This window comes from Balaenoptera musculus, chromosome X, assembly GCF_009873245.2.
Source record: "Balaenoptera musculus isolate JJ_BM4_2016_0621 chromosome X, mBalMus1.pri.v3, whole genome shotgun sequence".
In the NCBI taxonomy this organism is placed as follows: Eukaryota; Metazoa; Chordata; class Mammalia; order Artiodactyla; family Balaenopteridae; genus Balaenoptera; species Balaenoptera musculus.
Genome location: NC_045806.1, coordinates 42440014 through 42581357, shown reverse-complemented (window position 1 = coordinate 42581357; position 141344 = coordinate 42440014). Strand labels below are relative to the sequence as shown.

The 141344-nt window shown below is 48.7% G+C and overlaps 5 protein-coding genes across 9 annotated transcripts; 3 read left to right on the top strand and 2 right to left on the bottom strand.

Moving 5' to 3' along the window:
- Positions 1-53598: 53598 nt before the first annotated feature.
- Positions 53599-68104, bottom strand: PPP1R3F (protein phosphatase 1 regulatory subunit 3F). Of its 2 annotated transcripts, none has more exons than XM_036840613.1 (4): positions 67076-68104; positions 58379-58434; positions 58078-58160; positions 53599-55368 (listed from the first exon to the last, which is right to left on the bottom strand). In XM_036840613.1, exons 1-4 carry the CDS (start codon positions 68074-68076, stop codon positions 54073-54075), a joined length of 2436 nt encoding a protein of 811 aa, XP_036696508.1. In that variant the 5' UTR covers positions 68077-68104; the 3' UTR covers positions 53599-54072. The 2 variants fall into 2 exon arrangements, with proteins under 2 accessions (XP_036696508.1, XP_036696509.1); XM_036840614.1 differs by having other exon boundaries at positions 53620-55368; positions 58078-58157.
- A 4851-nt stretch (positions 68105-72955) lies between these two features.
- Positions 72956-86226, top strand: FOXP3 (forkhead box P3). Of its 2 annotated transcripts, XM_036839941.1 has the most exons (12): positions 72956-73132; positions 79700-79931; positions 80451-80555; positions 80643-80781; positions 81175-81262; positions 81332-81436; positions 82330-82417; positions 82593-82673; positions 83446-83596; positions 84294-84370; positions 85594-85695; positions 85916-86226. In XM_036839941.1, the coding sequence occupies exons 2-12, from the start codon at positions 79722-79724 to the stop codon at positions 86063-86065; spliced, it is 1296 nt and encodes a 431-aa protein (XP_036695836.1). In that variant the 5' UTR covers positions 72956-73132; positions 79700-79721; the 3' UTR covers positions 86066-86226. The 2 variants fall into 2 exon arrangements, with proteins under 2 accessions (XP_036695836.1, XP_036695837.1); XM_036839942.1 differs by lacking the exons at positions 72956-73132; positions 80451-80555 and having other exon boundaries at positions 79722-79931.
- Positions 86227-86910: 684 nt separating this feature from the next.
- CCDC22 (coiled-coil domain containing 22) lies at positions 86911-100399 on the bottom strand. Its single transcript, XM_036839052.1, has 17 exons — positions 100200-100399; positions 98989-99166; positions 94364-94496; positions 93512-93618; positions 93302-93368; positions 93023-93201; positions 90611-90805; positions 90002-90064; positions 89788-89907; positions 89126-89245; positions 88920-89036; positions 88713-88814; positions 88524-88631; positions 88170-88265; positions 87889-87948; positions 87734-87808; positions 86911-87287 (listed from the first exon to the last, which is right to left on the bottom strand). The coding sequence occupies exons 1-17, from the start codon at positions 100247-100249 to the stop codon at positions 87174-87176; spliced, it is 1884 nt and encodes a 627-aa protein (XP_036694947.1). The 5' UTR covers positions 100250-100399; the 3' UTR covers positions 86911-87173.
- Positions 100400-102056: 1657 nt separating this feature from the next.
- Positions 102057-125345, top strand: CACNA1F (calcium voltage-gated channel subunit alpha1 F). 3 transcript variants are annotated; one of them, XM_036839810.1, is made up of 48 exons: positions 102057-102081; positions 103452-103701; positions 104078-104183; positions 104417-104556; positions 104807-104949; positions 105051-105203; positions 105839-106035; positions 106148-106251; positions 106860-107017; positions 107471-107563; positions 107676-107769; positions 107940-107966; positions 108125-108285; positions 109174-109399; positions 110340-110547; positions 110644-110764; positions 110880-110961; positions 111935-111977; positions 112164-112215; positions 112688-112838; positions 113025-113154; positions 113625-113684; positions 113834-113940; positions 114022-114109; positions 114510-114617; positions 114716-114768; positions 115748-115894; positions 116660-116861; positions 116958-117116; positions 117940-118050; positions 118279-118362; positions 119184-119204; positions 119414-119542; positions 119883-119948; positions 120204-120295; positions 120722-120881; positions 121108-121235; positions 121535-121631; positions 121818-121920; positions 122185-122286; positions 122465-122595; positions 122828-122962; positions 123229-123398; positions 123684-123791; positions 123902-124029; positions 124134-124246; positions 124646-124843; positions 125115-125345. In XM_036839810.1, the coding sequence occupies exons 1-48, from the start codon at positions 102057-102059 to the stop codon at positions 125343-125345; spliced, it is 5895 nt and encodes a 1964-aa protein (XP_036695705.1). The 3 variants fall into 3 exon arrangements, with proteins under 3 accessions (XP_036695705.1, XP_036695704.1, XP_036695706.1); XM_036839809.1 differs by having other exon boundaries at positions 106860-107050; XM_036839811.1 differs by having other exon boundaries at positions 102057-102131; positions 103605-103609; positions 106860-107050.
- A 3888-nt stretch (positions 125346-129233) lies between these two features.
- On the top strand, positions 129234-141071 carry LOC118889175 (synaptophysin). The gene is made up of 7 exons (XM_036840920.1): positions 129234-129318; positions 130490-130555; positions 131745-131869; positions 134588-134783; positions 135498-135689; positions 136879-137209; positions 139446-141071. The coding sequence occupies exons 1-6, from the start codon at positions 129283-129285 to the stop codon at positions 137203-137205; spliced, it is 942 nt and encodes a 313-aa protein (XP_036696815.1). The 5' UTR covers positions 129234-129282; the 3' UTR covers positions 137206-137209; positions 139446-141071.
- Positions 141072-141344: the final 273 nt, after the last annotated feature.

Below are 141344 nucleotides of genomic sequence, written 5' to 3'. Positions count from 1 at the left end.
GAATGTCGTATATCATTATATTATTCAGCCATAATAAAGAATGAAGTACTAATACATGGCACAACATGGGTGAACCTAGAAAACATTATGCAAAGTGAAAGAAGCCAGGCACAAAGGACTACATATTTTATGATTCCATTTATATGAAATGGCCAAAATAAGCAAATCCTTAGAGACAGAAGATAGATTAGTGATTGCCAGGGCCTGGGAGGAGGGGAGAAGGGGAAATAACTGTTAATGGGTACTGGGTTTCTTTAGAGGAGGATGAAAATATTCTACAGTTAGGTAGTAGTGATGGTAGTGCAACTTTGTGAATATACTAAAAAAAAAACCCACTAAATTGTACAGTTTTTAAAAATCCTATAATTCCCTTTAGGGGCACATTTTCTAGTTACCTCTTATGATGAGTGAAGCATATCTTTTAACTTTTGAAGCCTTCCTGAATGTACATGCTTCTGGACACCTGTACAAAATGGACCTTCTTCGTGTTTCTTGTCTTTGTCCCATGTTCTTCTGCAGACACAGCTTCAATGTCTTCTATCTTGGTATCTTAGTCCATTAATTATGACTGCCAAATGGTGATGGAGGCCCAAATAGAGGAGTTGAGAATGTATCATGGGCCACTTTGTATAATACCTTATTTCAGGTCATATTGTAATGACTACAAAATACCCTAAATTTAGGAATTATGTTTTCTTCTTTCCTTCTCTTCTGCTTTCCTCTATGGACTGAGAAAATGTAATTGTCATAGCCTCTGGTTAGTTTTAATCACATGAAGTAAACCCAGAAGGCCCAAAATTGCATTCCTAATGCCCTTTAGCTCTCTCTGCTTTACCATTTACAAATATGTAGCTTGTGTTTGATTTCTCTCAAGCAAGGCTTCCCAAAAGTGTCTGATCTACCAATCTCCAGTAAATGGGTTGACTTGAAGATGGTAAGAGCTTCATGTTTTACCTTTCTCACTGCCGCTAACATTTTACCAAAGGTCTACTGTTAATATATGTTCTAAACCAGCCATCCTCAACCCTAGACACACATTCAAATAACCTGGGAAATAATTTTTGAATATTGATGCCTGAACCCCAGACCCAATTAATTGGTATAGGTTGGGGCCTGAAAATTGATATTTTTTGTAAGTTCCCCTGGGCAACTCCAGTGGGCAGCCAGGGTTGATGAAAACTGCACTAAGAAAGACTTGAGTATTTCTTAAATTTAGATTTACTAATTATATTTTTATCAAGCAATACAGATATAAAGTTCTAAAAGTCAAATGGTACTTACTACAAAGCTTTTTAAGAAAGCAATTTCTTGGGCTTGAACCTGTGTCCCCTGCATTGGCAGGCGGATTCTTAACCACTGTGCCACCATGGACGCCCCATATTCAACCCTTTTAACTATTCCCTTAAATTATTTACATCTTTTATCATTATACTGATATTTCTTATTTATTTTCAATTTTATTTATTGTGAGTTGACTTCCTACTACAGAAGACGATGATCTACCTCTCCTCTTCCAGCATTCTGCACACAAAAGTTTCCCTTCCACCTTCCCAGCATAGTTATAACATGGTTTGGGTTAAAGCAATATTCAGTGTTGACATATTTATGACTATGTAAATATAATAAAATGGCAGACTTAAGCCCTAACCTATCAGTAATTACCTTAAATATAAACAGTTTAAGTTCACCAATTGAAAGACAGAGATTAGCAAAGTGGATTAAAAAATTTAATCAAACCATATCCTGTCTACAAGAAACTCACTTCAAATACAACCACAGAAAAGTAAAAGAATGGAAAAATATGTACAACACATTATGTCTTTTTAAAAAGCAGAACTGACTATATTAACATTAGACTCCAGAGCAAAGAAACTACTGGAAACAAAGAGGGACATTACATAATGATAAAAGGATCAGTTCACCAAGAAGAGATATTGAGGCAGAAAAAGCATCTGCAAAATCCAACATTCATTCATGATTAAAAAAAAAACCCTCAGAAAACTAGAAATAGAAGGAAATTTCCTCAACTTGGTGAACAGTACTTACAAAAATTTACAGTTAATATTGTATTTAATTGTGATAGACTGAATGCTTCCCCTCTAAGATCAGGAACAAGGCAAGGATGTATGCATCTCACCACTCTCATTCAACGTTCTACTGGAAGTTCTAGCCAGTGAAATAAGACCCAAAAAATAGAATAAATAAAAGAGATACATATTTTTTAAAAGAAAAAATAAAACTGTCCCTATTTGCAGATGTCTATACTGTACAAAATCCCAAGGAATCTAAAACAAAACAAAACCCTCCTAGAACTTATGAGTTCAGCAAGGTTTCAGAATACAAGATCAACACTTAAAAATCAATCGCATTTCTATATGTTAACAACATACTTGTGGAAACAAAAATTAAAAACACAATACCAGGGACTTCCCTGATGGCGCAGTGGTTAAGAATCTGCCTGCCAATGCAGGCGACATGGGTTCAATCCCTGGTCCGGGAAGATCCCACATGCCGCGGAGCAACTAAGCCCATGCGCCACAACTACTGAGTCCACATGCCACAACTACTGAAGGCCACGTGCCTAGAGCCCGAGCTCCGCAACAAGAGAAGCCACCACAATGAGAAGCCCGTGCACCACAACGAAGAGTAGCCCCTGATCGCCTCAACTAGAGAAAGCCAACAGGCAGCAACGAAGACCCAATGCAGCCATAAATAAATAAATTTATATATATATTTAAAAGAACACCATTTATGGTGTGTGCTAAAGAAAATTAAATAGATATAAACCTAAAAGCATGCACAGGATCTGTATGCTGAAAATTACAAAACGCTGATGAGAGAAATCAAAGACCTAAATAAATGGAGAAACATATGTTCATAGATTGGAAGACTGAGAATATTGTAGATGTCAATTCTCTCCAAATAGATCTATAGGTTTAATGCAATTCCTACTGAAGTTTTTTTGGAGACACAAACAAGCTTATTCTAAAATGTATATGGAAAGGTACAAGCCCTAGAATAGCAATATTAAAATAAAGTTTTAAATAAGACATACCTAATTTTTAATTTTTAAAATATTAAAATAAAATAATCTTTAAAAAGAAGAAAAAAAAAAAAGAAGAGTAAGTTGGGAGGGATCATACCTGATGGCTTACTATATAGCTGCAGTAATCAAGGTAATTATTGTCTTAGCAGGGAGATGGGCATAGATCAATGGAACAAAAGCAAAATCTCATATAGACTCACACAAATATAGCCAGCTGATTTTTGACAAAGATGCAAAAGCAATCCAATGGAGGAAGGATAGCCTTTCCAACAAATGGTGCTGGAGCAATTGGATATTCATAAGCAAAAAAATGAACCTTGACCTAAACCTCAAGCCTTACAAAAATCAACTCAAAATGGATCAAGGAGTGAATGTAAAATGTAAAACTCTAAAACTTTTAGAAACAAAATATAGGAAAAATTCTTTGGGACCTAGGACTAGGTGAAGAGTTCTTAGACTTGACACGAAAAGCACAGTCCTTAAAAGGAAAAATTGATGAATTGGACTTTATCAAAATTAAAGACATTTGTTTCATTGAAAGACTGTTAAGAAGATGAAACGACAAGTTACAGACTGGGAGAAAATATTTGCCAGCCACATACCCAGTGAAGGCCTTATATCTAGAATATATAAAGAACTCTCAGAACTCAACAATAAAAAAAAAGGAAACAATCCAACTAGAAACTGGGCAAAAGACATGAACATTCATTTCACCAAAGAGGAGATACGGATGGCAAATAAGTGTCTGAAAAGATATTCAACACCACTAGCCATTAGGGAAATGTAAATTAAGACTGCAATGAGATATCAGTTGAAATAAAAAATAGTGATAAATAACAAATGCCGGTGAGGACACAGACAAATTGGATCTCTATACATTGCCAGTGGGAATGTAAAATGGTGCAGCCAGTCTGGAGAAGAGTTGGGGGTAGAGTGAATATGTACAAAGAGGTAATATTAGGGGGTTCTTTTGTGGTGATGGGAACCACTTCTGTATCTTGCTTGTGGTAGTGGCATAGAACCACACACACACACACACACACACACACACACATACACACACAGGGTTTTTTGTTTTTGTTTTTATTTATTTTTTTAATCAGTCATCAATTTTATACACATCAGTGTATACATGTCAATCCCAATCGCCCAATTCAGCACACCACCATCCCCACCCCACCACAGTTTTCCCCCCTTGGCGTCCATACATTTGTTCTCTACATCTGTATCTCAACTTCTGCCCTGCAAACTGGTTCATCTGTACCATTTTTCTAGGTTCCACATACATGCGTTAATATACGATATTTGTTTTTCTCTTTCTGACTTACTTCACTCCACACAGGGTTTTTTTAATGGTGAAAACTGAATGCTAAAAACTGAATGTGGTCCGTAGTCTAATTAAGAGTAATGTACCAATGTCAGTTTCCTAATTTTGATATTATACTACAGTTGTGATATTGGGGGAAGCTGGGTGAAGGATGAACTTGTACTATTTTTGCAATTTCCTCTAAGTATATAATTATTTCAAAATAACTTTTTTAACTTTAAGAAATACATCTCCAAAAAAGTCTTTTTGGTCTTGTAAATATCCCTCAGTGGGGAAAATCCTTAAGCAATTGCTTTCCAGCTATAGCTTTATCCAGCTCATTTTGTTAGGTCATTTCCTGCCCTGAGGGCATGTTGGATTGTATCAGGGGTGCTTCAGGAGACAGAAGGAGGGAGCCCCAGGAAAATGGGGGAGGACCTCACAAGGAGGGATGCATGTACCAACCACCACCTTCTCTTCAAATGCTTGTCCAACGTTAGCCAGCCCTGTCTCAATATCTCTGCCGAGGTCCATTGGCCTAATCCACACACAGAGGTGGCAAGACAGAAGTTAGCCTGCAATTCACAAAGTTTGCTCTGTTCCCACATCTGCCTGATGCTTGCTGGGTGCCTAAATTTCTCCTATGAAGAACAGGAGTCATGCCATTGTGCTGTAGTAGCTGGGAATAAATGGGCTAAAGAAGAATTCAAAAATATCATAATTGTAGTGATGCCAAAAGGGGAAATCTTCTCACTGTGTGTGTCCCCCCATCATATCCTTCCCCAGATTCAGTTCCTAGGAGACCCTCACAATTTTAACAAGTGCTTTACATAGTTATGAATACCTGAATTGTAACTATATCAAAACATTATATGAAATGCTTCATGCATAATATAACATTCCTTATTCACAGTTGGAAGGAGGTATGGTAGTTGGCATACGGAGGTTTGAAACACAGCTCATTTTCATTGCCAGAATTTATTTTTGTTATACTATCCCATGAAGTCTAAAAATAAAGATATGATTGTAAAATTATAATAACCTAGAATAAAGAGGATAAAATACTATTTGTGAGTCTGTGTCTTGTAAATATTTATCAGTGCTTAATTTGTACAATAAATCCACAAAAACAAAAAAATAATAAAAAGTATCATAATTGCAAGCTTGGATGATTAGAGCAGCTTGGGATTGCTGAAGGATTTAAGGTCTGAGCTTTTTTTTTTAATTTTATTGAAGTATAGTTGATTTACAATGCTGTGTTAATTTCTGCTGTACAGCAAAGTGATTCAGTTATATATTCTTTTTCATATTCTTTTCCATTATGGTTTATCACAGGATATTGAATATAGTTCTCTGTGCTGTATGTACAGCAGGACCTTGTTGTTTATCCATTCTATGTATAATAGTTTGCATCTGCTAATCCCAAACTCCCACTCCATCTCTCCGCCCTCCCCCATCCCCCTTGGCAACCACAAGTCTCTTCTCTATGTCTGTGAGTCTGTTTCTGTTTCATGGATAAGTTCGTGTCATATTTTAGATTCCACATAAAAGTGATATCATATGGTATTTGTATTTCTCTTTCTGACTTACTTCACTTAGTGTGATAATCTCTACTTGCATCCATGTTGCTGCAAATGGCATTATTTCATTCTTTTTTATGGCTGAGTGATATTCCATTGTGTATATGTGTATGTACGTGTATGTGTGTGTACACACACACACACACACACACACACACACATAGGGTCTGAGCTTTTCACAGAAAGGCACCTGAATCGGAGACAGGAGTCTCCAAATTCTTTAGCACTCAGCAGGCTCCTCCTGTCAGTCTAGACTTTTGCTTCTAAGACACCAGGCTTTAAGAGTCACTGAGAAGCTGTTCCCCTGCCGAACAGACAGAAACACATAGCAAACATCATCCCATTTTTCTTGAGGGGTACTTGTGAATGTCCCAACATCAAGGCAGGAGAAACCCCACCGTTCAGAAGGATTCTGGTTCCGACAGCAGCAGGCCATTAATTTGGAGACAGAGATCACTGTTACAACTGAATGCCAGAGGCGGGGAAAATGTCTGTCTAACTGCTGACACAGTCTCAGCTACTGGTGGCTAAAACCAGGCCCCACAGAGTTTGAGGAGGGAACAAGAGTTTGTCTGGGGAGACTAAGGGTGAGGGGCTGAGGAAAGGGAAATATGTGCATTGTGACCAGCAAGAACTTTCTGGTGAGCAGTATTTCTTACACTCAAATTGCTGTTTTATAGAGCCTGGCCATGAATGGAGCTGGTACATGAAAAAGCAGAGAAGCACCTGTGAAATAAAGCAAGAAGCTCTTTGACAGAAGGTGTTAAAGGAGCCTGGGGAGACATACTCGCTGACAGCTTGATGGACGCATAGGTGTGATGGTCCCTTCCTTCAACACTAATTGCAAAGTCATGGGCATTAAGGAACGCACACAAGATGGGTAATTATCACAAACATGATTTTCAAAGACTAGGAAGGATACGATCAGAGGAAAACCCTGAAGTGATCACAGCCACTGAGGATCATTATTCGTTTGCTGAAGCTAATGACAGGTTGGCTCTTAGAAACTAGTGGGGACGGGGCTTCTGGTGGGAAGAGAAGAGAGTATTCAGTTTCTTGTTATGCAAAACCTGTCCCCCAGAAACAGCTAAAACGTCCTACTGCGGTTGAATTTAAGCTACAATACACAAATGTTTTATGATACGGTCCTTTTTCATGATACTACTGACTTGGAATGTGCTTGTGTTGGTTTAGAGTTTCATTTCTGCCCTTAGGTTGGCATACAGACTGTGCTTTTCAGTAAAATGGCAGCATTTGTCAAGGTGTGATTGTGAATTCTGTCCAGATGTGTTAAGCACAACTGTCCTTGGAGAGCCTACTCTGCGGGGTCAAGGGGACAAAGCCACCTTGCCCGAGGAGAGAGGAGACTTCTGAGGAAAGCGCTGTGGATAGCTATTCGAGTGGAAAGGCACTCAGGAGAGAGGAAGCAGATAAACAGGGAAGGAAAGACCCCCACACATGCTCGGCTGCTCGGAGATGAGTGCCAGAACCTAGCATCCATTGTCATGCAGACATGGCAATCCTCAGGCTGGCCCTTGGCCTAGGGTCACGCTGTAGAGCAGGCTGGGAGTATCTCCCTGGCACTTGATACTCCTCTCTGCCCTATTTTGAGACTCTCCCATTTTAGGCTTTCTGACTTGCTCTCCAAAGTGTTCTATGACCTGGGTCAAGAGGAGCACAAGGGGAACATTTGGAACAAACTCTTTCACACGGAGATGTGACCCAGCATGATTCCTTACCCCCACTCCTGCCCCCACTCTTACCTTTAAATTCTCACTGAAGTGAGCAAAAATGTGTTGGGGATCTAGGCAAATATGCAATACAGCCCCTTTATTCACCTGATCCCTAAAATGGATATCTGACTGTGATTGTTCTAGCTCAGACTCTCTTTGCCCTGCTCTGGTAAGAGAACCCCTTTATCCTGCAGAGAACCTATCATCCTTGCAGTTTGGTTGGAGCTGAAACCATCTGCCCCTCCTGACCACAGGGCTGGGCCTCCTGTGACCTAAACTGGCCAGTCAGCATCCACCTCCCTCTTAGGCATAGTGCTTGAACGAAGGGAGGGCACAACAGAGAGCAAGACTTCAGGTACTAAACTAGCTATGGAAGCCAAAACTTGACCCCGTGGGTAATCAGATTGGGAAGAGACGTTAGGATATACTGGAAAGAGACAAACACAGAGTTCTAATCTGAGAGCATCCAGGGGAGAAGACATATCGTCATGGTAGATATCCAGGCTGAAGAAATGAGACAAAAGTCTAGTTCTGTGAAATGGACTAGAAAGATCCAGAACCAATTTAAAAGCAAGCAGAGCCCAACGCTGAGCCCAGAATGTTAAAGCGGAGCTCCAGAAGTTTTCACTGCGAAGAGACAGTGTTTGTTATAGAGAATGAGGCAAGATTTAGCCTTGAGGTGGGAATTGAGGGGTCCTTTTAGGAGAAAATGATAATAGTGACTAGAAAGCCAGCTGGAAATGTCACTGCTACCATCCTGACACCTCCTTCAGTTCTATGTATGCCACTATTAGAACTGGATTTTGTTTTTAGCAAAGGGCTATTTCATTCCTTATAGGAAAATTTCCTATTAGTATATGGGCCATCATTTAAATGGTTATCAGCCATTTATACCTTAGTATGAATTTGCTTACATATTTCCTTCTTGAGAGTGGATTTTGATGGAGGCTGGAAGAAATTATTCATATAGCAGTGTCTTACTGAGAGGCTAAGGGCCAGGCACTGTGCTACACCCTAGGGATACAAATATGAAGCAAAGCACATGTGCTTCATCCGTGAAGAATTTTATAGCCCTCTAGATTGAAGGTTGAAAGGAAGCCACTAAAAAGAAAAAGATGTGCAACAGGGAACCTGGATATAGTATAGAGAAAGGTTTTACTTTCTAGAGTTTCCAGAGGACTCATTTCTCCATGGAAATCCCACAGATGATCCTCGCCATCTTCCCACAGCCGTCAGCCTCAACTCTTCAAGTAGCATCAGGGCTTCTTGTTCCATGCTTACTGTCAGGAGTAGAGATGCTGGGAAGATCATTTTGTCCAATAGCCTTTGACTTATTAACAAGGAAAACCAGGACCAAAGAGATAAAGCAACTGGAAGAAATTATGATGGGAGTTCATGACAAAAGTTCATGGGTTCCTCCAAACTTCTCATCAAAACCCTTTCACTGAACCTGCTATATAAAAATAAATAAGTAAATAAAATTTTTTTAAAAAAGGGTGGTGATGGTGGGATGAATTGGGAGATTGGGGTTGACATATATACACTGATATGTATAGAGTAGATAACTGATAAGAACCTGCTGTATAAAATAAATAAATAAATAAAATTTAAGAAAAAAAAGAAAAGAAAAAACCCTTTCACTGCATCACAGCATCTCCTAACAATAGGCTAGGGGGTGGGGCTATAATAACAGAGAAACCCCAGGTCACTTGTTCTCCAGTGTCCACTACATAAAATTCAAACCCCTCAGCCTGGCTTTCAAAGCCTTCCATTCTCTTTGGTCTACATAACTGTACTACTTGATCTTTCATTACTCATCTACTTCAATTATCTGACTCATGATTCCCAGAATAGAATCTGTGCTTTCCTATTTCCATGCCCTTGCTCATGCCATCCTCTCCACCAGATGTCCCACTGCCACCATTTCTATATAAAGAATTTCTACCAGTTCTTCAGTGCCATCCCATTCACTAAATCATCCCCAATCTCACCCACCAGAAAAGATCGCTAACTATATTTGTGCTTGTACCATTCCAATGGCTCTTACCACATACCACCTCAGATGGGTAGTTTTTAACTGTCTTATGTATCCTACTGAAAGACAGGGACTCTAATGCATATCCAGAACTCCTCCAGCACTCCTAGCACAGTAAATTCTGGGCATCATGAATACCTGATGAATGAATGAATTGAATTGAATTCATGTCGTTGGCAGAAAGATAAAGACCAAATCAAAGCAATGTTGTTCCAAAGCTTAGCCTGGCTGAGGCAGGCAAATAGGCCAGAGAAGGGGAAACCAGAAGGATGCTGCAGAGGAGCCAAATAAGGGACCTGTGATTATCACGGAGTGAGGAGACAAAGGTAGAGATCCAGACAGTAGAACTGGGCCTGGACAGGAAAGAGCAAACTGGAAAGGCATTTCAAGCCAAGACGTGCGGCCTGTAGGAGATGAAGGATAAGGTTTCATCTTGGGTAACTAAACATGGAGGTGCCCTAGACACAAATAAGCAGAGAGCAATTGCCAAACTGTTCTGTGCTTTTTTTCCTTCTTGATTCAAGATCTGAGCTTAGTTGATAATAACTCATTATTTTAAAATTTTCGTTGAAAGGTCTTGGAAGTCTTTAAGGTGCAGATGTGGAGGTTGTGTTCCTGGGAACCCTGTCCCCCACCTCCTCTCTCCCCATTCATGCTCTGGGTAGACATCTCAAGGCCACCAGGGCTGTCAAGTGGCAGTACAGGCAGGGTTCTGGAACTCCAACTAACCTCACTTCAAGTACTCGACTTCAATTTATCTTGCATTTTGGGGTTTCCCATAAAATGTATCTTGAAAAGAATTTGCTGTTTGAAAAGTGTTTTATATGACACAGCAATTCCATTCCTTTTATTCAAGAGAAATGAAAATATATGTCCATGCAAAAACTTGTACGTGGGGCTTCCCTAGTGGCACAGTGGTTGAGAATCTGCCTGCCAATGCAGGGGACACGGGTTTGAGCCCTGGTCTGGGAAGATCCCACATGCCGCGGAGCAACTAGGCCCGTGAGCCACAACTACTGAGCCTGCGTGTCTGGAGCCTGTGCCCCGCAACAAGAGAGGCTGCGACGGTGAAAGGCCCACGCACCGCGATGAAGAGTGGCCCCGGCTTGCCGCAACTAGAGAAAGCCTCGCACAGAAACGAAGACCCAACACAGCCAAAAATAAATAAATAAATTTATTTAAAAAAAAAACGTGTACGTGAATGTTCACAGCAGCACTATTAATAATAGCCAAAATGTAGATGCAAGCCCAATGTCCATCAACTGATGAAGAGATAAAATGTGGTTTATCCATACAATGGAATATTATTCAGCCTTAAAAAGGAATGAAATACTAGGAATTCCCTGGCGGTCCAGTGGTTAGGAGTCGGCACTTTCACTGCGGTGGCCAGGGGTTCAATCACTGGTTGGGGAACTAAGATCCCAAAAGCTGCGTGGTGCGGCCAAAAATAAAAGAAAGGAATGAACTACTGATACATTCTGAAAGTGAGTGAACCTTGAAAACATTATGCTACGTGAGAGAAGTCAGTCACAAAAGGTACATATTGTATGATTCCATTCATATGAAATGTCCAGAATAGGCAAATCCATAGAAACAGTCGATTAGTGGTTACCTTGGGGAGGGGGGGAATAGAGACTGACTTCTAACGGGCACGAAGTTTCTTTGAAGGGGAGGACAAAATTGTTCTAAACTTAGATTGTGATTATGGTTGCTTGACCTTATAAATACATTTTAAAAACCACTTTTAAATGGTGAATTGTAAAAGACGGTCTCTTCAATAAGTGGTGCTGGGAAAACTGGACAGCCACATGTAAAAGAATGAAATTAGAACACTCCCTAACACCATACACAAAAATAAACTCAAAATGGATTAACGACCTAAATGTAAGGCCAGACACTATAAAACTCTTAGAGGAAAACATAGGAAGAACACTCTTTGACATAAATCACAGCAAGATCTTTCTTGACCCACCTCCTAGAGTAATGGAAATAAAAATAAATAAATAAACAAATGGGACCTAATAAAACTTAAAAGCTTTTGCACAGCAAAGGAAACCATAAACAAGACGAAAAGACAGCCCTCAGAATGGGAGAAAATATTTGCAAACGAATCAATGGACAAAGGATTAATCTCCAAAATATATAAACAGCTCATTCAGCTCAATATTAAAGAAACAAACAACCCAATCCAAAAATGGGCAGAAGACCTAAATAGACATTTCTCCAAAGAAGACATACAGATGGCCAAGAGGCACATGAAAAGCTGCTCAACATCACTAATTATTAGAGAAATGCAAATCAAAACTACAATAAGGTATCACCTCACACCAGTTAGAATGGGCATCATCAGAAAATCTACAAACAACAAATGCTGCAGAGGATGTGGAGAAAAGGGAACCCTCTTGCACTGTTGGTGGGAATGTAAATTGATAACTGCCACTATGGAGAACAGTATGGAGGTGCCTTAAAAAACTAAAAATAGAATTACCATATGACCCAGCAGTCCCACTACTGGGCATATGCCCAGAGAAAACCATAATTCAAAAAGACACATGCACCCCAATATTCATTGCAGCACTATTTACAATAGCCAGGTCATGGAGGCAACCTAAATGCCCATCGACAGATGAATAGAAAAAGAAGATATGGTACATATATACAATGGAATATTACTCAGCCATAAAAAGGAAGGAAATTGGGCCATTTGTAGAGACGTGGATGGACCTAGAGACTGTCATACAGAGTGAAGTAAGTCAGAAAGAGAAAAACAAATATCGTATATTAACACATATACATGGAATCTAGAAAAATGGTACAGATGAACTGGTTTGCAAGACAGAAATAGAGACACAGATGCAGAGAACAAACATATGGACACCAAGGGGGGAAAGTGGGGTGGGGGGGTGGTGGTGGGATGAATTGGGAGATTGGGGTTGACATATATGCACTAATATGTATAAAATAGATAACTAATAAGAACCAGCTATATAAAAATAAATAAATAAAATAAAATTCAAATAAATAAAAAAATAAGTGAATTGTATAGTATGTGAATTGTATCTCAGTAAAGCTGTTTTTTTTTTAATTTAAACATTTTACTCTAGGGCACTGGTTCTCAATGGGCAACAAGGAGGTGATTTTGTCCCCCAGGAGACATTTGGCAATATCTAGAGACATTTTTGATTGTCATAAGCAGGTAGGTGCCACTGGTGTCTAGTGTGTAGAGGCCAGGGATGCTGCTAAACATCCTACAATGCATAGGACAGCCCCCACAACAAAGAATTATCTGGCCCAAATGTCAGTAGAGCCGAGGCTGAGAGACCCTGACCTAGGGTGTAAGGTGCTTTAGAGGGGTGGGATAGGGAGGGTGGGAGGGAGGGAGACGCAAGACGGAGGAGATATGGGGACATATGCATATGTATAGCTGATTCACTTTGTTATACAGCAGCAACTAACACACCATTGTAAAGCAATTATATTCCAGTAAAGATGTTAGAAAACAAAACAAAACAAAACAAAACACCAAACAAAATAAATAAATAAATAAAAATAATAAAGATGATTGTTCCTAATACTCTTATCAGAGTTTGTTGTTGCTGCTCTTTCATGACACTTGCACCCGCACCCCCTATACAGCCGTCGGACTCTGGAGTTGTCTTGCAACTTTTGCAACCAGCCTCTCAGGCTAAAGTAGCCACTAGGATGCATGAATTCCTGTGTTTATAGCAGTGATCAGCTCCTCTTCTGTCACAATGGTTAGAAACCATTTTAGGATTACAGTCAGAGCTATTGAAAATATTTATGCAACAAACAATTTTTCAAGATAGTTATGGCTCTATAAAATGGGCACAGGATATCTTAACATTCTAAATAAAGTATTGTATTTTAGAAAGTAAAGAAACGTCCATATTTTATAGTCTATAACATGTAAATCTATGCTTTAAAAAGAGACCTTACGGGCTTCCCTGGTGGTGCAGTGGTTGGTAATCTGCCTGCCAATGCAAGGGACACAGGTTCAAGCCCTGGTCCGGGAAGATCCCACATGCTGCAGAGCAACTAAGCCCATGAGCCACAACTGCTGAGCCTGCGCTCTGGAGCCCGCAAGCCACAACTACTGAGTCTGCGTGCCACAACTACTGAAGCCCACATGACTAGAGCCCGTGCTGCTCAACAAGAGAAGCCATCGCAATGGGAAGCCCGCACACCGCAACAAAGAGTAGCCCCCGCTTGCCACAACTAGAGGAAGCCCGTGCACAGCAAAGACCCAATGCAGCCAAAAATAAATAAATTTTTTTTTTAAAAAAGAGAGAACTTACATGAAATGCATACACAAGTCAGTAAGTTTATCAATATACAGTTTGACAGGGACTTCCCTGGTGGCACAATGGTTAAGAATCCAGCTGCCAATGCACGGGACACGGGTTCAAGCCCTGATCCAGGAAGATGCCACATGCCACGGAGCAACTAAGCCCATGCGCCACAACTACTGAGCCTGCGCTCTAGAGCCCACGAGCTGCAACTACTGAAGCCCGCGAGCCACAACTGCTGAAGCCCGCGCGCCTAGAGCTGATGCTCCTCAACAAGAGAAGCCATCGCAATGAGAAGCCCACGCACCACAACAGAGTAGCCCCTGCTCGCTGCAACTACAGAAAGCCCATGTGCAGCAATGAAGACCCAGTGCAGCCAAAAATAAATAATAAAATAAATAAATAAAATTTTAAAAAATTGAAAAATATATACAGTTGACCCTTGAACAACGTGGAGGGTTAGAGGCTCTGACCACCCCAAGCACACTTGAAAATCTGCATGGTCCCGCATCCGCAGTCCCTGTAGTACTGTAATACTTATTTGTCCAAAAAATTGCATTTCGATGGACCCAAGCAGTTCAAACTCCTGTTGTTCGAGGGTCAACTGACTATTTATACAAAAGGTGCATTATGAAGCTAGCGAATCTGGTGAGACTGGGTATTTATAGACCAGATCCAAATGAGGGCAAATGCCTATGGAAAAATTTTGTGACAGGCAAGTTGAAGTTCATGGAGATAAACTCTGTATAGGGGCAACTCTACAACATTGGGAAACCATAAACATTTGTCTTTATGTGTCAGAGCCTCCCTTGCCTGCTTTACTGGTTTCCCTCAGGAACACCTCTCAGATGTTAGAAGCCATATTCTTTCCACCTTACCCCCATCACACTTCTAACAAAACCAATTCTCAGAAAAAAATTCTGCCAAGGTCTTCACCTGGAAGTGTACATCCTATTGTGAGTATGAACTGGGGGATGCATATTTCAATGGGATTTGTTAGCAACAGCAACACTTGGATGGGAGTCTGCAACACTGTAGGTCCTGTTCTACTTAATATAAGCAGAATCATGCCGTATTTGTCTTTTTGTGACTCTCTTATTTCACTTAGCATAATGTCCTCAAGGTTCATCCATGTTGTAGCATGTGTCAGGATTTCCAGGGCCATTTTTTTTAATGTATAAGTCTCCACGGAAGATGTCATGGACTTGCTCCAGAGCCCCAGGAGTCTTGAGTTGGGATTCTCCCACTGGGGCTTACTATAAATTCTCCACCATCTTTTCCCACCACTGATATTTCCAACAGCCTAATGTCTGCCAGATCATATGTCCCAAGCACTAGAGCTGCTTGAACTGCACCTTGAACCTGATACAGGGCCCTTTCCTGCTCTGGGTTCCAATCAAATGCAGCAGCCTTCTATGTCATCTGGCATGTGGGCCAAAACAATAACCCCAGGTGTCAAATACCCTGCCTGCAAAATCTGAAGAGGCCCACCAGGTACTATCCTTCCTCTGTGGCGGGAGATGCAAGATGCAATAATTCATCTTTTACTTCGGAAGGGATGTTCTGGAACTGAACTCTGGACCACTGAACTCCTAACATTTTTAAGCATGTGACAGATTCCTGAATTTTCAGTGTTCATCTCCTACCCTCTGGAGCACATGTTTTCCGGTTGTCCAGTGTGCTGGCCATCTCTTACATGATAACTGATGTAATGAATCAATATGATGTTCTGTGAAGTGGCCAGACAGTCCTGATTATTTTGTACTAATTACAATAGAAGGCAGGAGAGTTAAAAGAGTTTGGGGACAAAACTGTAAATTAATATTATTGTCCATTCTATGTGATTGTAAACTGTTTTTTATCTTATTTTCTGATAGGGATAGAAAAGGATGCATTCAACAAATCGAGGGCCGCATACCATGTACCTGAGGCCATGTTAATCTTCTCTAGCAATGATATCGTATCTGGCTGCCACTGGGACTGCTGTTATTAGGTTGAGCTTGGAGCAGTCCACTGTCAACCTTCAGAATCCAGTCAGTTTCTGCAGGAGCCAGACTGGCAAATTAGATGGATATACAATGAGGATCACCATTCCTACATCCTTTAGATCCTTAAAGGTGGCACTAATCTCAGCCATACCCACAAGGATGTAATATTGCTTTGGATTTACTACCTTTGATGAGTGAAGGGTAGTGTTATGGGTTGAACTGTGTCCACCTAAAATTCATATGTTGAAGTCCTAACCCCCAGTACCTCAGAATGTGGCCTTATGTGGAAATAGGATTGTCGCAGATGTAATTAGTTAAGATGAGGTCATCCCAGAGCAGGATGGGCCCCTAATCCAATACAACCAGTGCCCTTATGAAAAGGGGAAATTTAGAGACACACACACACACACACACAAACACACACACACACAAAGGGAGAATGCCATGTGAAGATGAAAGCAGAGATCAGGGTGATGCAGCAGAAGCCAAAGAATGCCAAAGATTTCCAGCAAACCACCAGAAGCTAGGAAGATGCACAAAGAGATTCTCTCTCAGCCTGAGAAGGAGCCTTCCCTGCCAACACCTTGATTTTGGACATCTAGATTTCAGAACCGTGAGATGATAAATTCCTATTATTTAAGCCACCCAGTTTGTGGTACTTTGTTACAGCAGCCCCAGGAAATGAATACAGGCAGTTCCAGAGGTTTCCACTTAGCCTTCCCCACTATCATAGCTCTTATCCTACAGGCCAAGGAACCAATATAGGAGTTGCACCAACTGCCCATCACGTCAATCCTGATTATACGTTCAAAGTCTGGCAAAATGACCACGGGTTGGGACCATGGACTCAGTGCCCCCACCATAAACTAGAAAAAGTGTCACTGTGAACTGGTCTTGGGACAGGACTCCATTTATTACCTGGTCCTTATATACCCCCACTCTAACAGTGAGGCCATGATGACACAAAGTTTCCAGATATCAATGTCAACTCAGATCCTATGTCCAACAGTCCTTAACACATCTGGATATTTCCCTTCCTAGTGTAGTTGTCCAAGACCAGTTGCAATGGCAGGGTCTGTGGTTCATCCCACTAATCTCCCTCTTCTAAGTTACCCCTCAGGAACAGAGGCCCATCAGTACTTTGGAAGAGCAGCACCTGATCATATGTGGAGAAGTAGATCCATGTGATACAAGGGGTGGGCTGTGCAGACACAAACTTGAGCCTCCCAGGCCCGCTTCAAGCTCCTTTGGCATCTGCCTCAGCTTCAGAGAACCACCTGGGTTATAGCCTTCCCAAGACAGCACACAAGCAGTGACTGAGGGAGACAGGATGGATGAAGGCCCAGCCAGCTCCACCCAACACAAGACACTCTGATGAGCATTACTTACTGCAGTGGATTGAATGTTTCTGTCCCCCGACCCATATTCATGTATTGAAACCCTAGTCTCAATGTGATGGTATTTGGAAGTGAGCCTGTGGGAGGTAAGTGGGTCATGAAAGTGGAACCCTCAAGTGGAATTAGTGCTCTTGTAAAAGAGGCCAGACACCTAGCTGGCTCTCTTTCTGCCAGGTGAGGATACAATGAGAAGTTGGCAGCCTGCCACCCAGAAGAAGGCTTTCACCAGAACCCAGTCATTCTGGCACCCTGATCTCAGACTTCCAGCCTCCAGAACTGTGATAAATAAATATTGTTGCTGAAGCCCCCTGGTCTATGGTAATTTGCTGTAGCAGTCCAAGCAGACTAAGACACTCCAGGGTTCCCTCCTGGGTTGGCTGGCCGAGGCTTTGTCAGGCTCTCAATCACAGTTTGATTTCTCCCTCTGCCCAGTTCCACTTCTGTATCCTTCTTTCACAGGTGTTGGTCCTTAATAAATGTCTTGCCCCCAACTGTCTTGGGAGAATACAACATGTGACATATGTGTTCATTCTATACTTGTATCAGAGTCATGTTTGAAAATTGTACTTTAATAGAGATTTCACAGACAGCAAAGGAGTGTTACAAGCACAAACTCCTGGATGGAATAAAGAATCAGTTCTTTATTAAGAGCTGTGTGAGGTCAATTGATGTTCTTATTTCATCTCAAGCAAAACTGTTATTTTCTGAATTCCTTTCCTTGGAAACACATGGAGGCCCGTGTAGAGAGGGAGCTACACTAAAGAATATAAATGGAAGGGAACACTTCTCAGTAACGTTGTAAAACGTGTTATGTTCCTTCAGGGTCTTCACTTTTCCCTTTGGGCATCCTCCTCCTTCTCCTCCATTAATCATGTGAACTCTCACTGTGACCTGGGTCCCCAGCAAACCTCCAGGACCTTCTCCCCCATTAAACTCCCCTGCCCACCAAAAGTGACCCATTCTTCATTATCCCTGTGGGTCACATCCCCATAGACAAGTGCTAAATGACTCATTAATTTGGATCAACCAGACAATTAATAGCTGCTAATAGCAATGTAAACAGTCTTATTTCTATGCTTTTTCCAGAAGAGGAGTATAATGCAGGGACTTCAGAGCTATGTTGGGGACAGTGGGGGGCAGACTGTCATAAGTAGAGGCAGCCACAAATCATGGCTTCTCAGCAGCCACTTTGATGTGGAAAGACAGAGAAAGATCAGAGTGGTATTCTAAGAAAGGGTTAATGACAAGCACCACGCTGGGTTATGGCCCTCAGCAGCTAGAGTGATCTGGGCTACTCCAGGGGCTGGAGAAATGGTGAAGGGACCTGGGAGGAAAGTGAGACTACTCCAGCCACCTGCTTACCCAGTTCTGAATCTTGTATTCTGAGGAAATTCCAGACAAGTAACTGATTTAAACAGGCTGTTTATCCAGTCTGCCTTTGTCTTGGAGAAATTGGCTTCAGATAAATGATAGCATCCTGATTAAAACAAACAGGAATCGTTCAGAAATCCTGACAAAAAGAAAAGAAGATCGAATTGAATACTGAAGACTGTATTGAATTGAATACTGAAGCCCTACTGACACAGCCAGAGAAAGTTATCTGGAAGAACACTTTTCTCCGTGGGTTTTCAATTTGATCAAGAGTGAGGTTCATTTACCCCCCTTCAGTATTGGTGGGAATGTAAATTGGTGCAGCCATTATGGAAAACAGTATGGAGGTTTCTCAGAAAACTAAAAATAGAATTATCCTATGATCTAGCAATCCCACTCCTGGGCATATATCCAGACAAAACTATAACTCGAAAAGATACATGCACCCCTATGTTCATAGCACCACTATTCACAATAGCCAAGACATAGAAACAACCTAAATGTCCATCAACAGATGAATGGATAAAGAAGATGTGGTATATATATACACAATGGAATACTACTCAGCCATAAAAGAGAACAAAATAATGCCATTTGTAGCAACATGGATGCAGCTAGAGATTATCATACTAAGTGAAGTAAGTCAGAAAGAGAAAGACAAATACCATATGATATCACTTATATGTGGAATCTAAAATATGACACAAATGAACCTCTCTACAAAACAGAAACAGACTCACAGACATAGAGAGCAGACTGGTGGTTGCCAAGATGGAGGGGGGTGGGAGAGGGATGGAGTGGGAGGTTGGGGTTGGCAGATGTAAGCTTTTATATATAGAATGGATAAACAACAAGGTCCTACTGTACATCACAGAGAACTATATTCAGTATCCTATGATAAACCATAATGGAAAAGAATATTTTAAAAAAGAATGTATATATATGTATAACTGAATCACTTTGTTGTACAGCAGAAATTCACACATTGTAAATCAACTATACTTCAATTTTTTAAAAAAGAGGTTCATTTGTGTATGCTTGTGTTCACTTTTAGGGTTTGCTTTTCCTCCCATACTTTCACATTTTTACTTTTTGACTACGTAGCTTTCTCCACTTTCCTATGCATCACAAGAGAAAATGTTTGAAATATATGCTGCAAACACAGGTGTTTGTTGCCTTTAAACATTTCTGCTGTGTTTTAAAACTAGATTGCAGTACGGTTTCAAGATAAACCTGGTTCCAGGCTTAAAGTATTTCTGCAATAACAGCAAAAAGAAAACCCACATGGGAAAATATTTCATCGCAAAAGCACCAACTGCTGGAAACTGGGTTTGTCTAAGGAGCCCTGCTCTGTGGTCCTGGGATCATGGGCCTTCCACCAGGGCAGGATTTCTGCTTAATAAAGTAACTTTTGTGAAATTTCCCTAAATCTCAAATCCAACGATGCAATTTTAGCAATGGAGAGAATGAATGAATGAATGAATGCAAGGAGGTAGAAGCGCTTGCTGGGCTTGTGACTGAGTTTAGGGGCAAATGGGAAACATGAGACTGCAGCTGCTCACACAAGGTCGGCCCCCATCACCGCTGCACTAAGAGATATAGTTTTAAATTCTGCTACAGGAGAATCTTCAGCATCTTTGACAAGTGAACCGACTGAGTCACGTAGACAGGATTCGAACGGAATCTCCATCCCGAAAGCCCCGCCTCCACAGCCCGAAACTCTGGCCAAGCCACCATCGCGCCTGCGCCAAATCAGAGGCCAATTGGAGTTCGGCGCGCGCCTGGGGGCGGGGCTAATGCCGCTGTGCGCACAGAGAAAGCTCCGGATTGGTAAAAACTCGTGTTGACCAATCAGATCCCAAAACGAACCTTGAGACCCGCTCACCTCTGCGTGGATCCAATCGCTTGCTCCTGCACGCTCAAGCCACTGATTCAAAGGTAAAGAAATTGTAGGGCGGAGACCGAGAAGCTGCGAAGGAAGCTTGGGCAATGTGGAGGCCTCAGTCCAATAGAGGGTGCCTGCCTCGGACTCGGATAGGAATCGGGAGGATGGGTGGGCGCTGCGAACGGTCAAGGTTCTGACATTCCTGCCTCCATCAGGAGCTTGTGCGGAAACACTTAAGCGGCCCTTAGTGTCCCCTCCAACCCACGCAGTAGTTTGTTCCAAAATAGATGCCACCTACCCAGTGGTACCTCCCAGAACTGACTGTTCCATCTGTGCGTCACGCAGGGGTATAACCTGAGAGGACGGTTCTATTACCGACTCCTCATCCCTGCCTCCCGTAGGCCCCCTAGTGGTGTGATCAAGTAGGCTTCGATGCAAATGCCCTGTGAACCGTTCCTTCCTCAGCCTCCTGCCACTCCCTGGACCCTTCCATCCCTGTCTCCCCCCACTCCACACCCACGTCCCCAAATGGACCATCCCAGGCCCTGACCGAGAAGGTCTTGCAGAGAGCAAAGGCAAGGGAGTACACCCACCTGCCTTAAAGTTCCCGCCCCAGAAGAAGGCCGAGGATGTCAGTAATTGGACAAGTGTGGCAGCATCTATCAAAATAAAAACTGGAACTATCCTCCACTGGAATGTCAGCTCCACCAAAGCAGGAACATGTGGCTTTCTAGTTCCTTGAGTCTCCCCAACGCCTGGAGCAGTGTCTGGCACAGAGTAGGCACTAAGGTTGTTGACTGACTGACCCCTTTGACTCAGCAGTTCCACTTCTAGGATTGTGTGCTAAAGAAACACTCACACGTGCACATAGCTGTGTGCACAAGGATGATACGAGCAAACTATTGGAGAGGGCGGCGGGGGGTGGGGAGGGGGGCTAAATGACCATTTATAGCCAATAGCTTGCAGAGTAAAATTAATGACTGGGATTCATGTTATATACACAGCACCCACTGGATATGATACAAAATGAGTGGGACCTGTGTGTACCTGCAGGGGCAAGGGGGAGTGCTTTCTACAGGACACGCTATTAACAGAGAACAGCAGGTGGAACAAGTGTGTTGCAGAGAAAAGTGTCCGACCCCAAGAGGCTAGTGCCCGATTCCTGCAGAAGGAATGGGGACTGGGCTTTGTTCACCGCAGGTCTGTCTCCACACCACTCGCAGGACAATCTCAGAGGAGGGGCTTGGGGAGGGCTGGCTCAGGAGCCTGGGAGGGGGTGAGCCATTCCTTTGAGTGTCATTCATTTATTCACAAATGCAGTGGGCTGCCAGTTACCTTTAGGACTTGGATGAAGATACAATGAGAAGCTTATCCAGACTGACAGTGGGAAGACAGGAATCCCCAGACCCTAACTGTCTCCAGGAAGTCAGGCCTCCTGGAGTGACCTTCACGGGGCCCAGAATGAGGCCCTGACACCCAGCTGGGCCCTTTCATGGCAGGGAAAGGGGGTTCCATGTCACTTTGGGAAGGTACCCTTGGGAGCCACAGGGAAATCTTGGAGGCGCAATAACAGGAGTGCCATCCAGAATGGAGGAGACAGGCCCCCTGCTAAGGGATGGAGACTTAGCCCTAGGACTAAGGCTAGGGCTTTCTCAAAGTGAACACATTAAGAAAGATGTAACAAAATAGGCGCAATAAACTTTGGAGGGTAGTGCTGATATCACCTCCAATTTACATGTGAGGTGACCTTTATGTCTTCTTCCCCTGTGTCCCTTCTTGAACTTCCGTGGGCTGCACTCCTAATTCAGTGCTTTAAAATTGTTTCATTAGCAAGCACTTATTAAATGTTTATTATATTCCAGGAACTGTTCGAAATTCTTTACAAATATTAACTCACATAATACTCTCACAACAACCTATTGAGTTAGGTAGTTTTGTTTTCTCCATTTTACAAATGAGGCACCTGGGAAACAGAGAGGTTTAGAAACCTACCAGAGGTCACACAGCTGGGAAATCATGGAGCCAGGATTTGAACCAAGGCCATGTGGATCCAGAGTTCCATCCTTGTAACCACATACTGCAGTGCCTTATTGTTTTCTTTTTGTGCTTGTGTGTGTGTGTGTGTGTGTGTGTGTGTGTGTACACTAGATCCCCAGGGCTTATTTACGTTATGACTGGAACTGTGTACCTTTTGAGCCCCTTCACCCATTCCCCAACCCCCACCCCACCGCCCTGCCTCTGGCAACCACCAATCTGTGCTCTGTTTCTATGAGTTTGGTTTTTTAGATTCCACTTATAAGTGAGATTATTCAGTCTTTGCCTTTCCCTGACTTATTTCACTTAGCACAATGCACTCCAGGGCCATCCATTTTGTTGCAAATGGCAGGATTTCCTTCTTTTTTTTTTTTTTAAAGGAAAGTTTTATTCTTTTTTTTTTTTTTTTTTTTTTTATTTATTTTTGGCTGCGTTGGGTCTTCGTTGCTGCATGCGGGCTTTCTCTAGTTGCGGCGAGCGGGGGGCTACTCATTGCGGTGCGCGGGCTTCTCATTGCAGTGGCTTCTCTTGTTGTGGAGCACGGGCTCTAGGCGCACGGGCTTCAGTAGTTGCGGCACGTGGGCTCCATAATTGTGGCTCGAGGGCTGTAGAGCGCAGGCTCAGTAGTTGTGGCACACGGGCTTAGCTGCTCCGCGGCATGTGGGGTCTTCCCGGACCAGGGCTCGAACCCGTGTCCCCTGCATTGGCAGGCGGATTCTTAACCACTGCGCCACCTGGGAAGTCCCAAGGATTTCCTTCTTTTTTATGACTGATCCCAAGCACTTCTTTTTTTATTGTTTTGGGGTTTTTTTTGTTTTTTGTTTTTTGTTTTTTAAAATTTTTTTAACATCTTTATTGGAGTATAATTGCTTTACAATGGTGTGTTAGTTTCTGCTTTATAACAAAGTGAATCAGTTATACATATACATATGTTCCCACATCTCTTCCCTCTTGCCAGCCTACTTAATCCTCACTAGGCCCCTTGGAAGAAAACCCTGTCACCCCTGTCAGCGATGAGGACACTCAGGCCCAGAGAAGGCACTTAACCGGCTCTGTCATCCAGCTAGGGCAGGTGCCAAAGCCCACGAGGACAGCAGCTGGGGCAGTCCTGCCCCAGCCCCTCCCAGGGTCCCTTCCCTGTCCTCACAGACCCAGCCCTGCACTCTGTCATCCTACCTCCTGCGGGACACCCAGCCCAGCTCCTGCTCTCAGAGACCCTCTCCCTTTCCCCCCAGCCCTGCAGGAACTGCCCTGGACTCCTGGTCTGGGTCTGGATTTCATCTGGATCCTGGAGAGATTTTCAGTTCCGCCCTCACAGGGACTTTTTGAGAGACCCCTGTTTGTGGGCAGGAGCGAGGTGTCCTGAAGACACCTCTGCCCTTGCAGGGAGCTGGCAGGGTCCTGAAGGGATCCTCTGAGGCAGCACTGGGTGCTGGGTGAGAGGACACAAATGGGGGGAGGGTGTAACTGAGGCCCTGTGAATAGGGCTGGGGGAGGGGGCTAAAGAGGCCCCTGGGTGGAAGGGGAGGCCTGGTGGCAGGCGAGGGGAGGTTTGGGAACAGACGTGTTGGGGTGTCCGGAAGTCCTTGTCCAGACACGTGCACCATTCACGGTCTGCTGCCCACCTCCCCCCAGATGCCCACAGGAGACTTTCACTCTCCCAGGCTGCCTCCCGCTCACTCTCAACAACTAGGCCGCTTTAATGGCCTAGAATCTTGAGCTGAGGAGATTATCCTGGACAGGAATGTGGAGCTTTGTGTAAGGCATGCCCCACGTGTGCTGAGGGTCATCGTCCCTGAGTTATGTAGATACACAACCCCTAACTTATGTAGATTAAGCCACAAGTATAAGATACCATGCTGTGTGTGTATGTGTAAGAGAGAGACAGACAGAGAGAGAGAGGGAGGGAAGGAGAAGAGACAGAATCAGAGAGTCAGACACAGAGAGAGGTGGAGCCAAACAGCCTCTCTGTAGGTTCATAAAAGGTAGTGATCTGGCCACTAGCAAACCCTAAAATCCATCCTACAATTCTAGGTCCATAAACGATCCATTCTAAGGAGGTCTCCCCTGACCTCTGGGGGTCATGGTCATAACTTGAGGCAGTGGCTTAGGGGCACAGGCTGTGGAGAAAGCTGGAGTTCTAACCCTGGCTCCTCCACTCCTTCCCATCTGCGTGATACTGGGCAAATCATAGAACCTTGCTGGGCCTCAGACTCTCACTTGTAAAATGGAGACAGTGGCAAGTATAACTCATGCAAAGCACTGGCACATGGCAAGCCTAGTGCAAACGGTACCTGTTATGATCAACATTGTCGCTATTATTATTCTTTTTTTTAGGTAAGAAGTGGATTTATTTAGAGAGAAACACACTCCACAGACAGAGTGTGGGCCATCTCAGAAGGTGACAAAGGCCACTATTATTCTTAAGGCCATCGACTGTTGCTGGATTTTTCTCCCTTGTGGGATGGGGACCTTGCTACTCTTAGAGGTAAGCCCCATCTGTCCACCTCTATGGACCCATTTGGGGACAGTGACAGTCACCACAAGGGCTTGGGGGCGGGAAAGGAGGTGTGATACACAGAATAATGACCCCCGCAAAGATGTCCACATTCTAATCCCCAGAACCTATGAATGTGTCACCTTACATGGCAAAAGGGACTTGGCGGATGTGATTAAGTTAAGAATCTTGAGCTGGGGAGATTATCCTGGATTATCTGGATGGCCCCTGTGTAATCACAAAGATCCTTATAAGTGGAAGAAGGAAAACCAATGTCCATATGACCAAATTCTGAGTCATAACAAAATCTTAACAAATTTCAAAGAATTGAAATAATGCACAGTATGTTCTCTGGCTGTAATGGAACTAAACTAGAAATCAATGACAGAAAAATATCTGGAAAATTTCCAAACGTCTGAAAATGAAAGACACTTGTAAATAACCCATGGGTGCATCAAAGAGTAAGTCACATAGCAAATTAGAAAATATTTTTAATTAAATGACACTGAAAACACAATGTAACAGGGTTTGTGGTATGCACCTAAAGCAGTGCTTAGAGGAAAAATTATGACATCAAATGCTTATGTTAGAAAAGAAGGTTATAGGAGAGGAAAAATTTCCCCTTGGCCCTCTTAGGGTCCTTGGCTGGGTCTGAAAATTAAAATGACAAAGACAGATTAACAGGAGAAAAGTATGCAAATTCATTTAATATAAATTTTACATGACACAGGAACCTTCATAAGGAAATGAAGACCTGAGGAAACAGACCTGAGTAGTTTTATTCTAGGTTTGATGAAGCCTAGGCAGTCATAGAGAAATATGATAGGGTCAGAGAGCATGTGGTAAGTGTAGTAAACTGGGGGAAAGTTAGCAAGGCCTGTTTGTTCAGATTCTTATTAGGGTTCCTTTGTCTTCAGAGATAAGAATGCTCCTTTCCTCTGGGTATACAGAGGGCACCTCTCACATGAGGGTATATGAACTGTTTCAGGGGAGAGGGCAGGAGGGTCAGAGTGACCTCCCTGCTTCTGCTGTTTTCTCCACTTCCTTCAGCTTAAAGTTTTCAATATGCCAAGGTGCCATATTTGGGAGCAGCATGTCCTGAACTCCATCAAGTCCTCCTATCAATGATCTAAGCTTCCACCTCATGAAATTAGAAAAAGACAAACAAACTTAAGCCAAGCTGAAGGAAGGAAATAACACAGAAAAGAAATCAAGAAAACAGAATAACAAGAGGAAAAAAAAAATCAGTGAAACTAAAAACTAGTTCCTTGGAAAGATCAATGAAACTGATAAAACTCTAGCCAGACTGACCAAAAACACAAACAAACAAAAATCAAAGAGGAGACAAATTACCAATATCAGGAGTGAAAGAGAGACAGGGGGAAATGGGGAGGTCATGTGTAATGGGTACAGGGTTTCAGTTTTGCAAAATGAAGAGTTTTGGAGATGGATGATAGTGATCATTCACAGAAATGTAAATGTACTTAATGCCACAGAACTGTACACTTAAAAATGGTTTAAAAGGTAAAACTTGTGTTATGTATCTTTAACCGCAATTTTTAAGTAAATAAATAATTGTTTGAATGAAGCAATGGTTGTTACCAGGACCCCAAAGCAGAATGTTTCGTGCAGGAGGGGGAGGCTGCTTACCCGCAACTGCTGCAAATGCTTGTCCTGCAAGTACTGGAATTCCAGGTGCCCAAGACCCTGACCGACCTGAGCTGAGCAGCCTGGAGGGGCTGGTGCCTCTTTGGGGAATTCATCACCGGATTCTCAGCCTCATGATTCCCAGCAGACACATCTGGTGGTCTCTGGTCATCCTGAGGCCTTTGTCCCTATGACATAGACCAATTTGTGCAACTATAAGCCTTACCTGGGGCCTAGATAAGTATCTTTTCTCTAAGGAGCCCTGGCTGAGGGGGCCTGACACCAGTCTTCAGCATGACTTCTGACCCAGCCACACAGTTCCTGACAAAGGTCTGTGATCCAAAGCCTGAGCAACAAAAAGAGATTTCCAAACACCTTTAATGCGTAAACTTGAGTCTAAACTGACCAGATGTCAGGGATTTATCTTCTTCCATAAGAAAAAAAAACAAAACAAAAAACAACTCCCTACATTCCCTCATTCCCTGTATTTTCTGTCATCCTTTGAGTGCCTCTTCACCTATATTTCTGAATCAAAGACAGTCATCAGGTGACTTGGGGGAAAGAGCAAACATCAGCCAGTTTTCTCTGGCTTTCAGCTCATTGAAAACACTCCAAAGTTGATACAACCTAAGAATTTCTGCTCCCATGGGCCATCTTTTGTCCTTTACAAAAGGTTATTGTCAAGGCTAGGGGACACCAGGGTTTGTAAGTCTATGGGCAACACACAACTTCAGTGCTCTGTAAACTCTTCTGTTGGGAAGGGAAAAAAATGAATTTCCAAGATTTTGTAGGAATTTGCCATAATATTGGTTTCAGAACTCAATAAAGAGACCTTAATTGGATTAAGTGTATGTTTATATTTTAATCACCCATTAATTAAGAAAAAGTAGAAAAGTACATTTTTTTTTGGCCACACTGTGAGGCTTGCAGGATCTTAGTTCCCCAACCAGGGATGGAACCCATGGCCCCTGCAGTGGAAGCGTGGAGTCCTAACAACTGCACCACCAGGGAATTCCCAAAAAGTAGATTTTTTTTGTTTTTTGTGTTTTAAAATTTTTTATTGAAGTGAAAAAAATAGATTTCCAAAAAATCTCCTGGAAATCAGGTAGCTAATATGAAACATTCAATGGAAGACTTGAAAAAACAAGCTGAGCAAATCTTTCAGAAAGTTGAATAAACAGACAAAAGGAGTGAAACAATTTTTTTAAGTCTTAATAAAGGTGATCTAGAATTAGACTTTAAAACTTTCCAGATACTTAGATACTGAGAACAGAGGAAAAGGCAGAGAAAAGTATCAAAGAAATAATGCAAGAATGTGCCTTAGAAATGAAGGTCATGTGTATCCAACACAAATGAATAACGACTTAGACAAAGGGATATTATTGTAAAATTTCAGAATACCAAGTAAAAATAAAAATAAATAGTAGATCCAAAAAAAAAGAGAAGACAACCCAGGGACTTCCCTGGTGGCACAGTGGTTAAGAATCCGCCTGCCAAGGCAGGGGACACGGGTTTGATCCCTGGTTCAGGAAGATCCCACATGCTACAGAGCAACTAAGCCCGTGTGCCCACAACTACTGAGCCTGTGCTCTAGAGCCCATGTGCCACAACTACTGAAGCCCATGTGCCCTAGAGCCCGTGTACCGCAACTACTGAGCCCGCGTGCTACAACTACTGAAGCCCACTCACCTAGAGCCCATGCTCCGCGACAAGAGAAGCCACCGCAATGAGAAGCCCACGCACTGCAACGAAGAGTAGCCCCCGCTCACCACAACTAGAGAAAGCCTGCACACAGCAATGAAGATCAATGCAGCCAAAAAAAAGACAACCCAATAAAACATGTACAAGAAATGTGAACAGACAAGAATAAATGTGGATGAAAAATTAGCACATGAAGATAGGCTCAACATGTTGAAATGCAAATTCAAACCACAAGGAGATGCCACGCACTCCTTTTAGAATGGCTAAAATTAAAAAGACTGACCATCCCAAGAGTTAATGAGGATGTGAAGCAACCCTCATACACCGCTGGTGAGAATGCAAAATTTTACAGCCAGTTTGAAAAATATTTTGGTGGTTTGGCACTAAAGCTGTAAAAATAAATAAATAAATAAACTCCAGATGAATTAAAGAGAAAGAATTCATGGGACAAGCAGAGCAAAGAAACATATGTATGTATGGTGAATGTGAATTAAGACAGAAGACAATACTGAAAGCAAATAGATGGTTATAATGAGAAGCACATAGGGGTTCTAAGAGTCCTGGGTTGAAAACTAGCTGCACTGGGGGCTAGTGATTTGACCTTGAACAAGATACTTATCTTCTCTTATCTTCCATTACTTGACCTATAAAATGAGGGTAACAGAGCAGTGAGTTTTTTTTTTTTTTTAAAAAGGGTAGTAACAGAGAGATTGAAATGTACTTATAGTGAAGCAGTACCTAGAGCACTCACATCACCCCCTGGGAGAAGCCATTCCTGACCACCTGGGTTACAGGGCTCTCCTCTGTATTTTGAGCATCCCCTGGCTCTCCCCTGCCATGGCTCTCATCATACTTGTTCTATCAATCATTATCTTCTGGATGGTTCTCTACTCATTAACTCTGAGCTCTTTGAGAACTTATATCCTGCCTGAATCAATCACTCCTATGTCCTCAGAGCCTGCCTAGCCCAGAGCAAGGAGTTTGATTCCCAGCAGGGGCTCAGACAAGACTGTTTTTTGTCTTTGGTTTTGGGTTTGGTTTGGTTCGGTTTGGCTTGGTTGATTGGGGGGTTTTGTCTGAGTGATGACGACACTAGATAATCAAGTTGAGAGGATGATGAAGTTCAGGACACGCTACCCCAAAATATGGCACCTTGACATGTTGAATATTTCCAGCTGAAGGAATTTAAGAAACGGCAGGTACAGGCAGGATTTTCTGATCTTTCTCTGAAACACATCATAAGACCCTCATGTGAGAGGTGCCCTCCCTCTACCCAGAGGAAAGGAGCATCCTTATCTCCAAAGACACAGGGACACTGACAAGAATCTGAACAGACAGGCCTTGATGTTTCCCCTAGTTTATTACACTCGGCTCACATTCTTTTTTATCTTATCACATTTTTCCAGGACTTCCCACTCTTCATCAAATCTAGCATAAAACGCTCAGGTTTAACCACTTCTTCGGGTCTTGTAAAACTTATATTAAACAAATTAATATGCTTTTCTCTTGTTATCTATCTCTTGTTACAGCAGCCCCAGCCAAGAACTTCGAAGGGTAGAGAAAAAAGATATTTTTCCTCCCTACACCATTATTAAACCAGCATTTGGTTATTGGAAATAATACATTATAAACAAGAGATCATAGGAAGTATCTCTTTGCAAACTTCTGTTTTCTTAGAGCGGAATGTGCAGGAAAGGGTTACCTCAGTGGCCTGGGTTGCTCAAATCCTGCACATACCAAAGAAAAGCCTGCCTCCGGGATTGGCCCTTGGATGGCTCCTGAAAGATAACTTCTGAGCCCTTCGAATATTTTGCCTGATAAGAGTTTCTGCATGTTTGAGACCTTGGGCCATGCTGTACCAGCAGGATCAAATAAGTTTATCCTAACAATGTGATTTATGATGAATGTCTGGTTTTGCTCTGGGGAGATATGGTCTGAGTAACTGAGATCAGTCACATGAACTCTGCATGCCTATGTGACTGACTCCCAAAAAAAAAACATGGACACCAAGGCTCAGATGACCGTCCCTGGTTGGCAACATTTCACATGTATTGTCCCACACCATTGCTAGGAGAATATACAAGCATGTCCCCATGCAACTCTACTGGGAAGGGACCCCTGGGAAAGGAATCTTGCACCTGTTTTCTCCTGGACTCCATCCCATACACCTTTTCCCTTTGCTGATTCTAATCTGTATCCTTTCACTGTAATAAACCAAACCAGGAGTATAACAGCTTCTGAGTCCTGTCCTTCTAGCAGATCATCAAGCCTGAGGGTGATCTTGAGAATCTCTGGCACAGGGAGCTTTTGCCCTTTACCCACACTCTTGCCAGAATCATCTAGTACCAGTGTATTGCCCACTTTTATATTTATAATGAACCTTGGTCACTGCTACTTTCTCAGATCAGCCCCCAGGGACTGCATTGGCTAATTCGCTAAAGCCTTCCCATACACAAAGGGGCTAAGGAAGAGACTAGGCTCTCAGTAAATACTTCTTGAATAAACACAACACTGCCAATCTGGTTATTTTAGTTTTAAGTGTAAGGCATAGATGTCACTCAGCCTTATATCAACAGAATCAAGTATGTGAACCCAGGGATCAGTGGGTGTGGGTAGTCCAGTTGGCCTCTTTCACCCTCACGAGTCTCCTCTCCTTGTTTTCCTCCTGCTTTGCGGCCACCCCACTCATCACTTTTCTTCTAGGTTCCTTCCCTGTGTTCCTCCTTTGTACTTCAACTGCTCTTCTGTTTATGTGTCTTCTCTGCCCCACCAGTGTAATATCCCCCATGGCAAACACCATATGTATCCATATGCTACCTCACTTATTTCACCACAGCAATCATTCAATGTAAATATTTTAATTCCTATTTTAGAAATGGAGAAACAGACCCAAAGGATATGGATACCTTTCCCACCATCACACAGTGCGTGTCAGAGGCAGGATCGAAACCAATGGCTATTTCATGCCATGGCCTATAAGCAGACAGATTAGGTAGGACCCAAGTCGTTTGGCCTCAGCCAGCTGCCCTGCTCTCTTTCCCTCTTCTACTTACATTCTAATCCTTTCATCCAACTCTACAGCCTAGGGACTTCTCACATATTTTGTAGCAAATTGGGATACCCTACGTTTAGTCTTTTTATTTGAACCATAGATTTTCAGTCCTTTTGGGTCAGGAAATATCTTTAAACCTGTATTAAGAGGGAGAAATAATTGCATTTATTATTCCTTAAGCAGGATGGATTCTGAGCAGGGTCTTTTCTTCAGAACTGTTTTTTGGGGTGTTAAGGTAAAAATGCGAGCTCAGAGATGTAACTTGCTCTCGTATATATTAATAGGGGTATAAGGCTGGAATCAGGCAGTTGGGGGCTTCTGAGTGTGATCTGTGACTGTCAGGCCAGTGGAGGATTTTGCAGAGGAAATAAGAGATTTGTGGCTGCTCCCTCCCCACCTCTGAATAACTTGGAAGGATAGGTGTGTTTGCAGGGGATGTTGTGGCATTTTGCCATGAGGCTTGTGGCGTAAGTTTTTTTCTCTGTCTCTCCACAAACTGTCCCCAAAAGGTTTAGTGTTCTAGTTATATTTTTCTGTAGCACTATAAGATAAGCATGTTACTATTTTTAAATGTTTGTTTTTAATATCAATGATTTCGTCTGGAATACTATCTGGGGCAACGCTTCATCTGCAATATGTGGTCTGTGTTTCACATATTGGGAAACCCTTCCTTCAAGAGAAGAACAAAGCCTTTTAAGTCAAACAATTGTATATATTTTTTAAATTTATATTAAATCTGTTAAAAACATCAGATTATAACTGAAGTCATTATATACACCATCAGTTCTGTACTCAACACTTCAGGAGCTTCTACTCTGAGAAAAGAGCAAGGGTTTTGAACTCAGAACTTGAACCCCCAATCTGCTTTTTACTGGAGTCAGAGATTCTCAATTTTGTGAAAACTCTGACTTCCTTTGTGAGGATCTGAGGAGGTCATACATGTACAGAATCTAGCACACAAAAATGGCTAACAGTACATACTCTGTAAATGTGAGTTTTTATAGTAAATCCTATCATTATTAGATAAAAGAACTCAATAAATGAAGCTATGGTCATAATTTTACATAGCTCCAGGGTTGGTCAGCCATTCGTGACCATACAGGACAGATCAAAATCATCTAGGCAAGTTAACAGAGCCGTGACTTTTAACTTTCTGTGTAGAGGAGATTGGTATCAGCATAGAAACAGCAGCAGGTAGCTTTCAGAGTGACAGCATCATTAGAGGTATCTTGCAGGGAAGATGGGCACCTCACAAAGTTTGAAGGGATGGCAACCTGGAGCTGCCCCTTCTGTCTCTACCTTTTAAGTAAAGTCCTATCTTCAAAGAGAAAGGCAATTCAGAAACAGCTGATCACAGGAGAGCCTGGCCCTACATTACTCACAGCCTTGAAGCTCTAGAGAATAGAAGAAGAGGTTTTACATCCCAGCTCATTGCATGAAGCTAGCATAACCTTGATACCAAAGTCAAAGAAAGAAAGTACATGAAATAAAAGTATAGGCTAGTGTCACTCATGAGGACACACATAATCCTAAACAAATTATTAGGACATAGATTACTCATGACCAAACTGTGTTTATTTTAGGAATATAAAGTTGGCTTAAACATAGAAACTTATCCATTTAATTCAACCCATTAACATATTAATAGAGGGAAAAATCTTATGATCATCTCAATAAATGCACTTTAAGTGTCTGGTGAAATTCAACATGTAATCAAGATGAACACTCTAAGCAAACTAATAATAGAATAGAATGACTTTGATAAAGTATATCTACCAAAAGAATAGCACAGTAAACACCATGGTGAAATATTGAAAATTTTCCATTTCTCATCAGGGAAAAACAAGGATGTCCACTATCACCAGTTCTGTTCAACATTATTTTCCTGGGTGGATCTACCTAATGCTGTAAAATGAGAAAAGGAAATAAAAGCTATAATATTTAAAATGGCAGGAACCAAACTGTCATTATTATTCAAAGATGATATGATTATGTATGTTGAACACTGAAAAGGATCTAAAGATAAACTTTAGGACTTAATAAGCATATTTTAGCAAGGTTGCTGGGTAGTAAAAAGAATACACAAAAATTAGGTCTCTACATACCAGACTAAACAAAATATAAAATTTCCAAAAAAAGGTACAATTTTCAATAGCATCAAATACCTAGGAATAAATTTAACAAAAGACACGCAAGACTTCTTTGGACAAAACTGCGAAACTTTACTGAGAGAATTTGAACAAGTCATGTTTCCAACACAAGAACAAGTCATGTTTCCAACACAAGAGCAGCCTGCATGGTTACAGTTTGCCTTCATTTAAACCTGTGGTTGCCCTTCACCTGTAACATAACATAACATTTGGGAATATTAGTTAGAACTTTATTCAGATGACGCTAAAGGGATACAGAGGGCACTACAGTCTTAGTTTTATAAAATGGACTAAACCCAGAACCCTAAGGGTGACCCTTCGCTTATATACAGTTAAACCTCTGTAGAGACTTTGACGGTAGACTTTCAGGCACATTAACAATATTTGTAAACACACCACTCTTTCTAGTGGTACAGAGAAACAAAGAGACTGTTCAAGTTCAGAACTGATTAAACCCAATGCTTCTATTCAGAGGTAGTTTTAAGTAGGAAGCAACATTTTTTTATACTTTTAGTAAAAATCCAACCAAACAACAAATAAAAAACCTAAGAAACAAAAGAAACTTTTAAAAAGTTCATTTAAATGTTTTGACTTGAAAAAAATATTCTTAATATAGGATATCTAAAACAGTAATGTCACTCTTAGAATTACTTAAATGAAAAACAGAAAGGCTAGTATTGCATTTGTTTTGGCTCTACTGTGGAAAAGTACAAAACTTTCTATGAGCCAGTTTAGCCCTTACATAGTAGTAGGTTAACCACTTGTCCCTGTTTTCATCCATACTCCTGCTATAATTATGAGTAGTGACTCTCTACACACCTAAAAGCATTCCAGTTTGTATAATAAATTATATGGTTACACTAGTTTTAAGCCATTACCATCAAAAGTAACATCATATTGTGAAGGAAAATAGTGCCATGTCTCACAGTCTGGAAGAAAAAAAAGGACAGAAGCGGGGTGGAGAGAAAGGAAAAAAACCTGGAAAGCCAAATATCTAGATAGACAGATAGATAATATAGTCAATATCTGTTAGTGTCTTTTTTTTTTCACTGTATATTTATTTATTTATTAACATTTGTATTGACTTGCTTTACAATGTTGTGTTAGTTTCTGCTTTATAACAAAGTGAATCAGTTATACATATACATATATCCCCATATCTCTTCCCTCTTGTGTCTCCCTCCCTCCCACGCTCCCTATCCCACCCTTCTAGCTGGTCACAAAGCACCGAGCTGATCTCCCTGTGCTATGCGGCTGCTTCCCACTAGCTATCTATTTAACATTTGGAAATGTATATATGTCCATATATACACTACCACTCTTTCACTTTGTCCCAGCTTACCCGTCCCCCTCCCCGTGTCCTCAAGTCCATTCTCTAGTAGGTCTGTGTCTTTATTCCCGTCTTGCCCCTAGGTTCTTCTGATCATTTTCTTTCTTTTTTTTTCTTTTTTAGATTCCATATATATGTGTTAGCATACTGTATTTGTTTTTCTCTTTCTGACTTACTTCACTCTGTATGACAGACTCTAGGTCCATCCACCTCACTACAAATAACTCAATTTTGTTTCTTTTTATGGCTGAGTAATATTCCATTGTATTGTGTATACTTAGCCTTTTGTCTGTTTTCTGCAAGATTATTTAAACTAGTGGATCTTCCACTCACAAATATTTTCTATAAGAGCAATCTCATTGATTTATTAGTTGTATTATTTTTCCTTTTCCTAATGATTCATACCTGTCTTTTATTATGAATCCCCTTCCTTTTCCCTTAGATTTATTTTGTTGCCTTTTATTATTTTTTTATATTGGATACTCATGTACTTTTATTATTTTTTTAAATAGCATATATATTTAAGGCTATGATCTTCCTATGAGTATATTTTAGCCATGTTCAATAGGTTCCTGAAAGTAGCCTGAAAACTATCTTTTAACGTAAAGAGTCTGGAATGGGCCAGGAATGTAAAGTGAAAATATTTAGAAGACTTCTCCAAACATCAAGTGCTTCCTTTAAATTCAGAAGCTGTGTGATTAATGGTCAGTAATTTGGAAAACACACATGTAAAACACACTTAAATTGATTACTCAGGAAGTACTTCAGTTATGGCCTTTGAAATTCAATCTTACCAATTTGATGCCTCAAGGTGCAAAATTTTCATGCATTTGACATGGTTAGAGGTGATTGTATCATGCTGTCCACATGTTATTAGGAACAGTAGCTCACTAAGACTGACTGTGGGGACAGGGAGCGTACTCAGCACAGGTATCTTACTAACAGTCACCTTGAGCATCACTGACTACATGCACTCTCTACTTGATCAGCCACAGAGACCAGAAACGAGACTGTCTCTTGATATTTTATTATTCAGTCATCTGAGGCTTCATTCGGGGAAGGATTTAAAATGCAATTGTTCACATTTTTGTCAATTATACACCAATGAAGCTGGAAGAAAAAATAAAATGGAATTGTTCTTTAAGAGCCAGAGAATTCAGAATTCAACAGAATCTGAGGACAGGCATTCAGAACTCCAACAGAAAAACAAATATCAAGCAAACTGTTAGTTCATTTTCTTAGTAGTGATGAAACCTCATTTCAAATGTAATTTGACTCATGTCAGGATTTGACGATTTATGATAAACAAAATCACATAAAGCAGCTTATCTTTGTATTCTATGCAACAGAACCAGAGTACGTAAAAATGAGAATTGAAAATAATTTTTAAATATCTGACTTGAAGTCACTATTTTTATAAGAGCAAAGATGGGTTTAGAAGTTAAGGGATTTGCCCGGAGTCACACAAATTATGTTAGAGCTGGTACTAGAACCTACTTCAGCGCTTCAGCATATTTCATACAAACTGATGTGTGTTACAAATGCATTACACATTTGTTAAATGCAGATCTCTATAAAAGCATCTGACAATTATTAACTGTTGGTTAAAGGGCTTATACTTAAAAGTAAGAAAATGCTTTCATTCTATAATTCAATATGGCTTTGACCCAATTTGTTTCTATACCTGATAGTTAAGGTCTGAACTACATTTCAAATCATCTTTATATGTGAACTCTGTTATTAAAGCAACAGTAATGTTATCTTTATATTATTAAAAATATAATATTGTGGAAAACTGACACCCTATAATTTGCATGCTTAATAGATAACATACCTGCTTCCGGCTCTTCAGTGGGCTCTGGATTTGGCAGTCTCTTCCCCTTGACATCAGAACCACCTCCACACCCACACCCAGTCTTTGGCTGAGCCAGTTCCTGTTGATTAGCTTCCAGAGCAAGCCCTTGCAAATAAAAAGTTTATCAATTTAGGAAGTAAAACTTGAGATATGAATAAGGGAATGATAATATTCACTCCTTCAGTGTTGTGAAGTAAAAGCCTTAGGCTAGTGTGGTAATAAATGTGATGCATGAGAATCACAAGAGCATTATTTCAGGAGTCTGTTACCAGAAACTAGGAAAACAGGGTTTTAGTACCCTCTTCCTTTCCCAAGACTGCCCTCAGACAAATTAGGCGCTCCCTTTGTACTTATCCATATTGTACTTGTGACTGTACTTATCAGTGATTTGTTTGGGTCTCTCCGACTAGATTGTGAGCTCAAGGTTGAAACCATGTCTCTTATTAGTACTTAGCATATTACATGGCATGAGCAGACAACAATAAATGTTGAGTGGGGAAAAAGTCTTAAAAAATACCTCAAACTGATTAACATTTTGCAAACCAACTGGTATGTCCTCTTCAAAAACGTCAGTGTCATGAATGCCAGAACACTAAACAGACTTGACAACTAAATGCAATGCATGATCCTGGACTGAACTCTGGATCAAAAAAAATTCTATAAAGAAATTATCGGGACAACTGGGGAAATTTGAATATACACTGTGTATTTAATGATTGCATATTCTCATTGTCAAATTTCCTGATTTTGATAATTGTACAGTGATTAGCCAAGAGAATGACTTTTTCTTTGTTCTCAGGCTATATATACACTAATGTACTTAGGGTAAAGGATCATAATAGTTGAACCTTTATCTAAATGACTCAGTAGTAATAATAGCAAACATATCAGTAAGTGTGTATGTGTGTGTGTGTATATATATGGGGGGAAGGGAAGAGGATATGAAACCAATGTGGTAAAAACTATTAACAATCGGTGAATCTAGGTGAAAAGTATATGAGTTAATTGTACTATTCTTCCAAATTTTCTGTAAATTTTATGTTTTTAGAAATATAAAGTAAAAATTAAAGAGAATACATGACAACTACATTGTACTTCAGGAAGACAAGAGTTATCTTATTTTTAACTGTGGTTTAAAAACACGTAACAGTGAATTCCCTGGTGGTCCAGTAGTTAGGACTCTGTGCTTTCACTGCCGAGAGCCCAGGTTCAATCCCTGGTCAGAGAACTAAGATCCCACAAGCCACACGGCCAAAAAAAAAAAAAATTTTTTTTTAAAAACACATTAACATAAAACTTACCATCTTAACCATTTTTAAGTGTACAGCTCAGTAAGGGGTTATTTTTGCATCATTAGCAGAAACTAGGAATGGACTTTACATATTTGTTTTCCTGTATTATGAAACCTTTATTTTAAATGGTCTACGAATAAACCATAATAAATGTATAATTTCTGTATTTTGCTATAGTGTACTATAAGCAGTGAGCATCAGCTATTTACAAAGCCTGAAGTCTACACCATGTATAGGATTTCAATTACAATTAAAATGTAATCTTCTGAAGGGTTAGCTCAGTGGATTTGCAGGCCCATGACAAATCTTATAGTGTGACACCCACCCTCTACTGGGGTAGCCAGAAACTTACTTTGTTAAAATAAACAAAAGTTATATTTAGGTCCAAAGGTCCTATATGTAACTTTCCATAAATAAATCCCATGTAAAACAAAGTAAAATTATTTTACTTTTAAATAAAAAAATAACCAAAATAACAGTAAAATTATTTATGAATAACAGTCAAATATACAATGAGAATAAAGGAAATGGGGTAGAAAGAAATGAAAGGGCATTGTTGCCAGTCATATTCTACAAACCTTTAATAGTGGCCTGAGTTATGTAAATGTTTTGCTTCAAAATACTATATATATCCAGGAGAAATAATGTCTGTCTCATGTTAATCTTAGAATAATTAATCTTTTGATTTTCCTAACCATAGAAGGATTTAACCACCTTTTGAAAACCACTTTAAAAAAATCATACTAAACCAGCTACCTGTATGCCAGTATCCTGAACTATCCAGCTTTTATCAAACTTACCATGTAAAAATATCAATTACAGAAACAATGGCCATCATGCATGACTCATTTCTGGAGCCTCTATCCTACTACATTGAACTGGGGCAATACTGAGCTACATTACAGTACAGACATTTGAGTTTTGAGCAAAATCATTCACCTTTTTTACAGCAACATTCATGGTAGGAAGACACAAACTTTGGAGTGAAATACAGATTTTGTATTCAAAAGTCAAGTGCTCTTTGATAAACCCAATCCTTTAGCCTCAATTTTCTCATTCATAAAATGGGGAAAATTTATTATAGTGAGGGATTGCCCTAAGCTGCAAATTATACTCTCTTCACTTCTCCAGCCAATTTTCAGGCCATGTTTGAGATCCCTTTCTATTGTTTTCTTTCCTTCTCTTACTGGTATATCATAATGCGTGAGACATCACATACACACACACACATACACACACCCAACAGGCATTCTTCTTCCTTTTCCCTTCACCTTGAACTGAAGATGCTCCTTCATCCTTTTTCTCTTGACCAGGTGTAATGTCCTCACTTTTAGTTAGTGGCTTCTCTCGTTGAGGCTGCTTATCACGGGGCTGCTGGAACTATGGGTGTGTGTGTGCAAATGAAAAGTTTTGTTACTAACACACGTCAACAATATAAATATACAAAATACAAAGATACATTTGATCATAAATAAATCTAAAGACATTTTTCCAATACTATTCAGTACACTTATTCTTTTTTTTTTTTTTTTGGAGCAGAGAATGTTGTATTGCAGGGCCATGCAAGGAGATGAGGTGGCTCATGCCCTAAAAAGCCTCGAGCTCCCAGCATACTTATTCTTAATAAAGTTACTCTTCCCACAGAGAGGCTACTCCAAGAAAACAGTTACCCACAAGGACATTGGAAGCTATTTTAATCTATGTCGGGATGGCTGTATGCAATCTGTTAATAAGCATGAGAAGGAAGTCATCAGTCAAATTCCCCAGGAACATAACAGCATTCATCCAGGCAACACCAGAATGTAATCCTCCTGGATAAATGTTCCTTATCACATGGAAGACATTTATCACTGTATCTATATTAGTTCAACAACATTTTCACAAAAATTAATTTCTACTAATAAAAAACATCTAATGTTAAAACACTTACAACCACAGGCGCAACTGCCCTGGGATAGCCTTGATCATAACCTCTTTCTTTAGGTCTGTATGTTGACTTTATTCTCCGACTCATATTTCCCACTGAAAACAGAACATTGTCATTTGGAAAATGCACTTAAGAGGATAAATATATTTGAACACTTCTGTGGCCAAATGATGATGTATACTATTTTTGTAATATTGAACACATTTTCAAAATAAGTCTCAAGGTAATTTAATTGTGTGTGCTTTCCAATCACACCAAATCTGGCAACTTGCAAAAACAATTGTTTATGTCATGGCCAAGCTGACAGAAAAATCACCTTAAAACACATGGTAAAAGACAAGAACACATTTCTGATGAGTTTTGGATTCACAACTTGATTCACCATTATGGAGACATTTAGTGAAACACTACTGGAAATTTAAAACCTGAGTGACTATTGCTTTCGTCACACTCTCGTTTACCAAGCCCTTCCCCCCACCCCAATAAAATTTTATTGGAACACAAAGCCACACCCACTTGTTCACACATTGCCTACGGCTATTTTTGCACTTGCAGAGTTGAGCGCCTGCAATATAGACTCTTATGAGGCACTCTCCTTCCTTGGCACCCTGTTCCGGGCACTACAAATCTCGGGATGCAGTTACAACCCCACAGTAGTCTTAGGTTTTCTAGGCCTTTCCTTTACCTCCTGCCCCGCCCCCATGCCCCGGGCCCCACTGCGGACTCCGGATTCTGTGCTCTGTCTGCAGTTCCAGGGCCTCCAGGACCCAGATACCGCAAATAACGCCCCCATGACTCGCTCTACCTTCATCTGACCCCCCTGACCTCCACCGCCCACCGCCCTCCCTTTCCTGCCACCAGGACGAGAGCTATGGTGGCCGTGACGCCTGTGGCGAGAAGGACGACGACCTCGAGGACCTTCCTCCTCAGAGGCCATAAATCGCACCGCCTGACCCGCCTGAAGCCCGCTGGCTCCCCCTCACACGCACGCACACTTAAACTCCACGCACGACAGACCTGTGGACCTACCTGGTGAGTCTCAGCCAGGCAGAAAGAACGGAGACGCTAAAAAGCGATGTGCGCAACTCCGCACCCCGACCACGTTGCACACGCCGCACAAGGGCCGACGGGAAGGCACGCAGCCCTGAGCATGCGCACTGCGTCTCGCATGTGCCGCGTGGGCTGGTTTCCCCGCCCCTTCACGGGACCCCACAGAGAACTCCCGATCTGTACTCGTTTGCAGTTCTGGTCCCTCCAGGGTTCAGATACCTCAAGTAACGCCCCCAAGCCTCTCGCAACTTTCAACTGCCCCTCTCCCCTTTGTGGCCCACCGTTTTCCATTATCCCAGCCCCCACTATGACAAGGGCTGTGGTGGCTGCCTGTGAAATGAGTAGAATGCCTGCTAAAACCGAAATGACAATATACTCCGTAGGATTTGCATAAGACCAGGTCTCAGAACCTAATATGCAAAATGTCCAGCATATGATTCAAAATTACTCAGAATACTCAAAAAACTAAAAATAGAACTACCATATGACCCAGCAATTCCACTCCTGGGTATATACCCAAAAGAAACAAAAACATTAATTGGAAAAGATACATGCACACCAGTGTTCATAGCAGCATTGTGTGCAATTGCCAAGACATGGAAGCAACCAAAGTGTCCCCCAACAGATGAATGGATAAAGAGGATGTGAGATATATATACAGTGGGATACTGCTTAGCCATAAAAAAGAATGCAGCAACATGGATGGACTTGGAGGGCATTATGCTAAGTGAAATAAGTCAGACAGAGAAAAATACTGTATGATATCACTCATATGTGGAATCTAAAAAATGCAACGAACTAGTGAATACGACAAAAAAGGAGCAGACTCACAGATACAGAGAACAAACTACTGGTTACCGGTGGGGGGAGGGGGCAATATAGGGGTGGAGGAGTGGGAAGTACAAACTGTAGGGTGCAAGATAGGCTCAAGAATGTATTGTACAACACAGGGAATATGACCAATATTTTGTAATAACTGTAAATGGAAAATAACCTTAAAAATTGTATTAAAATTTTTAAGTGAAAAAATTGCTCAAAATATGAAAAAAACAGGAAAATCTGAGCTCACATGGGAAAGACAATCAATAGACACCAATGCAGAAAAGACTAAGATGCCAGGATTATCTGACAACGTCTTTAAAGCAGCTATTGTTAAAAAAAAAATACATAAGCAAATCAGTCATGAACACTTCTGAAATAAATGTAAAGATAGGAAGTCTTGGCAAAGAGAGAGAGAGAGAGGGAATATTTCAAGAAACAAATGGAAATTTTAGAAGTGAAAAATATGATAACCAAATAAAACTCTCACTGCATGGATTCAATAGCAGAATGGGGATGAGAAAATAGTGAACTTGAAGATAGATCAATAGAAATTAGTCAATCTGAACAGTTCCGGAAAAAAGAGATCGAAAAAAATAAACAGACCTGTGGGAAAATACTAAAACATCTATAATCTTTATACAAAACATATATAATTTTTCCTTCAGAAAACCAGAAGTGAAAGAGTTATAGGGATTAAAAATAAGAAGAGGGCTTCCCTGGTGGCACAGTGGTTAAGAATCCTCCTGCCAATGCAGGGGACACGGGTTCGAGCCCTGGTCCGGGAAGATCCTACATGCTGAGAAGCAACTAAGCCCATGCACCACAACTACCGAGCCTGTGCTCTAGAGCCCACATGCCACAACTACTGAGCCCATGGGCCACAACTACTGAAGCCCGTGCACCTAGAGCCCGTGCTCCACAGCAAGAGAAGCCACCGCAGTGAGAAACCCGCGCACCACAATGAAGAGTAGCCCCCGCTCGCCACAACTAGAGAAAGCCCGCGTGCAGCAACGAAGACCCAACGCAGCCAAAAATTAATTAATTAATTAAAAACATATTAGAGCTAATAAGTAAATTTAGCAACATTGCAGAATATAAGTTCAACACACAAAAATCAAGCTTATTTCTTTATACTAGCAATGGACAATCAAAACCAAAATTTAAAAACATACACGCAATACTGTTTTACAACAGCTTCTCAAAAAATCTAACAAAACGTGTACAGGATCTGTGGATGTTGAAAACTACAAGAAGCTGATGAAAGAAATAAAAGAAGACCTAAATAAATGAATATAGTGTTCATGGGTTGACAGATTCAATGTAGTTAAGACATCAATTGTCCCTGAATTGATCTTTAGATTTAATGCAATTCCAATCAAAATCCCAGTAGGAATTTTTTTGTAAATACAGAATAATTGATTCTAAAATGTATGTGGAGGACATTCCCTGGCAGTCCAGTGGTTAGGACTCTGCTCTTTCACTGCTGAGGGCCCAGGTTCAATCCTTGATTGGGGAAGGAAATAAGATACTGCAAGCTGAGCAGGGCAGCCAAAAAAATTTTTTTTAATTAATAAAAAATAAAGAATAAAATGTATGTGAAAAAACAAAGGAACTACAACTGTCCAAATAATTTTGAAAGGAGGAACAAAATTGGAGGACTAACATGGATTTTAAGAATTACTATAAAGCTACGATAATCAAGACAGTGTAGTATTGGCAAAGGGATAGATACACCTTTGTAAAATATCAATTGGTCATATTTGTGTGTGAAGGTGTGACTATGAAGGGACAGCACAAAAGAGTTCTGTAGGGTGATGGGACAGTCATGTATCCTGAGTGTGGTGGTGGTTACATGAATCCACACATGGGTTAAAACTCACAGAACCCCCAAGGTCAATTTTACTGTATGATTTTTTAAAATTAATTAATTAATTTATTTATTTATTTTTGGCTGCATTGGCGAGCGCAACTAGAGAAAGCCCGCACAGCAACAAAGACCCAGTGCGGTGCACGGGCTTCTCACTGCGGTGGCTTCTCTTGTTGCAGAGCATGGGCTCTAGAGTGCAGGCTCAGTAGTTGTGGCACACGGGCTTAGTTGCTCCGTGTCATGTGGGATCTTCCTGGACCAGGGCTCGAACCCGTGTCCCCTGCGTTGGCAGGCCGATTCTTAACCACTGCGCCACCATGGAAATCCCTGTATGATTATTTTTTAAATAAATTTTTAAGACTTTGTCAATCAAGCAGGTGAGAATCCTTGCTTTCTGTAAGACTGTTTTAACACAGGTGTACCTATGCCTAAACAGCAGTTCTGTTTTCTTCTGAGCTACATATAAAGGGAATCCTAAGTTATGTCCTCTCGTATCTGACTTCTTTCACTTAACATTTTGTCTGTGTGGTTTAGTTCATTCCATCTCATAATTGTGTAGTATTCCATGGTATCCATATAACACAACTTATTTATGCATTTCCTATTGATGTATAATTGGCTTGTTTCCAGGTTTTTTACTATTAAAAATAGTTTTACTACATGAACATTCTTGTATCTCTCCCAGGTTTACATGCATGTGCAGGAACGCTCACCACAGCTAGTATAAGATGGCAAAAAAGTAAATCAAACACTACCTAACCACCCAATAGGGAATGACTGAACACACTCTGGCTATAATAGATGATGGCACATTATCAAAATCACTTCAAAACCTGTGAGCCACTGTTTGGATAAGTTACACAAGTGCTCACCAGGGGCTGTTGTGGTGATGGCTCATGTCCCTGAGACTGCAGATGGGTCTCAGTAACCTTTAGGGCAGGGAGCTCACTGAGCTCATCTTGGGGCTCCCGAGGGCAGAGAGAAGGACAAACAGGAAGGAGCCTGTGACACAGGCTGCTGGCTGCCCCAGAGCACTCCGGAGAGGGCCTCAACGGGTCCTGGCCCAGGGTTCTGATCTCAGAGCTTCTGCACCTGCCTGCCTGCCCCGAGCACTTCCAGGAAGGCAGCCCTGGGCCAGGCCTGAGGCGGCCACTTCAGTCCTGCCCCACCAGTTCTGACCCCCTTCTCTTCCTCCTCTTGGGCAAATCTGCTCTCTCATCTCTACAGATCACCCTCCATTCATGAGCACCCCCTGCATTACACTGGGAGTGTAATAGTGCCTGCTGTGTAGGTGAGGAGACAGGCCCAGAGAGGGCAGGGGCTGGGTCTGCAGCCCCACAGCAGGTCAGCAGGCAGGTTGTGGGTTGTGGTCCTCACCCTGCAGCAGCGCATCCCCTGAAGCCACACGGAGCTTTTCTGCTGCTTCTCCCTCCAGGCCTGTGTCTCCCCAGACAAGCAGCCCTGGTGCTCCACTCACCCCAGCCAGGGGTTCTAGACCAGCATTCAGGCCCAGGGAGGGGACTGGGTGGAGGCAGAGCTGGCGGCTGGCCAGGATCTGAATGGGGACTTGGGGGCCTTTTCCTAAACCCCAGGCTCTGTTGGGGCTTCCCCCAGTGCCTTCAGCATCCGTGGCTGTGCCTTCTGGCTATAGCCAAACCTGCCCCAGGATCCAGGCTGCAGAGCCAGTCTGTCTTGGTGAAAAAAAGCATATGATGCAAGCTTTCAATGAGAAAAAGAAGATTAAAACTATGACAACTTCCCTTTAGCCCTGGAAATGAGCTTCTGGTAGGAGGCAGTAGAGCAGGAGGGAGAGGAAGGCACTAACAGAAGACCCTGAACTTAGACCAGGGTCCTCCAGGAGGAACAGGCAGAGCTGACCCTAGGTACCCCCAGCTGCCCACACACAGAGAGGGAGCCTCCGAGGGACACCCAGGCCTGGGGCTCACGCACCCAGAGGCCTGTGACCGTCTCAGGTGTGAATGTGAAAGCCTCTGTCGCTCCTCTGTCTTTTTTGAAGCCTTCCCAGACTTGGAGATGAGACGCCCCTGCTGGCAAAGGCAGGTATCGCTGTCACGTGGACAGTGCGTGGCTGAGCAGTGCCTGGTGACACCAAGACCTCCCATGGGGCCAAGGCTTCAGTCAGGCTTCCATGGATGAAAGGAAAAGGCTGCTTTAACTTAGCAGGCTGCTCAGGTTTGGACCTGGGCTCACTCTGCACCACAGACATCCAGAACGGGAAGTGGGGAGGTCGTAGGATGTGGTCCAGTAACAGCCAGGCTGAGGGCTGAGAGCTCAGGACAGAGGGCAGAGGCCACTGTGAGATCAAGATACTGGGCCTAGTAATGAGGAGAAGGAGGGAGAGGAAGATCAGGAAGGCCTCTGCAAAGGACTGGGCTCAGGGCTGATGAAAACATGGACACTCAGGGCCTCAGTTTGCCCACCTGTACACTGGTGATAAAAGTTGAATTTACATGGTGCAGTTGGTGTGAGAAAAGCACAGTTCATGTAAAATGATCAGGCAGTGTCTGACACAGAGTAACTGCGAGGTTAATGCTGATGGTATTGTTATTTTTATTATTACAATAATCACTCAATCTTAATTAACTGTTGACATGCTCTTCTCTCCCGTGGGGTGGGCACCTTGCTCCCTTCAAGGGTAAGCCCCATCTGTCCACCTCTGTGGCTCCAGTGTGGGGACACTGGCAGTCACCATAGAGGCCTGGTGAAGGAGGGGGTGTTTGATAGGCAGAATAATGGCCCCCGAAAGATGTCCATGTCCTAAACCACAGGACCTGGAATATGCCACCTTACATGGTAACAGGGACTTTACAGATATGATTAAATTTAAGCATTTTGAGACGGGGAGATTGTCCTGGATTATCGGGTTGGGCCCAGTGTAATCACGAGGGTCCTTATAAGTGAGAGACGAAGGCAGGAAAGAAAGAGAATGATTTGATGTGAGAAAAGTCTCGACTGGCTATTGCTGGGCTTTAAAGATGGAAGAAAGGGGCCAAGGACTGCAGGCCACCTCTAGGCACTGGAAAAGGCAAGGGAATGATTTCGCCCCGAGAGCCTCCAGAAGGCCCAGAAGGAACACAGCCCTGAGGACACCTTGTGAGACTTCTGAACTCCAGAACTGAAAGATAATACATTTGTGTTGTTTTAAGCCACTGAGTTTGGTGTAAATTTGTTACGTCATTAATAGGAAACTACTAGATAGGGAAACACATGTCCTCTCCACTCCCTTCCTTCCTCCTTCTCAGGCCCCTATTTCTGTCAGAAATGCCCAGTCCTGTGGCCCCTACGAGATGGTACCCCTGGGATGAGGTGGTGGCCCTGTCCCCTCGGTCAACCTCAGAAACAGGGGGAGACTGAGGAGGGTACGGGTCCCCTGGGGAGGGTATATTAGGACCCAGTGCTTCTCAAGGGGGCAGGCAGGGAAGGGGCCTGGAGGAGGCCCCCACATTGCCCATTATCCACCCACTACAATAATACACACACTTGAGAGTGGGGACAAGGTGTCGTGAGTGACGATAATTGTGAGATCTAGAGGGGGCTGATAACAACTGATGTTTACTTGCTCTACCAAGCACTTCCCTAGGTGAATGATGTATTATCTCATTTAACCTTCACCATGACCCTGTGAGGAGGGAAAGTTATTACCCCTGATGACAGAGAAGCAAAGGGAGGCACAGAGAACTTGAGTAACTTGCCCGTCACGTGACATGATGGAAATTTAGTCCTGCACTGTGTCATTCCAGAGCTCCTCCTCTTGCTCACCCTACTCCACTGACTGGATTACTAGATTAATCAAATGTTGTCATGGGGAATTCCCTGGCTGTCCAGTGGTTAGGAGTTGGCGCTTTCACTGCTGTGGCCCAGGTTCAATCCCTGGTCAGGGAACTAAGATCTCACAAGCATGGTGTGGCCTTAAAAAAAAAAAAATGTGGTCATGAGTGAGGGCCATTACACATGTTTTCTCCAAAGCCCAGTGGGCATTAGCACCCTTTTATGAATGAGGAACTGAGGCTAGGAGAGAATAGATGACTTGCCTAAGGTCACACAACCAGGGCTTGGGGTTCTGGCCTTTAAATGAGATTTGCCAGGCTCTAAAACCACATTTCCTCAGTTATTATGAGTGTGAATGAGGTCCAAGGGGAGATGGATTCCAACATCTGAGGACAAAATGGGCAGACCCTCTCCATCCCCTCAGAGACAGGTGTCCCCACACCACAGCTGGTGCCAGGAGATAAAGAATAAACAATTCCCCCAAATATGACTTCCACAGACAGGGCTGAGGGAACCTCAGTAACTTCCAGGGCTGAAGGCAAGAGGACCCTGACCCCAGAGGAGGTTCTTTTTTGTTTTTTTTAATGTTTTAATTTTACACATTTATTATTTTTTAACATCTTTATTGGAGTATAATTACTTTACAATGTTGCATTAATTTCTGCTGTATAACAAAGTGAATCAGCTGTATGCATGCATATATCCCCATATCCCCTCCCTCTTGAGCCTCCCTCCCACCCTCCCTATCCCACCCCTCTAGGTGGTCACAAAGCACCAAGCTGATCTCCCTGTGCTATGCGGCTGCTTCCCATTAGCTATCTATTTTACATTTGGTAATATATATAAGTCCATGCCACTCTCTCACTTCGTCCCAGCTTACCCTTCCCCCTCCCTGTGTCCTCAAGTCCATTCTCTACACCAGACGAGGTTCTGAAGGAAGTAGTCTACACTTTGTGGTCTAGACAAGGAAATTGGGGTGGCTCAGACCCTGTGTGGAGGAGTCCCAGAGTGTCACATTACTCCCCATTCTCACTGCATTTTTAGTTGTTTCTTTGGTATTTTTTTTTAACCTGAGAAGTGTACATCTTAATGAATATTAATGAATTTCACATCCATGAACAATCACCCAGATCAAGCAGTATACCATTATCCACATTCCAGAAGTCCCCTGGGTCCCTTCTCAATCATGTTCCTCCCTCCACCAGAAGTAAACACTATTATGACTTGGTCATTATCATTCCCTTGATTTTCTTTATAATTTTACCACTAGCAATGGATTCGTTTTGGCTGTTTTTGAACTTTGTGTAAATGGGTCATACAGTGTGTAATCATTTACGTTCGGCCTCTTTTGCTCGACGTCTTATCTGTGTGGTTCGTCCAGACTGTTCCATGTATTCATGGATCTTTCATTCTCATTGTACAATATTCCATTCTGTGAATATACAACTTATTTATACACCTCGTGGCACTTCTGGTTTTTCTATTTTTAGTTTTTAATATATTCTAGATGTGTTTCAATTACCTTCTCCCAATTTGTGTCCCAGTTTGTGGCTTTCATTCTCTTTATGGTGTTTTTTGATCAATAGACATTCTTAATTTTAATGTAATTGAATGTTTTATAATTGTCATTTAGTGTTTTTCTGTCTTGTTTAAGTAAAACTTTCCTATCTTCTATATTCTACTATTTTAAAGTCTTAAAGCTCTTTGGGGGACTTCCCTGGTGGTCCAGTGGTTAAGAATCCGTCTTGCAATGCAGGGGACGCAGGGGATCCCTGGTCGGGGAGCTAAGATCCCACATGCTGCGGGGCAACTGAGCCCATGCGCCACAACAGAAGATCCCTCGTGCCACAAGTAAGACCCGATGCAGCCCAAAAATAAATAAATAAATAAATAAATATTTTAAAAAATTAGAAAGCTCTTTTGTTTTGCCTTTCACATTTAGGTTTTCAATCAACCTAGTATTATTTTTATTTGTGTTGTGAGGTAAGGATCCAATTTCATTTTTTTTTTCTATATGGATAACTGATTGTTCCATTTATCAGAAGTCCAACCATTCCCCACTGGTTTCACAGTACCTCCTTGGCCACCTATTCTCTGTCTACATTATGAATGGGTCTGTTTCTGAGACCACTGGTCTTTCACTGGTCTATTTGTCTACCCTTGCAGCAATATCGCACCATCTTAATTGCTATACCTTTAAAATAAGTATGGGTGCCCTGGCTAGTTGGCACTTCCACATAAATTTAAGAATTAACTTGTTAGGATACACACACACAAATCTATTGAAATCATGATTGTATTTGTATTGAACCTATAAAACAGTTTAGAGGGAACTGACAGCTTTATGACATTGACTCTTCCATTCGATGAACATGTATATCTATTTATTTAGTCTTTTTTTAATATAGATCTATTTATTTATTTATTTATTTATTTATTTTTGGCTGCGTTGGGTCTTCCGTTGCTGTGCGTGGGCTTTTCTCTAGTTGCGGCGAGCGGGGGCGCCTCTTCATTGCGGTGCACGGGCTTCTCATTGCGGTGGCTTCTCTTGTTGTGGAGCACAGGCTCTAGGTGTGCAGGCTTCAGTAGTTGTGGTGCATGGGCTCAGTAGTTGTGGCTTGCGGGCTCTAGAGCGCAGGCTCAGTAGTTGTGGCCCGCGGGCTTACTTGCTCTGCGGCATGTAGGATCTTCCTGGACCAGGGCTGGAACCCGTATCCCCTGCACTGGCATGCGGATTCTTAACCACTGCACCACCAGGGAAGTCCCTAAAAGCAATAGATTTTTAAATATGGATTTTGTATCAGAAATCTTCTTAAATTCTTAAAAATTCTAATAATTTATCCATGGACTATTTTGGATTTTCTAAATATACGGTGGTATCATCTACAAATAATGACAATTCTGTTCTTCATTTCCAATTTTTAAACATTTTATTTCTCTTCCTTGCCTTACTGTGCCTGCTAGACCCTCCAGTACAATGCTGAGCAGAAATGGTGATAGCAGGCATCCTTGCCACGTTCCAAATGTCAAAGCTCTTAACATTTCACTTCTGTCATTTACTGTAAATCTTTGTAGATACCTTTCAAGAAAATTTATTCAACTAATTTGCTAAGATTTTTAAAATCATGACTAGATGTCGAATTTTATCTAACCCTTTCTCTACATTCATTAAGATGATATTGGTTTTTCTCCTTTAATCTGCTAATGAGGCAAATTATGCTGATTGAGTTCAAATGCTAAACCACATCACAGGTTTACAATAAATCTAACTTGATCATATTATTCTTTTTTAATATATTGGACTTAGGCAGTGCTATAGACTGAATGTTTGTGTCCCCTCAAAATTCATATGTTGAAACCTAATCCCCAGTGTGAGGGTATTAGGAGGTAGGGTCTTTGGGAGGTGACTAGGTCATGAGAGTGGAGCCTTCATGAATGGCATTAGTGCCCTTATAAAAGAGACCCTAGGGCATCCCTGGTGGTGCAGTGGTTGAGAATCTGCCTGCCAATGCAGGGGACATGGGTTCGAGCCCTGGTCTGGGAAGATCCCACATGCCACAGAGCAACTAGGCCCGTGAGCCACAACTACTGAGCCTGCGCGTCTGGAGCCTGTGCTCTGCAACAAGAGAGGCGCGATAATGAGAGGCCCGCGCACTGCGATGAAGAGTGGCCCCCGCTTGCCGCAACTAGAGAAAGCCCTCGCACAGAAATGAAGACCCAACACAGCCAAAAAAAAAAAAGAGACCCTAGAGAGCAACCTTGCCCCTTCACTATGTGAGGACACAGCGAGAAGACAGCCGTCTAGGAACCAGGAAGTTGGTCCTCACCAGACAGCAAATCTGCCAGCACCTTGATCTTAGACTTCCCAGCCTCCATAACTGTGAGAAATAGATGTTTGTTTGTTGTTTATAAGCCACCTAGTCTACACTATTTTGTTATAGTAGCCTGAACAGACTAAGACAGGCAGTTATCATTTAGCTTAAAATATTTACATCTATTTTCTTGAGATTGTTCTGTAATATTCTTTACTTACTCATCAGGTTTTAGTATCAAGGTTATAGCAGCCCCATAAATTGAATTAAGAATGCTCCCTCTTTTTCTACACTCTGGAATTGGTTTTATAAAATTGGAATTATTATTATTATAAATAATTATTATAAATTATAATTATTATTCCTGGAGTATTTCACCAGTGAAGCCATCTGCAGACAGTTTTGGCAAGTTATATGTCTGTAGTGATTTGTCCATTTTATCTAATTTTCAACCCAATTGGCATAAAGTTGCTTTTTTGGACATTGAGCAAATTGTCACATCAGTGGAGGGCCACAGACACATGCCCGGACTTTGATATTTGACAAAGTCAGAACATCCTCATTGAAAGGTGAAATATGGGTGTGTTGAATTTGTTTTCACTAGATGTTTTCCACTTCCAGACCTCTGCAATGCTATTCCTTCTTACTGGACTGCCCTCTCTTCCCCTTCATCACCTGGTGGATTCCTTCTTGCTTTGTGTGGTGTTTTTGTTGTTGTGTGTGAGGGTGGGGGGAGTTGGTTTGCTTGTTTGTGTGCCGCGCGGGTTGCAGGATCTTAGTTCCCCGACCAAGGATCTAACCCGGGCCCTGGCAGTGAAAGCACCAGGTCCTAACCACTGGACCACCAGGGAATTCCCGCTTCTTGTTTTTTAAAATGCAGTTCAGGTACCACACCCTCCAAGAAGGCTTCCAGAGTCCCACAGTGGACTAAGCATCTGTCCTAGGGTCCCCACAGCTCACTGGATCCATCACTGCTAATGTACTAACCACACTGCACTGAAATTCTTTCTCTGCGTCTGTCTCCCCCACTAGACTGTGGGCTCCTTCCTCTGTGTCCTCAGAGCAGAGCAGACGTCAACACTTGTGGAACTAAAGTGAGCTGTAACCACTGAATGACCAACTAAGTTCTCTAGCCGTGTCTCTATATTTTCCCACACACGTTTGTTTGTTCTTTTATTTCATTCAATAGGTATTTATTGAGAACTTACTATGTGCCAGGTAGTGTTCTAGAAGAGTGGCCAGTGAGGAAAGAGGAAAACTACGAGAGTGTGGTATCCTGGAAACCAAGTGAAGAAAGGATTTCAAGGTTGAGGAGATGGTTAACTGTGTCAAAGGCTGCCAATAGGTCAAGTAAGACGAGGTCTGAGACTTGACTGTTGATAGAACATTGTGAATATCATCAGTGACTTCAGCACTTTTGCTGAAGTGGTTGGGCAAAAAAATCCAATTGCGGTTAAGGAAAAGCACTGGAGCCCTGGGGGAGAAGGACTGAAGAAAGCTGGTATAAAGTTTTGCTGTGAAGGGAAGCAAACAAATATATTGTGCTTTATTTTGCTATGCAGAGTTTTTTATTTGCATGCAGTATATACATCTATCCTTTCTTTCAAAGCTTCTGGGTTTCCAGTTTTGAGTTAGAATGCAATGTCTGTGGACAGCAACTCTGAAATGAATTTTTCACAGCACGTTAAGTCCTCTGTCCTTTCTGAGGCCTCCTTAGTCTTGAGGGCAGAGGGCTCTCCCTGCTAGTGTCAAAGGCTGTGTTTTGGGGTTTTTTTCCCACGAACCTCAAAACCTTGTGGCTGATTCACAACAAATATCCCCTCAACCACAGCTGACCACATGTCATGCAGTCATGTATGTGACACCAAACACTCATGTGGCCACCATTCTTCCTCCCTCCCTGAATGTGGAAAAGACCAAAGGACCTGCCCCCCAAAGACCACCAGACCACATGGATTAGTACCACAAGATGAGGTGACACAGATCCTCAAGGACATATTGAAGCAGCAGCAGCAGGCAATGACCACATCCCACCCACCCCTACCCACTCCCCACCGTGGTCCTCCCACAGAACGTGACCACCCTGCACATTCAGACCCAAACAGGAGAACATTGCACAAGACACATCGTTTCTCATTGAGCTGTATTGTGGCATATAATAATAGGTACTCTATATAAATTAAATTAAAAATAAAGCTCCAGCAGGTTGCACAGGTTGGCTGTTAATAAATATATCTCTGGGTAATTGTGCCCCAAGACCAGCTCATGACCACTCTCCCTCATCCAGAGAATTATACAAAAATAAATACAGGCTTGGGGGGGGGGGCGGGATGGGAAGGGAGGACATGCCCAGTTCCATTCTGAAAGTTCTCACTCACACCATCCACCCATGCTGTTTCTCTCCACTGGTATCACCGCAGGGAGCCCCATGCTGACTGGAGAGCTAAGGGACAGGAAGGCCTCTCTCCAGTCAAGCATTCTCAGAAGCAAAGGACCCTTCGCTGTACAGGCCACACATCCCATCTGAACCCTCCGGGGGGAGGGGCTGCCCCTCCCCAGAGAGGGGGAAGCCTGTTATTGCTGATCTCACAAGCAGCTCCTACGAGAACCAGGCCAGAGAGAGGCACAGCACAAGCACCAGGAGGGACATACCACTGTTCAGAGCCACAGGGACCACCACCAGCCCAGCCAGGACCCCCAGAGTCTGGGTCAAGGGCCCCCAGAGCTGGGGAGGCAATACACACACACTCTCTGCAGGGGCTGCTAGGGTAGGAGACCTCTTTGGGGGCTCAAGGCTTGGGCCTGAACTCTCTTCATCCTGGGAGCTCACATGGGGCCTGGCCAGGCTGGAAGGACAGACTTCAGCCCCCAAGGGACCAAGGAGGGGGAGATCTTGCCCCTGCAGGACTGGAGCAGCTGGCTCCTTGCCAGATATAGAAACCGATCTGTCTGCCAACTCAGTGGTAAACTCCATCTGGACTTCTGTCCCCCCCGGTGACCCAGTCACCCCAGCTATCACCCTATTCACATGCAAAGAGTCAGAGTCCTTGCCCATCCCCTTCTCTGGAGCCCCAGTGAACTGACCCTCCATACTCAGAACCACAGGGCTGTTACAACCTGAGCCTTCTGCCCATGGGAGCCACACATCTCCCATAGTGGCTACCACAGGATGGGCCCCAGAGAGGATTTCCGGAGGCGATTCCTTGGGGGTGTCCCCTTCTGGGCTGGAGGGTATGATGGAGAGCCCCTCTTCCCCCTCCCCCTCCTCATCAGGGTCCTCGGTGTCCTTGATGAGCTCCACACCACGCCCCAGCCTGGCATAGTGCAGCGTGATCTCCTCAGCCAGGGCACTGTTCAGGGCCCGCTCGGGGCCAGGCCACTTCAAGATCAGGTCGCGGTCCGTGAGTATGCCCAGGGAATGGCTGGGAGACACCCCCCCATCTGTGGGGCCCTCCCCACCACCTCCTGCCCCACCAGCAGCCACGGCAGCCCGCAGGCGGCTCAGGTGGGACAGGTAGAGCTGCTCCAGCTCCTGGTCAATGGTGTCCTCGCCAAGCAGCTCCTCCAACCCACTCACGACCTCCAGACCCCCAGGGGGCTCATCCATGATAGCTCCCACTATGGGGTCCTTTCGGCCCCTTCCATTCTCTCTGGATACTTCCCACGTGGCCTCCACCTGTCGCTGGCTGGGTTCCAGGAAAGGCCCAGCTGCCCCTTCACTTGCATCGGGCCCCGAGGCCTGGTCCCTGGGAGAGCCACCCAGGCCACAGAGGGAGGAAGAGAGGGGAATCCTGATGGCCGGTGCCTGGGGGACCTCTGTGAAAGCCACAGGTGGACTGCTTCTGGGGACATCACCTTCCTCTGGGGGTTTGCCAGTCACTGTAACTTCAGAAACCTGGAGCCATAGGGGGAGGGGGGAGGGAGGGGAGAGAGAGGGAAGGGAATGAAGAAGAGGAGGGGATGGGACAAGCAGAGACAGTGAGAACTGGTGACAGCCCACATCCAGCCCCACAGGTGTTTCCAAATGAAAACTCCGTAAAGAACTATAATTTTCTTAACTCCAAAGACTATGTCTACATTAAAATAACAAAATTAGATGGAATAAAAGGGGGCTTCCTGTAGATCATAAAGCTGAGGAATTCAGTGGGCACCAATATCTGGTGAATGGTTATCAGTAACTACTGTTGGTTGACCTCCAAAACATATCCAGAATATCCATATGAATTCATGTATTTTCTCCTTTAAAAAAAATTTATTTCCTAGCTCTGTCTTTTGACAAGTCCTAGAAACAATTACCAATCTAGTAGCAACAAGCACATCTAGCACCCAGATCTTGGTTTCTAAATACCATTCTCCACTAAAAGGAATCAGGGCTCCTGAAATAAATGACTGTTTCCAGGCTTGGGGCAGAGAAAGTACAAGATGAGGCTGGGACATATTGACATACCAGAATGTGAGAAAGTGCTCAAAGAATGTTGGGGATGTATCAAAAGAACTCTAGAGCCAATGGAAATAAGCTCCCACTGGCCAGAGACAGTTCAATTTAAGTGTCAAAATAAATAAATAGGTGCAATGGGTTGAAACTCATCAAATATGTTTAAAATTCATGAGTTATTAATGCCACCCCAAAACTTAAATCCCTTAATTGGTCACCTTTGGAGAAGTTCATTTCTTCTGAAAACTGGTAAATAAAAGGGAAGTTTTTAAGTATTTATCCAGCTTTTTCTATACAAACCATATACCCTCAGGGCATATATGCTCAAGGTAGCCAAATAGTTGATGTGAGAAAGTTTTTCTTTAGAGAAGAATTCCAGCTAATAAATAAAATGGAAATAGAATTAAGTAGAATCAATTCTATTTAAATTAATTTAATAATAACAGGTTATATTTAATAAAAGTAATAGTTTACTAAATTAAATTAATTAAATTTAATACTAGATCAAATTAATTAAATAGAATAAATTAATAAAAATGGAGTAGAAACGTGTTTCCACGTGGATGAAATCAGCCAAATCCAGACTGTGGGAAACTCTATAGGACAAACAAGGCTTCTTCAACAAATAAATTGCAAGAAAAGTGAGACAGATTTAAACATCTAAAAAGACGCATCAACCAAATACAATGTGTTGACCTTGTTTGGACCCTAAAACACTTATGAGACAAGGAAATTTGAACACTGACCAATATTTGATGACCCTAAGGAATTATTGTTAATTTTCTGAGGGGTAATGTGGCATTGTGGGGGTTTTTTTTAAGAGTGCTTAATTTTCTGAAATACAAACCAAAGTATTCATGGATGACATAAAGTCTGGATTTTTTCCAAAATAATTCCATAGGGAAGGTGAGAGGAGGGGGTGGGGTATAGAAAAAAGTAGGAACGGACCTGTTGAAATTTGTTGAAGCTGGGTGATGAGTACATGTGGGTTCATTATACTGGTTTCTTTACTTTTATTATTTATTATTATTATTATTTTTGGCCACTCGCATGGCATGTGGGATCTTAGTTCCCCGACCAGGGATCAAACCCATGCCCTGTACAGTGGAAGCGCGGAGTCTTAACCACTGGACCGCCAGGGAATTCCCGGTTTCTTTACTTTTATATGTTTGAAAATCTTTGTAATAAAAAGTTAAAACACACACACACACACACACACTTACATCTCTAGAATCTCTCTATCTCCCTGCCAGCACCAGCATCACTCACCTGGACCACTGCAGTGGCCTCCTCCTCAGGGTCCCCGGGCTTCCACCCTCAACCCTGCAGTCTATTTTCCTCGCAGCAGCCAGAGGAAGCCTGTTAAATCCTAAGTCAGATCATGGCCCTCCTCTGCTCAAGACCCTCCTGCGGCTCCCCTGTCATTCGTGGTAAAAGCCAGAGTCCTCTGCATGGCCATGAGGCCTCACACGATCTGTGCCTCCACCTCTCCCACCTCACCTCCTGCGGTTCCCCCTCACTCACTCTGCTCCACGGCACGGCCTCCTCCTCCTCGCTGTTCCTCACACATATTAGCCACGGCCCCGCCTTGGGGACTTTGCACTTGCCTGAGATGTTCTTCCCTTACCTTAGTTATCCACATGCCTCACTATTCCACTTTCTTCAGATCTTCTCTCAAATCTCACCGACCACCAAGGCCTTCCCTGGCCACCCAATCTGAAGTTGCAAACGTCTTCCCTCCCCCAAACCCCCGCCCCGACACACACACACACACACATACACTCTCTCTCTCTCTCCTTATCCCTTTATTTCTTTTGTCCTTAGCACTCATCATCACCTAAAATACCATATATTTTAACTACTATTTTGTTTTATTATGTCTCAGTCCACTAAAATGTAAGTGGGCCCCATGAAGACAGCGTTTGGGTCATTACTGTATTACCAGTGTCCCTAACAGTCCTCGGCACAGAGCAAGCACTCAATAAATATTTGCTAAACTAACAAATGACATTTCTATAAGCCCAGGCGAATAACTGCACTCTACCCTTCTGCCACCAAGTTCTGATTTGGGGGGCCACCCCCCAACCTAGGGCAGACCCAGAGCAAGTCAGTCCCCACCACCCAGCCTCCCGTCGGGCTGTCCATCCAGAGGCTGCCAGGCCTGCTTACCTGAAGTGTCATCTGGGGCCATGGACGGAGAGGCGTGGGGGCCACCAAGGGACCCACTGACTCCTGGACATCAGGACGCTCTGCTGGAAAGAAGAGGACAGCGTCGGGGCCAGGCAAGGGTATAAACAAGCCTGGTTTGGTTAAGAAAATATACTCTTCTAGCCAACTGGCAGATTTGCCTCTGAAGCTTTCTGCGACAGTCTAAGGCAGGAGGTGCCTCTTAATTTGTGGAGGAAGAAAAGGGGAGGAAGAAAGAAATGGTAAATATAAGCTAAAAGTCCCCAGCCTGCCAATCGCTTACCCACAGCAGGGGTATTATCGTCCGCACTCTTCATCCTCAGCTCCTCCTCGTTAGGCCTGTGGGGCGGAGGAGAGAATGCATGGATCTGATGCCCTGAAAGGCCGGTTCTGCCACCTACCGGCACCTCCTGAGCCTCTCTGCTGGCCCACCCTCACCTGACGGCTGCTGTTTTCTCTTCTGCTGCCTCTTTCTATCCTCTGGTCATAAAGTCCTACACACTCACTGTAGAAAATTGACGAAATACAGGAAAGCGTAAGGAAGCAGGAGAAAAGTCACGCATCAGCCAGAGGCAACCACCGTTACCATTTTGGAAAATTTCATTCCACACATTCTGTGAATCGCTTAGATTCTGCGGGCATAATTTTGCAGCTGGCTTTGTCCATTTAACAGTAAGAAGCAGCATTACATACTTTTGTAAACATTTGAAATGGTTGCTTACTACCCCTATCACATGGGCTGACCTTAATGTACGTAGCCATTCCCTTCCTACTAGGCAGCTAGGTTGTTTCCTTCATCTTGCTCCCACAAAGCAGACTTCGGCAGACATCATTGGGCAGAGCTTAATGAACATTTTGGATCATTTCTTTAGAGTATATTTCTGGCTGTGGAGGAAACCATCTTTTCCAAGAAAGGGCAAGCGAGGACTGTGGGGCACAGGAAACAGCAAAGGGAAGGAAGGAAGCAACTGAAGAATGGGAAGGAGGTCAGCAGAAAAGGCAGTAACCCGAGATCACAGAGGCCTAAGGTCCCTCTGCCAACCCTCCACCCATCGCCATATCAGCCTGGCAGGGCACTTAACCTCCCTGAACCTCGCTCTCCTCACCTTAAAATGGAGCACAGGGGAGCCAGGATGTGTACACCAAGCACAGGGCAGTCGAGGGAAATGAGGACATCAAGCCAGACACCAGGGCCTGGCACAGAGCAGGGGCTGAATCAAGCATAGATATTTGTTGGTCTTTTTTCCTCATTTGCCAGGCAAGTCAGACCCCAGGGTCTGAGTGGCGGAAACCAAGGGTATTTCAGCCAGTCCCTGCCAGGGGTGAGGGCATGAGGATCATGGAGAAATCGCTGCTCTCATTCTCACCAATGAGTATCAACTGCTTACAAATTAAGGCAGATGAGGGAACCATTAACTAAAACACATGCGGAGACCTGAGAAGAGCTGAGGCAATAGCTCAGACCTTTTTTCTTCCTCAGAAGTAACAGGATGATGTTGACATTTCTGGAAGTGGTTGCAACTTTTCTGAAAACACACAATCAGTTACCTTCACAATTACCTACAGAAACAGAATATCACTAGCTGACCTGAATATAGTGCTTACTATGGTACTTCGTAGCAGAGCTTCACATATATTCATTTAATTCTCATGAGAACCCTATGAGATAGGTACTTTTACTCTTTTGAAGTAGGCAGTTTTATTATCCTCATCTTACAGATGGTGAAACAGAAGCCAAGTAAATGGCTCAAGGTCATGCAGCAAAGATCGAAACCCAGGTCATTCAGCTCCTAACTCTGTGCTCTCAACCAACAAACTGCTGCTTCTTGGATGAGAAGAGGGGGAACATCCAAAAATCACGTCAAGCAATTCAGCCAATCCCAAAATCCACGAAGTCGGCAGAAGTACACAGGTCACTCTCCCTACTTCCAAAGTCAGAGAGATGAAAGCAGGAGGCACAGCATCTATTGTTCACCTCCTCCACCGTGGGCCCTTTTCATTGATACACCAAGTCATTTGAAAACCCTCACATCTATCCTTCAAAGCAACACCCTTCCCTTTGCAGAAACTGTTCCCAAATGCAGAAACTGAGGCTCAAGGAACAGTATCTACACCCACTAACTACTAACTACACACCACACTGATAACATCCAAAGAGGGTTCCATTTTGAAGACAGTGTGTGAAACTGTGGGCTTAAAAAAAAAAAAGAACACTAAATATCCTTGAACTGTCTTTCACAGTAAATATTCGGAGGCAGCTATGACTTTAATCAAAAGGAGGATAGTGAAAGAAATGGAGTACAAATGTATACTGACTCACTAATCAGTAACAGAGAAGAGGGGTTCTTAGAAAAATGGGGAGGGAGGAGATTAAGAACAAAACTGTACCTCCCGTATGCTTGCTAATTTTCGAGAAGGAAACTTGCTCTTTTGGCACCAACCCCACACACGCCACGTGGTATTGCCTCAAGGGCAGTGGGCAGTCACGAGCTGTAGCACAGACCAGGGGGCATCTTGGGCACTCATCCTCTGGGTGCTCTCGCGAGAACTAGTCAAGACAGTGTAGTCTAGGATGGGCCGTGTCAGGCCTGCACGCCTGTCTCCTGGGCGTGAGAAGTCTTCCTGCCATCAGGAGGCTCAATGGCCTCTGACCTCAGACGGCACCCAGGGAGACCAGGGGGTGAGATTTCAGAAAGAGGTGCTGTGGGCCCCAGCCTAGGCCAGCCAAGACAGAACAAAAAAGTCAATCGCCACAGTCAGAGAGGGAGTGAGCAAGTGAGGGCTGACAACCTCTGTGGAGAAGAGCAAAGCAGACTTTCAGAGCAGTCACATCACTGCCACCACCACCCAAGTCCTCTGAGAGCGCCCCCAACACTCGTGTTTTCAAAGAACCTGGCCAGCCCAAAGTGGGTCATGCGCTGAAACCCAAAGGGAAACTCAGCAGACCCCAGCTCCCATGCAGTCAGCCTGAAGATAATGCTGACTCTCCGAGGGGACAGGTGGCTTCGGAAATCTGCCCGAGATACTTGGAATCCCAGTTACCCTGAGCCATCTGCTTTCTGAAAACAACAGGGTTTGAAGGAGGCTGTGAAAGCCACCAAGTTATGTGGGGTACTGCTCTGTCTTCCCCAGCTAGTCTGTGTCAGTGTCAGTTCTGGGACTTACGGACAATCCAGTAGGGCGGAGGGAAGAAGCTGAGCAGTTTGTTGTGCTATGAGCTTCTGCTACAGCAATGACTTCATTCATTTGGCCATGACCCACGGTAAGAAATACATTTTACATCATAACCCAGCACACACCCATATATACATCTCTCTGAAAATCAGTTGTTCTTTGAATGAGACAACACTTACCTTTACTACGTGTTGTGATGCACTCATTATTTTCTATGCTATTTTTTTAATGTTTGTTGGAATCCAGTAAATGTATTTCACATCTTAATAAAGGGTCATGACATGTAGTTTTGAATAACCCCAGCTCTGCCACCTACCAGCTGTGTGACCTGGAGCAAGTTACTTAACCTCTCTGTGCCTCCGTTTCCTCATCTGTGAAGAGGGTATAATAGTAATACTTACCTCAGAGAGCTGTTAGGCAGATTGAGGAAATATTTGAAAGTCGCCTTTAAAGTGCTTAACAAACAGTACTCCACTCCAAATTCCCACTGAGAGAAACTGAGGCTCTGAAGAGGAAAGCAACTTGCCCAGCATTGCCCAGCTGGTAAGACACATCACCCAGCCCGGCACAGCAGTTGAGAACTGGGGCACCAGAACAGGAGCACCCAGCTCAGATCCCGGCTGTGCTGCTTTCATAACACGTGGCCTCAGGCCCACATCCTCGACCATGATGCCCTATCAGTTTTCCGTGGAATAAAAGAGGATCACTTTCACACTAAAATCCTCACTCCAGACAACTAAGATGACCCCTGGCCCATCCTGTTTCGACTTTGATTGTTCTGATTTCCCAACTGCCAACTCAGATAGCAAGTTGGGTCCCCATCCATTCGGCTACAGGTACACCTAAAAATCATTGAGGGCTTACTGTGCATCAGCCCAGGGACAGACTCTGGAGACACAATGGTGAGCAAACCCGACTAGGAAGCTTACAATTTAGCGTGCAGGAAGACATCAAAAAAAGATACTCACACTCATTCTTTCAACAAACATTTATTGAGCACCTGTTAAGTGCCAGGCACCGTGGCAGGCCCTGTGGGAATACAGTGGTGAACAAAAGCAGACCATGTCCCTACCCCTCACGGAGCTTACAGTCTAGCAGGGCAGAGAGGGTCATCCGATAATCCCCTAATGAAGGTCTAACTACAAACTGAGGTCAGGGCCTTCAGAAAAGGAAAGAATGCCCTAGAACAAGGGGCCTTGGCCCAGGCTACAGGGTCAGGGAGGGCTTAAGATGCTTAGAAGGAAAATGAGCAATGGAGGGGTCAGGGAGTGAGGGGCTGCTGAGGACTCTATGGAGGAGGTGATGGAGTCAATCTCGAACAAGGGGAGTTTGAGGCATCTTTGGGACATCAGCCAAGTAGAGATACCGAGTTTGTATGTATGAGGCTGAAGAAAAGAGTAGGGAGAAAGAGAAGAACCAGAGAGTTCAGAGGAAAAGCAGCAGAGTGTGGTCCCAAGGCAAGGGAAGAAAGTGTTTTAAATAGGAGTGCTCAACCACTTCAAGAAGAACACCAAAAAACCACCTATGGAATCTGGCAGATGCAGGGGCAGAAGTGAGTGGAGAAGACAAGTGTAGGCAACTCTTTAGAGGGGGGTCGACAGTGAAGGGGAGAAGGGTGACTGGGTGCTGGCCAGGAGCAGTGGGGACAGAGGTGGGGTCAAAGGACAGATTTCTAAGACAGCAGAGACACTGGCATGTATAAAGGCCAATAGAGAGGCTCAAGCGAGGAGGGCAGTGAAAAGCTGCCAGGAGAGAAAGGGTAACTGATTATGTCAGGTTCTGGAGCAAGTGGCAGAAAAACGGAACCCAGAGCACAAGTGGGGAGACTGGCCTGAGGGAGGAAAAGGGCCCCCCTCCTCCCCCGTAACACAAAGGAGGGAAATCAGTTTGCAGGCTTGGGGGCTACAAGTTGTGGGGAGTTCCATTCTTATGGTTTCTACTTGTTTTTTTGAAGCAGGAAGTCTGAAGGTGAAGAACATATGAAAGAGTCACCTCAGGGACGAGACAAGAGTGGATCAGAATAAAACAGTAGGACTGCCAGGCAGGGTGGAAAATGATCCTGGATTTGTGGCAATGCTCATCTCCTCTGCTCTATGACATTCTCTAACGGGGCTTGCCTGCTTGGCTGGTCAGTTGCTATAAAAAGACCCGGGCCTGAGGTGGTTGGGATGGACAGGCTTCCAGGAGGAAGCACTCTTAGAACTGAAGGATCAAAATGAGACTGCAGTGGGCACCGGACCAACATTCCTGATGAGGGAAACAGCATGGACAAAGGCCCTGAGGCAGGAAAGGGCAAAGCACCTTGGAAAGACCAGTGACAGAAGCTCAGAAGGCAGAGGATGGCATGAAGTGAGACTAGCTGCCCTGGAGGCCAGACTGGGGGAGAGGTCAGAGGGTGCTCAAAAGCCATGCTGTAGCTTTCTTGGTCTTTATTTTTAAGAGGAATAGGACACCTCCCAAGGGTGTTAAGCCAAGGCAGACCTGGAGGGCTCTCCTCCCCACACCAGCCCTGGGATTTTGGACTCTGGGAGCCTCAGTTTGCTCATCCAGAAAAGAGGGATCGAAACCATCTATCTCACAGGGAATGTTGAAGGGATCAGATGAGACCGTACACGCAAATACTCCGCAGGGTCTCTGCCAGGTCTTGTACAACAAACCCTCCATCCCTGCCCCTCCCACCCGGTTCCACCACCGGCCCTTTGACATCTTAGCGCCAGTCTGCAGCTTTGGCCCTGTTTGAACCTAGCACTGTGCCCAGCACATGGTAGGCCCTCAATAAATGCTTGTTGATGGATCAGCTCTAAGCCTAAGGGTTATCAAAAGCCTGGTCCAGCAACTCGAGGAATGCAGCCATTTCAGTTTCTGAGCTGTATCCCGAGGGCTAGCACAGACTTCTCCCGTGTCCCCACGTGACGTGGCTGTGCTGGTGCACAGTGGACCTGCAGGCAACACTTCCTGAATGGGAAGCCCTCTACAACAGGGCTCCCGCAGGCTGAGGCTATCCCCTAAGATCCTCTACCATCTCCCAGAAGGGCTGGGTCGCAGGGAGCGGCTGTTCTCCAACAGCACTCCAAGTCACCGGCAGCACGCAAGTTTTAAAACAATAATAAGTTGAAAGGTACTCGCCAAGAAAGCCACCGACCTACAAAGAAAATCTTATCGCTGATCTTGCAATGAGCACCAACCTCCCCTTTGCAAGAGCTGAGATCAAGATAAAGAAGCTATCAAAAAGCCATCTGCCCACTTAAAATAATATCACAAGTCATGTTAGGAACCACAGACCTGGGGCCAGATACCAAAACAATTGTCTGAACGGGCTGCTTCAATTTCTCCTTAAAACCACCCATGTATTTTAAAAGAAAAACACCCTCTCCACCCACCTTGGCCCTGCAAGCTTTTGACTTCTCTGTTCCCTTCCTTTCACACTCTAAAATGACCAAACTCTGTTACCCAAACTGTCGCGTCTTACAGACAAGGCTCCCACGACAGCCAGCTGGAATGACGACTCGGGAAAAGTGACAGAAATTAAGGCGAGGGGCACTGGAATGGCTGGATATCTTGATCTGGGTGATGGTTTCACAAGGGCATACATATGTAAAAATCTATTGAGCTTCACACTTAAGATCAATAGAAGGAAAGCAAGGCATGCTAAGAACATGGGAACACCTGGAGTGAAATGCAGAATTTGCCCTGAATCCTATCAGGCCTTCAAGAGGAACAGTAGTTTTTAAAAAACGTTCCTACCGTCTCCTCCCTGGTCCTATCACTCACTAGCTGAGTGTACCTGAACAAGCTGGCTCACTTCTCTGAGCTACCTCGGTTTCCCCCTCTATTAAATGGGCATAACCATAGCACCTACACCACACAGCATGCACAGCGGGACTCAGGAGAGAACAAACTTGAAGCTCTCAACACAGAGATCGTTAAATGTTGGCCACTGTTAATCTTTCAAAGCTACCACCATGCTTCAGTTACCTTGCCCATGCTTGCTGCGTCCAATCCAAGCACACAAATTGACTGTCATTCCCCTTTAGCAGATGAGAAAACGGAGGCTCACAGATGAAGAAACTGAGGCAAGGCTACACAGCTGGTGATGGACAGAGCAGAGTTTGGGAGGGGAATCCAAGGAACTATCTGTGATTCCCTAAGCATTAATACTGACACCTATATGGCACTACTAAGAGCCAGGCTTGGTTCTGAGTGCTCTTACTCATCTCCTGTGAAGTAGCTGCAATAATTATCTCTGCTTTACAGATGAGGGTACTGAGGCACAGTGCGGTTAAATGAGTTGGCCAAGATCATAAGGCCAACAGATGACAGGACTGGGATTTGAACCCAGGCACTGATATCAGAATCCACACTCTTACGCCTGTAAGGAAAGCCATGCTGCCTACCCTGCTCAGATAGTCCCAGGTTACTGTTACCAACACAGGTTGGTAAGTAGGTACTTGTCTGCTTGCTCACTTACCCAGGCACATCTGCCCACCAGCCCCAAGCTAGACCTTTCTGAACTACTCACAGCCTAAGGCCCTTCCAGAATCACAAACATCTTGCTGCAGCCAGAGGCTTCTGATCAAGCATATACAAGGTCCAAACAGCATTTTCCCATTCCCATTTCCAGTCCTCCCAGGAGCAGGGAAATGTATGCATTTCCCACACGTGCTTGGAGAATCTACTTATCCCAGGTTAGACTTAGGTGATTCCCCCCAAAATCAGGCCTAGCTGCTACTCTTGAAGAACTCATGGCTTGATAGAGAAAACCTAGGAGAATCTTGTATCAGGGGCTTCTGGGGTTAAGTGGTTCCTTCTCCCAGGCCCTGAATGGTCACAGGTGGTACAGCAAAAACAAAGGTAAAGAGCTTCCAGTCCAGGCCCATCTGGTTCTGCCTCTGCCAGAGCCACTGCTTCCTGTGAGAGCAGGGGCTCAGCCCCTCAACTCCACAGGAGATATCAGACTAAATTAGAGCGAAACAGTAAGGAGAGTGCACAGGCTTCAAGGTCAGACATGGCCCAACTGGAAAAGCCAGGAGCCATCATTTCCTCAACCAGTTGCTCCCTCTAGAACCCTGGCTTCCTGCTCCGTCAAATGGGGATCAGATTCCCTGCCTCCCACTGGTAAGGACCTTGGTCCACACTACCATATCACTGCAGTTCTCTCCGCTCCAGCACACTACCCTTCATTCACACCAGATTCAGTCCCACCTCAGGACCTTTGCACTTGCTGTTCGCTCTCCCTAGAACCCCTCTGCTCCCATTATGTGTGCAAAACTATTCCTCTTTATCATTCAAGGCTCAGTTTAAACAGTACCTCCTCAGAAAGTCCTCCTTGTTCCCTTTTCTACAAACTCTCTCCCTCCTCATATCTGGGCATAACTCTTATCAGCATCCAGGACTCACTTTCTCGAAGGCCTTCCCCAAACACCCTACTTAAAGCAGCTATTCCCTCCCAAACTGTCCCCTTACTCTATTTTACTTTCCTCTCAGCAGCTAAACTTATTCGTCTGTATCTTATCCACCTGCTGGTTTTTTCAAACTGTCTCTCATAAAAGCCTGTATGCTCCTTGAGGGCAGGTAAGATGTCTGTCTTGTTCAGGGCTTTACAGTGCAATTCAATAAATGAATGAAACCCCAGTAATTAAAACACAGCCTAGCACATGTTTGGTCTCCATTACTCTTTGACCGACTGACTGAATGCGCCCTCCTCCCTGTCCCGGAGAGCAGGCCTCAGGGGCTCCTGGGTCGGAATGCTTGTCCTCCATCCTAAACACAGCCCTGCGTTGGCGGAGGTGGCGCTGGCAGACATTACCTGCGCCTCACCGGCTTCATGCAGCTCTTCAGCTGCCTGGCCTCAGCCTCCACGGGACCCTGGCACTCGGGCTGTGGCTCCAGCTGCTGCAGCTGCTGCTGCTGGGGCAGCCCTTCGGCATCAGTGGGTGTGGGAGCGGGTGCAATCCGGAGCAGGACTGTGTAGTTGCGGCCGTGGTTGTTGGCCCAGAAAGTGCCCTCGGGGGTCTCATAGCGCACCACGAAGTCCAGGCGCGCCCCATCGCCCGCACCCTCAGCAAAGGGCAGCTGGAAGGCAAAGCGGTCGGTGCGGCCGCCGTCGTCGGGCGAGGAGGCGGGCGCCTGGCCGGGGCCCAAGCCAAGGCCCAGATCCAGGATGGGATCTCCTGCTCCTGGTCCTCCCGCTCCTGCCCCCGGCGGGCTGCGCGGGACGTAGCGCGCTGGGTGGTCGCAGAAAGAAGCCCAGCCGTCGTGTGAGGCCCGCACGTGCACCGCCTTCTCGAAGGAGCGGTTCAGCACGCGGACCAACCCGCGCAGCACCGGCGGGCGCCCCCCAGGCACCCACACCCCGGCACCCCCGGGGACCGCTCCGGGAGGCGGCAGCAGTGCCTCCAGCTCCACCATGACGCGCCCCAAGCGCTCCAGACGGCCCGGCGCGGGCGGCAGCGAAAATGTGGGCACCAGGTAAAACCCCCCGCCAGCGGGAACGGGGCACAGCGGCGAGGGCTCGGGGCAAGCCTCCTCTTCCTCCTCCCCTTCATCCCCATCCTCGCCATCGTCGTCCTCGTCAGCCCCGCCGCCGACGCCATCTTGCCCGGCCGCCACCGCCATCTTGCCCGCCCCGGGCCCGCCCCACGGCCGGTAGCGGCGCAGCTGCGCCAGCGGCAGCCCCAGGGCCTCGTCGGCGAACAGCACCCTCCGCGGGGCCACCGCTGCCTCGACTGAGGTGCGGGGCTCGCCCGCGGCAGGCGAGGGGGGCGCGGGATGCCGCAGCGGGGGCTCCACAGGGGCCGTGCGCGCCATATCGGCGGCGGCGGCGGCACCGACGGCACCGGCAGCGGGACCGGCGGGGGCAGGGCCTGAAGGGGCGGGCAGCCAATGGGAAGGCCAGCGCCGGGGGGAGGGGGATACGACTCACGGGGGGGCGTAGGCGGCGAGACGACAGGTAGAGCGGAGAGCCAATGGGGAGCCGCGCACGCGTGACGTAGCCGGTGAAGCGCGTGCAGGGGAAGCACGCAGCCAATGGGGATACCCGAGAGTGGGCGGTGTAAGAGGCGGGATGATCGGGGAATCAATGGGGACGCGTGAATGGGGGGGGTGCGGGGTCCGGGATGAAGAGAGCAGAAGTAGGACAGCTAATGGGGAAGTGTGAGCGGGAGCGGCGTGGGAGCGGCGGGGAAAACGGAATGGCTACAGGCGATGGGGGCAGCAGGGAGCGAACGGAGAGGCCGGAAAAGTAGGAGATCCGTGGGTTGCGTATGTAGTGGGACGGAAGGTAGAGACAGCGAACAGCCAATGGGGAGCCGCGCGCAGGTGACGTAGAGGAGGGATGACGATAATGGCTGCAGCGAGCCAATGGGGAGTCTTGTGAGTGTGCACTACACCTTCAAGGGGCGGTGCCAGGGAGGAACTAGCCAATACGGAGACTGGTGACCAAGAGGTGACCAAGAGGCGGTATGTGAGCGGCCTCGGAGGCGGGACTGGAGGGGAAGAGCCAATGGAGTGGGTGATGAAGGCGAGAGCGAGGAAGAGAGGTAGCAGATAGCCAATGGGGGAGTCAGAGTGAAGGCAGTTGAGACCTCAAGGGGCAGTGCAAGAACGGGATGAACCAATGCCGAAGCTAGAAAGTGTAGCGGGACAGAAGGACCCGGAGGTGGGACAGGAAAGAGCGGAGCCAACGGGGATGTTGTAGCTGGTGTGAAGGAGGGGATGAACAGCCAATAAGGAGGCTAGAGGAGAGGAAGGTTCGTAGGCCGTCTGAGCTGTAGAGTGGTCGGGCCTCTGAACCGTAGAGTGCGGGCAGCCCTTAGAAAGAGTATGCCTCTCATGGATGGCTTTACCTTCTCCTTAACCCTCCGTGACTCCCTATTGCCCCAGGGCTATGAATGCCCAGAGCCCCTGAAGACCTAGACTGCATCCTAGTGTGAGATCTGAGAAAGCAAAACGGACTCTCCTGTCGCAGTTAGTGGGTCTGCCCTACCCAGCTCCGAGCCTTTGCTTGAGCGGTGCCACTAGCCAAGAATGCCCCTGATTATCATCCTCAGTGTTCTCCAGGACTTGGCACCATTGTTGAATGAATGGCCAAATGAAAGATTGAGCTTTTGGGGAAGATTAGCTTTTTCTAACTCCAGCTCAGAAAACACTGAGCGTGACTATGCAGCCAGGAGTTGGTCGGGCATGCTGGCAGATATTGACTAACGTAATCACAAATCAAAGCCCTGTCTTTCTTGCGGGACTCAAGCTCCACACCCCACAGTGGCCTCACCTCCCTTCTTTCTGTCCCCGGTCTCTGCTCCTACTGTTCCCTCTCCCAGGAGTGCTGCTCCTTCTTCCTCATCTAGTGAACTCCTTTCATTCCCCTTTCACTCTTCCTTTGAGATCCCGCCTTCCGTGGGAACAGAATTGTAGCTTGTGTCCAGTGAACATGGCCATTCATACATTCCCCCTCCATCCTGGGAGGATTTTCTGAACACCTACTGTATGCAAGGTTCTGACTCACAGCATCCCTAGGAAGGAGGCAGTTCCCCCGGCGGGCTCCCCTCCTCAGGTCTCAGTGTCCAGGATGGGGTTATGGGCCAGGAACCAATCAGTATGTTTAGTTGCAAATAACAGGGAAAACCCCACAAAATAATATGGGCTTAAACAAGATAGAACTTTTTTTCCTCACCTAAAAGTTCAAGCTGTTAAGTAGTCCAGGGACTCCTTCCTGCCCACAGAGTTAGGGTGTTGACTGTGTCCTGGTCTGGCCCCAAGACTCTCATCCTTCAGCAAATCCTGTCAGCTCTCCATTCGATATATTTCCCGAATATACCCTCTCCCCACCCCCTCCACTGCCAGCGCCATCATCAGTCACCTGGACCATTGCAGTAGCCTCCCTCTCACTGATCCCTCTGCTTCCATCCTCACTCCTAAAGTACATTCTACACTCAGCAATCAGAGGGATCCTGTTAAGTCCTAAGACAGTTCACATCTCTCCTCTACTCACAACCCTCCCATGGCCTCCTACTCACTCAGAGTAAAAGCCAAAGTCCTTACCATGGGCTACAAGGTCCTGCATGGTTTAACGCCCCACCTAGTCCCCTCTCTTACCTCACCTCCTACCCCTCTTCCTCTCACTCACACCATTCTAACCACACTCTTACCTCCTTAGTAGACCTTGAGCAAATCGGGCACACTCCCACCTCAGGACCTTTGCGCTGGCTGTTTCCTCTGGAATTACTCAGATATCTACATGGCTTCCTCCCTCACCTCCTTCAAGTCTTTGTCAAAGGCCAACTTCTCTGGGAACTTTCACCAACCTCTCTATTTAATCCTGTCCACTCTCCCCCAGAAGCCTCCCATGTGAGAGGATATAGTCCAGTGCAGAGAGGAGGTGGGGACCTCTGCCCCTCTCTGCCCACCTGACCCCTCGGCCCTCATTCTGCAATCAGCAGCAGCAGCATCACCCCTCACTCAGCTTTCCTCCTTCTTTCCTGGCACTCCTCTCATGGAGCAAGTGACAGTAAGGGAGAAGTGGTTTGGGGAGGATGTAACCCACACCTCGGACCCTGAAAGAGAAAACCAGCCCCCTCTCTCAGGAGGGAACAGGTCCTGAGGCAGGGAATGGGGCCTCGGCTTCTAGAACTGACCTGGTTTATAGTTACATGGGACATGTAGGGAATGTTCAGAACCAAGTCCACAGGGAGCAAGGGGTCATTAATTAACCTTGGGGCCATCCCTAAAGTTGGACTCCCTCCTGATGAGTGCACTTCTCACCCCCTCTCTTGCTCCCCACCACATGCTGTATCTTTTAAGCCCCTGCTGTATGCAGGGTCCCTGCAGGCCTTCAACCTGAGACCTCACCCCACTTGGTACCTCCCCTGCCTGCCCGGCACACACAGGCCATCTTTGGGTCTCAGACGTGTCCCACCAACTCAGAAGCCTCAACCAGTGAAAGTTTTGTTTTGAACTAATGGGAGGGAGGGTTGGGTTCTTTTTTTTTTTATTGCTGTTGGCTGATTTTTTTTTTTCTATTCACCTTTTTTTTTTTTTTTTCTTGTCTTCACAAAGCCAGGCCACCAGCCCCCCTCTGGGCTTTTCCAGAAAGGTGAGTCTGAGTTGAGGAAAGAGGCTCTCCTTCTTTTGAGGATTCGGGAGATGGGGGGAGGAAAAGAAGGAAAGGGGTAAAGGGGTGGGTCTTGGCCAGTAGGTTTATACCATGTGAATAAAAATCTGTTTCCAATTTCTCTTTCCCAGGCCTGAAGCCAGTCTTGCAGACGGGTTGGAGTGGACGTTGGATGACAGAACTCTGGGTCATGCAGGGCACTGGAGAGCCAAGGGCAGGGAGTCTCAGCCACGGCCTGTCAGGAGAAGCCCCTGGGGGCTGGTCTCCCCTGTTGACCATTGGTTGGAGGGGGTGCCCGCTGAGGTGAGGAAATGCAGCCGCCAAGTCTTGGACAACCTGAAACCTTCAAGACCCCAGAAGAATCTCCAAATCTCAGAACCTCCTTGTCATTGCAGTCTAGAATTTAAAACCTGAGACCGTTGTGCTCAAGGAAACCTGGCGGTTTCAAAGCCCAGCACCAATGGAACGCAGGGCCCCTATCCTCCAGCTCTGTGATATTGGGCAAGTTGCCTGACTACTTCGTGCCTCCGTTTTCCCCATCTGTATAACGGCCATGATGACAAGATGGATCTCCAAGGACTGTGGTGAGGATTGAACACAATAATTGTGAGAAGTGTTCGGCGCCGCATCTGGCACATGGGAAATCCGAGATAATTGTCAGCTACGGGGATGATGGTGGATATTTAGAATCCTAAATCCTTGGAAACTGGGACTTTTTGAAGTAGAAAATCGTAAAGGCTGAGGGCCTCAGAAGCATCAGGCCATGGTGTGTCCCTGACCATGAGAAGGTTGGGGTCCCAACGAGCCTCTCTCGGCTTTGTGAGGATGGATTCATTAATACTGGGGCCTGGTTGGGACCTTCCTCTCTGGGTCAGAGTTCTCAGGCCCTAAGATGTAATGAGGCAAGACTTTTCTCCCTTTCCTCACTCAGTGATGTTCAGTGGATTCTGGGAGCCAATGATTCTCAGACTCTTGGATTCTGTGAATTGTCGGGGGTAGGGAGGGACTCCCTGCTTTTTTCTCCATGAAGTAACTTCCATGCCTCTCACCCTCTGTGAGGAGATGGGTTGCAAGAGTATCCAGAGCTCCCCACCCCTGGGCAGTAAGACCGTGATGACCGTATCAATTCCACTTAAGGGGAAACTGAGGCCTGGACCAGAGCAAGGCCTCTGGAAACGCAGCCCTATTCCATTTCTTTCCCTGGTGTTTCCCATCCACACGTAGCATCTCAGTTCCTTTCTTCCTTTCCCCAGAGACCCTCAAATATCCCCTCACTCACAGAGTGGCATCTCTCCCTGCCTGGGATGTCCCTGTGATTTGAGTTCTTTTCCCTTTTTTTCTAACTCTACACACTTTTGTTTTAAAAACTGTGGTTTCTCATGAGCCCTGTTATCTCATTGATACCTCTCACCTCTGTAGTGAGGGGAAGAAATCATATTTTCAGATGACTCGTAAAGGGCAAAGAAAAAACCCAAAATTTCAAAATTTCCGTTTAAGTCTCATAATCAAGAAGAGGAGAAACAGAGCGAGCGAGTGAGAGAGAGAGCGAGAGAGAAAAAACTATGAGAACCCCCCCCACCCCGTGATTATCAGCGTACACACTCATCGAAAAAAAAAATTGGATTATTAGAAGAGAGAGGTCTGTGGCTTCCACACCGTGGTTTTTCTTCTCGGTATAAAAGCAAAGTTGTTTTTGATATGTGACAGTTTCCCACAAGCCAGGCTGATCCTTTTCTGTCAGTCCACTTCACCAAGGTGAGTGTCCCCGCTCTCCCCCACCAGATGCGGGTCCAGCGGAAGAGACGACAGTGAGGTAGGCACTGGGTTGGGGGGGTAGTCAGGGGCCCTCTGGGACCAGCAAGACGCACGCAGCAGCTCCTGTGGTCCTGGTCAGGTAAGGTATTTTTTACAGTAATAATAGTAATAACAAACGCCAGAAGACTGATAGATCAAGTACTTAATCAGTGCTGAGGCAGAGGCAAAGATAAATAAATGGATCGATGTGTGGACGGGTAGGATTTTTTAAATATATCAACTGCCAGTCTTCATGAATCTCAGAGCTTTGAACAACTTGAAACACTGTCCAGGTGTAACTGGAAATTTCAGCGACGTCTCTGGCATACCTTTGGCTCTTCTGTCTCGGTATCTCCCGTCCCTCTCTGTCTCACTCTTTTCGTGTTTCTCTGCCCCTCTCTTTCTCTGTTTCCCTGGCACGCAGACTCTCCACCCCTCTGTCTTTCTCTGGTTCTGACCGTCTCCCCTGTCACTGTCTCCTCCATCTTGACCACACTCCATTAATCTCCTTTCCTCCGTCTCTCCCACCGCCTTTCCTGCTCACTCGTCTTGCCTTCCCCCTGCCTGCCTCTCCCCCGCTACCCCCAGCCTCCAGCACAGAGCTTTGTACAGTTGGCGCTTAATAACAGCATGTTGAGTAATGTCGAGGAGGACATTTACATTTTACAAGAATGAGCATCAATTCTGTTTGCCCCGATCGAAAGAGGATTGTGGGCTGTCAGATTGGGCTGAGCAATTAACTTGAACTTGCGCTTGCACCGCATGAGGAGACCCTCCAGGGGGGCACTTCATGCCATTGTCAACCATGGTTTAGCTGTGGGGTTCTACCCTCAGGACCTGGTGTTGCGGGGCGGAGGGCCAGGATCCATGTCCAGGAACAGAGCAGGCCATTCAGGTCTGGGGTGACCTCGTCTCTGCAGGCTTAGCAAGTGCTCACTGAGTGTTAACTGTTAGTATTTTTTAACCAAATTAGAATCATGCTATCTAGCTATCTATTGCTTTTGTTTCTGCTTTATTCAATGAATAGGAGCATTTTGGTAGGTCACTGAAAAATGTTTCAACGTATGATCTTTCATAACTGTTCAGACTGTCCTCACATTGGTATGAACCACGACTGGTTCGACCAAGTGCTGATTTTTGGACATTCGGGTTGTTTCTAGCTTTTTTGCATAATCATCCCTGATTAGTTCCTTGGATTCCTACAAATCGAGTGGCTAGGGCAAAGCGTTTGTGCATTTTTAAGGTTTCTGACCCTCCCTGCAAATTGTTCTTCCAAAAGGTTGTCCTGTTTTATGTTCCGTCTACTCAAGCTAACCGTGGGTGGGTATTATCATTTTTTAATCCTTTCTCAACATAACAGGTAAGAAAAATATTACCATGTTGTTGAAATTTGCATCTTTTGATAAATTATACTGTTTGTTGACCATATGTGCTTTTTTTTTTTTTCAGTTGTCTGGTCAAGTCCTTAGTCCTAATAGGGTGTTCATCTTTTTTATTTATTGATTTGTCACAGCTCTTTATATAAAAGGATATTAACCTTCCATCAGCCATACATATATAGCAAATATTTTCTCTCAATTCATCATTTACTGAAGTTGTTTTTCTATTTGTTTATGCTGTTTTGTGATGCTTATGATGTTTTTATATTGTCAGCAAGGTTAGTCTTTTCTTCTGTGGTTACTGTCTCTGGTTTTGTGCTTAGAAAGTCCTTTCCCACTTGAAAATGAGATAAATGTTCACCTGTGTTGGCTTCTATTCTCTTTTATGGCTTCATTTTTTCCACTTACTGTAGAGGTTAAGAGTGTGGGTACTGGAGCCAGACTGTCTGGGACAAACCCAGCCTCAGCTCAAGCAATTCGTGTGATTTTTAGCCAGGCATTTAACCTCTCGATACCTCCATTTCCTCATAGGTACTGTGATGGTTATAATAGTACCGACCTCAAAGGGTGGTTGTAAGGATTAAATTTCTCAACCTTGTTAAATGCTTAGCCTAGGGCCTGGTATACGATAAACCCAAGATCCATATAAGATTATTATTTATATCTTTAATGGATCTGGAATTTATTTTAGGGTACATGATGAGGGTGACATTTCAAACTGGGCAGGAAGGGGTTGGTGGAAAAATGGACTGGTTAGTCATTAGCTTTATTTTCCCCTTAATTATCCCAGAACCATTTGTTAAACAATCTATTCTCCAGCGTCCCCTGGTTTGAAATGCCGCGTTCATCACAAACTCCATTCCCTCTAGACATTGGTCTGTATTTGAGCTTTTCCATTCTGTTCTGTTCCTCAGTGTCTGTTCCGGTGCCAGGGCCACACCGCTTTGCTGATTGTTGCTCTGCAATACAATATAGCACCTGGCCGAAGGCCCTGGAATCTTGCCCTTTGGTATTCCTCGTTATTTTGGAATAACGAAGGATCAGCTCCTCCAGCCAGAGACCAACAACTGTTCTTATTTGGAGCATCTCTTTCTCTCAGTCTCTCTCTCTCTCGCTCTCTTTTTCTCTCTCTCCGTCTCTTTGTCTCTCCCCATCTCCCTGTGTTGTTTCTGTCTCTCTTGTTCTCTCTCTCTTTGACTTTCTGCTCCTATGGGTTCCTTCGCCCTCCTCACTGTCTCTCCTTCTCTCGGTGTCTCTCACTATCTCTCTTGTTCTCTTTGTTTCTCTCTGTGTGTGTCTATCTCTGTCCCACCTCATGTCTCTCCCATCTCTCTCTGTAGCTCTTCTTCTCTGTGTCTCTCTGTTTGCCTATGTCTGTTTGTCTATCTCTGTTTCTGTCTCTCAGCCAGTCCCCTGGGTAGAACGGCAGTTATCGAATCAAAGCCCTGCAGACACCTAACAGCTCACTCAGACACAGAGCACAAGGCCCCTGGCCCTCATCCGCTCCACACCTCTCCCCTTCCCAGCGTACAGAGGGGCAAATTGAGGCCGGGAGATGGGCGGGAGGGCCTCTCTGAAGGCCTCACAGAGATGCAGTGGTAGAGTTGAGACCCAAGCTCAGATCTCAGGACTCTCAGTGGGGCCCTGGCTCTGTCTCTCTCCCCCACTGTGGGCCTCAGTTTACCCCTCAGCACCCATGACAGGGGCAGGGGGACCCTGGGCTGTCTCCCAGCTGCTGCCGTTCCCCCTTCTGCCCTCTCACAAGTTGGACCCTCATGGTCACAGTGTGGGGCTAGCCTCACAAGAGCTTGGCTGGGTGGGGTCCCAGGGCCCCATGGGTCAGGAGGCCTCATGGCCAGAGGGTGGTGATACTAGAGGGACATAAGTCAGTCGGTCTATCTGTGGGTCTGGCTGTGGACAGAGCTCAGCCGTGTCCCCAGAGTTGGCACAGGTCCCTGGGATCCTCTATCCCACCGCTCCTCCAGAGAGCCTGGTGGTAGACTCTACCGGCAAAGGCCAGGGCTCTGCCTGCTCCCACCATGAGGTCCTGGCTGAAGGTCTGCCAGCCTCAATGTCCCCTTCCTTCCCTCCCCATCTCTGGCAGAATGGCTGTGAGTCTGGGAGCACTGTCCCAGAATGGACAGGGAGATGGAGGCCCTGCAGGGGTCCATCTACTGATCACCAACATTTTGTTAAGCATTTCACGTGTGTTAACTTTGGAAGATGGGTACAATTATTGTCCCGTTTTACGTATGAGCCTGAGGAGAGTTACAGCTAGTTCGTGTCAGAGCCTGGCCCCAGGCTGAGGGAAGCAGAGGGGACGATTCTGACCCTCCTACCTTCACAGAACTTAGGAGGGAGGCTGAGGGGAGGCTTGCTGCAATTCCAGGCCTGGCAGGCGGGAGGCACTATGAACTTTGGGAAGTTCCAGTGAGTTTGGACACCAGGGACATAGGCCTTCACCTACTGAGAAGTTGGACCCATGGACCCCACAGAGTCTGTGGGATCCTTTGAATCTAAGAAATGATGTTCTACGATTCTGAGGTTCTAGCATAGTACCATTTGAAGACCCTGAGGGTCCCAGTCTCTGTGGGGTCTGCATGGCACTCCCCAAGCATCAAACCTTGGGCCTCTCCATGGCCCAAAAAGGGCCGGGTCTACAGGGCCCAGGGCTTGTCATGGTGGCCAGATGGACGTCACTCACCACATCCGCCAGCACCCACATCACCCCACCTGGGCCAGGCCGGCCGCAGGACGGGACGGCCAATTCTCGGAACGAAACCCGTGGGGTAGGGTACCTGCCCCCTTCTCTTCCTCCTTGGTGCCGATGAAGCCCAGCGCATCCGGCCGCCATGACGTCAATGGCGGAAATATCTGGGGAAGTCGGGGGCTGTGACAACAGGGCCCAGATGCAGACCCCGATACGAAAACACAAACTGTGTCCCAGAAACATCCTCCATGTGGCTTCTGAGAAATAGTCAGAAAAGGATGCCCCAACAGACAGTGCAGGAAGCCGGCTGCCCAGCCTGGCCCTCCAGGTACCCCACCACGAGACAGACCATACCCGCGGCCCCTTTCTGAGAATGTATCTATGCTGCCCTGAGTCAGGTTGTTCCAGATATGTCTGAGGAGGCGATTTCTTATAGGCTCTGGCCAAGGGTCCAGGCAGTTTGAGAAGTGACCACAGGCTAGCCGTGTGGGCCAGGCCAGAGCATTGGAAAACATCCACTCATTCACCAAAATCAGTATTGGTTCGCTCAGGTCTCCTGTGACAAAGTACCACAAACTAGGTGGCTTAAACAACAGAAATGTTTTGTTTCACAGTTCTGGAGGCCAGAAGTCCAAGATCAAGGTGTCAGCAGTGTTGGTTCCTTGTAGGGCTACGAGGGAGAAATCTGTTCTCTCTCCTAGCTTCGGATGGTTTGCTGGCACTCTGACATTCCTTGGCTTATACAAGCAACACCCTGATCTCCGCCTGCCTTCATGCACTCATTCATTCACTCACCTCTTCAGGGTCATCGACACTCTCTCTGGCCCTTGTTCTGAGCCTCCGTAGACCCAGGCTCCTGATTCTCACGCAGTAATGTTCTAAGGCCCCGAGAGACTAAGGGTTTAAATACCTGGATTCACACCCCCACCTCCCTCAGCACCATAACTCTGGCAACCCCCATGAGCTGACAGCAAAGAAAGGAAGGAGCAACTGCCCCCTCAGAGCCCTTCTTCTACTCCCCAGGGCTGCTCTCGGCAGCTGTGTGCCCAACCCAGTGCTATGGGGCGGGGTGGGGAGACACACACATACACACACACACTTTCCGGAGAAAGAAGTAGAGATCTCAAGTCACCATGGGGCCGTGGGACACTGTACCTGGTTGTCCCCTTCAGTAAAATGGAAGTTGGGCTTGGCAGTCCCCTCCAGCTCTGGCTTCCTCTCAGATTGGGACTATAGGATTCTGAGAAACCGAGGCCCTGCCCATCGGAGAGTGTAAGGTTCTGGAGCCATTCTGGAGGACTTTCTGGATAGGGCTTGGGTAGGGGAAGAGGAGGAGGAGCGGGCATTCCAGGCAGGTCGAATAGCATGAGCAAAGGCTTGGAGGCAGGCCTGGAGAGCAGAGATTGGGGTGAACTCTGGTGGGAGCCGAGTCGAGGAGCTCGCACAGGCCCTGGCTCAAGAGAGCCTGTCTCTCCTCCTCTCTGGCACCTGCCCTGCCAGCTCCATGCAGGGTGGGAGCCCAGAGATGATCTCAGATGGAGATGCCCATCTAAGCTCCAGACTCCTGTACTCAGCTTCCACTCGGCCTTGCCACTTGCATGTCTAACACCAGAGTCGTCATGTCCCTCCACACCTGGATCACCACCCCCAACCCTGCTCCCCCATCTCAGGTCATGTCAGCTCTGTCCTTCCAGCTGCTCAGCTAATACCCAGAAGTCACCTTGACCCTCCCTCTCTCACCCTCCGCATCCAAGCTGCCAGCAAATTCTCCTGACTCCACCTTCGAAACATTAACTCAGAACCCACCCACTTCTCACCATCTCCACTGCCATCATCCTAGTCTGGACTATTGCAGTAGCCTCCTCACTAGTCCCCCTACTTCTGCCCTCACCTTCCTAGAGTCTGCCCCCCTCACAGCAGCCAGAGGGATCTTTTGAGTCCATGCCCCCCTTTCACTCCCAGATATGCCCGTCACTGGGGTAACAATGCTCCCAGGAGAAAATCAGAAAGCAGCCCCCGTGGGATCAGCAAAGGTTGTGTGGCCTATACTGGGTTCAGGGAGGACAGGAGGGCTGAGGCTTGAAGAGCACCACTCAGGTGCTGAGACCTATCCTGGCTGAGGCCCAGCAAACCACCCCGGATTCCCCACCACCCTCAGGGAGGACACCTCCCCACCAGGCCTGTGCCAGCGTGCACAGGCACACTGTGCGCTGGGTCCAAGCACATGGGGTGTGCTTGGAGACACAGGCACGCCAGTGCTCCTGACACCGAGTATGTGTGTGCACATGTGCACACACGTGACCAGAGCTGGGGCCCCTTTGGGACACACCCCAGCCAATGCCTGCTCTGACCAGAGGGGGTGTCCACATGGTTCAGATGGTTGAGCATTTCACACACACGCCAGCACATTTGTAACTCCTTCCCCTTGTGTCCCCGCAGCCTGCCCTTGGACAAGGACCCAATGCCCAACCCCAGGCCAGCCAAGCCCTTGGCCCCTTCCTTGGTACTCAGCCCATCCCCAGGAGCCTCGCCCAGCTGGAGGGCTGCACCCAAGGCCTCAGACCAGCTGGGAGCCAAGGGTCCGGGGACAACCTTCCAGGGCCGGGACCTCCGAGGTGGGGCTCACGCCTCCTCTTCCTCCTTGAACCCCATGCCACCATCGCAGCTGCAGGTGAGGCCTAGGGCCCAGGATGGGGCAGGCAGGGTGGGGTACCTGGGCCTATAGGTGCCGACCTTTACTGTGGCACTGGGCGGGGGGCCCAGCTGGGGCACAGGAAGTGGTTTTCTGGGTCCCAGGCACGTCTGTGACTTATGCAGATGTCACGGGGCCAAGAAAGTCCCCACTTAGCAGGTCTCAGAGATTCGAGGCTCTCCGCAACCTCCCAATCCCTGTCTCAGGATAGGAGACCCTATCATGGTCCCACAGGCATAGCCATGTGTGTCTCCATCCCCCTGTGACAGAGGGCTTGGGGCCCAGGGAGGTGAGGTGACAGGATGGAGGCCAGCTCTGCCACTTATTAGCTGTTTGATCTTGAAAAAGTCACCCAATCTCCCTGAGCCTCAGTTTCCACATACGTAAAATGGGGTTGGTCATTCTGCCTAGTACGTGGGGTTGTGGTGAGGAGTATATGGGTTAGACGTGTAGAACAGTGAACATGAGGATGGCATCTCACCCGCCTGCCTTCCCCAGCTGCCCACAGTGCCCCTCGTCATGGTGGCACCCTCTGGAGCACGGCTGGGTCCCTCGCCCCACTTGCAGGCGCTCCTCCAGGACAGGCCACACTTTGTGCACCAGGTACCAACCCAGAACAGGCAGGGAGGAGGGAGCAGGCGGGAGAACTGGGGAGAGGACCTGGCTGAAATGGACCCCATGTGCCCCTAGCTCTCAACGGTGGATGCCCATGCCCGGACCCCTGTGCTGCAGGTGCGCCCACTGGACAGCCCAGCTATGATCAGCCTCCCGCCACCCACTGCTGCTACGGGGGTCTTCTCCCTCAAGGCCCGGCCCGGCCTGCCACCTGGTAACACTGTACCCCACAGCTCCACAGAAGCCCAGAGCCCCCAGTCCTTGAACATAAGTGGTGTGGGCTGCTGACTTGCGGCCCTCAGGAGGCCAGAGGTGTCAGGTCTTATCATCTTGGAAACTCCAACCTCTAAAAAATGTCAGGCTCAGAACCTTAAAGACACAGAATGTCAAAATCACGGAACCACAGATCTCTGCAAAGTTAGTCGAAATGTCAGCGCAGTCTTTGAGCTGCTCCACCAGTAGCCTTGGAGATTAGGGACCACAGAGCCCCCTGGGAGTCTGGGCCTGCAAAGCTCAGGAGGGTGGGAAGCTCAAAATGAGAGGCTTTGTGGGCCGAGCTCCAGAGCCTGGCCCCCAGCCCCCAGAGGTGCCCTGTCCCCACCTGCAGGGATCAACGTGGCCAGCCTGGAATGGGTGTCCAGGGAGCCAGCACTGCTCTGCACCTTCCCAAGCCCCGGTGTGCCCAGGAAGGACAGGTCAGTGTGCAGGGCTGGGAAGGACCCTTGCCCTGCCATCCGCTCCTCTGACACACTTTGTCCCCCCAGCACCCTTTCAACCATGCCCCAGGGCTCCTACTCACTGCTAGCAAATGGTGTCTGCAAGTGGCCCGGATGTGAGAAGGTCTTCGAGGAGCCAGAGGACTTCCTCAAGTGAGTGGGTCAGGCCCGTTCCAGTCCAGGGGGGCCCCAGTTTGTGGGAGGAGGTCTGGGGTGCAGGTCTCAGCTCAGGCCTCATCCCGATAGGGGGTAATATGAAAGAGGCAAAAGCTGAGACTGCGGGTTCAGATCCTGGCTCCATCACTCACTGGCTCTGTGACCTTGGGCAAGTTACTTAGTTTCTTGGAGCCTCGGTTTCCTCATCTGTATAATGGGGGCATCATAACAGAGGTGTGTGCTATGATTTACCTCCATTTTACAGACAAAGAAACTGAGGCCAAAGAGGTTAAGTGTCTTGATCAAGATCACCCAGTTCCTGAGTGACAGCCAGCCTCCGGAATCCACACTTCTAACTGTTCTGCCCTGCTACCCACCCCCTCATGCCAACACACCAGCCTTTTATTGATTTTATTGATCCCCAAAGTCCCAGATCCTCACAATGGCTATCGCTGCCTCCTCTCAGCCCCATCACTGTCTCTCTCTCTCTCACACACACATACACACACACACACACACACACACACACACACACACACACCCCTTTTCCAACCATACCCAACTATCAGTGGCAATTCGGTGCATCCCGTCCTCTTCACAACCAGGCCTTCGCACAAGCTGTACTCTCCACCTGGAATGCCTTTCCCACTCTCAGCTCACTAACCTTCCATCATCATCTCCAGCACCCTGGCCATACAGTAGATGCCAAGTAGCATGTGTTGAAGGAATGACAGGTGTGAAAGGAAGACTGAGGTAGAAAGAGGGGAGGGAGGCTGAGGCTCTGAGGAGAGACCTTCCTCCCAGAGGGTCTGAGCCTTTCCCACTAGGAATGTTGAGCCGGGAAACCAGGCTCGCCATGGTCACCCGCATGGGCTCTTTCCACTACCCAGGCACTGCCAGGCAGACCATCTCCTGGATGAGAAGGGCAGGGCGCAGTGTCTCCTCCAGAGGGAGGTGGTGCAGTCTCTGGAGCAACAGGTGACATGGGGGGGCGGGGGCAGGGTGGTGGTGGGTGAACCGTACGTCCACCCTGTGCCAGGACCCCAGCTCACCCAGGATGGGGGCTGGCATGAAGGAAGGAAGGGGGCAGCCTGTGCAAAGATGTGGCGGAGAAAGACCAGGTTGAGGCCTCACTCTGTGCCTGTCCTCACAGCTGGTGCTGGAGAAGGAGAAGCTGGGTGCTATGCAAGCCCACCTGGCTGGGAAGATGGCCCCAACCAAGGCTCCATCCACGGTGAGCCACCCCAGGCCCACAGGTGGCACAGACTGCTGGGGAGCAGGGGAGGGGCCCTGCAGGGGGCAGGGGACCTATCCTTGCACCCAGGCCCTGGGATCTCTGGGCCCCTGTCCCCAGCTCCAAACATGCCCAGACCTAGGAATCTGTCCCTTTCTACTTACAAACCCTCTGACCTTAAGATCCCAAATCATGATCTTGAGTTTGCAAAGCGACAGCAAATCGCCCAACACTGAATTCAGACTGTGTACCGCTGGCAAGACCAGCTATATAACTCACAGGGCCCAGTGCAAAATGAAATCGCGGGGCTCAGATTTCAAAATGATGACCGCAGAGCATTAAACAAAGTGCAGGGCCCCGGGACCTTCAGAGATCACACAGAAGCTAGCCCTGGGTGTCGGGCACTGTTTGTGAGCACTTTCGTGATGTTAACTTATTTAATCCCCATGATGCATGGTGAGGTAGGTATTACTATCATCCCCAATTCACAGATGAGGAAAATTGAGGCCAGGGAGGCTTAGGTGACTTTCCCAAGGTCGCAGTTGGGTAGCAGAGGAGCCCAATTCAACCCTAGCTCGTGGCCCTGGCACTGGTGTGCTACACACACAAGTGTCCACACCCGCACTTTAATAAATATGGCTCGTGCTGCTTTGTGGGATTCTACATCAGAGTGGAATTGAGAAGAGGGTGCCCTTACTTTTAAAAACACTTATTTAAAACTAAAGTGGCAAGTTTAAGCCTCTGGGTCACCAGCCTCTCCCTCTTCCCCCAGGCATCATCCGACAAGGGCTCCTGCTGTATCGTAGCCACTGGCACCCCGGGCACCACTGTCCCAGCCTGGCCGGGTCCCCAAGAGGCCCCTGAAGGCCTGTTTGCTGTGCGGAGGCACCTCTGGGGCAGCCATGCAAACAGCACGATCCCAGGTAAGGATGGTCCGTGCCCTACGTGGTGCCCTACGTGGTGCCCTCTGAGCCCCTCATCTCCCTGACTGGTACTGGGCGGGGGACTGCTCTTCCCCACCACTGCCACCCAGACTTTGGAAACTGGCAACTGCTCGTAAAAGCTTCCTCTCTGGATTTCCATGGCCTCCAAGCCCCCGTTGTGGTCTCAGATGTCTAGGCCTAGCCCTGTCTCCCCTGGGGATTAGGGCTCACTCACTCTGGGCTTCAGCTACTCCATTTGGTCATCAGAAGGGAGGGAGCTAGCTTAGTAATTCCCAGGGACTCTCCCTCTCCCCACCAAGGAAAAGCAGTGTGATTCGCCCAAGCTCACCAATCCCCTACTACCCGCAAGGTCTGGGCTGTGGGCTTAACAGGGATTAGGGCCTTTGAGTGCCATCCTGACTCCGCCATTTAACCAGTTACATCCATTTGGTGTGGAAGTTACTTCACTTCTTTTAAACCTCGGGAGAATAAGCCCCATTTTGGTGGGAGCGGTGCAAAGGGGAAATGATATCATTTATGTCAAGTGCTTAGCAAACAGTGACTGTGATCCTGGAAAGTGGTGTTCACGGTGGGATTTCAGGCGTGCAGACTCGACAGCCGGTCGGTCGAAAGCAGAGGGTGGGAGAGGGAGCGAGGAGTTCCCAGATGGGGCCTGATCCCTCTGTACCTCTGACAGAGTTCTTCCACAACATGGACTACTTCAAGTTCCACAACATGCGGCCCCCTTTCACCTATGCCACCCTCATCCGCTGGGTAAGCAGAGTGCCGGGCTGAGGAGAAGGAAGAGAGGGCGGGGTGGAGGACCTGCCTCTCTCTGAGCACCCCCAGGCGGGCTCCTCCATGAACAAACCCACGCCTCAGATGTGATCCCCCATCTTCACCCCAGACCTGCCCCCAAACCCACAACTAAACTGCCATCCAAGCCAGTGCAAGCTAAAAGCTGGCCTTCAACACACCCCCTTCCTGATGGTCACATCAACTCCATACCTAACTGCCTCCTGGGCCTATAAATAGCCCCCAAACTAGCCTGAATTCTTCCCCTTGCCTTACACCCGCCCCAGGTACACCCTAACTCCTTCGCCAGCCCAGACGTACCCTAGTCTGCCAACACATTCCCCCCTAGACCCCAATCCCTAACCCCTTCCTTGTAACACCTGACCCATCCCAACCCCTTCCTCCTCATCCCCCTAATGCCTTCCCAGAGGCTTCACCAGAGCCCGCCCGGACCTTTATCCTAGGCCCACACCTAACCCTACACAATGCCACCCGTTCACCTACCTAGCCCCATCCCAACCTGGAGCCTCACCGCAGCCATGATCACTGACCCTTGACGCAATTCCATTCCTAAATCCAAGCAGATCAAATTCCCGGACCCTTAGCCTCACTCCACACCTAATCCCAGCTCTGACCCTTAAGGACCACACACAGTCAACCTCATTCTTGGCCCTGAAACTAACCACATCCCTGACACATAAAATAACTACGTAACTAGGCCCACGTCTGACTCCTGACCTAATGCAACGCGTCCTCCCACCCCTCGCCCCTCGACTCACCCCAGTTCATCCCCAGCCTGACCTTTAACCAGCCACTTCCCTGACCTTTAACTCTGCCTGGTCCTTTACCCCTTCCAAATCCTTAACTGGACCCCACTCTCTGGCCCTTACCCTTCCCAAACTCTGAAACCTCACTCCCACAGAGAACTCCAACTCCACCCCAGAAATTTAACTTAACTCTAGCCCTAACCCTGAAGCAGACCCCACTCCAACCTCAGCCCTGATCCTCTACCTAACCCCATCCCAGCCCTACCCTCACCCCGCTTCTAACCCTGTCTCTGACCTGTCACCCCACACCATCTCCCTTCCTTCCCCCGACCCCACAGTTTCACCCAGGTCAGAAGGCCCAAGGTGGGCCAGTGCCCCTCTCAGTCCGAATCTGGGGGAGCGGCTCCCCTTACCCCCACACCCCCTAACCTCCAGGCCATCCTGGAGGCTCCCGAGAAGCAGCGGACACTCAACGAGATCTATCACTGGTTCACACGCATGTTCGCCTTCTTCAGAAACCACCCTGCCACCTGGAAGGTGAGCACCTCCGGAGGTGGCAGTGGCTGGGAGGGCCTCAAATGCCACTGCGGTGCTGGGTCAAGTTCAGGAACGGGTGGGCCTGGGACTGGGCTTGTAGGCATGTTGAGAAAGGGCAGGAGGTCGATTTTTGGTGGGGACTGCTGGCCTCAGAGGATGACTGCCTGCCTGCTCCCCTCCCCAACATCCCCGGCCCGGCTGGCTGGTCCTCCTTCCACAGAACGCCATCCGCCACAACCTGAGCCTGCACAAGTGCTTCGTGCGCGTGGAGAGCGAGAAGGGGGCCGTGTGGACCGTGGATGAGTTTGAGTTCCGCAAGAAGAGGAGCCAGAGGCCCAGCAGGTGTTCCAACCCCACACCCGGCTCCTGACCTCAAAGCCAAGGAAAGAAGGACAGGGGCCAAAACGGGGGAGTAGAAGTGGCTGGAGGCAGGGGTGACCGGCCCTGGACGTGCCTGCAGGGACCAAGAAGTAAGGTGTGCACCATCTTGCTGGCCAGGGACCCTGCTCCCCAGCTGACCGCCCTCCTGGATCACATGCTCTGCACCAAGGCTGCTCAGAGGGACCCCGGCCCCAACCCCACACCCCCGCCCCAGCCCCCTGCGACCAGCCCTCCAGCCAAACTGAGCCTTCACAACCGACCACACACACAGCCTGCCTCAGTCGCTCTCACAGATGACCTTAGGGCTGGAAAGGACACAGAGAGTCGCAATCCTGTCCCTTGGACTCAATACAAACCCCAAAACACGAAGAGCCTGCCTCAGTACACTCACACCACCTCAAATCCGCAGTCACACAAACAGTCACACCCGAGCACAGTCCTGTCAACCCACATACCCCAAAGCACACACCCGTAGCCAGCTTCCAGGCCCACTGGTGCAGTGTCACACGGGGCGTGCCCAGACACCCGCACAGAAGCAGCCACGGTACCTTCAGGATCTCAGGTCCCAGAAAGCCACACAGACACATGCTGGTCACACACGGCATCACACAGCTCCCGACACAGACGCTCGGTCACACAGACCCTCTGAACTCACCTGCATGTCTCACGCATGCGCACCCACAAAGCACCCCAGTGGGCCTCCTGAGTCCCACGCAGACACCCAGGGCCATGCACACCGACTCACCAAATGTACCCAGTGTCTCACCTGCCACCCGCCCCCTCCCCCATCCTGAGCCCTGTGCCCTGTGCCCCAATCCATGCCTCAGCTTAGACTGCAGACAGAGCCCCTCATTTATTTGAGATCCAAGGCCCCAACCCCCAGTGCCCTCTGCAATAAACTGCAGCTGAGCTCCCACACTCTGGATGATCGCCCCAGATAAGGGTTGGGGTCAGGTGGGCGAGGGTCTGGGGCCAAGGCTACAGCAGGAGGAACTGGACCGCAAGCAGAGGGCATGGCCCAGGCCAGTGCTTGGCCAGTGCCCCCAGCACCCCAAATCCCTGCCTGAGGCCCAGGGGAGACCTCTGCTGGGGGCTGCTCAGGCCTCACGGACCCGGCCCAGGAGGCCAGCGTTCTCCTGGCGAAGGGCTCGGTAGTCCTCACGGATCTTCTCCAGGTTGCTGAGGGTCTTCTTGCCCATCTCCGTCTCAATCTAAGGCAATGCGAATCGCAGCCCTTCAGCGTGCTGGGCCCCTTTCCCAGCTCCTGCTCACCACCCCTACCCCATCACAGCCACCCAGGGCCCCTCCCGTGCTCCTCCCACCCCCTCCAATAACAGCCTGCTCTGTCCCACCGCCAGGCCTTTGCACATGTCATCCGTCCACCTAAAGCATCCTTTGCTATGTGGCAGGATCGCCCACCACATACTCGAGCTGAAGCCTCTGCCAACGGCCCTGGGAGGCAGGCGTGAGGACCCTCAGGGGGAAGGAGGGGGTGAGAGCAGGCCACTGGGCTGTTCCAGGTCACACACACAGCGACTAAGGGGCAGGGCTGCGACTCCAGACACAGGCTGTGTCTGGTTCCACAGCCTCTCCTGGCATAAACCGAGGAGCTGATGCCGGGCCTGCCTTGGTTAGCCCTCCCACCCCCGGGCCTCACCTGCTCCTCAAGGTCTCGAACCTCCCGCAGGATTGTGCCCGTGTCCTCGATGGTCTGGATGAGCTGGCTGCAGTTCTGGGGACAGCAGGAGCAGAAGGCTTGCACCCCAACTTGGCCCCAGCCCAGCCAGCCCCCAGGCACGCTTCTCCCCTCACCTCATGCAAGGCAGCGAGATACTTGTAGGCCTTCCGAACAGCATCGTCCTTTTTGGCATCCTGACCAGACAGAGGAGACCCTGATGGTGTCAGTGGGCTGTTCCCGCCTCACCCCGCCCCTACCCCACCCCCACCTCCAGGCCCCCACAAGGCCACCCTCTCCCACTCCCTGACTTGGTCTTCCCCAGGGCAAAGCCAGGCCCGAGCAACAGTGTACCCACGAGGCTCACACAGGACCCAGGCCCGCCCCACCCCCGCGCCCAGCCCGGCCTGCCCCACACCTTGAACACAAGCTCATCGGTCACCGCAAACGTCCGGTCCAGCTTCCCAGACAGGGAGTTGATTTCCTTCTGAAGCTCCTTCGTGTCAGACAAGATCTGGCAGAGACCAGGGTAGCCGTGAGCCTGTCTGGGGCGGGCGGCCAGCCAGCTGAGGGCATTCACGTTTATGCTGTCCCATCCAGACAGGGTCAGGGGCGGCTGCAGTGGACTGTGTGGGGCTGTTCCGTGTCTGGGTATGGCCAGATAGCTCTGACTTTCAGAGGGTGTGAGGTCCCCGTGTAGCCCGGCAACACACATCCGCCCCTTGGGCGTATCTACCCATATGACCCACCCTCCCCGGCCACGATGGCGTACCTTAGTGATCTCTTCCTTCTGCTTCCGGATGTTGCCCACAATCTCCAGGATGCGCTGGGTATAGGCCAGCCGAGACACGTCTCTGGGCAGGGTCTCGAGCTCTGACATCTAGGCAGAGACAGCAGGTGCTCCCTTAGCACCGACACCTCCCCAGCTCTGAGCGGCCCAGGGCCCCCACACAGGCCTTACCAGCTGCTTATAGACGTCCTCCTTCCGGCGGGCCTCTTCAGCAGCTGCCCGAACACTCTGGTGCAGCTCCTGGATCTCTGCCAGCCGTCGAGAGGATTCCAGCTGCCAGGACCCCACGGGTAGAGGGCAGTGAGGCAGAGCGCAGGGCTAGCCCCCTAGGGAGGGACCGAACCCGCCCCACCCACGGCCCCGGACCCCACCACCTACCTCTCTGCAGTCCTGGAGCTTTCGGAGGTGGCGGTACTCAGCAAGGAGCGGAACACGGTGCTTTTCCCACTGACCTGCCAAGTGGATGACCCGCTGGGCACTGCTCTCTACCACGAGCTGGGGGTGGTGGCAGGGGGGCTACATGTCACACAGGCTGGGCCCATCCAACTCCGACCCTCCCAGCCCAGCCTCAGCGCCAGCCCCACCTGCAGCTTGGCAAGGTTGGCAGCCCCGTCGGGCAGCAGCTCCACCGCCCGGCTCTTCAGGCGCAGGGCCTGCTCATGCTCCGCTGTGCTGAGCTTGCTCTGCCGACACTCGGTCTCCACCTGGCACCCGGGATCCCCACTCCCAGTCAGTGGGGGAGCCCCATGCGCACCACAACCTCCCAGCCCCCGTTGAGCCTGGAAAGCCCTGGCCTAGCCCAAGCCCCTCAGATGACAACACATCCCTCTAGGGGCCCTATGGGCCCCTCGGACCCCTCCTGATAGCAACGGAGACCTATAAGCAGTGACAGGCACCCACAGGCCCCTCTGACCCCTCCACCTCCACACTGACTCCCCAGGACCCCTGATGAGCCCCACAAGCCCCTACAGAGGCCCACGGACACTTACACCCCTCCTGATTCTCACAGACACCAAGGCACCCCTAACCCCTGCAGGTCCGACACCACCCCCACCCCCAACCCTACATCGCCCTCTCACTCCCACTGATTCTCCTGAACCCTCAAGAGGCCCACAGGTCCCCAGTGTCTCCCATGAACCCTTCTGACAGCTGCAGACCTCTACAGAGTACCCCCTCAAGTCCCTCTAAGCCGTTTAGGCCGGACTTGTGACCTGACCCCGGTGGGCAGACCCTCTCCCACACCCACCTGCACAAGGCTGATTCCCAGGGTCTTCATGTTGGCTTCAACCTCTTCAATGCTGCGATTCACTCCCTCCAGCTGCTCCCGAAGAGACTCCAGCTCCTGCTCCTGAGCTGCCCACATGTCCTGGGAGGCACAGGCAGTTGGGGTGGGGGTGTCAGGCCCAGTAGACAGCCAAGGGCCCAGGACACCTCTCCCGCCCCACCACTGCTCTGCTCACCTGTTCAGGCCGCCGGGAGGTGGTCGGCACATCTGACACCTGGGCTGCCTGGGCCTCAGGCTCCTGGGGAGCGAGAAAGGAGCGTCCTGGCTGTCGGGGAAAGCCCTGCGCCTCACAGCCCAGCCTCAACACCCCCCAAAAGCACCCTCCCAGCACGATACCCAGGTACAGTACCACTGTACCACTGACGGCTGTCAGAATGTGTGTGAGGATCAATGCGCTCTCTGTGACCTTAGACTGGAGTGTTTGCTCATAAAGAAACCTCCCTGACCCTGACACAGCTCTTGCCCATCTGCCCATGAGAAGGATGAGGGCCCCTCTGGATGACCATCCAAGGAGAGAAGACATGTCCAGAGGAAACTGCCCAGGAAAAGCTGGGGTTTGCACAAAGAGCAGCCCTACACGCTTACATAGTTCCCACCCCTCTACCCTTTCTCCACGGAAGTTCCCAAGAAGCCAGGGGACCGTTCTGGGTGCCCACCCCCCGTGGGGAGAGGGCAGGCCTGGTGGGAACACGGGCCCCTGTATGGATAAAATGTGGTGTGTGTACATAAAGCAATACCGCCTTGGCCCCATCAGCATGCCCCAGGCCCACTCAGGCCCACCCACCAGATGGAAGGTGAACTTCTCTGAATGTGTGAAGCGGGAGCCCTTGGGAGCACCAGTCCTGGCGCCAGCACCCCAGGCCTGCAGCAGCTCTCCCAGGTCTCGGGCTTGTTGGGGGGGCCCTGGCCGGCCCCAGGTCTGGCGCAGATGCTCAGCCAGGTGCTTCTGCAGCCGCTGCCGCTGAGCCCGAGTATCCTCCTAGAAACAGTGGAAGAGTGTGGAGGCCTGCTGGGTACCCAAGGCCCTGCCTCCACCAGGGAGCCGCTTGACAAGGTGCTACCCCCAAGTCACACCAGCCATCCAGCCTCTCCCACGAGGGGGCCCGGACCCACTCTCCTGGTCCACAGGCCTGGGAGCTCCCTGAGGACAGGGCCTCCTCTTCTTCAGCCCTGCTTCTCTCTACCCACTGGCTCCCTGAACTGGAGGAGGCTGTGGGAAGGGAGAGAAGTAAGCCTGCAGCCCCCAAATTAGAGACCGACACTCAAAAGGTATGTGGGGACAGAGCGGAAACCGAGTCAGAGGTGCTGGGCAAAGAAGGGGCGGAGGCAGAGTGGAATTGAGAGAGAGAGAGAGACATGAGAACAGAGGCAGTTTTGAGACAACTGGAGAAATCTGATTATGAACTCAAGTGTTGGATGGTATTAAGAGGTCACTGTTACCAATGCAGGGGACACGGGTTCAAGCCCTGGTCCAGGAAGATCCCACATGCCGCGGAGCAACTAAGCCCATGCACCACAACTACTGAGCCTGTGCTCTAGAGCCCACGAGCCACAACTACTGAGCCCGTGTGCCACAGCTACTGAAGCCCGCGTGCCTAGAGCCCATGCTCCACAACAAGAGAAGCCACCGCAATGAGAAGTCCGCTCACTGCAACTAGAGAAAGCCCACACGCAGCAACGAAGACCCAACGCAGCCATAAATAAATAAATAAATAAATTTAGGGAAAAAAAAGATGTAATAGGTTCTGGTTCAAAAGATAAAATGCAGGGGCTTCCCTGGTGGCGCAGTGGTTGAGAATCTGCCTGCTAATGCAGGGGACACGGGTTCGAGCCCTGGTCTGGGAAGATCCCACATGCCACGGAGCAGCTGGGCCCGTGAGCCACAACTACTGAGCCTGCGCGTCTGAAGCCTGTGCCCCGCAACGGGAGGGGCCGCGACAGTGAAAGGCCCGCGCACCGCGATGAAGAGTGGCCCCCACTTGCCGCAACTAGAGAAAGCCCTCGCACGAACCGAAGACCCAGCACAGCCAAAAATAAATAAATAAATAAAAATAAAAGTAGCTATAAAATTAAAAAAAAAAAAGATAAAATGCATATACAAAGCTTTAAAAAAAAACAAAAGAAAAAGAGGTCACTGTTAATTCTGTTAGGTGTGAAAATGGCCCAGGGGTTGCGTTAAAAAGCGAATGCCCTTATGAGTTAAGAGATGTCTGCTTAAGTATTTAGAGTTAAAATGATATGATGTCTGGGACTTGCTTTAAAATATTACAGAAAAAAAAGTTAGAGAAGGGATGAGGAAAGATTGGCAAAATGCTTATATCTTTTTTTTTTTTTTTTTGTTTTTTGGCTGTGCCTCGCGGCTTGCAGGATCTTAGTTCCCCGACCAGGGATTGAACCTGGACCCTCAGCAGTGAAAGCACTGAGTCCTAACCACTGGACCGCCAGGGAATCCCCACAAAAGGCTTATAATTGAAGGTGGATGGCAGGGACATAGAGTTTATGAGACTATTCTCTCTACTTCTGTATTTGAAATGCCTGTAAGTTTAAGAAAGAGAGAAAACGATAAAGACAGAAAAAATGGCAGCGGAGGAGGCGGAAGGAGACAGCTACAGAGGTGGAGAAAGTTGGGAGGGGATGGGGACAGATACTGAGGTGGACAGGGGGGAGATGGAGGCGGATATAGAGGAAGACAGAGGCAGAGACACAGAAACGAGGAGACAGCGGTGGGGAGAGAGAAGAGGGGCAGCAAAACCGCAGAACGAGAAAGCCAGTGATGAGAAGAGACGGTGCAGAGATCTGGAGGCCACACATCGGTGATGACAGCAGAGACAGAGAAAGAGGGAGCGAATCAGGGGCAGGAAGAAGGCAGTAGAAACAGGGAGGAAGGGGGCAGATCCTGACAGCTCTGGCTGCCTGTGCACGTCCTTCGGCGGAACATCGCCCTCAGAAGAGAGCAGTATCACCACCCGTGTCTCACAGCAGGAAGCCGACGCTCCGAGGGGCCATACTGACTCGTACAACCTTTCTGACTCCAGTGTTCTTTCAGGCAGGGAGCCAGGTAGTTGCACACAGAGAGGAGATGACGGAAGAGAGGGACAAAGTGGGGAAAGGCGAGGGGCAGAGGACTAACGGGAGACGAAATGGGAGCCACAGTGAGCAGGGACCTCGTCAGCAGGGACCAAGCACTGGGCAGTACCTGGACGGGGAGGCGGGATGCCCGGTGGACCCAGTCCTCATCCCTGGGGCGGTCCCGGCCCGTGTGCTGGCAGAGTTGGATGGCGTGGCGTTCGAGGAGCGAGGCCACCCTCGCAGCAGGCTGGGGCACCTGGGCGGGGGCTGGTGGCAGCAAGGGACTCGCCTGGAACTCCCGGGGCTCTGGAGGCAGCAACAGAGTCAGCCAGCCCTCCTGCCTCACCATGCAGTTAGGCCCACCTCTACCCCTCCCCCCAGCCCCTCTCCACAGCCTCATCCTCACCTCCTCTGGAGAGCAAATCAGGCATGAACGGCCTGCTGGCATGGAAAGGCTTCTGGTGGGCCGAGCCCTGGTGAGAGAGCAGAGTCAGACCTCTAGGATGAATCGTGACGGGGGCACCAGTGGGAGGGGGCCAAAAACCTGAGCACCCAAATGGGGACAAGGCAGGCAACGCAGCAACAAGCAATGTTGACATGAGTTGAGGGGTCCCACCTGGAGGCGCTGCAGCTTAGGAGTGCGAAGGAGGGGTGGGACCCAGGGCAGGGCTAGCTGGTCCCGGATTTGGCTCCCGATGGCCCGGAGGAGGATAGCTGAGTCACCTAGGGAAGTGGGGAGGGAGTGTCAATCAGGTGACAGTGCCACAACTCCAAAAATGCATAACCTGGGAAAGCAGCCTGACTGCCCCCCAGAGATACATATCTATGTAGCTATCATTCTCACACTCAGTCATTCAACAAACACTTATTAAGCACCTACTCTGTGCCAGTCACCATTCTAGACCCTTGGGCTACTTCAGTGAACAAACTGATAAATATCCTCCTGCCCTCCTGTGGAGGCAGGTAGAGGAGAGCATGACCAAGGTCGTAAGTACAATACAGAAGACTGTCAGGTGGTCATCAGGAAAGGAAGATAAGGACCGTTGAGAGGAAGATATAATTTTAAACAAGGCAATCCAAGGAAGGCCTCCCTGAGGTGACATGTGAACAGGAACCTCCAAGAGGTAAGGGAGTGAACCATGAGGCTATCTGTGTGAGTAAGCCAGCAGATGCAAAGGCCCTGAGGCCGGAGTGGCCTGGTGTGGTTAGAGTGGAGTGAGCGAGGCAGGGGCAAGGCAGGAGGTGAGGCAGAGAGGCCCCTTCCAGCACCAACTCCCCACCTGGGTCAGCCCAAGCCCCAGTTCCCTTCCCGCTGCCCTGCATCCCCTCTCCCAGCCCCAGTCCTCCCACCTAGCTCTCCTGAAGACACATACCCCCCCCCACCAATCAACCTTTTCACCACTTCCACCTCTCTCAGCCCCCACAACACCCTCTCCCTCACCCCCACCACGCCCCAGGCACCCCACACCTGCAGGCTGGTCTGCGTCCTCAGAGGCATCAGTGGGCAGACGTTCAGCCAAGAAGAGAAGCAGGTCCCGGAGGTCAGGCTCACTGGGGTAGAGGAAGTTCTGATAGCCAAGCTCCAAGGGATATCCCAGGTCCTGGGGGCGGGGAAGGGTGGCCGCTATCAGTGGGGCAGGCAGGATCCTCCTGTCCTGGGAGCCCAGGGCTGAGACCACAAGCGCTCCCACTCTCTCACCAACCACCACCCTCTGAACTCACCCTTGGCTCACCAAGGCCTTCAGAGCTTTAAAAATTAAAGCTCTGGGGACTTCCCTGGTGGTCCAGTGGGTGTGACTCCACGCTCCCAATGCAGGGGGCCCAGGTTCGATCCCTGGTCAGGGAACTAGTTGTGGCATGCGTGCCACAACTGAGAGTCCGCATGCCTCAGCAAAGGTCTCCTGTGTCGCAACTAAGACCCGGCGCAACCAAAATAAATAAATAAACATTTTTTAAAAAAATAAAATTAAAGCTCTGGCCTTTCTAAATCCAGAGGCCATGAAAGAGAAGATGGGTATTTCTGAATACATGAAAAAATTTTTAAAGAAAAATTACAGTGAGCAAAGTCAAAAGCGTAATGACAAGCTGGGAAAAAATATTTGGAGTTCATATCATAGGCAAAGAGTGAATCTGCCTAGTATATAAAGAGTGCCTAAAACTACACAGGCAAAAAGACCAACAGTGCAACAGTAACAGGGGCAAAAGACAGGAGCAGACAATTCCCAGAAATAGAATGAAAAACGGCCCTTAAACATATGCAAATATGTCCAACCTTGCTTACAAGAGAGACTTGAATTGAAAGCACACGGAGAGACCCCACACGAGCATCACCGATCCGGGACAACCTGACCTTACGTTCTCCTGAGGTCCACTCGGGCAGGGAGATACTATCACTTGCACAGAGTTCCTGCCCCAGACCTGAATCTCGTCATGAGCAAACAATCAGACCAATTCAGATTGTGGGGCATTCCAGGAAACAACCAGCCTGCACTCTTCAAAAACATGTAGCGTTGTAAAAAGAAACAAAGTAACAAAAACTAAGGCGGACTGTTGGATACAGAAGATTAGAAATGTAACAGTGAAATGAAATGTATGATCCTGGATTAGACTCTGTAGTTGGAAACAAGAAGAGCTACAAAGGATATTTTTGTAACTACTGAGGAAATTTGACCATGCACTAAATATTAGATACTATTACTCTATCAATATTCAATTCATGGGTGGGATCATGATATTGTGGTTATACTGGTGAACGCCCTTTTACTTAGGAGAGGTGCACTGAAAGTTTTAGGTATGAAGTGTCGTGATGTCTGCTGCTTTCAAAAGGTTCAGAAAAAAATTGTGTGTGTGTGTGTGTGTGTGTGTGTGTGTGTGTGTGTGTACCCAGAGAGAGAGAAAAGAATGGAGGAAAATGTTAACAACACAGAAAGCTAGGAGAAGGGTGTTATTTTTCTGTTTTCATTTTTCCTTAAATTTGAAAGTTTTTCAAAGTACAAAGCTAGGAGGAAAACTATATAGAGATACTATTCCTCACCTGTTGAATGGGGAAAACTCTGACAATACACGCAGTGGGTGAGGCTGTGGGGAAACAGGCACCCTCTCATATACTGCTGTTGGGAAGGCAGAAATTAAACAATCCCAGTGAAGGCGATTGGGAAAAATCTAACAAAATGGCGTATGCGTTTACCCTTCCACCTAGCAATCCTACTTCTAGGAGTTTACCCTGAAGACAGGCCTCCAACAATTCAAGAATATATATGCACAAGATTATTCATTACAGCATTATCTGCAAAATATTGGGAACTCCCTAAATGTCCAAGCATAGGAGAGGGGTTGAATAAACTACAGTGCATACATACAATGAACTACTCTGCAGCTGCAAAAAGGAAAAAATAATGATTAAGATCTCTATTGTCTGATATGAAATGATTTCCAGGCTATGTGGCAAGGGGGAAAAAAAGGTAAGAAACTAGGCATATGCTCTCTTTTGTGTAAGAAAGGGGGGAAATAAGAATATATATTTATATTTGCTTATATCTTCATTTTTTAAAAACTGGAAAGACACACAAGAAACTAATCAAAGTAATCCCCTTACAGCAGACGGGTAAGGGTAACGAGGTGAACGGTTTGGAGTGCCAGTGGGACTTCTCAAGGTATTGTGTTACTTCTGTCACACCTTGGAGATTTCTTTGACTCTTTCAGTAGTTAACCATCTTCTACCTAGTTAACAATTCTTTATATTGAAATATCCCTATTCAAATTACTGCTGGGGTTTGTATCTCTGGACTGGACCCTGACTGATAAAAATGACCCACGCAAAATAGTAAATAATGTTTTTAAAAGAGACTATGGGCTTTGGAGTCAAAAAGATTGGGGTTGAAATCCAGCCTGTGCTACTTAACTGGCTATAAGGCCTTGGACCGGTTACTCAACCACCAAGAAGCTCAGTTTCTAGCTGTAAAATGGGGCTGACAGTACTTTCCCGATGTGGATGCTTTAAGGGATAAAAGGGCCCATCAGGGTTCTGGTCCAGAGCTGCATGGATTCTGAAAGCATATTTCGTGGATGCAAATCCAAGCTTTGCTTCTTACCAACTGGGTAACCACAGGCAAATCACTTAACCTCTCTGAGCTTCACTTTTCTCACCTGAGGAAAGGGATACCCACAGTGCCTACTTCAGAAAGTTGTCACGAGAATTCAGTGAGTTAACACCAGGTTACCACAATGCCCAGCACAGAGCACACACTCAAAAAACATCATTATTATACACACGTATGTGTATTTGGTCACAACGTAAGATATATTTATTTCAGAGGATCACAGTCAAAACAGTGTGAAAACCACTGTCTTTTAAGCTACTTTACTTTGGGTTTTTTCCAACACCTGCAATCAAAGAGCTGTGACTGATACAGAAACTCACTCCAGGAGTGGGGTGTGTGAAATGACAGACACTAAAGTATGGAGGTGGCTGAGTCGCAAAAAGTGGTGCCAGGAGTAGGGCACATGAAGAGGCAGACACCAGAAGGCGGCAGTGCTGAGCCAAGGTGGGCTACATGAGCAGTGCCCAGCTGGGTTAAGAGAGACCTTTTCTACCTGCTCAGGGCAAACCGAGGCTCTGGGGCCAGGCAATCACGTGAACCTCTCAATCACTGAAAAAGCCATACTCACGCTAAAGTTAGTGTGAGGAAAAGTAGGTCACCACGAAATCCAGTGGGAAACAGCACTGAGAGAAGGGAGGAAGAGAAAACTGGGGGAAGCCTGATCCCCAGCCCCTCCTCAACACGTCCCACTGTGCACCCTCCTAGCCAAACAGGACACGAGTTCCCCCTTATAAAGTGCCATCCTCGAGAAGACAGCCCCAGGCCAGGGGACAGACTGCCTGCCTCGAGGGCCACCAAGAGCCCCAGACAGAAGAACCTGAGAACTCCTGAGAGCTAGGTGAACCAGAGAGCCAAGGGAAGGGTAGAGCTCTGAGGCCTATTTCTAAGAGACAGAAACCGCACAAGCAAGGAACAAATTCAAGAAACCTGACCACCCAGTCCCTTGGGGCTATGTGGAAGGTTTCGCTGTAGTTACTCTGTTGTCCCTCTACCACCATATACTGGGTATGCTGGGCATGTTGACATTCATTACGTAGCCACAAGCTGCTGGAACACAAGCAGCCAGATCAAGCCTATCCAATAATAGTAATACCACTTGCACAAAGCTTACTATATCCAGCTTTTCACGTATGAACTCATTTTTAATCCTCATAGCAACCCTACGTGGTAGGTCCAATTCTTATCCATTTTACACATGAGAAAACTTAAGCCCAAAGAGGTTAAGAGACTAGCCTAAAATCCCAGAACTAATGAGCCAGGAGAAATGACATTTACTTGGAGCCCTTGGGTATAGTAACTGGACACAGGTCTGTACTGGGGAGGCATGAGTGCTTCACCAGAAGGCACTTTATTTACAAAAGAGACAGTATGTAAGTTATTCTCACGAGAGGCAAGCTGCAACAGGGCAGAGTAAAGTTTTAGTGCAGACACTGTTTTAGTTAAGCAGCGTATCTTCCTTTGGGTAACCCTCCCTCCCCCAACTCCAAGTGATCCTGAAGGAGCAGCCAATCACAGTGCCCTATAGGGATGACCATGTGATCCAAGCTGGGCCAACCAGAGAACGTGGTGGTTAATTTCAGCCTGAGCATGTGAATCAAAACAGGGCCTTTTCAGGAACTGGTAAATGGATACTATAGGGGGAAAAGTTCTTGGTGCTAAGCTCAAAACATGGGAGCCAGGGGCAACTCAGGCACAAACTGGATCAACTCATTTAATCCTCAGGACAACCCTACTTTTATCATCTCGATTTCACCGATAAGGAAACTGATGCCCACAGGGGCATCAGTTAGCAAGGTCACACAGTTAGCAAGTGCTGTAGCCAGGGTCTGAACTACTCAGGCAGTTTGACCACAGAGCCGGCAGCCTTAACCACTAATGAACGCTAAGCCACAACGGGAGGTGGCAGAGAGGAAAGTCAAGAGTCTCAAAGGAGCTTGGTGACTTTGTGAAGGAGGAAGGAAGAGGCTGTGTGTATTGGGAGGAAGACACTCACCATACAGGCCTGAGCCAGGCTCATGGCCAGACGGAACCGGGCAGACATAGCAAGAGGCAGCAGGGGGCTAAGGCCGGAGCCCACAGCAGGGTTGATCACACGCAGGCAACGGACCACAGCTTCTACAACCAGCTCAGTGGTGAAGGCTCGCAGGGTCTGCACATCTGGAGGAACTGCCCTGAAGAAGAAGGAGGCAGGCTCGATGGGGGGTGGGGGGAAGCAGTCAGGAAACAAGGATGAGGCTGGGCCGTGCTGCCTTCTGGAAGCCCTAGTACTGGGATGGGGTGGGGAGGGTGGCCACAGTTCAGACAGGTCCTGGGTGTTGTTGTCTGACTTCCATTTGGAAAACTAAGAATGGAGGGAGTCCTCAGGTCCTAAGATTTTGGTGTAGAATGGTGGATGGAAGGGATCCGAGTTCAAAAAATCTCAAATTTCCCTATGCCTAAAAGCCCCAAATTTCTGGGGTCTGGGAAGGCCTAGGAGCCCAGGTGGAATAGTCTCTGGGTTTCTGCATCCCCAGATATCATGTTTGCTGCATGTCAGAGGCCCCTAGATACTGACCTGCTAGGATTTTGAGACTAGATGTTGGGAGGCTGGAGTTTTCAGGAGTTCCAAATGTCAGAGTCCCTGGGTATCAGGACCACCCAGTCTCAAGCAATCCAGAAATCAAGCTCCCTAGATGTTGTCATCTTGGGTTTTTAGGACCCTCGAATGCAGGAGTCCTTGTGCGTCGGGGTCACCAAGCATTAAGGCCACCAGATTTTAGAGTCCTGGGGTTTTAAAAGCCTCAGGTATTGGGAAACCAGGTTTGAAGGTTCCCAAGTATCCAGTCCCAGGGGATTTTGGAGTCCCTGAGTGCCAGGATCCCAGAGTTTTAAGTTCCCTGGTTCACAGGATAAAGGTGGCTTAGAATCTCCAGATGTCAGAGTCCCAGGGTATTGATGTCAAGATCCACAGATTTCAGAATCCCGGGTCTTGAGGTTCCAAGGTTTTAAGGTCTCGAGGTGTCTAGGTCCTGGAGTTTGGGGTTTACCAAGTGTAGAGGTCAAAGGGTTTGGGAGGCCCCGTGTGTGTGTGTGCGTGCGTGTGTGTGTGTGTAAGGAGGAGGGAGGGTCTTAGGGTCCTGGAAGTTGCAGCCCTAGATGTCAAGGTCCGGAGTTTTGGAGTCCCGGATGTGGGCATTCCGGGGTGGGCGGGGGCTGTGTCCTTACGTGCCGGCCTGTCGCAGGGAATGGATGAGGATTCGGTCCGCCTCCTCCATGGTGGAGCCGTGTTGGAGTCCGAGGTTGGGTCCGGGTCCAGGGCCGGGTCCGAGCAAGAGAGGCGCAGCTGTGGAAAGCCCGCTCCCTGCTCGCGGTCCAAGGAGTGTCACGGGCTGCGCGAGGAGACCCGGGAAATGTAGTTCCGAGACCTAGTTCGGCGCAAACCGGATGCCTGTCGTTCTGGTGTGAATGGGCGCGCGCAGGCTTGAGCGTGCAATGGCTGCTGGGAGTTGTAGGTTGGGGTTTTTTTGTTTTCTCTTTCCTGCAGCCCAGTGCGCTCTTCCAAGTGAGCAAAGGATTATACTGCACGCGCAAGTGTGTGTGTGTGTATGTCAGGAAGGAAGGGGGAAGGGGCGGGACGGAGATAGGCTTCTCTACTCATTCATTTAAGGCAGCGTTCATCTTCTAGATTGTAAAAGTGTACAAGTTAAGGCAGGGGCTTTCGCACAAAGCGACTAGGTTTGAGTCTCAGCTCTGCAACTTGCTAAATGTGCAACCGTGGGCAGGTTACATAGCTTCCCTGTGTCTTAGTTTCCTCATCTGTAAAATGGAACTGTTAATGTACCTGCTTCCTAGGATTAAACAGAATTAACTCACGTAAAGCAGCGTTGAAATGTGTGCCTGATACATAATACTGTAAAAAACAAAACAAACAAACAAAACACTATGTAAGTTACAGTCACTAGTATTCATGCATTCAATAAATGCTTTATTTTAATGTTATATATATATGTGTGCACTCCAGAGAATAATTACATAGTAAACATCCATATAAACCATTCATGAAAAAGGCTACCCTGCCTCCACTGCTCAGTAGTGCCACGTTTGTCATAAATCACGTGTACCTATATGTGGGACTCAGTTTCTGAACTCTATTCTGTTCGTAATTACTCTTGCTTTATAACAAGCTTTGATATCTGATATGGCAAGTCCTCCCATCTTGTTATTTTTCAAAGGATTTTGGCTTTTCTAGGTCTTTTGTATATCAATATACATTTTAGAATCAGTTTGTCAAATTTCAAGGAAAAATCTTTTGAGATTTTTTTAAATTAATTTATTTATTTTTGGCTGTGTTGGGTCTTCGTTGCGGCGAGCGGGGGCTACTCTTTGTTGCGGTGCGCGGGCTTCTCACTGCAGTGGCTTCTCTTGCTGCGGAGCACGGGCTCTAGGCGCGCGTGCTTCAGTACTGTGGCTCGCGGGCTCTAGAGCGCAGGCTCAGTAGTTGTGGCACACGAGCTTAGTTGCTCCGCGGCGTGTGGAATCTTCCCGGACCAGGGCTCGTGTCCCCTGCATTGGCGGGCGGATTCTTAACCACTGCGCCACCAGGGAAGTCCCTTTTGAGATCTTTGTTTGGGACTGCACTGAATCTCTGGATCACTTCGGGAAGAACTGACATCTTCACAATATTGACTACTTCAATTAGTAAATTTAATGTATCTCTCCATTTATTTAGGTCCCCTTTAATCACTTGATAATATTTGATAATTTTTTTCCATGGAGATCTTGCACATATGTTATGTTAGGTCTATTCCTACATACTTCGAATTTCAGGTACTGTTGGGAAACAATTATCATTTTTCTTATTTTAGTTTCTGACTCTGGTGCTGGTATATATTTTGTAAAAATATTTTTTTTAAATCAGTGCCTTTTCTGTTGCCAGACTCTGGCCCACAAGTGTCCCATCTCCACCCCTCCTCACCTTCCCATCCGACCCTGTTATGGCCCCGCCCTGTGACCTTAATCCCTCCAAAGCTGGGGGAAGAGAGGGGGGCTGTGTGCAGATGGCTCTTCAACCTCGAAAGGAGGATGGCGGCATCTGAAGGCGGGAAAGGTGAGAACAGGCTTCCACCCCTGCAGACCCTTGGAGCAAGCCTGGGCTCTGCTCCATCCTCAGCCCCTCTGACCCACCCACTGCCCACCAGGACCCCACCCCTGGAGAGCCTTTAGGAGACCAGAATCACATCACCCTGTTCCCATCCCAGCCAGCCCCAAACACAGCCTTAGATCCCAACTGAAACCCAACCCCAATCCTGGCCCTGATCTCTATCCTAGCGCCCACCCCAACTTCAACTCCAGTGCCAGCCCCAAGCTTAATCCTAACACAAACTTTACCAACCAGAGGGCAAACCCCCTTTAGAGTCCAAACCCCAACGTGGATACAGACCTTACCATAAGCTCTAAAGTTACCGAAACTCAACCCCAACCCCTGGATATAAGCACTGTTAGTGAGTGGGTCTCTGACTTTCCAGAAAGAGTGCAGACCCATTTTTAAGGACCAGAGAGAGAGAGAGAGAATACACACTTGATGGTGGTAGTAAGTTGTGAAGGCTTAGAGTCAGAGACTGCCTGGATTTGGCTCCCAATTCAGCTACTTCATCAAATCACTTAACCTCTCTTTTTGCATCAATTTCTCCACCTGCAAAATGGGAATAATACTATGTGCCAGACATTCTTCTGAATGCTGAACTCATTTAATCCTCACAGCAACCCTATATTGTAGGTACTCTTACTGTCATCTCATTATACAGATAAGGAAATTGAGGCTCAGAGAGGTTACATAATTTGCTCAAGGCCACACACAGCTACCAAGTGGTAGAGTCAGGATTTAAACTCAGATAGCTTGTTTCCTCCAAAGCTGGGTATCTTAACCAGGCCAACCCACTGCCCCTTGGAGGCTGAAACAAGGCCAAGGGACTTGGGAATGGCTTTAGCTGAAAACCCCAGTGCAAAACTCAGATCCCACCCAAACTCGTTAAAACCTAACCTTGATCCTAATTCAAATTCCAGCTCATTCAAATATCCAGTCCTAACCCTAAATCATATCTCAAGAACACTTTACTCCCACCGGTATTTAAACCCAACCCAAAATCTACCACTCAAATTTAATCCTAAATTTGCTTCCAGCTATAAACTTAATCCTACCCCATGCTAATTTAAGCTCTACCCCCCCAAATCTAACACCAAACCCTACTTCAATTAGAAACATAATCTCACCTTCACTCCCCTATAAACTCTCACTCTATCGTCAATCAACTCCAATCCCAACTCTTATCCCCCAATCTTTAACTCAGGTACCCTCAACTTTCCCTAATTTTACATGCTCTTCTCTCCTTCCCTCAGACAGAGGGATAGGATCATGTAGGAGGCAGCCATGACTGCCCCAATACCCTGTTCCCCCCCCAACTCGGTTTCTCCACACAGACACCACCCCAGAGCCCAGTCCAGCCAATGGGACAGGCCCTGGGCCCGAATGGGGGCTGTGCCCTGGGCCCCCAGCATCAGGTGGTGAAATCGGTGGGGCATCCAGCCTGGGGACCCCTAAGCGAAGGACTCAGCACAGTAAGCACAAGACAGTGGCAGTGGCCAGTGCCCAGCGCTCACCCCGGGCACTCTTCTGCCTCACCCTGGCAAACCCCCTGCGGCGGTCCTGCATCAGCATTGTGGAATGGAAGCATCCTGGAAGGCCAGGGGCAGGGCTCAGGGGTGAAGGTCACCAGGGTACCAAGAGTCAAGGATTAAGCCAGGACTGGAATGGAAGAGGGCTGAGGTCAGCAGGGATCAAGGATTAAGAACTGGATTCAAGGGGGAGTTGAGAAAGGTGAAGGTCACCAGGGGGGTCAAGAGTCAAAGACTAAATCTCAGCAAGAGTTGAGGATGGCTAAGGTTTCCAGGGGGGGGTCAGAGTCAAGGCTTTGGTCAGGGCAGGGGCTGGGAATGTCAGAGCTGGTCACCTTAGGGTCAAGGGTCAGCATTGGGTGGAGAGGGCCCCAAGGGAATGTGGGGCTCTGAGATCACTCTGCCTGGGTCCTTAACTGTGTTCACCTGAGGCCCTTCGACATCCTCATCCTGCTGACCATCTTTGCCAACTGCGTGGCCCTTGGGGTCTACATCCCCTTCCCAGAGGATGACTCCAACACTGCCAACCACAACCTGGTGAGGCTAGCCCCGCCCCGCCCCGCCTCCAGCTAGATACAGCCCCAGTAGAGCCACACCTCAAGCCTTCCAGCCAGGCCCCGCCCCTCTCTGACCCAGATGACCCTCTCCTGCCCAGCCCCCCCCCCCCTTCGGTCCCCGCTAAGCTCCTCTTCCCCTACCCCCTGTCAAACAAACCCCACTCCCAAATAACTTCCCGATCTCCCGCCCCCCACCCCCGGCTCCGCCCCCAGGAGCAGGTGGAGTACGTATTCTTGGTGATTTTCACTGTGGAGACCGTGCTCAAGATCGTGGCCTACGGGCTGGTGCTCCACCCCAGCGCCTACATCCGCAATGGCTGGAACCTGCTCGACTTCATCATCGTCGTGGTCGGGTGCGCCTCTGCAAGGGATACCCCCAACCCTAGCTCAACTTCCCACCTCAGGCCCGCTAAATTCGGGGCTCGGGGAAGCGACTGCTTCAGACTGCCTCCATTCGGCAGCCAGAATCAGGAATATTAACATATTTTAAACCTATTTGCATTTCCAGTTAGAGGGACTTGTACTTTTCCGAGGAGAAGGGAGGGGAGAAGGGGGGGTCCCAACGCCTGACCCCCGCCTCCTTGTCCTGTACTCCCCCATCAGGCTGTTCAGCGTGCTGCTGGAGCAGGGGCCCGGACGCCCGGGGGATGCCCCGCATACCGGAGGGAAGCCGGGGGGCTTCGATGTGAAGGCGTTGCGGGCGTTTCGGGTGCTGAGGCCACTGAGGCTGGTGTCCGGGGTCCCGAGTGAGTGGCTCGTCCCCCGGGCTTGGAGGTAGTGGAGGGGAGAGCGGGAGGGGCGCTGAGCTGACCCCGCCCCTACGTTGCCCACCCCTCGCTCCCCACAGGCCTGCACATAGTGCTCAATTCCATCATGAAGGCGCTGGTGCCGCTGCTGCATATTGCACTTCTCGTGCTCTTTGTCATCATCATTTACGCCATCATCGGGCTCGAGCTGTTCCTCGGACGCATGCACAAAACGTGCTACTTCCTGGGATCTGGTCAGCAAGCCCACCCCAGCCCCCGGGACAGGATACGCCCCTTCCATTGGCTCCTAAGCCCCACCCTGTCCTCAAGGGGACACACTCAAATTCACAACACTCCGCCCCCAAGTTCAGGCTCCGCCCCCAGATAAACAAGTCTTACCCCGCCCCCCCATATTCAAGACTCCGCCCTCAATTCCAGACTACAACCACCCCCCTAGCTAATTGCTCCGCCCTATCACAAGTTTCCACTCACAGGTTAAGGCCCTATCCCACACTGAAGACTCCATTCTCCAGAACTGGTCCCAAATAGTCAGGTCTTTTTCATCCACACCCAAACCCAAGTCTTGGCCCCACCCTTCTTTCAAGAGACCCTCCCAAATTCACAAGACTGCTCCTAGGCTCACGCCTCACTGTTATTCACAAGATTCTGCCCCGAGGTTTACAGTCCCACTCCTCAGATCCCTGTGGTTGGGCTTCACAGCTTCCCAGGGGTTCAGAATCCTGACCCAGCACAGTCAGAGGCTAAGGGTTGTCTTCGATTTAAAAAAATCTAGAACCCTGAGGCGAGCTTCCCAGGTAGGCGGGCCTCCAAGGTGGCAACGACTGTGGGTGGGCGTGCTTCGGGTTCCAGAGCTCCAGTCTTCCCACAGACGTAGAGGCGGAGGAGGACCCATCGCCCTGTGCGTCATCGGGATCGGGGCGTGCTTGTACGCTGAACCAGACCGAGTGCCGCGGACGCTGGGCAGGTCCCAACGGAGGCATCACCAACTTCGACAATTTCTTCTTCGCCATGCTGACAGTCTTCCAGTGCATCACCATGGAAGGCTGGACTGACGTGCTCTACTGGGTGAGGTGGACGGCGGGCACACAGTGCAGAAGCTGCACCTGCCTCTCCTCACCGAGCTCGGGCGGGAGTGTCCGCACACCCTGAGGGATGCATGCCCCCTCTCTCTCCCTAGATGCAGGATGCCATGGGGTATGAGCTGCCCTGGGTGTATTTCGTGAGTCTTGTCATCTTTGGATCCTTCTTCGTACTCAACCTTGTACTTGGTGTCCTGAGTGGGTGAGGAACCTAGACACCTACCCGGGCCTTCCTTCCTGCCCCTCAGCCCTTGTCCCTTTACTTTGTTCCTGGCAAACTGCTAGGCATCCTTCAAAACCCATTTAAAATACCCCTTCATTCATTCAGTCAACATTGAGCATCTCCTGTGTGTGAGGCACTGTTTTAGGAATGGAACAAGAGACAAAAATCTCTGCCTTCCTGGATATTACATTCTGGTGGGGAGAGACAGACAATAGCAACATACACAGTAAATGTGTGTGTGTACATACATACACACACATATGTGTAGTGTCTTATATGGAATATGTGCTATGGAAAGAAAGGAAGAGTTAAGATAGGAATGCTGAGATCTTGTAGTTACAAATAAGGACAATCAGGACAGGCCTCCTTGAGATGGCGTTATCTGAGTAAAAGTGTGAAAGAGATTGAGCCATGTGGGTATCTGAGGAAAGAGTGTTCCAAGCAAAGGGAACAGCCAGTGCAAAGGCTCCAAAGCTAAAACATGCTTAGCATATTCAAAGAACAGCAAGGAAGTCAGTGTGGCTGGGAGGTGATGGCAAGGGGACCAGGGTTGTTCCCCCACCTAACCCTCTATTCTCCTCCCTCAGAGAGTTCTCTAAGGAGAGGGAGAAGGCAAAAGCGCGAGGGGACTTCCAGAAGCTTCGAGAGAAGCAGCAGCTGGAGGAGGACCTGCGGGGCTACCTGGACTGGATCACACAGGCGGAGGAGCTGGACATGGAGGACCCCTCAGCTGATGGCAACTTTGGTTCTGTGGCTCAAGAGGGCCAGGCCAGCCACCGTAGGCAATCCCAACCTGGCCCACTCCCTGCTCCACGCATGCCTCAGATGTGGGCTGCCCTCCTGAGATCCAGCCCCAGCCCGCAGCAACTCTAGGCCCCTGGGTCTTCCCTGGAGGTCCAGTGGTTAAGACTCCGCGCTTCCACTGCAGGGAGCACGGGTTCGATCCCTGGTCGGGGAACTAAGATCCCACATGCCATGCTGTGCGGCCAAAAAAAAACAAAAACAAAAACAAAAAAAAACCTCTAGGCCCAGCCTCCGGTTAGGACACAGAACCCGGACTCAGATACCCTTCCCAGACTGCACCCAGAACACACACACACACACACACACACACACACACACACACACACACACACACACGCGGGGCCCTAACCCCGCCCCAGGCCGTGATCCACCACTGTCCTCCATGTCCCCACAGGGCCACAACTGGCAGAGCTGACCAATAGGAGACGAGGACGTCTGCACTGGTTCAGTCACTCCACCCACTCCACGCACTCCACCAGCAGCCACGGTGGGGGTCCAGCAAGGTTGACAAGGGGGAGGGATGGGTAGGCGGAGGAGAAAGTCAAAGGCAGAGCCCTGGGATCTTCATGTGCCGACCGCTTCTTCCACCCTGCCCACAGCCAGCCTCCCAGCCAGTGACACCGGTTCGATGGCAGAGACCCCAGGCGATGAGGAAGAGGAAGAGGGGGCTCTGGCCAGCTGTACACGCTGCCTGTGAGGGCCCCCAGCCCTTGACCCCTGACCCAGCCAGAACCCAGAACAGACCCTGACCCCAATCCTTACTTTAGCTTCCAACCTTGACCTCAGCCCCTGACCTCCAGCCCTCGCCGCTGACTGCCGCTCAGCCCCTGACGATGCCTACCTCCCATCCCCCTCTTTTCCAGAAACAAGATCATGAAAACCAGTGTCTGGTGAGTTGCAAAAGTTGTGTGACAGCTGGACCCCATGACTTTGTGAGCCCCGCCTCCAAGCCCTCCAAGCCCCCCATGACCGCCGGGCTCCCCCACCTGAGCCCCCCAGGGCAGGCTTAGGTAGGTGATCTCAGCCGGTGGGTTCCCCATCCCCACAGCCGCTGCCTCCGCCGAGCCAACCGGGGCCTTCGGGCGCGCTGCCGGCGGGCTGTGAAGTCCAATGCCTGCTACTGGGCCGTGCTGCTGCTCGTCTTCCTCAACACGCTGACCATCGCCTCGGAGCACTACAGGCAGCCCATCTGGCTCACCCAGATCCAGGGTGCACCCCCCAGCCTGCCAGCCCTCTCCCCCAGCCCCCAATTCCTTCCACCCCAGAAGCTCCAATCCAGGATCTCTCGGGTGCCCCACACCCCCAGATACTGCCCTCCTACCCAAGTAAATGCAGAAACTTTAGCCTGTTCCATCCTACCTTGTAGCTTACACTTGTATAGCACTTGCTGTGTGTGTCAAGCTCTGTTCTCAGCACTTTACCTGTACTCACTCAATTTCTCTTCACTGCAACTTTAGGTGAATTAAGTACTAAGGTGCAGTAAGTGACTAATCCCAGGACTCAGCTAGTGAGTGGCAAACCCAGGCAGCCTGGCTCCAAAGTCCAGGCTCTTAACACCGCACTGTCTGGACAAGTTAAGCCCTCTGTGCCTCAATTTCCCCATCTACAAAATGGGAATAGTAGTAGTATCCACTTCAGGGGGTGGTGGGGAGGATTAAATGAGTTAAAGTGAAAAATGCTTAGAACATTGCCTGGCCCACATAAAGCTAACACTTTACAAGTGTTAGCTCTTACTATTATTCATCTTAATCTCAGCCCCCAACCTGAATACTGAGTACACTTCTAATCCCAACCCTCAAACCAGCCCCAGTCCCAACTAAACCCCAGATTCTAACTCTACCCTTGAATTGGAGTTTTTCTGTATTCATAGAGGCTGACCGAGGCCCACACCCCAGCTCTGCCCCTCGCCCCAGCTCCAAGCCCCTCAGAACCTTGCCCACTGTGACCTACAAAATCACCCGATCCCTAGTCCTAACCACGCCACCGGCCTGTGCCTGGACGGATACCAACTACCCCAGATCGCCCCATGGCCCCTACCTCCCCACATGTCACCACAAAAACTGACTAGCCCAGTCACCCCTGCCCCTCTCCCCACAGAGTATGCCAACAAAGTGTTGCTCTGTCTGTTCACGGTGGAGATGCTTCTCAAGTTATATGGTCTGGGGCCCTCTGTCTACGTCTCCTCCTTCTTCAACCGCTTTGACTGCTTCGTGGTCTGTGGGGGCATCCTGGAGACCACCCTGGTGGAGGTGGGCGCCATGCAGCCCCTGGGCATCTCGGTGCTCCGCTGTGTGCGCCTCCTCAGGATCTTTAAGGTCACCAGGTGTGTGTGTGTGTGTGTCGGGGGAGAGGATGGGGGCCCCAAACACAGCCCCAACAGCCACCACCCCAGCTCCAATGATGACTATATCCGCATCACCATTCATTTATCAAATATCCATTGAGTGCCTACTGCATACAAGGCGCCCTTCCAGGCCCTAGGGAAACACCAGGAATCAAAGCAGACACAAGTTCCTGCCTTCCTGGAGATTAAAGTCCGCTGGGGAGGGTGTCTACTCCATTTCCATCCCCTTCCTCAGCCTCAACTTCAGCTAGGACATTATTCTCAACCCCATCTCCAAACTCAACTCCATACTCATCCCCAACCCAAACCCCGTCCCCCACCCCCAACCATAACACCATCTCTAACCCCAACCACCAACCACTCATCATCCACAAGCTCATTTACAGCCCCATAACCCAAGCCCAAGCCCACCTCCAGCCTCATTCCTAGCTCCCAGCCTCATCCCCATCACTAGCCACAACCCCCACAGCCCAAATTCATAACCATCAGCCTATCTCCAAATGCAAACCCATCCCCAGTCCCAGCCCCAATATCATCCCCATCCATCCTCTCCTCTATCCCAACCCTCAGCCACAGACTTATCCCCGACTCAGTCATCTACAACTCCAAATATTCCCCAACCCCATCCCCAGCTACAATCCCTAACCCCAGGCCCAACCTGAAACCCAATTTTAGCTTCACCAACTTCCATATACCCTCCATACTAACCTCATCTCCCCTAATGCCAACCCCAACCCTGAATACAACCTTCCCCTTACTTCTTATTCTCACCTCACCCCAACTCCAAAATCACTTCCAACAATGACACAAAAGCTCATCTTAACCCAGTCCGCCCCAGTGCATCCCAAGCTGGAGCCCTGCCCCGGCTCCTGACTCACCACTGGATGTGTCAACCCTTCCCCCTCCATCTCTGCTGCAGGCACTGGGCATCTCTGAGCAATCTAGTGGCGTCCCTGCTCAATTCAATGAAATCCATTGCATCCTTGCTGCTCCTCCTCTTCCTCTTTATCATCATCTTCTCCCTGCTTGGCATGCAGCTGTTTGGGGGCAAGTTCAACTTTGACCAGACACACACCAAGCGAAGCACCTTTGACACCTTCCCCCAGGCCCTCCTCACTGTCTTTCAGGTGGGACCTGGAGATCATGGGATGGGTGGGCGAGGCGGGGGGACCCAAGGTTGGGGAGAGGGTCCCAAGAGCTTCACGGTGACCTCCCACCCCCAGATCCTGACAGGTGAGGACTGGAATGTGGTCATGTATGATGGTATCATGGCCTATGGCGGCCCCTTCTTCCCAGGGATGCTGGTATGCGTGTACTTCATCATCCTCTTCATCTGCGGCAACTGTATCCTCAGAGCCTTGGGAGGCTGGATCGTGGCAGGGTTGGGGGAGGATAATGGGGACATGGGCACTCCATAGGCAGGCTGCTTCTCCATCCTTGTAGCCTGAGCTCACCCCAGACATCCTGTTGAACGTGTTTCTTGCCATTGCTGTGGACAACCTGGCCAGTGGAGATGCAGGCACTGACAAGGGCAAGGGCAGGTGAGGTCTGGCTCTGCCTCCAAGACAGTCTCTCCCTGGGAGCCCTGACTGGGACCCTCCCACACACATCCCACACCACCAGAGATGCCTTGGTCACCCTGGCAATCCCCATCTGCAGATCCAACCTTCCAGTCCTCATTCACTGAACATGCATTTATTGAGCACCTACTTTTTGCCAGGCCCTGTTCTAGATGCTAAAGAGACAGCAGGGGTTAAAGAAGACAGAGTCCTTGCTTTCATGGAGCTGACATTCTAGTTGGGGAAGGCAAGCAAAACAAACAAATGAATATATAACAATATAATTTAATTAAATATATGTTAATAATATGTAATGAAGAAAAGGAAAGCAGAATAAGAGAATAGAGAGAAATGAAGATTGCTATTTTGGTTAGGGTAATCAAGGAAGGCCTCTATGAGAAGGTGACAGTTAAAGAGAGGCCTGAATGAAGTGGGGGAGCGAGCCATGCAAATATCTGGGGAAAGAGTGTTCAAGGCAAGGGGACAGCAAGTGCAAAGGTCTTGAGGTGATAATATTCTTAGCACATTCAAAAAACACCATGGAGGGAATTCCCTGGCAGTCCAGGGGTTAGGACTCGGCTCTTTCACTGCTTTCACCCGGGGCCCCGAGTTCGATACCTGGTCTGGGAACAAGGAGAGTGGTAGGAGGTGAGCTCAAATGGGGGGAAGAGAAAAGCCAGATGAAGGGCATTCTGGGCCATGGTGAGAACTTTGGGTTTTGCTCTGAGTGGTGGGGAGCCATGGGAGGGGTGTGAGCAGAGGAGGAATGTATCAGACAGAATTTAACAGCATCCCTCCTGCTGCTGTGAGAATAGACTAAGGGGATGAGGGAGGAAGCAGGGAGGTTGTATGGGACCTGAGAAAGGTCTGTTCTGACTGCAATGACCCCCTCCCTTGGCCTTACCTATCTGCTTCGATCCTTAACAGTCGCCTCCTCCCCAATTTCCTCGCACAGGGAGAAGAACACTGAGGAAACTCCACAGGAGAATGGAGCACTGGTGAGTTAGAGGCCTGGGCTCTGTCTACACCTCCCACTACCACCAATATCTGTCTATGCGTGTGTGTCTTTATCCCGCATCCTCTGCCTATTCATTCCTTCTTTACTGTGTCCCTCCCAAGCCTCCCCTGTGTCCATCCCCTGGTGTCTACCCCATCATCGATGACCCCCATCTTCCTGTCCCCAGGTGCCTGGTGGGGAGAATGAGGAAGAGGAAGGTGCAAAAAATGAAGGAGCAGGCAAGTGGGCAAGGCCGGGTGGAAGAGGTATGGGACCTTGGGGACAGCACCCAGGCAGAGCTCGTGACCCCTGAGACCCTCCTCTCTGGAGAGCAGCCTTCTCCAACATCATCTTTAAAATAATGGGCTTGGTGTGTGGCCAGGAACATTTGAGACGCTGAGATTAAAGAAGAGAAACAGACATTTTGTTTTACTGCAGAACTTCTCAGGGCCTTTATTATAAAATAGTATGTATATGGCTGAAGATGGCAATGTGCGTTCAACACACATTTACTGAGCCCCTCCTGTGTCCCATGCACTGTTCTAAGTGCTGAGGACACAACAGTGAACAAAACAGTCTGAAATTCCTTCTCTGAGGAGCTGACATTCTAGCAGGGAGATGAGAATTTACGACATGACAAGCACTGTTCTAGGTGCTTTACATACATTTTCTCAATTAATTCTCTCTCCTTTGATCTTCTTCTGCCGCCAGGCATGGAGGAAGAGGAGGAGGAGGAGGAGGAAGAGGAGGAGGAGGAAGGGGGTGCAGGGCATGTGGAACTCCTGCAGGAAGTTGTACCCAAGGAGAAGGTGGTACCCATCCCTGAGGGTAGCGCCTTCTTCTGCCTCAGCCAAACCAACCCGTGAGTGCTGCGAATGTGCAGGGCGTTGGGGCTTGAGGGGCTGGGGCAGGGGGAGGACCAGGGAGCAGCCAAGGCTCGGGTGGGGTGCACGGCCTTATGCAACAGGGCCCATGCTGTATCTCTCGGGCTCCCCCAATCAACTCTGCGGTCCTGTGTTCTGACCATGGACCATTCCCCACTCCCCAGGCTGAGGAAGGCCTGCCACACCCTCATCCACCATCACGTCTTCACCAATCTTATCCTGGTGTTCATCATCCTCAGCAGTGTGTCCCTGGCAGCTGAGGACCCCATCCGAGCCCACTCCTTCCGCAACCACGTGAGCCTTGGGCTGGGGGCTCAGGGGACACTCCCAAGGGTGTTCTACTGGGCACAAGCTGGGGCCAGGGTGGAGGCAGGGAGAAGACCCCTAGTTGGGCAGAGAGAGAGGAGCAATAATGGCAGCTGCAGCAGTGCCAGCCTTTATTATGAGTGCAACACACTTGGGGAAGCACCGGGGAGGTGATCAGTGTTTGGCAGAGGAGGAAGCTGTGCTCAGAGGTTGAGGAGACCAAGGGCACCCATGTAGCTGAGTAGAGGCAGAGGAGCCCAAATCTGAACCCTTGTCTTTCTGGTGGCCAAGGCTTTTGCCTCGTAGAAAAGTCCTTGATGATGATGACGATGGGAGAGAGAGAGAGAGGGAGGGGAGGAGAGAGGGAGGGAGGGACAGCAAAACTTACTGAGAGATACACACAGCTAGGATCCCCCTCAGCCATGACTTGGTGGCTCCCCCTCTTTCTTGCCCCCCAGATTCTGGGGTACTTCGATTATGCCTTCACCTCCATTTTCACTGTGGAGATTCTACTAAAGGTGACTAATGGACCCCCCATCATACCCCCAGTTACCTCAACCTACTCCCCATCCACTCCTGCAGCCCAACTCTCCTGTTTCCATCCCCAACTCCCCTCTCTATCCCCGGATCTGGGGTGTAACTAGCCTGATGTCCCCCTACTCCCCAGATGACAGTGTTCGGGGCTTTCCTGCACCGTGGCTCCTTCTGCCGTAGCTGGTTCAATCTGTTGGATCTGCTGGTGGTCAGCGTGTCCCTCATCTCCTTTGGCATCCAGTGAGTGACACCTGCCTACCCCATTCCTCCAAGAGCCAAGGCCAGGCCCGGGCCATGGCCTGAGGACTGCCCCCTCCTCAGCTCCAGTGCCATCTCGGTGGTGAAGATTCTTCGAGTACTCCGAGTACTACGGCCCCTCCGAGCCATCAACAGGGCCAAAGGACTCAAGGTAATCCCATCCCACCCAAATCCGTGGGACCCAGACCCTGCCCCGCCCCTGGGGCCAGGATCACTGATCCGACTGACCATTTGCAGTGATGCATGACCACATAGCCTGGCCGCAATGTGTAACCACACGGCCCTGACCACTGGCCATGTGGCCTGATCCATGTTCCTTACAAGTGACCATCCATTCCTTACCAAAGGCCACATTTCTGTGATCCAAGTTCCTGACATGTGGCCACATACCCCTGTCTGGCAAACACATTTCCCGTTGGTACCCACACATCCTTCACCCAAGACCACATGTTCCTGACCCAAGTCCCTGAGCTCCATCCATGCCCGGAGTCCTTGCCCTGTGGCCACCGTGGCCTGCGGTGTCCATGAGCCATATTTGTGGGTGTCTGCAGCACGTGGTGCAGTGTGTGTTCGTGGCCATCCGGACCATCGGGAATATCATGATTGTGACCACGCTCCTGCAATTCATGTTCGCCTGCATTGGCGTGCAGCTCTTCAAGGTGGGAGGAAACTCTGGAGGGAGGCCCAGGCATGAGTCAAGGCAGGGAGGGGGTGGGGGATGAAGGGTGAATCTGCTTGACAAATATCCTCTCTGCAGGGGAAATTCTACAGTTGCACTGATGAGGCCAAACACACCCCCCAAGAATGCAAGTGAGTGCCTGAAACCCTGCCCTCCATGGAGCCCAGGACCCTCCCAAAGTCCAAAGAGGCCCCTAGATCTCACCCAGGCCTCTAAAACCCCTAGATCTTCCTCCAAAGAACTGCAGAGAACCCCCCCAGATTTTACCAAGGTCCCCAAGACCCTAGAATTCCTCAAGGCCCCAAGATACATCCCGAGAATTCTCCCAAGAATGGCAAAAGCCCTCAGACATCACCAGTCCTTAAGAGGCCCCCCCCAATAACTGCCCAAAACCCCTCTCCACACTCCCCAGAGTTACCTACGTTCCACTCCAGACTCCCAACAATCCCCAAACACCCGACCCCCACCACCAAGTCCCCAGCTTCCGTCTTGAGACTCCTACAGAGGGTAATAGTTCGCTGAAGTTAGACATTCCTGGTTCAAATTGATCTCATGAGACTTGGATACATTTCTTAACCTTGCTGAGTCCCATTTTCCTCAACTGAAAAATGGGGATAAAAAGAGTGTGGATTTCACAAGGTTGTTGTGAGGAGCAAATGAGTTACTACACAGAGAGTGTACTACAATGTAAAGTTAGTACATGTAAAGCCTAGCACAGTGCCTGGCATATACTTAGTGCTGATAAATGTTGGCTATTATTCGTATTACTTTTTCCTGGATGGCAATGATGGTGATAATAATGCTGATGATAGCTAACGTATACGGCCCCAACAATGTGCCAGACACTGTTCTCATTGATTAACAAAATTAATCCCTGTAACAAGCCAGGAAATACCTACTGTCATTATCCTTATGTCATAAATGGGGAAAACTGAAGCACAGAGGTTAAATGCCCAAGGTCACCCAGCCAGTAAATGGAAGGGCAGGATTGGAACCCAGGCTATCCAGCTCCACCACTATGCCCTGCTGCCTCCATGCTGGAGACACCAGTCCCCATTCCACAGCTCCCTACCCCTCCTCACCCACCCAGCATGTCTGCAACATCCACAGGGGCTCCTTCCTGGTCTACCCCGATGGAGATGTGTCAAGGCCCCTGGTCCGGGAGCGGCTCTGGGTCAACAGTGATTTCAACTTTGACAATGTCCTTTCAGCCATGATGGCCCTGTTCACTGTCTCCACCTTCGAAGGCTGGCCTGCGTGAGGGGCAGGGCCCCAGGGATGGGCAGGGGACTGGGCAAGAGTCTTTAGGGGATTGGCTTTGGATATCCTGGGGATGGGTGGAAGGGTATCTTGGGATGTGAAGAAGGTCTCTGGAGAGTGGGTAGGGTTTTCTGGGGACTGGTGGGTGTATCAGATGACTAGGTGGGGATCTCCCAGAAGTTGGCTGGGGGTGCTCTGGGGACCTGGGTGAGGGGGGGCCTCCAAGAATTGGGTAGAGAGGTCTCTGAGGCACTAGGTGGAAGTCTAGAGAGGACTGCGTGGGATTTAGGGGGGGTACCAGGTAGAGGTCTGGGGAGACTGGGTGGAGGTCTTGGAGGAGATGGAGCTGGAGATTCAGGGGTTTCCAGATAGCTGCACAAGTCTTTGGGAGTACTAGTTGGGGGGCGATGGAGCAAAGAATTCAAGTTGATGGGACAGGGGATTTAGAGATCTTTGGGGGCTTGTTGGGGAGTTCTGGGGAGCTGCATGGGGATCCTCAGATGGCTGGAGGAGAACTGGGAGTCTGTGGGAACCTAAGGGACTTGGGGGTCTTGGAGGGCCTGGATGGGGATTCTCAGGAAGGTTGGATGGGGATCTCTGGGTCTCTGGAGGGCTGGGCTTTGGGAGTCTTTGAGGGCCTGGTGTGTAGGTCTCAGGTAATTAGGTCAGGGGATTTGGGGATATTCTGGGGTGTCTAAGGTATCTGGGGACAGGTCTGAGGGGTCTGGGATATCCCTTCACTTGCCTCCACTGGCTCCCCAGGCTGCTATACAAGGCCATCGATGCAAACGCAGAGAACAAGGGCCCCATCTATAATTACCACGTGGAGATCTCAGTGTTCTTCATTGTCTACATCATCATCATTGCATTCTTCATGATGAACATCTTTGTGGGCTTCGTCATCATCACCTTCCGTGCCCAGGGCGAGCAGGAGTACCAAGACTGTGAGCTGGACAAGAACCAGGTGACCTCCAACCCCTGATCCACCAACCGCCCCCCCCCCCGCCACCTCCTTGCCTCGGGACCCCACTGCTCACTCATGCCTTGCACCTACATGCAGCGCCAGTGTGTGGAGTATGCCCTCAAGGCCCAGCCACTCCGCCGCTATATCCCCAAGAACCCGCATCAGTATCGGGTGTGGGCCACTGTGAACTCTGCTGCCTTCGAGTATCTCATGTTCCTGCTCATCCTGCTCAACACGGTTGCTCTAGCCATGCAGGTCTGAGCTCCCCACCCTGATCCCGCCAGACACCTGACCCTATTCTGTCTGCACAAATCCTTGAGAACTGTCAGGAATGCTTTAGGCTACAAGTAACAAAACCCCCAACTGACAGAGACTTAAGCTTTAAAGATATGTGCCACATATCTTCAAATCAAAGGCCAATAATCGTAAGTTGTATCCTGATTTCAGAGATGTGAGAATGTGGGGAAGATGGCAGATGGCAAATGTAAGTTATCATTGACTGAGAAATGCACCCCAATTTCAGAGATTCTAAACTGTGAAAAGATGTATATCCTGGAGTCAATGAATTATGATAGTTACCTCACATAGCAAGCAGTGCAGAGGTAGGCTGTTTGCTCATTGCTCATCAGGGACCCAGGCTCTGTCTTTCTGCTCTACTATCTTAGTAAGTTGGCTTTCGTTCTCATGACTGTTGCTTCATGGTCACAAGATGGCTGTCACAGTTCCAGGCATCAAAACCACATTCAAAGCAGGAAATAGGAAGGAAGGTTGCACCAAGGGTCTCTCCTCATTTGACCTTTTATTGGAAATCAAAAATATTTTTCACAGAAGCTGCCCAAGCAGCAGCAAGCTTATGTTTCTGTCTCAGTCAGAACTAGCTGCAAGGAAAGCTAGGAAATCAAGAGCTGGGCTTTCCAATATCCATAATGGGAGGTGGACAGTGTGAGAGGTTTGGCCAACCCATAGTGCTACCACATCCCCAGACTTACCCCAGTCCAAGACAGAGAATATTTGGTAGGGGTGTAGGGGGGAAATCTCTGCCTTAGGCTATGTCCCCACATCTGATTTTCTCCCCCAGCACTATGAGCAGACTGCTCCCTTCAACTATGTCATGGACATCCTCAACATGGTTTTCACTGGCCTCTTCACTGTTGAGATGGTGCTCAAAATCATCGCCTTCAAACCCAAGGTACCCCCCAGGCCTAGACCCATTCCTTAGGGTGGAACTCACTGCATAGCTCTCAAGGGGGCAGCAACCAGGGAGTCATGAGACTAGGGAGGAAGAGGAATCTAGATGCAGCCTTATCATGTGATCCAACCTAGACCCTGCCTCCCCAATGCCCCCAACCACTACTAGCCCCATACCCTAACTTGCTAGCTCTGAGAAGACAGGGCACTGCTTTCCTCCTGTCTACAGCATTACTTTACCGATGCCTGGAACACGTTTGATGCTCTTATTGTGGTGGGCAGCGTAGTGGACATTGCCGTCACTGAAGTCAACGTGAGGACTGGCTCTCCACTAACCCACTCAACCCCTACCAACCTTCCCTCACCTCAACCCCAGGGCTTTCTTTCACATGGGGAGGTGGTTCCCACTCACATCCACCCCACTCCTGGAGACCCAGAGCTCCTCCCTCTAGCTCTAGCTCTTGAGTCCCTATTGGGTTCAGCCAAAGCCCCCTTCTACCAGCTCCCGCTCATTCATTTGCAAGCTATCCTCTGGCTCCAGCATCTCCTAAAATGACTCTCCTGTTATTTCTATTATCTTCTTCATTGCCTCTGCATCCCCCTCCATTGGCCCCATCATCTCCACCAACTCCTGCTTTGACTTCATCATCTCCTCTGATTCCTTCATTGGCTCCATTTCCTCCACCGACACCATCGTCTCTGACACTGGGTCTTTCACGGTTCTGTCATCACCACTGACTGCACGGTTGGCTCCATCATCTCTTTCACTGGGTACTACATGGTCCTCCATTGACAATGCTGCTGGGTCCATATCTCCATCACTGGCTTCTCCATTGGATCCTCCATCGGTTCTCTCATCTCCGTGAAACCACCGGCTTCATCATTTCCTCCATTGGCTCCAATATCTCTCCTCCACCATCTCCTGTGCCCTCTCCTCTACCTTTCACCCTCATTACCAACTTTTCCTTCAACCATCCTGATCCATTACCACATAACCTTCCTTATCATCCCTTGGATAATAACTCTACCATCCATTATCCTCCGTATCTGCTCCATCATTTCTCTCCTTGTTCATTGGCCCTGTGATCTCATCATCTCCTCCATCACCTCTGTTGTGGCAATATCTCCGTGCAGAATGGTGGCCACCTTGGCGAGGTAGACCCCCCACCTCACAACAGGGACTCTCTGCCTCTCTCTTCACCTACCCTCCTTTCCTTTCTTCCCGAAAGTCCTTAGAAATGCTCCCTGACCACCCTGGGGCGTGGGTTCTGAGGGATTTGGAGGCTGGGAGGGCCAAAGCATGAGACAGGGAGGTGGCTGGGGCAAATGTGGACTGAGCATACCCACCACACGCCCAACCCCAGAGCTCTGAGGACAGTTCCCGCATTTCGATCACTTTCTTTCGCCTCTTCCGAGTCATGCGGCTGGTCAAGCTTCTCAGTAAGGGTGAAGGGATTCGCACATTACTCTGGACATTCATCAAGTCCTTTCAGGTAACTCCCCCACTCCTTTGTTCACCCCTCATCCCCACTTCACACCCTCAGCTTGTCCTTTTACCGCCCCCAGATCTACACCTTCCAGCATGCCATACCCATGTGCAGCTTACCATGTCCAGTTTTCTCTCTCTTGTGGGCTCTCAATTCCCAACATGTCTTGGCCTCACTGACCTTACTCTATTGTATTTAATACTGTGCCCATATTCGGGAGACCCTGGCAGTCATGGGCACTTTGGGGATGGACCACATCTCTCAGCAGGCCCCGGCTTGAGTGCATTCTGGGGCTTACAGTTCTCTGCCTGGACCTGAGTATCTATCCTCCTCTCCACCCCCATAGGCCTTGCCCTATGTGGCTCTTCTCATCGCAATGATATTCTTCATTTACGCAGTCATTGGGATGCAGGCAAGTGGGAACCCTGGGGAGCATCCCTCAGGCACTCCTCTGTTGAGGGGGTTAGATGGGAATGAGCCCAAAGTGGGGGTAGAAAGACAGACAAGCTGCACCACCCTGAGTCAGTCCATACATCTGTGAAATGGGATCAGCAGTGCCTGCTTGTCAGGGTTGTAAGGATCCTTTGAGTATTAGGTGTTGTGAAATGGATGGGAACCTGTAGGGGCACGGAGTCACCCTTCTGACACAGCCCCTGTATGCCCACAGATTTTCGGCAAGGTGGCTCTTCAGGATGGCACACAAATCAACCGAAACAACAACTTCCAGACCTTTCCACAGGCTGTGCTGCTTTTGTTCAGGTGACACACACACACCCTCTCCCCTACTGCTTTGATCTCCAGCGTGCTTTTGGGTGCCCACACATCCTCTCTGGGCCCCAGACTGCCTGAGCTATGGAAGTAACAGGGCAGCATGGGGCTCCATATTGCCTGAGACCTTTTCTGGCTGTGTTCTAAAGAATCTTTTAGAATATTCTAGCCTCAGCCATCCTTTTTCTGGCTGCAAGACATATACCTTTCATAGGCCTCAGCACCCCCTCTGTAAAATGCAAACGTGATTGTCATCAACATGGCCACACCAGCTTTTAAAATATTGAAACGCTGTTTTTACCAGATGTAGCCCCTGGTAAGAAATAGGTCATCTCCTCACCCCTCTGGCCCCCACAGTGCCCCTTGTCATGACTTCATAGCCTCCCCACCAAGATGGCACCACTGTGTGACCCCCAGGTGTGCTACTGGTGAGGCATGGCAGGAGATAATGCTTGCCAGCCTTCCTGGGAGCCGGTGTGACCCTGAGTCTGACTTCGGCCCTGGTGAGGAGTTTAGCTGTGGTAGCAATTTTGCCATAGCCTATTTTATCAGCTTCTTCATGCTCTGTGCATTCCTGGTAAGGACCAATCCCCACAACCACCACTACTGCCCCGGGGGCTGGTCCTGATGGGGATGAGGTGGGGAGCCCAGATCTTCAGAGCGGGTGAAAGGGCTGGTCTGACGACAAGATCAACCCGGGGACTCATGACCCAGTGACCATAGAAGCTTACCTCCGCCCCCCACCAAACCCCCCATACTCTTCTCTGCCTTTCACCTAACCTCTCCTACTCACTGGCCCACAGATCATAAATCTCTTTGTGGCTGTGATCATGGACAACTTTGATTATCTAACCAGAGATTGGTCCATCCTGGGCCCCCATCACCTCGATGAATTCAAGAGGATCTGGTCTGAATATGACCCTGGGGCCAAGTATGCCCTCTGACCCCATACCTGGGATACCAGAGGACAGTGCACTGCCTCACAGTCTTCCAACTCTGGAACCTCTGACCTATGCCTCCCATTACCCAGGAAGTAGATGTCCCAAGGTTCCCACTGCCCCTGTCCTCTGCCTTTTCCCCTCCCCCCACTGACTGCCCTCCAGTTCTTCCCTGGCAGGCTATGGGGTGTTGGTGGGGCGAGGGAGTGATGAGCTGGTAGGGCCTTGAGTAAGGACCAGAGGGGGTATCTCCAACCCAGTAGTGCCTCTCTTCCACCCCCACCTTCCCCAGAGGCCGCATCAAGCACCTGGATGTGGTTGCCCTGCTGAGACGCATCCAGCCACCCCTGGGATTTGGGAAGCTGTGCCCACACCGAGTGGCCTGCAAGGTCTGTGCACCTGCCCACCACTGCCTCTGAGAGGACTGTCACCACACAGCAGGGGTGGGCAAGGACCCTGCCTTGGGTAGGGAGGGGGTGTTTGGTGGCATCCTCAAAGGTTTCTGCCCTTGGGCATCACATGCCTGCATCCCTGGCATTTGCCCAAAATGGGTTCCATGTCCCTGGTGTGCACAGAGACTTGTGGCGATGAACATGCCTCTCAACTCAGATGGGACAGTGACATTCAATGCCACACTCTTTGCCCTCGTTCGGACATCCCTGAAGATCAAGACAGAAGGTGTGTGGGGAGAAGGGGGAGGGGCAGGAGGGGGAGGGTCCCTGGGGAAGGTGCAAGGAGCAAACTCATTGAGGGATGGGCCCCACTCTTAGCTCTTAACCTCAAAATAGGTGACTTTGCCTTCTCCAGGCCTGTTTTCCCACCTGTCCAACAGGGGCGGTGTTTGGCTGCGGTAGAAGTTTGTGACGCGCCCTCCAACAGTGAAGGAGTGGCTGTGAAAGGCTCTTCCTATTGGCTCATGCCCCACATCCTCTCCCCATGCAGGGAACCTGGAGCAAGCCAATCAGGAGCTGCGGATTGTCATCAAAAAGATCTGGAAGCGGATGAAGCAGAAGCTGCTAGATGAGGTCATCCCTCCAGCTGACGGTGAGCTAGCTCCACCCCAATTCCTTAAGCCTGCCTCTGAATGTCAACGATTGCTCACCACCACCAAACCATCACTGGCTGGAGAGGGAGGGGTGCAGGGGGAGAGTCCAAGCTTTGATGTGGGGGTTGGGGAGCAGAGGACTCCTGTGTGACCTTGCCTCCTCTCCCTTGCTCCCAGAGGAAGAAGTTACCGTGGGCAAATTCTACGCCACATTTCTGATCCAGGACTATTTCCGCAAATTCCGGCGGAGGAAAGAAAAGGGGCTACTAGGGGCCGAGGCCCCCCCAAGCACCTCCTCTGCCCTTCAGGTCTTGGGAGCAGGGCCTGAGCTGGGTGGGGGTATGTGGGAGCTCTGTGGTTGAGGCTGACTGCCTTCTTGATCTCATGGAACCCATGTCACAGATGAGGAAACTGAGACCCCAGGACCCACAGAGGGTCAGGAGTGACTGTGGGGCTCCTTCCCCCACCCCACACTCCTACTCAGGGACAGGGAAGTTTAGACCCTGAGCTACCCGATTCCCTATTTTCCCACCCCCACAGGCTGGTCTGAGGAGCCTGCAAGACTTGGGTCCTGAGATGCGGCAGGCCCTCACCTGTGACACAGATGAGGAGGAGGAGGAAGAGGGGCAGGAGGGAGAGGAGGAGGAAGACGAGAAGGACCCGGAAACGTACAAAGTAAGGACAATAAGCTTTCACTCCCCCAGGAACTCTTGATTGTAAAATACTCCTTCAACCCCCTGAGTGATTTCCATACTGCGTCTGGGAGGAAGCCCCCCAGAGAAGACCCCCTGCAATAGACAAATGTTTATGTGGTACCTACCACCCACTGTTGGAGGGCAAGACCCAGATTTGGCCCCTGGGGAGCTCATTGGAGACACACTATTTGACCAAGTGACTTAGTTATAACCTGGATGCAACGCTCAGTCCTGTGATTTCCACAGGCCCCAATGGGCTCCCAGCCCCCATCTCGCCGGAGCTCTGTGATTTCTGTGTCTCTGCCTGCCGGGGACAAGCCACCAGATTCACTTTCCCTTGGGCCCAGTGATGACGATGGGGGTGCTCCCAACTCCAGACAGTCCAGTGTGCCCCAGGATGGGTCCCACGCCCACAGGTATGCAAAGGTCTGCAGGAGGATTGTGAGGGAAGGCAGGGACTAGCCACTTTATGGGGGTACTTCAGGGGGCAGAGGGTGTTTCCAGTGAGACAAACGTCTATTAAAAGAAAGCCCATGTCTCCTTTAAAATGATGACAGGTTAATTTTATGTTATGTGAATTTTCCCAGTTAAAAAAAAGTCTAGTGTTTCTGTAGAAGGTAGGGCATGAAATGAGAGGGAACCAGGGGCCCAGGGCCACATTGGGAGGATCTGGTCTGCCTAACTTGCCTCACTTTCCCCAGGAGAAGCTCTGGGGTTCTCATTTTCACCATTCCGGAAGAAGGAAGTTCTCAGTCCAAGGCAACCAAAGGGCAAGAGAAGCAGGATGAACAAGAGGAAGTCCCCAGCCAGCACTCTGGCCATGACACGTAGGATGAGCCCATGAGCCACGTGAGAGGGGGATGGCACCCCATCGCGCATGCCCAGGCCTGAGCTCACCCCAGCCCTCCCTCCCAAACAGGCTCTCCTACCTAGATGAGCAGGCAGGGACTCCCCCACGCCCCATCCTTTTGCCACCTCACAGACCCCAGAGATATGTGGATGGCCACCAAGCACCACGCCGCCGTCTGCTGCCCCCAACGCCTGCAGGTGAGAGTGGACATGGGTCTTGGGGGGCCCCATGGGCCATAAGGGCAGAGGGCTGGGGAGGCACTGACATTCCTCTTTGCCCCTGGTGCCCCCCACACCCCCAGGCCGGAAGCCTTCCTTCACCATCCAGTGTCTGCGGCGCCAGGGCAGTTGTGAAGATTTACCCATCCCAGGCACCTATCATCGTGGGCGCAACTCAGGGCCCAGCAGGACACAGGTGAGGTGGGGGAGGGGGGCTGAGGCCTGGAGGGGTGGGGGGCAGCCTAGGCTGAATTTATCAAATACACTACAAATCGGGCTCTTCTGAAGAAGGGGGCACGTGTGAATTCACACAGTCCTCACTGTGCCTGTGAGGTGGGTACTGTTACTAGCCCCAGTGTACAGATGAGGAAACTGAGGCCCAGAGAGGCTTACCCAAGATCACACAGCTAGTAAGTGGCAAAGCTGAGATTTAAACCCAGGCCTTCTATGCTCTGAAATAAACCCAAGGCTGATTTATACCCATTCAATTTGACTCCAGTTGTGTTTGGGGGTAAGAGGTAGGCACAGGAGTGATTCCTAGATCCTCATACCCTACCCATCAATCACTATGCCCCTGATGTTTATTCTGGTCCAGGGTTCCTGGGCAACCCCTCCTCAGCGGGGCCGGCTCCTATATGCCCCACTGTTACTGGTGGAGGAGGGTGCAGCAGGGGACGGATACCTCGGCAAATCCAGCGGTCCACTGCGCACGTTCACCTGTCTGCACGTGCCTGGAACCCACTCAGACCCCAGCCATGGCAAAAGGGGCAGTGCTGACAGCCTGGTGGAGGCTGTGAGTCCAGAAGGGGAGGGGGCCGGAGGGATGGGAGAGAAGGGGAGAAGGTGGGAGCTTGGGAAGGAGGGTCCCCAGTCTCTGTGTTGTGTATGTAGCTATCCCTTTGCTCTGTGACTTCTGCTCAGCAAGATGTGTGCCCCACTGTCCCCCACTGACTTCCCTGCGTGCCTTCATGGGTTCATCACTCATCCACACCAACCCCTCTGTGCACACTGCTTCGACTCCATGCTGTGCCCTCTGCCAACACTGATCCCATCTGTGCCCCCAGGTGCTCATCTCCGAGGGCCTGGGCCTGTTTGCCCGAGACCCGCGCTTCGTGGCCCTGGCCAAGCGGGAGATTGCAGATGCATGTCGCCTGACACTGGACGAGATGGACAGTGCCGCCAGTGACCTGCTGGCACAGGGGACCAGCTCACTTTATAGTGACGAGGAGTCCATCCTCTCCCGCTTTGATGAGGAGGACCTGGGAGACGAGATGGCCTGCGTCCATGCCCTCTGAATTCCCATCCTTCCCCCACTGCTCAATAAACCTCCTGCCCTCCCTTCCTCAGAAGGAGACCGGCATGGACCACACCCCTGGATTTTGGTGTCTTTGCACTGGAGGCCTGGGGCTGCCCAGCGGTCCCCATCTATCCATCCCCTGTTTCAGCCCTGAGCCACTGCCCACACGCGGGTATTTCCAGAAACCAGGACAGCCAGGCCTGATTATTCAGCGTCAGGGAAGGAAGGAGGAGGAGGGGAGGCGGAAGAGGCAGCAGCCAAAAAAAGCTGGAGACAGAGTGGAGGTGGTGGGGGAAGGGAGGTTTCTGGACAGATGGAGGAAAGTGGAGAGAGTGAGGATGTGTGAGGGCTCGGATGAGGGGAGGGGGAAAGTCAGAGATTCCACAAGGGGTCAGGCAGATCAGACTGAGGCAGGACAGATGGATGGAAAGGAAAGGATAAGGAAACCTCCAGGAGAGTCCTGCCAGTAGAAAGGCCTGGAAGTTAGAACTAGCCTGGCATGTGATGTACCTTAGGCAGAGGGGTCCTCTGACAGCATCAGGAAGGGAGGCTAAATTGGGATCACCCCCACCTCCCCCCTTCTGCTTGTGAAAAAAGAAATCTAGGACTTCCCTGGTGGTCCACTGGTTAAGACTCCATGCATCCACTGCAGGGGGCACCGTTAGATCCCTGGTCGGGGAACTAAGATCCCGCATGCCTCCCGGTGTGGCCAAAATAAATAAATAAATAAAGAGAAAAAGGAAATTCAAATTCATTTGTAAAAGACATGGGTGACAGCAAAGGGCGAGGCTCCTAGCCTGGGGCAACCCACTCAGGGCTTACCTGGCTCTCCTGAGACCAGCTAACAGTACCCCACTCCCAGATCCCAGAGCTCCTCTCTGTTTCTTGCCCTACTTTTAGTCATTGCCCAACCGTTGGGGTCTCATTCATTCAGTGAAGGTTTATCGGGCATTTATTTTGTGCCAGGCACTGTTCTGGGTTTCCCTCAGCACAAATTGAGCTGGCTTAGACATGTGACGGGGGTTGTCCAAAGTGGTAGTCATCCCCACTCCAAAGGAATTGGAGGTAGTGTTAGAAGTGACACCAGATGTGGCCACCCCTGGGGAGGGTCTGACCTAGGGTCTCCTCCCAGCTCTCAGAGCAGGGGTTTCTCATTTGTCTAATTTGTGTCAATTGAACCAGGACTGAAATTTGAGGGAAGCCAAAATTGGAGACTAGGACTCAGAATATAGAATTGCACTAGGTCTGGAAACAAAGGCTTGGAGTGGTTGGGCTGGTGTATTGTGCGAAAGTAAGTCATGGACAGGGTAAAGAGAGTGAAGGGAGATTGTTGAAGGAGGAGGTGGGATAAGCCACCTGAGGGCAGATGATGCAGACCCTTGAATGCCAGGCCCCAACCCCTGGGATTTTTCCTGAAAGCAGTGGGGAGCCATGGGAGGGATTTGAGCAGGGTAGTGACATAGTTAACTTTGCATTTTAAATAGATGCTCTGACGGGTGTGCTGAAAACAGATGGGAGGAGGAAGAGACTGGAGATGCTAAATTTGGCAGGAACGATGGTCGCCTTAGCCAGGGGAGGTGGCAGAGGAGATGGTGAGAAGTGAGTAGATTCCAGAGATGCGTGGAAGGTAAAATGAACCATTTATTGGGCCCTGTGCTAAGTGCATTACAGTGATTATCTTGTTTAATCAGTGCAACAATCCTATAAGTACCATTTTAAATTATTTTACCTGTCCAAAGTCATACAGGAATAAATATTAGAGGTGAGATTCAAATTCAGGCAATTGAATGCCAAAACCCATGCTCTTCCCCCGAAAAGGCAATAACTGTGAAGTACCCATTACATATTCAATATTTGTGTGAACTTGAGTGTGAGTGTGTTTGTTTAAAAAACAAAAAAAACATAGGTATACATTCAGATGGTTCAAAGTTCAGAAGTACAAAGGGGTATAAAGTGAAAGTTTCCCTTCCCTCTGGAGGCAACCAATGTTATCAGATATCTTTTATATAGTTATAGGATGCTGTACTGATAAGTTAGCACAGTGGCTAAGAGTAACAGGTGCTGGAGCCAAGCTTCCTGGGTTCAAATCCTAGTTCCACCACTTACCACCTGTTCAAATCTTAGTTCTACCACCTACCAACTGTGTGACCTTAGGAAAATTCCTTCAGCTCTCTGCACCTTAGTGTAGTCAGCGATAAAATGAGGATAGTAGTAGTACCTGACTCATAGGGCTGTTGTGAGGATTAATTGATTGATTGAGTGATGGCTGCATTGGGTCTCCGTTGCTGCACGTGGGCTTTCTCTAGTTGCAGAGAGCGGGGGCTACTCTTCGTTGCAGTGCGCAGGCTTTTCATTGTGGTGGCTTCTCTTGTTGAGGAGCACAGGCTCTAGGTGCGTGGGCTTCAGTAGTTGTGGCACGTGGGCTCAGTAGTTGTGGCTTATGGGCTCTAGAGAGCAGGCTCAGCAGTTGTGGCACATGGGCTTACTTGCTCCATGGCATGTGGGATCTTCCCGGACCAGGGATCAAACCCGTGTCCCCTGCTATGGCAGATGGATTCTTAACCACTCTGCCACCAGGGAAGTCCCTATTGTGAGGATTTAAATGAGTGATATATGGGAAGCTCACAGAACAGCCACAATTTAAAATGTTAGCTATTCTCTCTATAATTATGATATAATGCTTCCCTTCTCTTTGTACACAATTCCCACATAATTTGGCATCTTGCATTTCTTACTTAACTAAGTATCTTGGCTATCATTACACAGCTCCATATTATTAGTAATGACAGCTACATAGTAGTCCATTTTGCAGCTCTACCTGAGTTTTTTAAACAGGCCGCCAGTAATGAGCATTTGGGGAGTGTCCACACTTTATAAACAGTGCTGCAGTGTATTATCTTATACATACCTCTTTTGGCACATGTTTGAATCTCTCTGTAAGACAAATTCCTAGAAGTGTAAATGCTGAGCCACATATATGGACTTATTAGTTTGCTACATTTTGCCAAATTACCCTCTACAGAAGTTATACCAATTTAACTTCCACTGGCAATTTATGAGAATGCCTGTTTCTGGCCAACTGCTAATATTGAGCATTATCAAACTTTTTTATATTCACCACCCTCAAAGATGAAAAACAGTGTCTTAGTAGCTTTTATAGGCATTTCTTTTAGTATGAGTGAGGTTGAGCATCTTAAATTCCAGCTGTATTTATCCATTGGATTTTGCAACATGGCAATTGCCATTGACCTTGGTGGGCCTAGTTTTAGTAGCATGAAGGAGGCATAGTCCAATTAAGAGAGGACTGAGGAATAAACAGGATGCAAAAAGTTGAGAGTTGGAGTAGGCAACACTTTGACTAAGGAAGAGCGAAATAGGGGAAATGGTTGGAGGGGGAGGGTTTTGGTTTTGTTTTTTAAGTGCTTAAAATGCAGATGAGAAGAAACTCTCAAAACCCTGAACCACGTTTAAATTGCAGGGACTTTGGGCACTGCCAATAACTAGCTGGGCGACCTTGTACAAGTCGCTTAACCTCTCTGGGGACTAATTTTCCTCACCGGTAAAAATGGGGCCAATAGTCCCTACCACGTAGGGATGTTCTAAGGCTTAAGTAAGTGAACACATTCAACAGTTCAGCAAACGGCCTGGCAAATTGTCCTACTGTAGGACCCAACGGCCCACCTCCCCAGATCTCTCGCTGTGTTTTCAGAGATAACGATCTTCTGACAGCATTTTCACGGTTCCAGCCTCCGGACTGGAATGGCTGCCTGCGAGGTTTGGACACGGCCGCTGTGCGCAAGCGCGCGCGGCGAGCGAGGCGGGGGCGCGAGGGGCGGAGCTGCGGCCCCCTGGGCTGTTCCGACGATCGCGCACCGCCCCCGCCGCGCCCCGCGCCCGCCCTTGCTAGCAGGCGCCTCCCGCCCCCCGCATTGCTGATGCTGCTGCTGGCCGACATGGACGTGGTGAATCAGGTACGCGTTCCAGCACCGCGGACAGAGCCCGCCGCTGGCCGGCCTCCTCGCCGGGGTCGCAGCGAATCCGCCGACTCTACGAGGTGGTGGCCAGAATCCTAGCAGCGGACACCCGGTCTCCGGCGCTGGGGCTGGGGTCTGCGGCAGGCGAGGGGAGGAAAGGGGAGGTGGAGAAAAGAAGGAGTGCGCCCTTTGCCGCAGCGAGGGCCGTCCTCACTGCCGCAGCGGGGGCCGCCAGAAGCCAGTTCCTTACGGGCGACCGGGGAGGAAGAGGGGTCTTGGAGCTAGGGTATAGGCAAGGAGGGAGGGGAGGGGAGAGTGGAAGGAAGATGGGGGGTGCTGCAGATGAGCTAGGAAATAGAGCGACAGAAGGCGTGGGGGCGGGGGTGAAGGGGAGGGCTGACACCTGCCCCTTCCAAACAGAGATGGTACCCTGGTAGACGATCACCTCTTCCCCCAGAGCAGACCAAGGGGGACGATCGGTTTCGCTTCTCCCAAACCCCTAGTCTCCCTTCCCCCAGCACATATGCAGTGAAGCCATGTCCTAGCCCTCCTCCACCTTAATCAAATCAGTCCAGACCCTCTCTGCCATCGAACTCCTCTTCACCACCTCAGAACCTCGCCCATCTCTAACCAGGACTAACCCCTCCCCATCCTCATCACCTCAGACACCCCACCACCGTCATCTGACTCACCTTTACCGCTGCAGACCCCTCCCCCACCCTAGCAAACCCGACTCCCTCCCTGTTATGACTCACCTTCACCATCCAAGACCCCTTCCCCCACCCTAATGAACCCCAACTCCTTCCTCACTCTCTCCACCGGATCCCCTTCACCATCTGACTCACCTTTACCGTTTCAGACCTTCTCCCCTTCCCTAACTAGTCCTGACTCCATCCCCATCTTGCTCACCCCTGACCCCCTCTGCCATCTATCTCACCATCTCCCCAGACGTCCCCACCAGCCCTGAACCCCGGGGACCTTCTCTCAGAGACCCTGAGCTCACACCTTCCCCAAAGTGTCACTTTCTCCTTTTCACCGCCTCTCCAAACGTCACTCCCTCCCGGAGATCACATGCCTTATCCCCAGGGGTCATTGCCTGGTGGCCTTGTCCCTCACCTCCCTCTCCATCCCCAACAACCCCACGCCTCCCCACCGTTTCTCTCCTCAGCTGGTGGCCGGGGGTCAGTTCCGGGTGGTCAAGGAGCCCCTCGGCTTTGTGAAGGTGCTGCAATGGGTGAGTGTGGTCTGGGCTGTGGGGAGAAAGAGGGAGGTAGTGGGGTCCGGAAGAGCAGGGATGGAGGAGGGATAAGGAGGGAGGGATGGATGGGGGGGGCAGAAGGGGGTGGGGGAATTGGGCTCCTGGGTGAAGTCCCAGGGGGTTGGGGCCAGAGAACAGATGGGCTGTGATGTGACGCCACATAAGGCCAAGGGTACCCCCATTCTGAAGTGGAAGATTGCGACGTCCTACTTCCTCTCCTGAGGTGAGAGAGGGGCAGGGGAGGTGGAGACTGAAGCTGGTTGCTGCAGGGAGAGACGAAAAGCCAGAGAAACCCAGAGACAGTGAAGGAGACAGAGAGAATGGGAGATCAGGAATGATGGAGACAGAGATGGAAATACCAGGAAAAAAGTGATATGGAGATGGGAGAGAAACAAACAGAAAGAGACAAAGAAAAGGGAGACAGAGAAAGATGCACAGAGAACAGAGATGCAAAGAGAAACAGACACAGGAAGAGAGGAAGAGAAATGCGGTGGGGGAGAGAAAGAGACAGAGGGAGAAGAAGAGACCCTCCGGGAAAAGAGAAAAGGAGAAACTGATAAACAGAAAGAGAGGCAGGAGGGAGACAGAGAGAGCACCGTAGAGATAATATCAGAGACAGAGCAGGGAGATAGAGACAGACAGACCAAGAAACAGAAAGACACACACACACACACACACACACACACACATTCAGAGAGAGAGAGAGAGAGAGAGAAGAATCAGAAAGAGACACACATAGATACTAGAGAGGCAGAGAGAGAAACAGATACAGAAAGACAGACATCTGAGAAAGACAAAGACACATTGAGAAACAGAGACAGAGAGATACCGAGGGAAACAGAGACACAGAGAACAACAGAGACAGGCAGAATACAGAGAGAGACAAAGACAGAGACAGAGAAATAGACTGAGACAGAATAAGGGGAATCAGAGCATTATTGAGAGGTAGAAACCAAGAGAGACACTGGGAGAAAGACTGGAAGAGATAGCCACACCCCTCTAATCAGCTTGTCCTTGGGCCTCGCTGAGCCCTGATTAGGGGGTGGGGGTGGGGACCAGTCCATCTGCTGCTGCCTATGCTGGGCCCCGATCTGTCCAGAGGAGGGCAGCCCCATCCCACGTGCACACAGGCTCACCGTGGCCATCCCCATCCCTGCTGCCCAAGGTCTTTGCCATCTTCGCCTTTGCCACATGCGGCAGTTACAGTGGGGAGCTCCAGCTGAGTGTGGACTGTGCCAACAAGACCAAGAGTGACCTCAACATCGAGGTCGAATTCGAGTACCCCTTCAGGTGTGCCCCCACACTAGCCCACCCCTGGGATCCTGACAGACCTGGGATGGGGGTGGGGGTGGGACCGGCCAACACCTCCCCCCCAGCGGCTCCTGCCCAGCCCCCACCTCGGGAGACCACACCCACTCAGGTCACTGCACATGCACTGAGCACCTACCTTGTGCCTGGCACTGCTCTGGACATCTAGGACACGTGGTGACCAAGACAGGCATAGGCTGTTGCCCTCTGGCTGTGTTCTAGTGAAGAGGAGGGGCAGGAGACTGGCAATAAACAAGATTCAAAATTTTATATATATATATATATATATGCACACATATATATATCCTTAAGGCAGTAGGTGCTCAATTAATGTTAGCCAATATTATTATTTAATTCCCATTCGTTCATCCCATACACATGTTTTGAGAACCTACTGTATGTCAGGTACTGCTGAAAGTGCTGGGGATATAACAGTGAACAAAACAGACCAAGCTCCCTATCCTCATGGAGCCGACATTATAACAAATAAACAAATGAATAAAGAGGATAATTGCAGATTGGGAGAAATCCAAGGAGGGCATCTTCATGCAGGGTTTTATGATAGAGAATAATGAGGGGGTGCTGCTTAGCCATGGGGAAGGATTAAGCCCCATTAAACAGTTCTGCAAGTTATTTAGCTCATACCGTGTGCCGGGTGCTAGGTACACAAGAGTGAGCACAAGCAGGCAAGGTTGCTGCCCTCATGGAGAGGCTTACCTCCTAGGAATGGGAAGACAGAGACCCACAGACACAATTTCAATAGAGGCTCCTGAGGCTCCTCCACTACTAGGACAAATCACATAACTGCTCTGGGTCTCCATTTCTTCATCTGTAAAAGGGGGTAATAATACCCACCTTACAGGGTTATGATAAATATTAAATGAATTAATACTTGTAAAATGCTTAGCACAGTGCCAGGCACACAATAAGTGCTCCATAAGTGTTTGTTAAAATAAGGAAAATAAATAAGTTTAAAGGATTCAGGAAAGAGACCAGGGATTGAGTTGGAAATTAGGGATTTCTGAGCACTAAGGGTAAATGTAGGCTCAGGGGATCACCCAGGGTGAGAGGCAAGACTGAAGAGAAGATAGCCCAGCGCAGGCCCTGAGCAATAATCAAAAGAAAAGGGGGCACCAGGGAGGCGTGGTCTGAGAGGCTGGGGAAAGGAAGGATGACAACCAGGGATCCACCAGTTCACAGAAGCCAAGAGAGTTTGGGGAAGGAGTGGGAGTTGCAGCATGGGATACTGCTGAGAGCAGGCCCTTTGGGGATCTAGAAGACCAGAAAAATCTGTGGACCCCCCAACTCCTCCCATGTCTAGGACCTCGGGTCCTGAGGATCTGCCCTTCACCCACAAGCCTCCCAGGGTAAAAAAATCTTTGCCCTGTGTCCCCCTGACCAACCCTGCCACTGCCCCAATAATCCTCCCCAAAGACCCCTCATTCCCCCTAGAAACCCAGAAACTTAAACCCAGATCCAACTCCTAGCTCCATCATTTAGCAGCCATGCAGCCCTGTGCAAGTAACTTCGCCTTGCAGAGCCTCGCTTTGTTCATCTGTAAAACAGGTATAATAATGCCTGCTTTAGAGAATTGTGGGGGAGGGTCATTAAATGAAGCAATTATGTAAAATGCTTAGAGGTGATCAATAAGTGTAAGCCCTTCCCTTAGGGCCTTTGCTATACAAGGGCACTGGCACCATTTGGATCCTGCCCCCCAACCTGAGGCCAGAGCTCTGGGACTTCACCCTGCTCTTTCTCTCCACACACGTTCCTCCTTATGACCCCTCTTCCATCACACCATAGGAAAGGCCTTAGCCTCACATGCCTTCCCAGTCTGCAGCCGCCCCCCACCCCACACCTCACATACATGCATCCTGTTCCATCATCCCTTCTACCCTCCTGTCTATCTGTCTCCTCCTATTTTGTAGTCCCTGGGCTCTCCCCTGCTATGTACACATTTGTTTTTCTCTTGAGGACCTGAAGTGAGGTGGGGAGAAGAGTCAACATGACGTAGGGGGAAAAACACAGGGTTCAGATTCCAACTCTGTCATTCCTATACCAGCTGTGTGACTTTAGGCAAGTTAATGCGTTTCTCGGAGCCTCTGTTTCTGCATCCATATACTTCATTTAATAAACATTTATTGAGCGCCTACTATGTGGCAGCACTGTTCCAGGCCTTAAGGGTACAACACTGAACAAAACAAAGGAAAAAGCCCTGCCCTCTTGTAGTTACAACAAAAATCAAGGAAAAAAGTAAAATACATGGTATGTCAGTTGGGGTATCACAGCTACAGAGAAAATGGAGCAAAGAAGGGGGCTAAGGAGTGCTGGGAGGGAATGGTTAGATTTAATTAAATAGATCAGGGAAGACCTCACTGAGAAGGTGACCAGTGGAGCAAAGCTTGAAGGAGAAGAGCATTCCAGTGCAAAAATCCTAGGGTGGGAGGGTGCCTGGTATGTTCTATGAATAACCAAGGGGCCAAAGTACCTAGGTTGGAGTGAGGGCTGAGTAATACCTATTTCACCGGCATGCTGTCAGCAATCAATGAAATGTGACTGGTACACCGTAGGTGCTCGTGAATGGTTATTTCCTCCTCTTCCTGGGACCTTGTCAGAATCTGGGGGGGACTCATGACTGGGCGGGGGGGAGGGGAGGGAGTTCTTAGGGCCTGGGCCACACCTGCCCACCTCTCTCCACAGGCTGTACCAAGTGTACTTTGAGGCACCCACCTGCCAAGGAGACCCTAAAAATATCTTCCTCGTGGGGGACTACTCCTCATCAGCTGAATTCTTTGTCACCGTGGCCGTATTTGCCTTCCTCTACTCCATGGGGGCTCTGGCTACCTACATCTTCCTGCAGAACAAGTACAGAGAGAACAACAAAGGGCCCATGCTGGTGAGCTCCCACAGCCATTCGTATGCATACAGGGGCCAGGGGACATGGAACCTTGGGGACACAGCCATGTTCAGAGGCCACGTCAAATCCCAGACAGGCCCACATGCAAGCGGCCCTGATAACAGCCGCACACATTACTGCTGCTGCTGCTATGAGCATCAGAGACACCGAATCAGAGTGACAGGGACACACCCACAGCCCACACAGAATCCCAGACACCTGGAAACTTGCCACCTCTCACAAAACCCTACAGTCTAGATGAAAGAAAGAAGCACACAGAGGTTCATTGTGACAGTCATGCTTGTCATCACACCACACAGACACACTGATTCCTACACAGCTGTACTCATACACCCTCATCCCAGACACAAAATGACACAAATTCCCACATTCAGGTAAAAGTGGAAAGACACACTACTTTCCACAGATTTGGCAACCATCTCACAGAATCCCCCCCACACACACCCACACCACATACCACAATCACACTCCCACACCCTCTGTCACATACACACACATGCACAGACAAGCCCAAGCTAGGAGGGCCACCTTCAAGTGAGTGTTGGGGGCTTCAAGAGCTGGAAAGGCAGGGGAGAGACAAGCCTCTTCTGGGAGAACCCCCTCCCAAGAAAGCCTGTGATCTGAGGAGGCCCCACAGCCCAGCATGAAGCAGCCCACTCACGGTGCCATCTCCCTCCCCCCTGCCCGGCCTAGGACTTTCTGGCCACGGCAGTGTTCGCCTTCATGTGGCTGGTTAGCTCGTCGGCCTGGGCCAAGGGGCTGTCAGATGTGAAGATGGCCACGGACCCAGAGAACATTATCAAGGGGATGCCTGTCTGCCACCAGACGGGGAATACATGCAAGGAGCTGAGGGACCCTGTGACCTCCGGCCTCAACACCTCGGTGGTAAGCCCTGGGAAGCTGGCTGGGCCAGCTGGGGAGGGTGGCTGGGAAACTTAGTCTGGCATGGGGAGTGGTGGAGAGAGAGAATGAGAGGAGAATTCAAAGGAAATCTAAGAGGGCTCCCTGGAGGAGGCATGCCAACAACAGAGCCTTGTAGGATGAGATAGCAATTGTAACCACTGTGACACCACAGACTGTCCCCAAAAAGGGAACGTGAGATCTTCTGTCCAGTTAGGTTTGGGAGACCTGGATCACAGGCTCAGCCTAGTCATGTAGAATCTCTGGCAACTCAGTAAGAACCCTCTTGGGACCTGTTTCCTTATATGCAAAATGAAAGAATAACTTGAAATGTTTCCCGTATGGACGCCCCCTACTGGCCACAGTCAGACTGAGCTCAAATCCGAGCTCTGCCACTTGCAAGCTCTACAACCTGAAACTAGTTACTCAGCCTCTCAGGCCTCAGTTTGAGCATATAAATTGAAAATAAGAGGTCCTGCTCCAAAGTTAAGTAGTGAACTAATAACATACAAAGTGCTTAGAAAAGGGCCTGGCACATGGTAAGTAGTATACAAGTGTTACAGATCCTCAGATTCCAACTCTTTTTTTGGTCAATTGCTGGCTACGAGATCTAAGCCACTTAGCCTCTCTGCACCTCAGTTTCCTCAGCTGTAAAGTGGAAATATTACTTCCTGTCCCCAAATTGAATTACATTGCATATATTTATACAAATATATATATTTGTTTTAATATAAAAGCATATATTTATATACTTTATACATGGGTATTTATACATATATTTGTATATACATATGTATGTGTATATATGCATCCATTAGTGGTATATCTACATATTTAATAAAAATTTATGCTTAACATTTTACTATATATTACAAAATTAGGTTTACTATATTTTGTACATGTATAAACGTGTATATAGACACATATATGTAATACTGATATATCTCAACATCCCCGGGAATCTGAATTCTAACACGCCCCACGCCCCCCTCCCCACCAAGGTGATTTTTGTGCACATTGACATTCATGCGCTGGGACTCGGAGGGTCGGGGTCTCAGAAACCACCACCCTCCGGGCGCCCGCGAATCCAAGCCCAACGCAAGCGGCCTCGATGTTCCCCGGGGCCGCCAGGGCAATGGGCGCAGGACGACAGCCGAGCTTTGTCTCCCCGCAGGTGTTTGGCTTCCTGAACCTGGTGCTCTGGGTCGGCAACCTATGGTTCGTGTTCAAGGAGACAGGCTGGGCCGCCCCATTCCTGCGCGCTCCTCCCGGCGCCCCCGAGAAGCAACCGGCGCCCGGGGATGCCTACGGCGAGGCAGGCTACGGGCAGGGCCCCGGCGGGTACGGGCCCCAGGACTCCTACGGGCCCCAGGGCGGCTATCAGCCTGACTACGGGCAGCCCGCCGGTGGCGGTGGCGGTGGCTACGGGCCTCAGGGCGACTACGGGCAGCAAGGCTATGGCCCTCAGGGTGCGCCCACCTCCTTCTCCAATCAGATGTAGTCTGGTGAGTGACAGACAGGCGGGGCGGCCAAGGAGGGTTCATGAAAGGAGATGGGCGGGTTAGTGAACCAATAGGAGTAGGACACTGGCCGGACAGGTAAGGATGGGAATTTGAAGGAGCCAATAGAGAGGCGGAGCTACGTGCTAAGGGCGGAAAAACTAGCCAATGGTGGAGAGCAGAAGAGTGGTGTTTGAAAATGGGCAGAATGAAGAGCCAATGGGAGAGAGGTAGAAGTGCTGCTCTGAGAGAAGGGAGGGGAGAGAGAAGTGGGCAGAGCAACCAATGAAAGGAGGGAATAACAGGAGGACTTGCGTAGTGGGAAATCCGCTGGGCGCAGGAGCCATGGAGGGAAGAAGAGGTGGGTCTTAGCCAATACGTTATGATAAGGCCAACAGATGATGAGGGTAAACGGGCTTGGATCATGAAGGTCAGACAAGATCACTAATCCGAAGGAGGTGACAGATCTGCCACCTCTCCACAACCCTGGAGGCGAGGGAGGTGGTGTGGAATTTCAAAGAAGGAAAGGGCCGGGGTGGAGCGGGGCGGGGGTGGGTGGCGCATTGGAAAGTCTTGCCGGCCTTCTTGTTGGGCCTCAAAAGAGAAGCGAGATTTCCCTCAAATGTGAGGGGGGAAGATGGGGAGTAGAGGCAGGCTGATGGCGTTAGAGGGGAAAGGCAAGGAGGTGGCAACACATGGGTGGAGGTAGCTTCTGGCACTTGGCCAGGATGGAAAGGGCAGGGAGCAGTTTATCAGGCATCCCATATCTAATTCATTAAAAATTCCTGTTGGCTCTACCTTCAAAATATATCCATAATCTTCCCACTGTCCCCCTGGACCTCTTCACTGGTTTCCACCCCCATTCCCATTATATTCTGCTCATGGCGTGGGGAACGATCCTGTTAAATCCTAAGTCACGCCATGACCCTCCTGTGTTCAGAGCTCAGAGCTCTACTGGGGCTCCCATCTCACTCAGATTCAAAGCCAAAGCCAAAGCTATGGCCCACGAGACCCTACACAATCTAGCCCCACCCCTCACTTCTCTGACCTCTCACCTCCAACCACTCCCCCGCACTCTGTTCCAGCCACACTGGCCACCTCCATGTGCCAGGCACAACAGTCCAACTTCACAGTCTTGGTACTTGCTTTCCCCCTGGAGTTTCACACCCACACACACAGATAACCTTACCTGGCCAACTCCTTACAAGTCCCTTTTCTTACCTCTCCCTGTGCTTTTCTTTATCACAGTCTGTAATTATTAGTTTATATGTTTATTGACTGTCTCTTCTACTAGACTAGGGGATGTGACCATGACTAATTCACGCTACAGACACATCACCTAGAGCACTACTAATGTTAAGAAACATTTATTGAGGAAATAAAAGAAACAACATAGCATGAGACATTTTACTATCATTTTACTCTTCTCTGCTTAAAATCTTCACTTGATTTATACCTTATCCAGAGTCAAAGCTGAAGTCCTCACAGCCTTGTCTACAAGCTCCTACGTGACCCCATTACCTACCTCTCGGACATCGCCTCCTACCACTCTCACTTGCTCACTCCATTGAAGCCCCACTGATCTCCTTGCTGTTCCTCAAACACACTAGATGTGGTCCCACCCCAGGGCCTTTGCACTGGCTGTGCTCCCTACCCGGAATGCTCTTCTCTCCAGTTATCTGCATGGCTCATTCCCTCACCTCCTTAAGTCTTTATTCCAATGTCACTTCTTCAATGAGGTTTTCTCTGACTACCTACTTACTACAGCAACCTTTCTTCCCCTACTGTCACTCCTAATCCCCCTCGCCCCAGTCTACTTTTTGTTTTTCCATTTCACTTATTATCACCTTATGTCCTACTAGATAACTTATTTATACATCATGGTAATTGTTTAAAGTCTTTCTCCCCTGCTACAATGTAAGCTCCACGAAGATAAGGATCTTTGCTCTGCTCAATATAGTTTACCACCAATGAGGAGAACAGTACCCGTTAACAGGCTTTTTTGGGTTGGGGGAAGGGGAAACCATAATTTCTTTGGTACCTAATCTAGTGGAGGCAAGGTATATCTTCCCAGCAGGGGCAGCTGGGATGAAGCTGACCCCAAGACTATAAGTGAAGGAAGGAAGAAAGGGCATGGCAGATAGAGGGTGAAGCCAGGGCAGAGGCATAGCAGCCCAGCCCTTCCCTAAAGGCACCACCTGTGTCTGGACCCCCTCTCCTTTTGTATCTTTTGTCTCCACAGGTCAGTGCAGCCCGGGAGGACCCCGTTGGTAGGCAAGAGCTCAGGAGAAGGACTGCCCCCCATTCCCATCCCTACACCCCAGGTCTCCACCCCTCAAACCAGGAGACCCTTAACTGTCTTTGCTGTTTATATATATATATATTATATATAAATATCTATTTATCTGTCTGAGCCCTGCCCCCACTCCACTCCCCTTATGCATTAGGGACCCGATCTTGCATGGGCCCCTCTCTTACCCCTACCCCTTCCCCTTCATCCTTTGGCCCCTCTCTGTTCCCTGGCCCTGTGCCCTGAGGTTGGGGGGCTCTGTAAGGGGGACAGGGAGGAGACAGAAGGCTGTGTGGGGAGGGTGGGTGTGAGTTCAGACTCTCTCCCCTCTCTCCCTCCCCTCCTCCCCAACTCGGGCCTTGATTCCTCTAGCAATGCCTGAACAGGGGCCATTAGGGAAAATTCAACCCTGAAGAGAGGAGAAAGGCAGAGACTGGGGAAGCGTGGGACCCAAGGTGGTCTTGAAGAGGACCTCTGGAGTGGACGGGGCTAGTAAGCAGAGGGGTTGGGTTCCAGACATCCTGGATCTGGAGTCTGAAGAAGAAGGGTGCCCTACAGCATTCTAGAATGGGGCTTAGAAGGAGGCTGAGGGTGTGGTCCTAGAAGGGGTGGAGCTTTGAGTGAGGCAGCGGGTGGGCCCACAGTGGGCAGGGGTTGGAGTAGGACAGGGTTCTACGGAAGGAGTGTGACTTGGGACCTGGACACTGGGTTTGGAAAAACGCTAAGGGCATGGTTCTAGAAGGGGTGGGGCTTGAAGCAGGCAGTGGGTGAGGCCCCAGAGTGGGCAGGCCTTGGATTGGGACCAGAATCTATGGAAGGGGTGTGGCTTGGAACACTCGAGAGACTGAGTTTGATTCTAAAGGGGGCCGACCTTGGGCAAAGCAAGAAGTGGAGTTCTGGAATGGGCCAAACTTGGAGTGAGGTCGTGGTCCGGGTTCTAGACAGTTCGGGGCTTAGAGTGGGGCGTGCATGGTGGTTTCTGAAGGAGCAGCCCCGCCCCCGCAAAGGAGCAGTGAAGAAAATATGTTTTAAAGTGGGTGGGCTTGGCAGTGGGGAGGGCGAGGTGAGAGGCTTGGTCAGGAGCTGAGGGATGGGTTTTGTTAGGGGTAGGGGGGAATATCCCTGGCCAAGGCTGAGGACTGAGGTGGCCTGGGAAGAGATGAGAGATAAGACTTGGAGGGTAAGGGGTGGGATCCAGAGAGAGGCACCCCCCACACCCTTGCCAACCCCGAGATGGGACAGCTAGGCAATCAGAGGACAGAGCCAAAGGGTCTGTGAGGCCGACCTACCCTTCTCCCCCCACCCCCGGCCTCCTCCCTCCCTCCACACCCCCATCCGTCCCGGAGTGGTTGGAGGCCCGGTCTGGAGCCCCTATCCTGCACCCTCTGCTGTGTCTGTGACGTCGGTAGTGCCTGTGCTTGTGTGTTGCCATTTTGTCTGGCTGTGGCCCCTCCGCCTCCCCTCCAGACCCCCACCCTTTCCCGTGCCCTTCGGTATTGTTTGAAGACTCCATCCCCGAGGAGGAACAAATATGATTAATTCTTCTCCCCTAAATAAACTCCCCAACCACCTAGTCCACATGGCTCTTACTTCTCAGTGTGTCTTTTTGGAGGGGGGAGAGAAAGATGGGGAAGAGGAGGCGAGAGGAAGCTCCGCCTCCGACCTGCTGGACACCGTTCGAGTCATCCCACCATTTTCGGCCCCTCCAACAGTGTCTTGCCGAGCCCTGTCCTCTGTGAAGCCTCGCCTGCCGATCATTCTAAGTCACGCTCTGAGTAGCCCTGCCGACTGCCCCACTACTGGCCACCGAATGCCCAGTCTTTCTAGGGTTCAGTTCTAATTCTGGTCCCT

What these genes read in the sequence shown, in the direction of transcription:
- PPP1R3F (XM_036840613.1), bottom strand. Translation starts at nt 68,076, where the DNA reads ATGGCGCGCACGGCCCCTGTGGAGCCCCCGCTGCGGCATCCCGCGCCC. An exon ending in ATGAAGCCGGTGAGGCGCAG is followed by an intron (nt 58,435 to 67,075) that starts GTAATGTCTGCC and finishes TCCGCCCCACAG; the next exon opens with GCCTAACGAGGAGGAGCTGA. An exon ending in GGCCCCAGATGACACTTCAG is followed by an intron (nt 55,369 to 58,077) that starts GTAAGCAGGCCT and finishes CTATGGCTCCAG; the next exon opens with GTTTCTGAAGTTACAGTGAC.
- FOXP3 (XM_036839941.1), top strand. Translation starts at nt 79,722, where the DNA reads ATGCCCAACCCCAGGCCAGCCAAGCCCTTGGCCCCTTCCTTGGTACTC. An exon ending in TGCCACCATCGCAGCTGCAG is followed by an intron (nt 79,932 to 80,450) that starts GTGAGGCCTAGG and finishes TGCCTTCCCCAG; the next exon opens with CTGCCCACAGTGCCCCTCGT. An exon ending in CAACCAAGGCTCCATCCACG is followed by an intron (nt 82,674 to 83,445) that starts GTGAGCCACCCC and finishes CTCTTCCCCCAG; the next exon opens with GCATCATCCGACAAGGGCTC.
- CCDC22 (XM_036839052.1), bottom strand. Translation starts at nt 100,249, where the DNA reads ATGGAGGAGGCGGACCGAATCCTCATCCATTCCCTGCGACAGGCCGGC. An exon ending in CCTCCCGGCGGCCTGAACAG is followed by an intron (nt 89,908 to 90,001) that starts GTGAGCAGAGCA and finishes TGTGCCTCCCAG; the next exon opens with GACATGTGGGCAGCTCAGGA. An exon ending in ATCTCGCTGCCTTGCATGAG is followed by an intron (nt 87,809 to 87,888) that starts GTGAGGGGAGAA and finishes TGCTGTCCCCAG; the next exon opens with AACTGCAGCCAGCTCATCCA.
- CACNA1F (XM_036839809.1), top strand. Translation starts at nt 102,057, where the DNA reads ATGGCGGCATCTGAAGGCGGGAAAG. An exon ending in GTGCTACTTCCTGGGATCTG is followed by an intron (nt 105,204 to 105,838) that starts GTCAGCAAGCCC and finishes GTCTTCCCACAG; the next exon opens with ACGTAGAGGCGGAGGAGGAC. An exon ending in ACAGGGCCAAAGGACTCAAG is followed by an intron (nt 114,110 to 114,509) that starts GTAATCCCATCC and finishes GGGTGTCTGCAG; the next exon opens with CACGTGGTGCAGTGTGTGTT.
- LOC118889175 (XM_036840920.1), top strand. Translation starts at nt 129,283, where the DNA reads ATGCTGCTGCTGGCCGACATGGACGTGGTGAATCAG. An exon ending in GAATTCGAGTACCCCTTCAG is followed by an intron (nt 131,870 to 134,587) that starts GTGTGCCCCCAC and finishes CTCTCTCCACAG; the next exon opens with GCTGTACCAAGTGTACTTTG. An exon ending in ACAACAAAGGGCCCATGCTG is followed by an intron (nt 134,784 to 135,497) that starts GTGAGCTCCCAC and finishes TGCCCGGCCTAG; the next exon opens with GACTTTCTGGCCACGGCAGT.